Source organism: Leuciscus leuciscus (assembly GCF_965113295.1).
Source record: "Leuciscus leuciscus genome assembly, chromosome: 5".
NCBI lineage: Eukaryota > Metazoa > Chordata > Actinopteri > Cypriniformes > Leuciscidae > Leuciscus > Leuciscus leuciscus.
Window position 1 is genome coordinate 43748701 of NC_138729.1, and position 144179 is coordinate 43892879.

Here is a 144179-nt window from a genome sequence, read left to right on the forward strand (position 1 = left end):
CTAGATTTACGATGTTGATTGAACGGCTATAGTAGTGTGTAAAGCAAACAGCCGCTGTTTGTTCCCCACACAAACCTACATAGAAGTTTAGGTGACAGACTTCTCATTCAACTGTAGCTCACAGCTACACCTTTAATACACAATTCCTGTACCGTTACAGGATGCTTATACGGGGGACCACCTGTAGATCATACAAAATTTAGGCTATTCCAAATGTAGCCTACGTCTACATTTCAAATGATAAAAATCCTGAAACCATGTGATGAAACCTCCCAATCAACATATACAGATATATATCATGTTAATGGATGACTCTTTAACTTAATTCTAAAATCTTTACTAGAGATCCAATTATCAGAGTCACATGCAAAAGTATTTCCCCAAACATAGACTTCATGCAAATTTATGCTGTCCAAACTTTGCCACCACTCTCACTCTCAGGAAGGATTTTTTAGGACATGAAAGCCCCCCTCAGAAGTGTCTCCTTTGTTCAGCTGTTCCTTTGACGCTAGACCTACGTCTTCATTCAAGTAAATGTTTGCAAATGAGCCTGTTCCAAATACAGCTAATTTAACCATTAAAATGAACAGGCATTCATAACAAAGCTGAACGGGATCTTAATCACTTGATCTCGTTTCCTAATGAACTGAGGGGATTAAAAAAAGAGAGATTTTCTGATGCAATCACCATGTAATAGTTAAATTCAATGTTGTACTGTTCTTACAATAACAATAGTTTCAGAAGCATTGCAATTTGCATGAACACATGAATTTCATCAACTGAATTAGCTTTAAATGTCAACAAGCAAAATACAACAATTTGAGTTGAAAAAGGAACAATTAAGGGTGTGAGATTTTATAACTGGAAAGTTTCACATAAAAATCTAGTTCATTTTGCTGTGTTTTAAACCAAGAAGCAACTCAACATAATGCTTTTTTTTTTCTATAAAAATAATGAACATGGCTTTAGTCCTTTTAGACTTCATCACATTTTTTGTTGAATTTATTTGCAATTAGATCGAAATAATAAGGTCACATTCTGCAAATAAAAGTAAAAAATGTCAGGAGAGTGTTCACGTCTGAAGAAACTTTGTTAAAAAAAAAATCCACATGCAATTTAATGTCATTAGTATGAAAACTAAACGGCGTAAACATGAAACTTGCGTCAGCTATTTAAACCCAAGGAAATACTGACGTCCAAATACGTCAGTGGTCCAGGCAGCCAATCGCAGCGCACCACGACGGTAGAAAAAGAACGCGAGCGTTTCCATTTCTTCAATGTTAAGAGATCGAAGGGAGAAGTTAATACGGGAAATAAAGACGATTTTTTTTTGGGACATTTTCCCCCACCCATAAACAATACAGAAAGGGGTCTTTACACAGATCCTAATCCAGAAAAGCATACAACATGGTCGTAGTTACAGCAGGGACCGGAGGAGCCCACAAAGTCCTTCTGATATCGGGGAAACAGAGCCCTTCGACACAGGGCGGATACAGCCGTTCAATATCTGTCATGATACCGAGCCAAGCCTCTTCAGACTCCGACTCCACCATCTCTGGTGGACAACCACTGCGAAAAAGGCAGAGACTCACACATCTGAGTCCAGAGGAAAAACAACTTAGAAGGTGAGACGAGCTGGGATTTATTTTCATCTGCCTTTAATTTAGTTGGTTTGAAAGCGGGTTAACGTTAAACCTAAATAATTCAACAGAGTGCCCATATTTAGGTCCATGTACTTCATATATTGACGTTCTAATATGTAAACTTAATGAATGGCTAAAAATGGACCAATTTGACACGTCCATATGGAAGATTTTGAGTCCCAGCCAAGATTAGTGGGTTTTGCCGGTCAGTCCCTCCCCCTCTGAATCAATATATCCACATCTTGCCTGCGTGGCAGGAACATGACCGCGCATGCGCCATTTCCTCTACACTGTCTGACCTGCCAAAATGGGTTGCTCAATAAAAAGGAAATGTTTAGTTTTGTTATATATAAAGTAGTTATAGGATGTATAAATATAAATTGAATAAACAGAAGTGTATAATTCATTAAAAAAATGTCATGTCTCAGATAAATCTTATATTTATTGTTTAGCCAAAAATGTGTGTTAAACCGGTACAATTTTATTTTTAGGAAACTGAAGAACAGAGTTGCTGCACAGACAGCAAGAGACAGAAAAAAGGCCAAAATGGGGGAGTTGGAGCAGCAAGTTTTGGAGTTGGAGCTTGAGGTACTTTGGCTGACCCTTACCAGTTTTTGTAATTAAAAAAAAAAAAAAATTTTTTTATCTAATGTGCAAAGCAGATCTTTTTCTTTTTTTCTTTTGTTGCTCAGAATCAAGATTTAATTTTGTTTTCCACAGAATCAGAAACTCCATGTCGAGAACAGGCTGTTGCTAGAGAAGACGAGCGATCTGATCTGTGAGAATGAGGAGTTGAGACAGAGACTAGGGTTGGATACCTTGGAAGAAAAAGAGCAGGTAAAAAGACTGTTGATCAAACTGGGTTTGTCATTCTATTGGTAGTTGCTAAATGGGTGGTTAACAGAGCTGTAAAGCATTGTTTTTGTTTCCACTTCCCACTTACGCCTCTCATTCTCTTTTAGGTTCAGGTACTAGAGTCCGCAGTGAGCGATTTGGGTTTGGTGACCGGGTCTTCTGAGTCAGCAGCACTCAGGCTACGTGTGCCTCCGCAGCAGGTGCAGACCCAGCAGTCTCCAAATCTGAAGACTTCACCATGGATATTCTCAGCCCTGGCCCTGCAGACTCTGAGGTAAATATCATGCAGTTTTGGTTTACACTGCAAGCAAATCTCATTGGCCGTGACCATTTCTTCTCACTAATGACTCTTTACTGTACCGACAAAAGCTAACTTGGAATTTAAATGTCTCCTGCAGTCTGATCTCTTGCTTGGTATTCTGGACATCCTTGACCCAGAGCTCTTCCTCAAGACAGATCTCACAGAAGCACAGCAAGCCCAGCAGGAGCTTGAGCTGGTTGGGGGTGCAGGAGAGCAAATACCTGCCTCCCCACCTACGACTTTGGGGCCCGCACCAGTTAAGCTGGAAGCCCTTAATGAACTGATCCACTTCGACCACATCTACACCAAACCCGCTGAGGTGGTGAGCGAGGAGAGCATTTGCGAAGTCAAAAATGAGGATTCTGTTGTCTTCTCTGAGGTCGATGAAGAAATCGAGTGTGAAGTCCAAACGGTGTCTGTTAAAGACGAACCAGAGGAAGTGGTCATCCCTGAGACGGATCAGAATCCAGACGTGGTTGACGACTTCCTCTCCGACGCCTCTTCCTTCAGCGGCTACGAGAAGGCTTCGTGTCTGACGGATGCGTACAGTGACTCTGGATACGAGAGATCTCCCTCCCCTTTCAGCAACATTTCATCCCCTCTCTGCTCTGAGGGCTCTTGGGATGACATGTTTGCAACCGAACTCTTTCCCCAACTGATTAGTGTCTGAAAGTTGCATACAATATCCAATATCCAATACGCCTGCCTTTGCTCTTTTATTGTAAGTGATTGCCATGTGCTTCATAACAATAGTACGACAGTAGCTTATAACCCCTCTTGCAATTTAGACCAAAGGTATTGCTTTAAGGCTAATACGGCAGGTCTATTTGTGTGCAAGATTTGCCGCGACACTATGTACAGTTCAAACGCAACTCAGTATTTTTGTCGGGGAAGGGGATGGGTGCTAATCGTTTTAAAAAGTAGATCTATTTATTTGTGTATCTCTCTTTTCTAGAGTTCTGTAATGCAATCCATCTCAAATGCTTAATGTACAACTTATTTTTATTGTAAATGCTCTCCTCAATCATAATGCATTAAAAAAATCTGCATTGCATAACATGCTTGGTTGTCTGACTTTTGGAATTTGAACGTGCCAGAGCTCTTATCTACTTCCTGTTCCATTCATTTTTAGCTCCCTTTAAAGGGATAGTTCATCTGATATATTTTTTAATTCATGCCGTTCCAAACCTATTTTGTCTTCTGCAGAACACAGACGATATAAAAAATAAATAAATAAAATAGTTTCAGGTGTTAGTGTTCATTAAACGGGATCTTAAACTACACTGGATCTCACTGACTTTAAAGGGATAGTTCACCCAAACATCTAATTTGTCATTTACTCCCTTAAGTTGTTCCAAACTTGTATGAGTTCCATTCATCTGTCGGTATTCATCCTACTATGGAAGTCAATGGCTACCGTCAACTGCTTGATTAACAACATTCTCTAAAATATCTCCATTATTGTAATTTGTATTTTTAATTGCATCTTGTTTTTGTATCACAGAAAGTCATACAGGTTTGGAACAACATGAGGACAATGATGACTTCCGGTAATTCAATTTTTAGGTGAACTTTTCGTTTTTTTTTTTTTTAATTGCTTCACTAAGATTGTGGGGTGAATTATTTCTCTAACCAAGTGACAATCATCAAATTTAGTGGTAAATATTCTCTAAACTAGAAAATCACCATTAACTCTCTTTACCCTGAATGTATCCGTATGTACACGACGTAGAGTGCTTGTGCAAATGGTGAGTATTTTTGGTTCCAGTAGCATGTCAAGTTGCCCTTGGGACTTTGCCATCTGCTTTCTGTACTTTTCTAAAACAAGAGGTGATAAGATAGGCTTCAAATGTAAACGATTACACAACACCAATCATGTCAAAACTGCTTTTTAATCTGATTACTCAGAGGTATGTTAACGCTGGCAATAGAAGTTCCATTCTTTTTGCAAAAAGTTTTTACATATACCTGTTGAAATGTTACCTGAGTTTCTGTTTCAGTCAAAAGTGGGCCAACTGGGATGTAATGCAATGTATTGTGACTAAAGGGTGGTGTAGGATGGTTTACACCTTTTTATCCCCAGGCTAATTCAATAAGCTTGGTTTCTCAGAGTAGGGTGGGGAGGAGGACAGATCTCCAAAACCCCTTAGGAGCTTAAATTCCAGGTGACACCACACTTTTAAAGATATTGTAAGTTGACTCTTATGCTCACCAAGGCTGCATTCATTTGATTAAAATACATTAAAACAGTAATACTGTGAAATATTGTTGCAAGTTAAAACAACTTATTTTAATATATTTTGAAATGTCATTAGTTCCTGAGATGGCAAAGCTGAATTTTCAGCATCATTACTCCAGTCTTCAATGTCACATGATCCTTTAGAAAACAATTGAATAAGCTGATTTGGTTGTGAAGAAACATTTCTTATCAAAGCTGAAAACAGTTCTACTGCTGTTTAATTTTTTTTTTTTTTGGAAACCGTGATATATTTTTACAGGATTCCTTGATGACAGAAAAGGACATAAGAACAGCATTTATTTGAAATATTAATCTCTTGTAGAATTATAAATAACTTTAAAGTAACTTTTGATCAATTTAATACTGAATAAAAGTTTATTTTAATTTTTTTACTAAGCCCAAAGTGTTGAACGGTAGTGTACAATCAAAAAACTTTAACGCAGGTGTGTGATGGTGCTTTCAAACACAACATTTTCACCAAACATCTTTTTTGAAGAAGAAATCTTCCTTCATACACTTGCCGTATTTGTAATACCACATTGTGGTGCATCTCGTCTCATCCTGTAAGTCACATCGGGTGAAGTTGAGGTGAGAAAATTCATGTCGTTTGATATTGCAAAGTTACTTTCATGACAGCGTAGAAGAGCGGAAGGTGTGGATTGTGGGTTTTTTGTTTCATGTGAGCTAAAATAAATATCGTAGAAGCAAGATATACCACATGGATAGGCCTACATATGCTAACATTACTGACTATGGATTAACAAAATCTTTGGTCAGACGTGTAACATCATCGTTAATTCTCAAAATATACTTATAAGCCTATATACTAAAGCACAGGCTCAAATTAGAATGTAATTCAAGGTCTTAAAATGACACTATCATCACCTCGGGTGATTGAGATAAATCCTACAGTAACTCTCATCTTACAGCCACAGTTACAGAAGTTTTAAGAATGCCAGCAGCTGATGGGACACTGGGAAATACCCACAAATGCCCCACTAGTCTCAGTTTCAGGGACTATCCACATCTGACTTTAAACATAGAAAATGAAAACATAAAAATAACAAACTACCACATTAGATTTTTCAATATTATTTTTTGCTTGCTCATGAAAAGCCCTCCACCACAATGCTAGGGTGTTGAGAGTGGTTGACTGGGCATTCTGGGTGTTTTTTTAGCTCATATGCAGGGGGTTACGTACTGCAACAAGCTCCTCCTTCTATTGACAATTTTATTTACTGCCAGATGAAAATTGAAAGACTGACATCTTAGAAAAGTAATGTATCCAAAATTTACATATTGCCTGACGTCAATCCAAACGCAAATTTATGTCTTGGCACAGAAACATGCATCAAATCAGAAGGAGAAACCATGCTGGGATGTATTACGGATCAAAGTCAGCTGTGAAGAAGCATTTATGCTGAATATTTTTTCAGCTCAGAAAGGGATGAGAATAGACATGTGATGCAGAAGGTCAAACAGGGCAACAGCTTTCACAGAGATTAAGTTCTCAAGTCTTTGAAGAACATTCAGAGTTTGTGAGTGTTTTCATGCGAAAGAGTGTTTTCATCTCTTAAAGACACAATTGTATTTACCGAAACAACACACACCGAACTTCATAAAAGCATATAGATTGAATCAAAAGAATCAATCAGTGGCAGTACAAGTATTATCTTGATATCATGATACACTTTGTCTTTTACCAATATAATTAAGCTCATTTTCTTAATCCTTTGTGAATGGCAGAATAACCACCAAATCACATGACATATCAGTTCATGTAAAACGAAAAATGGAAGCAATACCGAGAGACTAACTGCCAGTCTTTCCTGTACAGGTGTGCTTGTTGCGCCTGGTTTCACGCTTACTCGATTTGTCACCAAGACCAGAAATACAAGCTTACAATGATCCAAAAAAACAAAACGTCCTTTGTATTGATTTTCCTTCTTGCATCACAAGGCATTCTGAATGCATAGTCTTTTTCTATGTGTAAATTCAATTATTTACACAAAATCTCCATTTATACAGGAGGCCTATGGCCGGTTTCACAGACTAAAATGCATGTTTGAGCTGTTTTAACTAAAAACAACTTGCACTGACATATTAAAATATGTCAGTGCCATTGTTTTGTCTCAAGTTTCAAACCAGTAATGTGTTTTTATAAGGGACATTTATAAAAGCTACTTAAGTGTCCTAATTGAACTAAGGCAAAAGCCTTGTGAAACCAGGCCCTAAAGAGTGTTAGCTTTATTGTGAAGTGTTTTCGTCAGGATAAACGTATTGTACATTTTTATTTTCATATTTTTCTCCACTTAAATACCTCTAGCTGTACTGGGAAAACTGCCCTTCTACTTTGTCCACAAGTGTCTGTTTCTTAAAACAGTCCTGGTGTAAAATTAGTATGTGTGTGTGTATAGTGTGGTGCTGATACATATATATGAGTAAGTGCGAGTTAAGGGGGGAGGGTGTCAACACCATCCACGTCTGCATGACCAACAAGATTACCAAAACAGGAACCATAACCGAGACAAGACAGCTTTGTATCTCTCTCCATTCATTGAAAACTACACTCATTTTTTTATATTTCTCAACTTGTGCTTTGTGTGTGCTCAGAAACAAAGACTGCAATAACCGTTAAAAGTGTCTGTTCAGACTGTCTTAGCAAAGTAATGCAACATTGGCATTATAAAACCCACAAGAAAACAAATAACAAACCTTTTCAGCTATTAGCTGGTTACTTGTTTAGGAGAAACTTTAAAAAAAAAACTCCAAAGCAACCTATGGTTTAGGCCCAAGGAATTACCTGGTAAATATCTGGTAAAAGCTAATCTTTAGCATTCCCATTCACCTCAATGGCAGTTTCTCAACTGGCACATGAAATTACCTCCAGAGTATGTGACCTAAATGCTGCCATCTTGAATTCAAGTGCAGTTAGTTTTGGAAATATTTTTGAGCCAACCTGAGCCATTTATATGTCATGTGACTGATCTTTCTACAGTATTTAGCACAGGGGTTCTAAACTCTGGCCCTCGAGGTCACTTTCCTACAGAGTTTAGCTCCAATCTTAATCAGACTCAACTGTTTATAACTTTCTAGAACATTCTGAAGACCTTGATTAGCTTGTCCAGGTGTGTTTGAAGGTTGTGGTTGTGCAAAACTTTGAAGGAAAGTGGACCTCAAGGGCCAGAGTTAAGAACTCCTGTTTTAGGGGCCGTTAACACGACACAATTATCCACTAAAACCTTTTTATTTCTTTTGGCTGTTTATTAACACAACAATGGCTTTTTGGGGGTCTGAAATGGGTTTCAAAGTGCTGTTATCGTCTCCATGATTTTTGAAAATGGTAACGTCATGCGCATGCGTATTATTATTATTATTTTTTTTACAAAATGACATCGCCAACTACTGGCCAGAATACAGCGTTTTTTGTCGTCGTCTTAGCAGATCCGAGTGAACGGGGATCGTTTTGACAACGTTGTCGTCTGTACGCGAAGAAAAATAAAGAAATAGTATATTGTTGTTTTCACACTCTCCTTGTCTATTTCACAATGTTAAGAGCACTGTAAAGTTAAAGGGGTGGTATAATGCCCCTTTCACAAGATTTAAAATAAGTCTTTGATGTCCCCAGAGTGTGTATGTGAAGTTTTAGCTCAAAATACCCCACAGATATTTTTATATAGCATGTTAAAATTGTCACTTTGAGGGTGAGCAAAAACGCACCGTTTTGTGTCTGTTCCTTTAAATGCAAATGAGCTGCTGCTCCCGGCACAGAGGGCGGAGCTTCAAGAGCTTGCACTCACACCGACATGCACTGAAAATTTCACAAACTTTTAGCCTTTTATGTTCAAACCGGATTCAGACAATGATGGAGAGACTCAAGAAGAAGTGACAACATGTAGAAGCAACAGGAATTCATGTAGCTTATGTGTAGTTATCTTCTAGTCATTGATTAGCATATTCTGTCTTGATAATCTATAAATCGTGTTCAGGGGGCGGGGTTTATGTAAATTCTAGGGTTGGTGATGTCACAAACCCGAAGGAATGTCGTGTAGTCCCTACCAGCCGTTTGTTGTAGTCCTTAAAAAACAATTTCTTTAAAAGCAAATATCTCCCTTTGCTTTGAACTTCGAGCGTTGTAACTTTGCAGATGTTGTTTATTCTCAAACAGCAACATTACACACTAACTAAAGTTAGAAAAGTGAAATCATAATCAACCACCCCTTTAAAGCCACTGGTAAAACATTATAATTGTTATATTTATAAGTATGTTATAATTATATATATTATATAATATAATTAATATAATATAATATTTCTGTACAAATGAATGTCTGCACATTTCCCTATGCCCTACTTGTTTGTTTGATAGTGTCACAATGGATTCCACAAATGCTGCTCCACAATCAACACAGAATAGTCTCTCAGGAGCAACCCAGGGCTGTATTCCACACTGCATGAGTGTCGATCTTGATCCCTGTTGGGATTGAACCGGTAACCTTTAGCTACTATAAGACCTTAACTATTATACCTTCCATGTCATGGTTGAGGCAGCATGCTGTCAGATAAAGGTAGAAAGACTGATTAAACCACATTCTGCTGTTGCCATGGTTTCATTTCCTGAACATGACAACTCGTATCATCAAATCACACATTTATGGCCGCACAACAATCAACCACTACGTCCCCTAATCCCTATGTACATGGGATTGCATCATGCTGAGACAACAATGGTAAGCTATGCAATTTTAATAATTGAGTTTCCATGATTTTGACCTTTGCTAATGTTATTAAACAGCTACAATGACTAATAAAGACAAGAATACATGTTCAAAAGCATTATTATATGAACACCATGTATAACCCTTCAGAGGAGGTCAAAGTTCATACACACACATGCTGTAGTAGTCACCAGGCAACACACACACACACACACACACACACGCACACACACGCGCACACACACACACACACACACACACACACACACACACACACACACACACACACACACACACACACACACACACACACACACACACACACACACACACACACACACACACACACACACACACACACACAAGGTACATTAAATTGGTAAAAAATTACAGTAAAGGTATCTATAATGTTACATGTACAAAATATTTCAAATAAATACCAATCTTTAGAACTTTCTATTTATCAAAGAATCCTGAAAAAAGTATCACGGTCTCCACAAAACTATTAAGCAGCACAACTGTTATCATTAATAATAAGAAGAAATATTACCTGAGCCCCAAATCAGCATATTAGAATGATTTTGAAGACTGTAACGGCTTCTAAAAAAAAGTAATTTATATTTAATAAAATTAAAACTTAATATTTGCATTTTATTTAAAGGAAAATATTTAATGCTACTGCTCACATTACATAAAGAAGACCTACAAATGGAAGGAAATTTAAAATGCATGAAAGCGGCTATAAAATATATTATTATTAAAATGATTTATTGATTATAGGATTGGTTTGAGCTGTTTTTTGTTGGCTATTGTCTTTGTCACCTACAGTATGTGACTGGACAAGACACTGAAATAAGATTTATCTTGCTATTGTTATCTTGCTAACATCTATATGTATTTTGATACCATACAATGCAGTTTGTAGTGAAAGTGAAACAAATAAAAGGCAAGGAACAACACTTGATCTAAATCAAATATTCAAAAGCTCTATAATCTTAATTCACATACAGAATTATAGGGCATAATCAGATGTTTATTCACCTTTTAAGAAGTAAGTCAAAGTTGCCTTGTTAGATTGCAGCACTAGAAAACTAAAGGAAGTAGGAAGAATTATTACACATTGTTCTTTTCCTGTAAAGATTAAAAACCAGGTTTTCTAGCTGGGGCAAGAATGAATGAACTTCCTTAAATCTGCCAGGAACACACAAACAGACTAACTTGTCAGTTTGAAATAAAGGTGTGCAGAAACCGAATGATCATCATTGACCCTCGCAAAACCACAAACATTCAGACTGAAACAAAACATGTCCTATTTTATGCTTTTACACAGAAAATGTTGGCTTCCTGTGCTCTTGACTTGACTACTCACTGCGGTTAGTGTGTGGTATTATTGTGCAGACTAGAACAACACAGTCACTGAACCCATGGAAATTATATCCTGCGTAGGATTGTTTGAGACAAAATGGACTTTGAAGTCATATTCTAGAAGCTGATGACCATAAAATGTGTTAATGTATGACTATATGCACAGTCACTTCAGGTTAAGCTAAGCAATTTCAATTCAATAGCCTTTTATTTCTTTAAAAGGTTGTATTTCAGTAGCAGGTTGTGAGGTCTGCCTTGAGGGTCACAGTGATCTCACTGATGTCACATTTACATCACCGCTGCGACACACGACACCATCAGAAAGGTCGAGACCATCAGATGTCACAACGATTTTTGCAGGAATGTCGCCTGACAGGCTTTTCCAATAACGTATCGGAATTCCTTAAATCTTTGTTTGGTTTTTAATCATTTAAAAAGTGGGTTCCTAAAATTGGCCACACTAAAAATGTGTCTTCTACGTTTTTGAAAAATGCTCATCAAGGCTGCATTTATTTAATCAAAAATACAGTAAAAACTGAAATATTGTGAAATATTATTCCATTTTTAAAACAACTGTTTTCTATTTGAAAATATTTGAAAATGTAATTTAGTCCTGAAAAATCACTCTAATATGCTGATTTGGTGCTCGAGAAACATTCTTGTTGTTAACAATGTTGAAAATAGTTGTTGCTTATTTGTGTGTGTGTGTGTGTGTGTGTGTGTGTGTGTGTGTGTGTGTGTGTGTGTGTGTGTGTGTGTGTGTTTAAACTGTGATACAGACATAGACAGTTTAAAAGAACAGCATTTATTGGAAGTAGAATTTATTTATAATTAGACCATATTTATTTTTAGATCAAGAATAAGAAATGAAATAGAATTACAAAGTTTAAAGTTCTTTGTGTCACATGACTGATGGTCAACTTTCCGTTCAGTGTACATTAGAGCTGCTTCTGGTAACTGAAGGGTAAATATTGAATTTTCATTTGAAAGAAATGAGACTGTGTTGAAGCGCAAGAACATGCCTCACTTCTCGGCACACACACACACAGACAAACAAACAAGGGAACGCATGTCTACATATACACAACCTTCTGTCTCCTCACACACACACACACACACACACACACACACACACACACACACACACACACACACACACACACACACACACACACACACACACACACACACACACACACACACACACACACACACACACACACACACACACACACACACACACACACACACACACACACACACAAATAGAAGTGCTTGGCAGAAGCATGTACTGTAACTAATGTGGCTAAATTGCCGCAATCCTTTTGAACATATAAAATATTGCAACAGCCAGTGTTTCTTTTGAACGGGAAAAGTATAATGCAATCCCCAGAAAGAGCTCTGAAAGAGGCGGAAGTGTGTCCCGGACACAGACGCTGAGGCATTCTAGAAATGTCTGAAAAACAGCACTTACCCATGGGCCTCCTGGCTGAACTTTGACCCCAGAGTTTCTCCCAAAACTCTGAAAAAATAGAACAGCTTATCATGGCGGATAAGAAATTCTGCTTTACACCTGAAATTCTGCTTATTTTAAAGGGCACACGCACAGGTCATGACATTTTATCAGAGACAGTTTATTTGACAAATTGTGTCTTTATGCCAGGAAGAATGAGACACGCATGCATGCACGCGCACGCACGCACACACACACACACACACCTATTTAAGTGAAAATGTATTACCCCATGAGACATAATCCAAATGTGCTTTGGAACAAACAGAAAAGGGATAGAACATGAAAACTGAGCACAAAGACACTGATAGAAATGAATAGAAAAAACTGGTGCAAAGTTCACAAAGCTTGTCAAGAACATGTCATATTTCACCACCCCCCAAAAAAAAAAAAAAAAAAAAATATATATATATTTTGTGTCATTAAGATTTGCATTGTGACATTTTTCCCTTGACAATTCAGTTTCAAATTCTTGTCACTGCAATGCTAAAAATCTCATAAAATATAAATTAAAGTTATTATTTAAGTCAATAAATATTCATACATCATGGCAGAATTTGTTGTATTATCTTTCGTATAATCTTGTCCATACAGTATGATAACTGCATTACAGTATTACAGTAATAAGAATCTACTTATTAAATTAAAACAATTTAATCATTTAAATGTATTAATTATTAATAAATGTATTTATTAAGAGCAAAATTCATTTAATTATATATGAATTATTTTATATATATATATATATATATCATTATATTAATAAATATATATAAATAAATATAATTTCATATAATTATTAATTATTTTTTAATTGATTATATATTAATTATATATCAATTCTTATATTTTATGTATATCTCACACACACACACACACGCATATATATATATATATATATATATATATATATATATATATATATATATATCTATATCAGGGATCACCTGATTGCAGGTTGTATGTAGTGCTCTTGGTGGTCTGTGATTGGCTGACTCTGTTGTGTAGCCATGAGTCGTACTCCGCTTTGGGCATCTTTACCACATTCTGCCTCACTATCTGGAAATAACAGGGAGAAAGAGATACATACAGGGAGAAAGATAAAAGAGTACTTCTCATAATTACCAGTCTCTAGCACCCTAACCTCCCAGTTCCTGACAATAGCTTATTACACACTGGATAATCTGTCATTATACGGCTCAAATGGCTGGTTGTTACCGGCGTCCTGTCTGGACTTGATCTGAGGTCAGCAACATTTTGGCAGTCACAATTAAAGGATAGGAATAGCTAGAGAAGCTGAGAAACCTGAAATCTAAAATTCAAAATGATTATGCACACATTAGATTAAAGGAAAATCAGCCAACTGTCCACAATGTTTTATTTCAACTTTATAAGAATGGGTAAATAAAGAAATAAAATGACAATTCTGTCACATTTATGTTGTTTTAAACCTGAACTAAAAAATAAAATAACAGCGACATGAAGGTGATTAAATATTGACAGGATTTTTGATGGAAGTATCTCTTTAATTTTGCAGAAAAACTTCAAGAAAATGGTCATAATAACCAGGTAAGTCGCTGCTATTGGTAGGGGGCCAAAATCACAGTGAAGCAGAAACTAAAAGAGGTTTGTGTGCTAAAGACGCTTAATATTTTTGAAGCAAGCTGGTGATAGGACCTCATAAAAAATGATTTGATGTATTTATCCTTGACAAGATAATTAGCACACAGATAAAAGGCCTAATGAAGTGCCATGCGGATCTGAAAGAAAGTCTTGCCGATGAAAATGCAGTTAATCTGTCAGAGTAAGAGACAACTGCACTGAAAGACTAGATAACTGCAGCTGACAGTTCATTAGCTCCTTCTACTCTTTATGTAATAAACTCAGTTTTTCATGTGTGGCAAGAATTTACGTATAGGAGCTTAAACTTATACCGGTCTAAGCTGATATATTAAGAACGATGACATTCAGTTAATAACGTAAAGCATTAATTAGATGTAAGACAATTAACTTTTGAACAGTATATCTGGTAATATACACCATCATTTAAAAGTTTGAGGTCGGAAGATTTTATAATGTTTTTGAAAGAATGCTCACCAAGGCTGCGTTCATTTAATCAACGATACAGTAAACAGTGCTATTGTTAAACATTATTACAGTTTTCGATTTTAAAGTGAAATGTATTTCTGTGCAGCCATTACTCCAGTCTTCAGTGTCACACGATCCTTCAGAAATCCTTCTAATACGCTGATTTCATCGATGTTTAAAACAGTTTTGCTGCTTAATATTTTTGTGGAAACATTCTTTTCCCAGGATTCTTTGGTGAAAAGTTGAGTTAAAAAGAACAGCATTAATTTGAAATAGAAATCTTTTGTTGTATTTTCTATGGCTTTTCTGTCACAAATGCTGAATAAAAGTATTAAGGTTATTAATAAAGATATTTTGTTATCTGATGTAGACATTCATACATTTATAAGTGTGTCTTAAGTGTGTAAATACTGTTTTGGCCCACTATAGAATGCAAACGACCCAGATATGTTGTAACCATTGTAATGACCGAATTGTTTCTCTAAAGTGAAAATTGAGTGACAGTAAAATGTAGCATAATCACACATAAAGTCAGCATGAAACAGATTGTTTGAAAGTTGTGATTAGTCTTTTCTTTCATATTGTGACGTATATCAAAAGGCAGGACTTGATTTTGTCCATTGGGAATTGATTGGATGGTTGTGTTTTGCTATTACTGTAGGCGCGTTTCCATTACAGATTTGCGCAAAACTTTTGTGCTTTTTTCTAAATGTCGACAAAAAACTATTGCGAAATGACGGCATTTCCATTAACTGATGTTATGCGACTAAAAGTTCATTTTTTCCTCTCGCAATAAGTCATTCCAAAAATCATGGTAATGGACGTTAGGTTTATGTATATCCCTGCCACTGCACTGGCCATTATTATTAATCAAAAGAGACGTAGGCGTGTTTTCCAAGCATTAATGGCAAGGAAAGACCCTTATACTTGAGAGTGGCACATACAGTATGAGGTGTTTCTGGCTGGTTCTCCCTCATATCTGCTTCGAAGTCTTGATTGTGGCATTTCTTTGAGGTTTAGAATCCAGTATTCCTGTAAGTCTTTTATGAGTTTAATAAAGAACTCTGTCTTGTATTGTGTCCAAACACACCGCGTCATCTACGTCAGGTGACCTGTAAATGCGCAAAAACTTTCCATTGCAGTTTTGCGAAATATCTATTTTTCCGAATTGCCTGAAAAACCACCTCATGCGAGTGAAAAAACTTTTTTGTGATAAATGGGAGTTTTTCCGAAATTCCATTGGCCGTATTTTCAATTCGCAATTTCAATTTGCGCAATTTAAAGGGTAATGGAAACGCGGCTTGTGATGTCATGTGAGTGACAGGTTGTCCCACTCTTATGGCAGTAAACACATCAGAGAAGAAAAGTCATTGCAAGAGGGAGGTAAAAATTATGTGCAAAAAAAAAATGATATATAATAAATAATGCAATATATATCTCCATAAAATTAAATAATTATACATTTTGATTTCATGGTGACTTTAAAAGTGCTCAGTAACTAAGTCAGCTGTCTTGTACCTCTACAGCCACACATAGATCCGGGCAGCAGAGCTCCCACAGCTGGAATGAGTTTAAGATCCTCAGGAAGTTGTGTGGGTGAAGTCTCAGCGTGTGGCTTTCTGTAAATCCACTCAGTTTCTCCAGTAAACGTGCCACCCTCCTGTCTGAGTATTTGATGGGGGCCAGATTACTGAGCAACGCTGAGAGCCTTCAGTAGAGACACACACACACACACACACACACACACACACACACACACACACACACACACACACACACACACACACACACACACACACACACACACACACGGACTGTTGGTGTAATGTTATTGTAAACAGCAATGTTGAATGCATACACACACTCTTGCACCTGCAAGCATCCTGTAGGGTCATTCACGTTAACATTGAGCACACGCACACACACACACACACACACACACACACACACACACACACACACACACACACACACACACACACACACACACACACACACACACACACACACACACACACACACACACCAGCACATTAAGTGGTTTTGCATCCGTGTTCTCTAAAGGATTGGCACTGATGCAGACCATTAAACATTCACTGAACACACTCGCACCACTGAGTGCTGTATGGATCCTCGGTGCTGTCTTCAGTCTTGTGCTCTTGGAGAGGCCACTGAGGTTATGGAGGTTACAGCAGAAGGGATTCGTCCACCGGACACCATATTACAAAGAGACCGGTATCTCTGGACCCCAAAATCCCATCTCTTACTAGAAAAGAGAAAAAGACTAAAGGAGAGATGTTTACATATATTATGTTGTTATAGTTGAGATAACAATTTTCCTTGTTTTGTTGTGGTTGGATATGCAGTCTTTGAGACTGATTAGTTTTCTTGCTCTTTAAAAACTTTCTGTACATTTTACAGACTACAGGCACATAGTACTAGGGGTTGGTTTTTATTAAAATCGTTAGTTAGAAATTAGAAACATTAGTTAACTACTTTAAACTAAGAATGAACAATACTTCTATAGCATTTATTCATCTTAGTTAATGTTAATTTCAATATTTACTAATACATTGTTAAAATCAAATGTATTTGTTAGTTAATGCACTGTGAACTAACATGAACAATCAATGAACAGCTGGATTTTTATAAACTAACATTAACAAAGATTAATGAATACTGTAACAAATGTATTGTAACAAATAGGCAAGCAGCTTGGTGAGAAGGCAACAACTGTTGGCGCAATTATTAGAAAATGGAAGAAGTTCAAGATGACGGTCAGTCTCCCTCGGTCTGGGGCACCAAGCAAGATCTCACCTCGTGGGGCATCAATGATCATGAGGAAGGTGAGGGATCAGCCCAGAACTACACGGCAGGACCTGGTCAATGACCTGAAGAGAGCTGGGACCACAGTCTCAAAGAAAACCATTAGTAACACACTACGCCGTCATGGATTAAAATCCTGCAGCGCACGCAAGGTCCCCCTGCTCAAGCCAGCGCATGTCCAGGCCCGTCTGAAGTTTGCCAATGACCATCTGGATGATCCAGAGGAGGAATGGGAGAAGGTCATGTGGTCTGATGAGACAAAAATAGAGCTTTTTGGTCTAAACTCCACTCGCAGTGTTTGGAGGAAGAAGAAGGATGAGTACAACCCCAAGAACACCATCCCAACCGTGAAGCATGGAGGTAGAAACATCATTCTTTGGGGATGCTTTTCTGCAAAGGGGACAGGATGACTGCACCATATTGAGGGGAGGATGGATGGGGCCATGTATCGCGAGATCTTGGCCAACAACCTCCTTCCCTCAGTAAGAGCATTGAAGATGGGTTGTGGCTGGGTCTTCCAGCATGACAACGACCCGAAACACACAGCCAGGGCAACTAAGGAGTGGCTCCGTAAGAAGCATCTCAAGGTCCTGGAGTGGCCTAGCCAGTCTCCAGATCTGAACACAATAGAAAATCTTTGGAGGGAGCTGAAAGTCCGTATTGCCCAGCGACAGCCTCGAAACCTGAAGGATCTGGAGAAGGTCTGTATGGAGGAGTGGACCAAAATTCCTGCTGCAGTGTGTGCAAACCTGGTCAAGAACTACAGGAAACGTATGATCTCTGTAATTACAAACAAAGGTTTCTGTACCAAATATTAAGTTCTGCTTTTCTAATGTATCAAATACTTATGTCATGCAATAAAATGCAAATTAATTACTTAAAAATCATACAATGTGATTTTCTGGATTTTTGTTTTAGATTCCGTCACTCACAGTTGAAGAGTACCTATGATAAAAATTATAGACTTCTACATGCTTTGTAAGTGGGAAAACCTGCAAAATCGGCAGTGTATCAAATACTTGTTCTCCCAACTGTATTAAGGTTTGATTCAGTGATGTGGAATAATCATTTTTACTTGACTTTATTTAGATGTTACCATTTTTCTGTCATTTTTTTAAACTTTAGTTTTTAGTTTGAAAACTATATAAAAGTGTGATATCCAGTTAAAGAAACAATCATAAAACAAAGATTGCACTTTCACCGGTGTGGTTCCCCATGAAAAAATAACTTACTTGGCACAGTGGTCCAGAGCATCAGATAAATTGAGTTTTAACTCTTCTGCTTTGTCCACAAAAGATGCCTTTATCCCATCCATCATGGCTTTCTTCTGGTGGATGAGTTGAGTAGTGGTAGAGCTTCGCCTCACAGGGGAACTAAAAAAACACAAGGTAGGAATAAAGAGAAATATAATAGTAATATCATTCTGTACACAACAAAGGTGCCTTTACATGGGCAGTACACATGTGAGGGATGTACAATGGTGCATCGGAGGGCAAGACAGCATGAGGATTGGACAATTACAGTAAATCTATGGAGCAGCTCCAGCTGGGACGACACCCTGTCTGCACACTTTTGCACAACACTTTAGACAGGAGATGAAGGAGGAAGACTCTTGCACACTCTTGTCTGTTATCTATAGCATATTAGTAGGTGGAGTGTATGAAAATAAAGGTCAATGCAAAAGGTCCACAGCTGTACTATGGCTTGATATGTGGATGAGTCACAGGGCAAGACCTTGTTTGGAACAAATGAACAACATTACAGAAAAAAAATACAAAGTTAATATGTAAGCTTTAAACACCAACAGATCTGCAGCTTTTATGATTACTGTGGGGTATTTATTTGTGACAAAATATAATCTGTTGTGTATTATAATGATTATGTGACACTGAAGTGGGTTAAAATGGCCTGATCATTTTTGGTAATTTCTTGTGTTGCCAACGGTCACAATATCATAATTCATAGCATAGGAGTTCTGGGAACAGCAAACAAACCTCATCACTCTCTGAGACTCTGTCTTCTCTCCATCTGTGTTTTGCTTGGCCTCAGGATGGACTTTGACTGCATTGTTGTTTCATAATGGAGACAATTGGTCACATGAAATCCCACAATAAACACATCACAGCAATCAGGGGTCATCACATTCTCACATGCCGATCAGATGATATGATAACCGACAAAATTACATCAGCCATTACATGCAACTACAGACGACTGCAATCAATTTATGTTACTATTAAATTACTATTACTATATGCTTATTAGCATGCATATTACTAGGAGGATATTGGTTGTTTATTAGTAATAATAAATCACATATTAATGTCTTATTCTGCATGACCATATTCTAAATCACTTATTCTAACCCACTACCTAAAGTTATCAACTACCTTACTGACTATTAATAAACAGTAATTAAGAGGCAAAAGTCAAAATAGTGAGAATTGGACCCTAATGTAAAGTGTCACCAAGTTAACATTTTATAAATTATATATATATATATATATTTAAAACAAATTACATGTGACTGGTGCCCCTTAATATATAATAATAGTTGAAGCGGAGGTGAGTTGGTTATCAGAATCACAGCTGGGTTTAAAAACACTTCACGATTCTTGAAGGAACTTCTGGAGATCTGAAACACACACATATAAACACGATTTACATTGTTTTTCAAAGAGGCAAAACAATATTCCAGTCATGACAATTGTTATGTACAAGTTCCATTGCCATATATATCCATATACACATTTCCTTTTTTAACTAGAAGGGGCATCGATGTGTAAATGATCCAAGCACGCCCTCTGCTGGACGATTAATATTTCACACACTAAAATTATGACCCGCCTCTATGTAAACAGAAGATGACAGCAGAAATTAACCTTCATTCAGTCTCTATATTCATTTAATAAGCATCCAAATAGATTTATCACCATGAAAATATAATCTCCCTCAAATACAACACTTCATTAACTTAGACAAAACATATAAATCTTGAGTAAAAATGAATTTTTTCATTACATAAAATAAACTAGGATGCTGTTGGAGACAGATGAAAAAAGACATAACTCTTGAATAAATTGGCTGGTTTCATGCCTCATAAATACAAACCATAAAGATGTCATTTTCAGTACTCAGGATTTATTATCTATTAATAATATATAGACTTATTAAATTGGGAGATTAATCATGTCTATATAAGCTTGCATAATAAATAATGACTGCTCACACTGATTCTTCCCATCACTGATTATTCTCAAATACATTCTCATGCAGCAGGTTTTATCCCAAAACCAATTAAACCGGTAACAATAAAACTTCAGTAAAGAGGGATATCTTCAGAGTCCAGCTCTTGGATTTCACTCTTAAATCGGTTTGGATTAGTCTCAGGCTCGATTAATTGGCACGGCCGAAAGAGGCTTTATTAGGCCTTTTGATTCCTTTTATAGGGAACGAAATAAACAGTAAAGACTGTGAGAAAACAAAGGCAGTTTCGCAGAGCTTAAGCTTTCATCGGGGCTCAGTACTTCTCTCTGATCTACTCTGTGGGGTCTACAGAGTCTTCAGGCAAAAATAGAGGACACCTATAGTGCGCATTCATCCCCTGTCGCACGGTGGGGCCCAAGCCGCCACGGGAGCAAAAACAGCATCTGGGGCATAGCAGACACAAGCATTTTACAACCCAGAGAAGGAGAGCACAGAGAGGAGAGAAATATTTGCACTCACAAAGAAGAATCACGGAAATGAAGCTATCATCCACACCAAAGAGCTTTCCTAAAAGTGCCCATGTCAAACCTAAAATCCAAATCTGATGGATTTTGTTTTGTCTTTCTTTGTCCTGTGAACCAAACAGCACAGCACTGAAGTGCATGGTGATGATGATGATGGCATGCACTGTTGCCATGACAATGTGCTACATGTGATTGTGTGAGCAAGACAAGTGACAGTTCGGTTGGCAGTGAGATGGAAAACAGATAACTCTCGTTTTGTGCTCCACCCATCAAGAACCAGACACCAGTGAAAGTCACTCAGGCTGTGAATCAATGAGTGTGTTTATCTGTATCAATTTCACAGCAGCTGTGTCGTGTTGTAAATTGCTTCAGAATAGTATCTCGATCTGTCCCTAGGTGTTTTGCACTAACAATGGCAGCCTATGGAGCAAGCTGAGGGTTAAACGCAAAAATGTGATAACTGTATTTTGGTTAAAGCACTTTTTAAAATTTAAAACGACTACTTTTGTTGTCTATTTGTCTAAATAATACTTTTGAGGTGGCACGACTTGTCTCTGGTTACACACTACCATTCAAAAGTTTAAAGGTCAGTAAGATTTCTTATTAACCCTTTATTTTACAGTGTCCTTGTTACATTACACGCAGTTACTGTAGTAATAACTATAAATTATGCATAATAACTTGCAACTAGCCCTAAACCAACCTATTCCCAACCCTAACCCTACAGTAAGTAAATGTAGTTAATTACTATTACTCAGTACTTAAATGTATAATTATACTGTAAAACGGACATGAATTTTTTGTTTAAAAAAAAAAAAATCTCATGAAAAATTTAAATAATTTCATATTTTAATAGAGCTTGTCAACTTGATCAAATCCTATCTTTCTTCCTGTTCTCAATCTGTCAGAACTGACAATCATAAATTAACTGTCATTAATAAAACTGACAATGAAAAAAAAAAAAGGATCTCACTGACCCTAAACCTTTGAACGTTAGACTCTATTGGTTCTATTGAAGATGGGTATTGTATAAATAGCTGAATCAGAATTTAAGGCCAAACTATTCATTTTATAAGATAAAGTCATTATAACTAGACTCCAGAAAAGTTTAATGTATTAAATGTTATGCTATGTAAATGTTATGGGCATACTTTCCAAAAAGTGTAATCAATTTACTTGTGATGCATGTCCACTTGATAGCTAGACTTCCATTATAGTTTTCTACAAACTCAAAATTGTCTGTGTCAGTCAACAGCATTTCATAGATTGTAAAAACATCCCAAATAGTCCTATAAAACAGACAAACTTTGACATCTTCTTGTATGCCTTAGCTGCTTAGAACATCATGGAACTGTGAAGAGCTCACGTAATCAGAAAGATTCATGCATGAAGGTTGACCATTGTGACCTACATTCTGATGATGAAGAATCAGAATCGGATTCTTGTACGCTCAGAGTCTCGATGCCCTTGGTGTAAACAGCCTCATCACAGATGTGCTCTGGAGCCGCTGTCAAAGACAACAAGCTACCCACTGATGACCACGGTGCTGAGGAGAAAAACACACTAAGAGTGGAGGTCTTCCAGGTCAGATGACTCCCTGAAGAAATATGTAATGGCCTGGATGTGAGATGCAGCGCCTTTTAGAAAGGGACGGAAGGAAAAAATGTATCTCATGAAAACATATCGAGTCGACATTTCAGACCAAAATCAAGAGAATTTTTTTCGTTAAGAAAGTTAAGTCATTTTCAGGATTCTGTAAAAAAAATTTAAAGGGTTAGTTTACCCTATAGTGAAAAATCTGTCATTTTGAAGCGTCAAAATGAAGCGCCACCCTCATGTCGTTCCAAACCCGTAAGACTTTCGTTCATCTTCAGAACACAAACGAAGATATTTTTAATGAAATCGGAGAGCTTTCTGTCCCACCGTTGACAGCTACGCAACTACCACTTTGACGCTTCAAAAAGTTCATAAAGAGATCGTAAAACGAGAAACAAAGAATTTAGCGGTTTAGTTCAAATTTTCGATCACTTAATCGAGAGGAGAACTGGCCCCCGACTGAGCCTGGGTTCTCCCATGGTTTTTTTTTCTCCATTAGGTCACTTGATGGAGTTTTTCGGTTCCTTGCCACTGTTGCCTTTGGCTTGCTCAGTTGGGGATATTTTGGGGATATTTAATTTAATTTTATCAATCAATAAATTCCTCTTGAAACAAACTTTGTTGTATTATTTTAATTTAATACTGTGAAGCTGCTTTGATACAATCTGTATTGTGAAAAGCGCTATACAAATAAACTTGACTTGACTTGACTTAATAGAATGAACAGATTGAATTTAAGCTTTTATTCACATATAAACATTGATCCGAGCATAACCTGCTTGACACGTGAGAAGAAACCTCTTGCGGAAGCTCAAACGTGCTGCGTAACACACAAGAATGCCTCAAGCACGCCAAGCACTTCAAGCATGTCAAGCAAACATGATTGGGCTTCTGTTTACCACAACTGTTGTATGAATGTTTCTATGTGAATAAAAGCCTAAATTCTAAAGTCTCTTCAGAACCTTTGGACTAAACCACTCAATTCATATGGATTAGTTTTACGATCTCTTTATGTGTCAAAAGTAGTTGCGTAGCTGTCAACGGAGTGTCAGAGAGCTCTCAGATTTCATCAGAAAGATCTTCATTTGTGTTTCAAAGATGAACGAAAGTATTACAGGGTTGGGACAACATGAGGATGAGTAATACTGACCGAATTTTCATTTTTGGGCGAACAAACCCTTTTTGCTCTACTGTAATGATAAAAGTAAAAGAAAAAAAAGAAATCCAAAAGAATGTATATATTTACAACATTAAAGGTGCATTGCGCAAGTCTCTGAGTTTTTGCCGAACTATGCCCCCTCTGGCAGCAAGCGAAACTGCAGCCAGAAGTGTGCACGCTCGCGGACAAAAGTTTTCTTTTTTTTATCTTACGTGGAGTTTGCGTTGGTGTTTGAAATGAACTACAAGCCGGTCTCTTAGAATCCATCTTCTACGGAGAATGGCGGCGAATACACAAACCTGCCAGACAGCCAGGTGAGCGTGCCGTGAACGCGCATGACGTCACGCCCAGTCTAAAATTCCGGCCCGAATCCCTCTTATTTATTTTACTTTACAGGATTATAGAGACAATCTCAGTGATCAGAGAAGGGCTCATTCAGCCCATCAGGCAATTGTTTAAGCATGTATGGGTTAGAAAACGGGTATTTTTAACATGAAAAAGTTGCTTAATGCACCTTTAAGACTATTAATATTTCTATGTGAAGTTGCTTTTAAACGTCTGTATTGTATAAAGTGCAATATGAATAAATGTGACTTGATAAAATGTAGAATCCTACTGTTTTAAATGTTTCAATACTATCTTTTTCCACGCACTATTTTGCATTATTATAGAGTGTATACCATGCAGCATGCTAGTATCCCATCACAAACACAACCAAAGTTTCTTGATCAATGGCCACAATGGCGATGGCTCATAGCTCACCACTTGATTACCAGCTCACATCTTCAGCCATTAAGCCACCCTAAATAATTGTTGCCTACAGTTTCTTTCTGCCGAGAGTGTAATTAGCCCTTTTCTTATTTACTGTGTCTTCCAGAAAGCAACTAATGTGACACACTTGTCTAAAACCCACTGGCGTGCTTGAGGAGAACACATCGCTTCATAGAGCTCCAGTGGAGCCAGAGGAACTCAACAATTCCAGCGAGAAAGAGCTATTTGGAAGAGAAAACCTTTGGCGGGGCGATAAACTGCTCCCACTTGGCTTCTATTGCCTTTTCCTTATTCAGCCTCTTTATCGTGGTTCTGCTCCTTCCAGGGTCCCTGAGAGATACGGAGAGAGAGAGAGAGAGAAGGACAGACAGAGACAGATAAAGAGACGCACAAAATTTCTTGACATATTAATTATTTGCGTGATCTCTTCATAATGTGCTCACCAAACCTGGAGTATTATCAGAATCATATGTCACCTTGAGAGGACGGAAAGAAATAGAAGGATGGAGCAAAACAAGTGCGCACATCTCAAGCTCCCTCTCCTCTCGGCCTGGGTTTTAACGGCGGCTGATAAAGTTTCATTATTTTTTGTAATATCTGCTCTCTGCCATGCTGTACCGTTTTCCCATAAAGCTTCACTTTATTGGAAATTGGATTCTGGGATGGTAGGAGCCCCTCCAGGCTCTTCTGGGAGACGCTTCTTACAATTTCTCTCCCTCTTTTTCCATTTGTCTTGGCCTCCCTCTCCTCATCCTTCACTACCAACCTGTAGCTCCAGGAGATGAGGGATTAAATTCTCTATCTCTCTTTTTCCTCCGTATCTCTCTCTTAAACACCACCTAAATTCGAGGGCTTCATCATTTCTCCATTAACTCTGATCCTTGTTGTTCCAGTTTGTTGTTGTTGTTCTTGTAAGCTCTCATTAGGTGTGATGGCTAGTATCTCTATTACTATTGATCAAAATTGAGCTTAGTGATTTAAACAAACCCCTAACCCTAAAAAGGCAGCTATATATTTTAATGTACACTACAGTTCAAAAGGTTGCGTCTGAAAGATTTTTATATTGGTCTCGTATGCTCACCAAAGCTGCATTTATTTGATCAAATATACAGTAATATTGTGGAATATTACACTTTTAAATAACTGTTTTCTATTTGAATATATTTTAAAATGTAATTTATTCCTGTGATTGTAAAGCAGAATTTTCAGCATCATCACTCCAGTCTTCAGCGTCACACGATCCTTCAAAAATCATTATAATATGCTGATTTACTGCTCGAGAAACATTTCTTATTATTATCAGTGTTGAAAATGGTTGTGTTGCTAAATATTTTTGTGGAAACTGATATCTTTTTTCAGGACAAAGTTAAAAATTTATTTGAAATAGATTTGTTTTGTAACATTTTAAATATTTTTTGCTGTTTTTTGATGAATTGAATGCATCCTTTAATAAATATTGATAAATAGTATTGCACGGATTGCAATCATCTGTTTCATCTTGGTGCAAAATTATGCTCTTAAATAGTCTTGTAGACTTTCGGGCTTGAAGCTTAATATTGCAGTGTACACGTGATAATTTTAGGCAAAAGATAAGTAAAGATAAATCTTTACTGTAACTTTTAATGCATCCTTGCGGAATAAAAGGATTTTTTTATATAAATATTTTGATCAATAGCGCATAAAACCACATATACAGACCCTTTCCAAAAAATTTGAATATCATGGAAAAGTTTATTTATTTCCATAATTCCATTCAAAATGTTAAACTTCCATAGATTATAGATTCAGGGCCCACAACTTAAACGATTTCAAGTATTTAGTTGTTTATTTGTACATAATTTGAGCTTCCAGCTCATAAAACCCACGAAAACAGGATTTAAAAAAATGTGAATATTACATGAAATCACACAGTAATTACACAGTAATACCATGGTCATTGAACCAGGGTTTGGTTCTTTTGGCAGTGTGGGCAGGTGCAAATCCTGCTGGAAAATGAAGGAAGCATGAAGTGCTCTGAAAATGTCCTGGTAGACGGCTGCGTTGACTCTGGATTTAATAAAGCACAGTGGACCAAAGTCCTCTTTTCTGATGAGAGCAAATTTTGCATCTCATTTGGAAACCAAGGTCCCAGAGTCTGGAGGAAGAATGGAGAAGCACACAATCCAATATGCTTGAAGTTCAGTGTGAAGTTTCCACAGTCTGTGTTGGTTTGGGGAGCCATGTCATCGGCTGGTGTTGGTCCACTGTGCTGTCCACTCAACGCAGCCGTCTACCAGGACATTTACAGAGCACTTCATGCTTCCTTCAGCAGACAAGCTTTATGGAGATGCTGATTTCATTTTCCAGCAGGATTTGCACCTGCCCACACTGCCATGTAATATTCAAATTTTTTGAAATCCTGTTTTCGTGGGTTTTATGAGCTGGAAGCCCAAATTATGTACAAATAAACAACTAAATACTTGAAATCGTTGAAGTTGTAGGCCCTGAATCTATAATCTATGGAAGTTTAACGTTTTGAATGGAATTCTGGAACTAAATAAACTTTTCCATGATATTCTATTTTTTTGGAAAGGGTCTGTATATAATGTAAGTCAAGTCAAGTCAAGTCAAGTTTATTTGTATAGCGCTTTTCACAATACAGATTGTATCAAAGCAGCTTCACAGTATTAAATTAAAATAATACAACAAAGTTTGTTTCAAGAGGAATTTATTGATTGATAAAATTAAATTAAATATCCCCAAAATATCCCCAACTGAGCAAGCCAAAGGCAACAGTGGCAAGGAACCGAAAAACTCCATCAAGTGACCTAATGGTGTCCTAAAACTCCATCAGGTGACCTAATGGAGAAAAAAAACCTTGGGAGAACCCAGGCTCAGTCGGGGGCCAGTTCTCATTGTTGTAAGTAACAATATTAAGTGTGATATAAGACAACAAAATTGGAATTGATAAATATTTAAGAGTCAGGTGGCCACAAAAACTATGAAGTGCCTATATGAATCCGAACCCTATTTCTAACATTCTTGCATCTTCAAATATCATTTAAAATATGAAGGTAAAAAAATGGTGTAAATCTAATTAGGTCAGGGATGGGCAACTATGGTCCTGCAGAGTTTAGCTCCAACCCTGATAAAAACTCACTTGCCTGCATCTTTCTAGTAATCCTGAGGACATTGATTAGCTTGTTCAGGTGTTCGATTAGGGTTGGAGCTAAACTCTGCAGGACAGTGGCCCTCCAGGACCCAAGTTGCCCATCGCTGAATTAGGTCATGACTTCAGGGGACACAGTCTGGTTGTCTGTATTAGTGTGGTTCAGTTCACACACACACGCACACACGCACACACGCACACACGCACGCACACACGCACACACACACACACACACACACACACACACACACACACACACACACACACACACACACACACACACACACACACACACACACACACACACACACACACACACACACACACACACAACAATATGTTATACACAGACCATCTGCCATTTTCCAGAATCAATGTCACTTTAAAAAAGACGCACATGTGATACATTTCTAAGCTATTAAACTCAATTTTATGCATGAACAGACAGTTTCACAATCACTACATGCACATGAAACCAATTAAACCCAACCAGCAAGCACTCTAGAAGAGGTTACACCTTCCTAAAATACAGAAAAAAAGGTCAGGCGCACAGTACTAATTTTCAGAACACTAAAGAGTGGAATTCTGCCTTTTCAAAATTGCACAACTATTTATGAAATCCCACCATCCAAACGTTTGGGGTCGGTAAGATTTTTTGGTAAAGCTTTTCAATAAGGTTCCATTTGTTAACATTAGTTAACTACATTAGTTAACATGAACTAACAATGAAAAACACTTCTAAAGCATTTATTAATGTTGATTTCAACATTAATGCATTATTAAAATCAAAAGTTGTATCTGTTAATATTATTTAATAGACCTAAACTAACATGAACTAACAGTGAATTGTTGTATTTTTTATTAATTAATGTTAACAAAGATTGATACATACAGTAACAAATGTATTGATCATAGTAAGTTATGAAATAGTCAGTGCATTAACTAATGTTAACTAATGGAGCCTCATTGTAAAGTGCTACCGATTATTTAAATATTTTTGAAAGAAAAAAAATATATATATTTTTTTCTTTTATGCAAACCAAGGCTGCATTTAATTGATAAGAATTTTTTAATTAAAATTTAAAATAACAGTGTTCTATTTTGATATTTTAAATGTAATGTATTCCTGTGATGCAAAGCTGAATTTTCAGCATCATTACTCCAGTCTTTAGAGTCACATGATCCTTCAGAAATCATTCTAATATGCTAATTTGGTGCTCAATAAACATTTCTCATTATGATAAATGTTTTAAACAGTCGTGCTCCATAAAATTTTTGTGGAAACTGATACTTTTTTTTTTTCAGGACAAAGTTAAAAAGAACAGCATTTATTTGAAATAGAAATCTTTTGTAACACTTTGCTGTCACGATCCATTTAATTCATCCTTTAATGATCAACAATAAATAATATTGGACGCATTGCAATGCATCTTCAAAACATCTGTTTCAACTTGGTGCACAAGTAGTTAAATTACGCTTTTACTGAGTTTTGTTGACTATTGGGCTTGAAGTTATATCACTTTATTAGTGTATGTTTTCTCACACACAACTGAAAAAATGACCGCTGACCAAAAACTGGAATGTCTATAATTTATATTGGGAATGCCTCGATACAAAAATCCTCACAAAAGGCCACGGGTGGCCTAGTATGAAATGCTCTAGGCTAGTAATTTTAAGATTGCCGGTTCAAACCTGGAACAGGCAGTTCAAGTACTAGAACACAGTTGTGCCCTTGAGCAAGACAGATAACTTTTGTTTCCAGTGGGGATGCCAATGTAGAAAGCATTCTGGAGGATACTAAGGATAAAAACATAGCTGTTAAATGACAAATCAACTAAATCAGTTTGCCTGAACAGAACAACTGCATCTGAATCCCCCAAAAATTCTTAAAAGTTAAAGTAGTCAGATTTTTTTTTTAATGGAAGAGTTTATTGACCCTTTAAACAAACCAAAAAAGTTTGCATGTGTTTTTGTTGAGTATCATATTTAATACATCCGGCTATTATGGCTCATGCAGTATGATAGGAGAATATGGAGCTCACACTCAAGGGAAAAAACGCCTCAATTTTATTCAGAGGCCAAAACTAATCAAGAATATGCAATTTTGTGCAGTTGTTGATATTTATATGGGCAAAAAGTAAGATGAAATTCTGATAGCTTGTAATGTAAGCAGACTACTTACATGCATACCAATATCAGGCGTCACACAATATCGCCCAATAATATGACTTACAAAGATGATATTTAATGGTTTTATCAAAGCTCTGTATTTAGTTTTTTTTGGAAGTGGCAAAACATGTAATACAATGCAGTACAATGATAATTGAGAGATGTACAAATAAACATTACTTAAAAGCCTGATGCATAATATTTGATGTTCACATTTTAACATGATTTTTTTTTTAAATGATATACGGATAAACAAGTTGTAATGCTTTGGTTGTGGTGGTAAGACAGCATTCAGCAGAGAGAGTGAGAATCCAAACGCAGTTTATTGACAAATATAATCCAAGGTCATAGTCCATACCAGGCAGAGGGTCAAGCACATGTAATCAGTCCGAACACAAATACAATCCACTGAGGCAGACGGGAACAAGAAATCCAAAACTCTGGAAAATATAAAGAACCCAGGAACTGCTCAAAATGCTGACAGAGAGTATGAACCAAAACAATCATACAAGACTTCATACTGAATGAAGGAAAAAGGCACTTAAATAGACAGGGTGATGATCAAATGAAAGAAGAAACAGCTGAAACGGATAAACTAATAACAGAGTCTATGGAAACGGTGAGGGACTAGGCTGGCATCAGTTGGCACATGTTGGCACCTGCAGCCGACAGATGTAACACAAGTAAACCTAATTTGCTTCAGTCCAGTAGGTGAATGTCTTGATAACTAACAAAATAACTGTAATATGGTCTCTTTGTTTGTCCCTGGATTTTGTTATGCTTCCTGTTCCATGTTCTGCCTGCCATCTTTATAGTCCTTTTGTAGTTTTTCATATTGTTTTCCCGTTGATTGTCTGCGTCTTGTTATCTCGTAATCTTGTATATACTTGTGTTGCTTTTTTTAACCTGCAGTTAGATCCTCTCCTCTGTCTGCCTTCTCTTGCTTCCGCTTATTACAATAAAAGTTATTCTTACATTTCCTATATAAAAATCTGTAGATTTCACAGCAAAAAGATTCATATGGACCACAACATTTTTTTAGAATGATATTAAAAGGCCTTTCTTTAGAGTCCTGAAATCTCATGTTTTCAAACTGACAAAAATAAGAAATGTTTCTTGAGCACCACATCAACATATCAGAATGATTTCCTTTCAGAAACAGAATTTCTTTGTCCCAGAACACAAACTCTATTATTTTTTCTCACTCACCTGCATCCCAACAGGAAGTAACAGGTTCAAATCTTCCAGAACGTTCCAGAGTCAGTGCCTCCAGTAGCCAATTCAACAGCACAACTGACGATACACACACTCGCTAGGAAAAAAAGCTTTTTTTTTAAATAATATATATCCTGGAAATCATATTTAGAAAGTTAAAAATAAAAATAAAAACACCCCCAGTATGCAAATGAAATGATCCTGCAGGGCACAACATGTAACCTTGTGTCAGCAGCTTTAAAATCCTGTATAATTGCTTAGTTTACAAGTTGATGTACAACATAAGACCTAAAACATGCTATTCCACAGAGAGCCTTTCTGACAGCTTTGTTTTCATATTTTTTTAAAAACACATAATCAATACAGAATCAAAAGCTTTGTATATCTTGAAAGCCCTCTTGACAGAAAAACAGCAGCAGACTGAGGCTGTCTAGCAAATCTTTCATCCAGCAATAAAGAAATCTATCTATCTATCTGTCTGTCTCTGTGTTATATGTGAGTCGGTTGCTTTTGTGAGGACTCCTTTATGGTATCGACAGAGTTTTTGATGAGAAACATTTCTTTTACTTTTTGTATCTGTGCGAACACACCTATAGACACTATGGTGGCACTGTCTGTGGAAACTGTGAGAAACAAATCCAATGTTAATTGATTCGGTGTTCAATCTACTGTTGAACGAAAAAATAAAATACTATAAAATAAGAAACAGAGTAAGAAAGAGAGAGAGAGAGAGAGAGAGAGAGAGAGATAGAGAGAGAGAGTTACACTGACTGTGCTTTGGCTCATTTGTTACAAGCTAACATTTCAAGGCCGTCTCCATGTGTAAATTAATTCCTCTCACTTTTTGTTCAACATGAAGTAGAGGCATCGCTTTGCTCTCTGCTTTCTGTTGAAACTTCAAGGTTAAGATGTTTAATCAGGCCTCTGATGAATGACATCCACCTACTCACTGTTAGCAGACAACAAGCTTCTTGACATCACACAACCTGTACGGGTTAGTTAGCCACAATGTGACACGTGGGTTAAATATCCGGCTTAAAAGACACAAAGGTGATGAAACAGGATTTCTATATCTGCCATATTCAAGCATGACCAGGCACTTAATAATAAGATCTTCATTCAAAAGTCCCAAAAACAATCATTTTTATAGCTGTTACATAATACAACCACATTGGGTCTATACTTTCAAAATAAACTTGAGAAATACGTCCATATGGTGTATCATTGCTGTAGCATCACTGTTTCCGTCCAGCAGATATGGACAAGAAGTGTGTGCGTGATGTACAGGGCCCCCCAAAAAATTATCTGGACACTTTTAGATACATTAAAGATGATATCAGTGTCAAACTTGATAACAAAGTATAAAATCAAAAGGCATGTCCACGCAAAGCACCTGCTTGGTAAATCATGCAGTGCGTATGAATGATATGAACAGCCTTCAGATCCAGTAGCGTAAACCTCTTACAGGCCGCTTGAGGTAACGACAGTATAACCACCATGTCCCCATCAAAAGCAAAAATGTTTTTCAAGTGCAGGCAGAAAATGCAAATAGCTTATCAAAGAAGTAATGATGCATCGAAGATGTACTTTGATTCCAGCATGACATTATATTCCATCAAGAGACAGTGTAAATGAGCCATGTTTATTTTTTCTTTTCATTTTGTTGCATTAGATCCTTCTAGTCAGAGGGAAATCGCTCTATCCTGCTGGGTGACACTTATGGTTGAATGAATTTTGTTTTTCTGGAAGCCGAGACCCTCGCGGTGAAAACCCTTTCAAATTTCTGTGGCTCATTCCAGCAGAGAAAGGCATTATATTCCTGTTTTCCTTCTAGTTTAATTCATTTATATGTTTGTGTGAACAAAATTTTAATGTCAGGGAGTTTATCTGACGTGATGTGTTAGTATTCCAATCATATGCGTGGAAATGTGACACTACGAAGTTATCAGGAATGCTTTAATCACATGTAGCCAGATTGTTGAATTATGGCATAAAGTCATACTCAAGCAGCTTATTCTGAACAGGAAGAGACCACCTGACTGGCATGACAAGTGACTAATCACAGTTTGTTTTTGCCATTTAGAGAAAAGGTTATCTTAAATAATTATATATATATTAGGGATGCACCGAATCCAGATTTTTGAGGTTCGGCCGAATACCGAATCCACTGTTTAAGATTCGGCCGAATCCGAAACCGAATACCGAATCCTACTCGCATCCTTACTGCTTAGGGTCCTTGCCACCACGAGACAAATCGGCATTGCAAATTGAACATAAAGCTCGACTTCAATCGCCTTCTTTTGGTTGAAAGTACTGCCAAACAAAACTTTTTTTGCTTACGAGTTCCATTTTCAGATTCTTACAGCCTATTACATTCGAACGGTCCTATGTAAACACCTTCACGTAATCAACGGCCGTGTGACGTCGACCAGCGTAGTGCAAGTCTAGGGTTCGGTTTCGGTGGAAAATAAATCTAAGGTTCGGCCGAAACCGAACCCCGTCAAAAAGCCCAGGATTCGGCCGAATCCGAATCCGAATCCTGGATTCGGTGCATCCCTAATATATATATAAAAATGCTAAATCAAAATATGAATTTCTGTCAACTTTTGAAGAAGAAAGCCCCCCAGCAGAACAGAGAGTATAAGAAAGGGGTGCCGAGTGTTTTTACCCTGGTAGTAGTTCAGATCAATGATCTGTAGACGGGTAAACGGACGAGCATCCCGCATTTTCCTCCGGTTGGATTTCCATTCTGAAGAGGATGTTGCCGCAACATCACACCACCTGACAAAACAGCCGTGTTTGGGTTAGCAGGTGTGGAGAGGAAAAATGACAGATGTACTAAAGTGCAATTGCATCCCAGCTAACCGAAACATTCTCCGAACTTTGGATAACATTCTGGAATGGTTATCTCAAAGTTATGAACAAACATTCTACCAGTATGGTTAACAGAACGTGCGTAAACTGGTATTTAATAATGTTAAAAAAAAACTAAAAAACATTTATATATCATTAATGGGAAAAGGTTTTAGTTGGACGTTCATCTAATGTTCTTTTAAATGTTATATTTGTTCATTTTAAATGTTATATTTGTTCATTTTAAATGTTCTCTGAACATTCTGAAACGTTCCCATAATGTTTGAAAAATGATTAAATGGAACTTCCCTTAACGTTCGCAAAACCACAAAAAACATTTATTTTATTTTATATATAGCCTATTTAAAAAAATATATATATTCTAAACATTCAGAGGAACATTACAACAAAAAAAAACTTTTTACAACTTTTTAAAAGTTTTGGGGACATTGTATTATTTTTGTTAGCTGGGATGCTATCATGCTTAAAAACCATACAACTTCATCTGACATCTACAGCATACAGCTGTGGGTTAAGAATTAGGCTGAGTTCATGTAAATTAAATTAGAAATTCAAGTCAATGGCAAAATGTTACACTCCTTTTATTATTTGTTGCAACAAAAAGATAACAATATCAGAAATCAAAAGTCAATGATTTTATCCCCAAAACAAATCCACTTTCCTGTAGGCCCAATTTTATTGAATTCACCCTGCATATAATTATTACACTTGCAAAAACAAATCTAGATAATAAGAATATCTCTGTTCTAATCATCTCACATCTATGCACCTCTCAGAATCACTGTCCTCATCTGAATGGAAGAGATCGGGAGGTCGTAGTTCAGTGCGTTTCAACTCCTCCTTCCTCTGTCGCTCTCTCCGCTGCTCCTCCTTCAGGAGGAGGTGAAAGTATCCCCAACCCTGCTTCACTGCACGAATGTGCTGACTGTAGAGACAGTTTATTTTTTTATACATATTTGGAATGCAACAAATGAGAGCATCTGATTGGTTGAGACCACTAGTAACACGGTAAATATCACTGAATATGTTTAAAATATTCATTTCTGACATGAAACTCTAGATGATACAGAATGATGGATAATTAACTACACGGCACAAGCTGATTGGTTCCTGTTGCATCTGCAGCCAATGAGTTAGCCAACATAGTTGGTCAGTGTTTTGCTGTAACATTTTCAAAGTTCCTCTGAAACCCTTCACCTTCCCCAGCTCCACCCGTTTAGATCTGCTATGGGTAATTTCATATATGCTATTTGTGCAGGAGCATGTCTTACTTGCTCACAGCAGAGTGTCTGTCTATGTAATGAAAGTAAGCAAATCTCTGTACTTGCTCTGCAGCAGCATCACTGACATAGCAGATCTATTCTACCAAGACCAAATACATTGTCATATCTAGCATGCTAAACTCTTCTGAGAGTTTTTATGATAGAAATTTATTTTAATAATAATTCTGAATAAGTTTTAAATATATTGTGAGGCTTATTTAATATCCTGTATGAAAAAACAAATCACAAATGAGATCTCTTTAATGCCTCGTTCTCTAGATAATAATGTGATTAACTGGAGAGCAAATGGACACTTTGCTTAAGTCTTTTGACTGTCAGATATTTCTTCTAAAAAAAGAACCTAGTAATGTCATCTTTCCTCAAAATCTCAACAGTGTGCTCAGACATTGTAATCGAAAGTCAGATTTTAAAAATGAACTTCCAAATGTAACGTTTTCACATACATTTTTTCATTTCTTACTGTATGTCAATAATTTTCTCATTTGTTTTTTTATTTGTTATTCTCCAAAAGAATTCCAGGAGAAACATTTGAAACAAAGCTAAAAATTAAAAGCATAACTGAGAACTCCTGAGTGTCATAAAATATTATCTAGCAGATATATAGAGTGCTGCAAGGATGGCTTATTTTTGTAGGCCAAATACCCAGAAATAGTTTTTAGCACTTACAGTTCCATAGTCCAAAAGTCAATGGGTTTTTTGACTGAGTTTTTGCATTAATTTGTGCAGATTATCCTGATGAATATCCCCATAAACTTTTGTTGGACACAGAGTTTATTTTCTACAATAATCCAAAAGCCCCCCAATCAATCAATCAATCAATCAATCAATCAATCAATCAATCAATCAATCAATCCATCCATCCATCCATCCATCCATCCATACATCCATCCATCCATCCATCCATACATCCATCCATACATCCATACATCCATACATACATACATCCATACATCCATAAATATTTATATATATTTATATATTTATATATATAAATATTTTTGGGGGGTTGAGGAAACCAGGGTGATGCTAACTTCTGGTTTGGCCTACAAAAAATACTGCATTTTTTTGCAGATCTCTATTAACAATGAGAACTTTTACAATAAGAATTAGTACATCAGCTACATATCATCAAGGCCAAAAGTAAAAATAACTAAAGCAATATTGAACAAAACCCCTTGATATACACAACAGCGGTGACCTCATCCACTTGAGACTGTTTCACTGAATCCGGCCCCAATAATTGCTTTTTTCCTTTAAAAAATGCCAGTCTTCATGAGAATGAGTATGAATATTTCAACACGCTCGGCTACGGTCGTGTCTGCCATAAATGTCAACCATTTTGTGACGCACAGAAAAAGGAAGAGAGGAAGAGAGTGAGAGAGACACACACAGCTCTCTTGCCTGTGGTGAGACTGTGTTAAATTTCCCCACAAACAAAATGCCATTGGTGATGTCTGCCAGGTTTGAAACCATAGCCGCAGGGCAAGACGCATAAGATGCTGAGAGTGGGGTGGAGACGAAGAACGGATAATAATAGGTTTTGCTGCAAGAACACACAGTTTAGCACTGAAATTACTGGTTACATACGAATTTAAAATTAATCACAGATGTGCTGGTGTTGTCAGATAAATGAACTCAAACATTATACTAAAATGCAAGTAATGGCATTATGACTTCAGAATTTCATTATCAATAGACTTTTTTGTTCTTTTGTGCAGGTGTTCTTTTTCTGCTTAAAGGAACACTCCACCGTTTTTTGAAATAGGGCTTATTCACTTTCTTTCCTACATTTAGATAGGTGGGCAAATGCATTTTTGTCTCAGTGCATGCATTGTTTTAGTTTGACAGGGTCGGCGCTAGCTTAGCTTAGCACAATGAATGGAATCCTTTGTTGCCAGCTAGCATGTCCTGTGTAAAAGTGATATAAAAAAAATTAAAAACCCACCTAATTACTTCTTGTGGCCTGCGTATTCCCAACAAGTACAAATAGTGATGCAGATTAACACTAGGCGATTTCCTAGGCAGATATTGACTTATATATTAAGGACTATATTAGGGGGAAGCACAGGCGAAGCACTGCTACTTGGGCGTGATATCTCTGCGCCCAAGTAGCAGTGCTTCACCTGTGCTTCCCCCTAATATAGTCCCAAGTCAATATCTGCATAGGAAATCGTCTAGTGTTAATCTGCATCGCTATTTGTACTTGTTGTGAATATGCAGGCCACAAGAAGTAATTAGGTGGGTTTTTTAATTTTTTTATATCACTTTTACTCAGGACATGCTAGCTGGCAACAAAGGATTCCATTCATTATGCTAAGCTAAGCTAGCGCCGACCCTGTCAAACTAAAACAATGCATGCACTGAGACAAAAATGCATTTGCCCACCTATCTAAATGTAGGAAAGAAGGTGAATAAGCCCTGTTTCAAAAAACGGTGGAGTGTTCCTTTAAGTTTGATTCAGTTTGATTAACTGATCACTGTATATTAGGATTTCTGTATAAGCTATTGAACATTTCCACCATTATTGCCTATATAAAAAATTTAATATATTGTTCTTTGAATACACATAAACGCCTAGTGTGGCATGTTTTCACAATGGCTCAGTGTTGCCAAGTCTGCGGTTTTCCCACAGAATTGGGCTACTTTTACACTGTTTCCCCCCTGCAACCCATGCAATGGCTTTCTATAATAACAGTCTTAAAGTCCACATGAAATTTTGAACGTTTGTTGGCTTTTAGTATGGCCAAAACAATAACAAAATTCGCACTTAGAAGATTTCTGTCCAATCAAATGCTCTCTAGAATCTGAAGCATCCCGCCCCTTACGCTATAAATAGACGCTGAAGCTGCGGCTGCAATCGGTCACTTGTTCACACAATTACTATTTTCTAAATGGTGAATGACGCATAGTGCACTATATAGGGGATAGGGAACAATTTAGACAGTTTAAATATGTTTTTCATTGAGACGAATAAAATGTCACGCGAACCAACGCACACAGTTTGCTCCGGTCTAGAGACACAATAGTACAGAGCGGATCAACAAAACGTATCGGATCCATTTAAATTCTACACAGAATGCTATATTTTAAAGCGATAAGGAGGAGATTAGAAGGAGAAATAGTAAGACAAACGCTGCATTATAAACAGCACTGACGATTAGAAGAGATAACACCGGTGTCATGCACCAACATAAATTACTCACTTTTCAAACTTTATATCTTTTGCTTTAGTAATAATTTCATATTAAATCTAAACGGGGAATCTATAAGACTGTGGCTGTCAAATGAAGGTTTGCCGATCTCAACGGCTCTGGCCGAGCTGTGATGTACGGACAAACCAAAATATATTCAGACAAAATATTATTATTTTTATTTGATTTTTTAGTGGGTGCAGGACACCATAGCTCATTTATGTAAGTTAGGATAGCAAGGTGTCTGAATACATTTTGGTTTGACTGTAGATGAAATGCTATTGGCTATTTGAAAAGGGGAGGAGCAGTTCGATATGTCCGCCCTGTCTTCCTGTGTCAGTGGAAATTACGCCAACATTGAATAATGCTGCGCATTTCAAGGCACTTCAGAGCCTTTAATTACTATTATTATGTAAGAAATGCTGTATTTATGCTATTTCGGGATTTGTAAAGTCATTAAACAGATCTAAAAAGGCATAATCATATTTTATGAAAACATACATATTTATTATATACAGTAAGCAATCAAGTGTTTTGGCAGTGCTTAACTAGAGCATCTGTGAATGCTGCTTTTTAGAGCTAAACTGCACTAGCATATTGATGCAGACATAAACAATAATTAGTGCACAGTAGGAATCCTAACCTTGTGCGGCATAAATGTTTTCGAAGAACCGTGTCCTCTCTTTTCCGTAACCAAGGATACTTTGGTACCAATTTATTAGGGGGGGGAAAACAATGAGATTGTTTATAAATTGTTAAATTGTTTATAGATATATAAACAGGTCTCAACATAGGGATTGTTCTGTCATTTGTTTTTTAGACTAGCCAACATTATCACTGGTCTACCACAAAATAAAGTTGGGGTCTGTAAGATTTTTTTTTTTTTTATGTTTTTTTGAAACAATCCTCTCATGCTCAAAAAGGGTGTGATTATTTAATAAAATATTACAGTAAAACAGTAATGATGTGAAAAATTATTCCACTTTAAAATAACTGTTTTCTATTTTAATATATTTAAAATGCAATTTATTCCTGTGATGTCAAAACTGAATTTTCAGTAGCCATTACTCCAGTCTTCAGTGTCACATGATCCTTCACAAATCATTCTGATAAGCTGATTTTCTTCCCTGGTAATGAATTTATTAAAAGTAAATGCTTTCATCACAATTACAGAGTGTGTTCTCTATTGATTTTATAACATATTCAGCTATAGACACACAAATACACTAATGAAAATACATATTTATCATAAAGTTCTTCAGTGCTAAGTTTTGTAACATTTTAAACTTTATTCCCCTACTTTCAATGGTTTTACTTAAATGAAAGGTTCGAAGTTTTAGAATGAAAGATCAAAAGGATAAACAATGCAAATTCATTTTCACAGCCAATAATTCTGACCACGACTATATATACTGTTCAATATATAATAATATTAAATATTAAATATATATATAATGTTTAATGCAAACCCATAATCATTGTAAGATGTACTGACGCAGCCAAAACTGTCTTTGGCCATCCTTGTTGTTTAGCCCTTATAAGATTCAAATATTTAAGCAGCAGCTCATGAATGCAAAATAGGCAAGCAACCCTAAAATGAGGGCAAGTGCTCTAATATGACCCCTTGAAGTGAATGTAATTGACTGGATGGGCACAATTCTCAGATTGTGACATTCCACATCGAACTTGCACCTATATTCGCACAGCAAATCAGCTGATTTTAATTAACACGTTTGTTTGCACCTATGCTGTGTGCCGTCTCATATTTTTCACTCAGCTGCAGAAAGAGGACAGTGTGTGCAGATATAATCATTGGGTATGTGTGAGAGTATTGCTGATAAAGCCTCACACCTCGTTTTCCTGTGAAGAATGTGGAGGGGTTTCGTGAACGAGATTGTCATCAGCTTCAGAGATCTCCTCCTTTGGTGCTTAGTAGAAAAACACAAGTCATTTCAGGATTTCACAGCCAGCACAGCTGCATAGGAATGAGAATTAAAAGACAGCCCACAAAATCCTAAGATGTGACATTACGACACAAGAAAGTTAATTACAGGCAAAGTGCTTGAAGTTTTTCCTCACTTAGTAATAATGAAGTTCTAAGACAATTATCTCAGGCTTTGTCAGAGATATACGGTTTGCTCATGACACATGCAGTGGGGCTATTGTGCAATTTTCCAATCATAAAAAAAATCAGAATTTTAGTATTCTAGAAATATTTTTTTCTTTATTTATGTCAATGTTTTATTGTAAAAAAAAAAATTTAAAAAAAAAAAAATTATTATACACACACATTCCTATTAACTTCCAGTTTATTAAATATTTTAAAAACGTTTTCTCTTGGTTTTCTCTTACATATGAAGATTAAGGGAACATTCCATGTTATATTTTTGCAAACATTATGGGAGTGTTAATTTTTGAATGTTCTCTGAAGTAGTAGCATTTAAAACCCGTTAAATGAACATCTAAATGTTAAATGTCGCCTCTGGCTTGCTTAGTTGGGGACACTTAATATTAAGCAATATTATTGATTTGACTGCACTGACACTCTTGGATGAGAACTCAACTTAGCTGGATGATGAAATGACTGTTTTCTGCAGACCTGCTTTATAGCTCAATTGAACTTTACACAGTTTTTGAACTGATTTCAACTGAATAATGTCTACTACTGTCTTTTCAGAGCTTCTTTACAGCAGAGTTGAATACTGTTTGCATCATTGAATCGTTATTTTTCTGTTTATCACAGTTTATCGCTTTGAAACAATCTGTATTGTATAAAGCGCTATATAAATAAAGGTGACATAACATCTTACAAAACGTTTTTGTGCTAACATGTTGAGAGAAAAGACCATATCACTTTGAATGAACGATTAATGTTACAGGGAGAATGTTTGTTCATAATTTTGAGAGAACCTAGACAGAATGTTAGCCGAATTCCCTATTAGCTGGGTTTAAATCCTATATTTTGACTGTTGTCTCAGAATTTTGGACCCCAGAGAATACTGTGCCATGGTGCTCCCCTTCTCAGTCTCTTTTACCCTATCAAATGCTATCTATATTATCTCTTAATTCTGGAATAGAGGTAGAAAAGGAGACAGAGGTCTCTGCTCCGGCCGCTCCCTCACTCATGTCCTCCATGCCCTTGTCCACATCCTCCCTCTCCCCTGCTGATAGATGATCTCATTTGCAGTAAATCTGCTTGTGTCTGAGCCAGACATGCCAGAGAGCTCTGCCTCCACTGACCGCACACTGCTCTACCCCTACTGGGCCTAAAGCCACAACATATGAGCCGCATTTAAACACAGTTTAAAGAACCGTTAACTTAAAGAGCAAATCGACTTCACATTGACCATGCTTGGTTACTAAAAACAACACAATATGTTCAATAGGACCATAATCAAGGATGGATTATGTTGACACAATTAATGCCATATAGAATACATTGGATGTTTAATCTACAGCTTTGATGAGCTGGATTTTAAACAAATGAGACTCTTTATGAAGTTGAAGTCCAGCAACAAATAATTTGCCTGTCCACCCTGAAAGCCAGAGGGCTGCACAATCATAACTAATCAGAAAATAGGCCTATTTAATGTTTAATATACAACAAAGGTGGGTCGCAGGTTTTATGGACCTAACCACTTGAGAGACCTCTCGAGCTGTCTTAACTTCTGAAAGAGACGACGGATCAAGGACGGATTATGGACCACGACAATAGGACCAGGGCTCCAGCTGAGACACTATTGCAGCTCTCTCTCTCTCTCTCTATATATATATTATTATTTTTTGTTATTATTATTATTATTCTTTTTTTTTTTTTTTTAGAAAGTATTACATACAAGGTCATGTTTCTCTATTGTTGATCATTTTGGTTCAGTTTATTATTACAATTATTTTGTACGATTTTGAACGATTCATTGATCAAATAAACGTTGGCTCTACAGTGCGACTATTTCAGTCGCATTTGCATGTGACTGATTATAAAATATTTGGACGTGCCACAAGTGACCCGATCGAAGCTCATGAATAGTTCAATCAGAATAAAAACTACAACTCCAAAGATGCATCTACACTGCGCAATGGTTAAGTTTAGCATTGCTTGCCTTTAGTCATCAGAGGAGTTTAGAAAAAGTTGTGTGTGACAGACACTTCAGAGACATTATGTTTTGTGTGAATTTATGTTTACAAGGTGACAGGTTAAGATGAGTTGCTGTTGTCTCTCTGCAGTCTGTGAAATAAAATTTGATCATCAGACCCACTTGAGGTCTTGTTTTTTACATTTATAACATATGATAAAGTTATGCAATATCACATAAGCAATAGAGCTGTTGTTTCCCCAAATATCAGCACGATTCCAAATTTGATATTGATTTTATACAATAGTTTAATACACAAGAAGTTAATATAAGTGATTTACATTTTAGACAGAATATTGTTTTTTTTGCTCTATTTCGCCTAAGTATTTACACAGCTGAAATTAATCGAGTGAGACAATGATTCAATGACCCAAGACTACATCTGAAATCACATACTTCTCTACTATATAGTATGTTAAAAACAGAATGTGACAAAAAAGTATGTCCGAATTCACAGTATTCATAAAAGAGTAAACAAAAAGTACCTGGATGACCAACTTCTTCTGGCGAGATTCTGAATTGTGCATACAATGGACACGGGAGAGGATTTGTGAATGGAAGTGAAGCAACGTAACTGACACTGGTAGGACACGTGATAATGAAAACATGGCGGATGTAGTACGTCCGGATTACATTCATTCTATGTAGAACATATAGATTTTTTGTGGCCGTGAAGAATTATTTATTCAAAATAAGTACCCATTCAAGAGAGTATGTGATTTCGGACGCAGCCAGTCACTTGTTTCGCTACTGAATGAATCAGCCATTTTTGAAAACATCAATTGACTCAATTACTCAATTACAAAGATAGTGCTGCCACCTACTGGTGGTTTTAGTTTCACATTTAAACATCATTTCGATTTTTATTAATCATTTCATATTTCTATATTTAAAAAATCATGCCACTTAAGAGCTGCATTAAACAGTTTGTGTAAATATACCTAAATGTCACTTCAGATGAAGCTTCTGTGCCACCTATACACTGCAGATGGATTTAGTTGATACTGATTTCATGTTTTGACTCAGCTTTATAAATTAGTATAATTTGTAAATAGTTTTTGTTGTATTATCTGTATTTAGTGTATCAGTTAAATGCTGTTACAATCATTTAGATCCTTATTGTTTTATGCCACATAAACAACATTTATAAAGACACTGTTTCCTTAGCTTCTTTTTCAAAAGGGTAGCCTTACTGGCATTGAATTACTTTTAATTATGATTAGCTTGTACACTGCCAAACTATAGTTTGAAACCAGGTTAGGAGGAATACTTCAACTTTATGCTTTAAAAAAACAACAGCATCTTATAATACTCCCCCTAGAACACATCAAAATACTCCGCAAGCAAATAAAAACGTGCATATGTTCGCTTCATTGCTTTTAAAAAATGAGCACACAGGTGGCAAATAAAAGCACACCACAGGAGCACAAAGGACATTTGTTTAGTCTATCCTTGGAGAAGCCTCACGCTACTCTGTTTCATCGCAAAAGGAATGCGTACAACTACCGATTACGCAACTAGAATGTTAAACAGACCATCTGGAAGAATGGTTTAAGAGCACTGCTGGAGTTGTTTAAAAACGCATCGTGCAAATATCACGACAGCAGCAGCACTACTTATAATCGGATAACAGCATTCCTTGCTTTACTGTTGCCATGTTATCTAATAACAATTCACATCACTGAATACATGAGAACACTCAAAAGGAACCTGCCTGTACATGCTTAAACACATAATGATAATAAATGCAAAGCTCACAGCTCTGGCACTCATTCGACATTGTACATTCCCATGATGCATTAGGCTCTCTGCAGATCAGCGCGTTTTACTTTACTATTTAAGGCATGTAGTTATAGGACTCTGGCCCACTTCACAGGAGTAATTGTGTTTCAAACGACAGGCTCTGTGTCTCATTCATTACATCTGCGTCTATTATGTAAAGCCACTGGGAGAAACACAGAGCCGTGCTGAACTCCTCAGCAAGACTAAAGAGCATCCTTCACTCTTTATAGCCACGAGACTCTACAGTCGGTCTCAACGCAAGAGAAGGGAAGTGGGAAAGGGTGATGCCCTTATCACAGGTGATGCTGTCAGTGTCATTAATTTGCTCTGTTTCCATGTCCATTAAGAGTAATTGGAGTACTTTAGGCCGAGGATCAAGACAGATGTGTATGCTCCTATGGAGCTTGGACAGTGTGCCATGGGAGAAAAAGTCCACACTAATCACATCAGAGTTTATAAGAAAGGTAGTAAATATTTTATTTTATTTTTAAAGCTGAAACTAAAAAAAAAAACTAAAAAACTATTGAACTGATTAAACAAAAAGTAGCTTAAGTTCCATCATGACAACTCTTGGAGTGTTTGCCATGGTAATGAATATTACAATGTTAATATGATTTGCCTTGGCAGAATAGATCTACACTGCTGCTGCTGCAAGTACGGGACTTGCTACTGCCAATACAAACATGCTGTTGTGAGCAAGTAAGACATGGTGCTGCTGTACATTAAAGGGATAGTTCACTTTGAAATTAATTTTTGGTATGTTTTAGCTTACCTCAAGGGCATCCAAGATGTAGGTGTCTTTTTTTCCACAGTAGTTTCAATTTTGATATTTTTAGGTCAAACCGTTCGTGTCTGTCAGTCATATAATGCAGGTCTATGGTCATTATCTCAAAACACAAGCACAGAGTCCAAATTAAAACAATTCCCCGTCGTCCAAATTAAACAATTCCCCATCATAAGTACACATTGATGGCCTAAGACACGAAACGAGCGGTTTGTGTGAGAAAACGAACAGTATTTATGTCGTTTTTAACGCTTATACACAGCCATGTCCGAGTGATCTGATCTGACGTGTGCGCAGACTGGTGCATAGATATATACACACTAGACGTCGCCTTGTCTTCGGCAGTTCATTGGAACGAATGTCTTTAAGGCGACATCTAGTGTATATATCTATGCACCAGTCTGCGTACACGTCAGATCAGATCACTTCGACATGGCTGCGTATAAGTGGTAAAAACTATATTTACTGTTCGTTTTCTCACACAAACCGCTCGTTTCGTGTCTTAGGCCATCAATATGTACTTACGATGGGGAATTGTTTAATTTGGACGACGGGGAATTGTTTTAATTTGGACTCTGTGCTTGTGTTTTGAGATAATGACCATAGACCTGCACTATATGACTGACAGACAAGAACGGTTTGACCTAAAAATATAAAAATTGAAACTACTGCGGAAAAAAAGACACCTACATCTTGGATGCCCTTGAGGTAAGCTAAAACATACCAAAAATGTATTTCAAAGTGAACTATCCCTTTAATTACCCATAGTAGATCTATACAGGTGGAGCTGGGAAGGTGGAGGGCTTCTAAATGTGTGCTGCAACTGCTTCAGAAAATGCTGACCAATGCTCAGAAAAAAAGTGCCGGTTTTTTAAAGCTGCAGTCTGCAGTTTTTCCTCTTTGTCGCCATCTCTGTTCGAAATCTGCAATTGCAGTTATTCGCAGAATTATCAACTTTACGTGGGTTGTGCCTCGGCATGGCACAGCGCGGATGAATCCAATGTTTTGAGGAGAATGTGGCTGTCAGTCGCCGCGCCGGTGTGGATACTGTCATTCGCAATCACAGGTTCTACTTTTTGGAAGTATGACCAACATAAGAATTTTCACCGGAAAATGTCGTCTGAACAAGTAAGTAACATCCACTTTTGTTCTGACCAACTAATGGGAAAAAAGCATTGCAGTAAATCGCGCCGATTAAATCTAACGATCGCTCATCATATCACGTCAAACCGTGCAAATTATACTTTGTTCTCAAATTGTTAATGTTAACAACATCTGCATTGCGTGACTACATTTAAAGGGATAGTTCACCCAAAAATGAAAATTCTATCATCATTTACTCACCCTCAAGTTGTTTCAAACCTGTATGAATTTCTTTTTTCTGCTGAACACAAAAGAAGATATTTTGAAAAATGTCTGTACCAAACAGTTGATGGACCCCAATGACTTCCATAGTAGGAAAAAAAAATACTATGGAAGTCAATGGGGTCCATCAACTGTTTGGTTACAGACATTTTTCAAAATATCTTCTTTTGTGTTCAGCAGAAAAAAGAAATTCATACAGGTTTGAAACAATTTGAGGGTGAGTAAATGATGACAGAATTTTCATTTTTGGGTGAACTATCCCTTTAATGCCCTTCCGATATTTATCCTTGGTTTCGGCCGGTTGAGGTCTCTTTTTTTCTCCTAAGTCTTTCGCGCTTTACAGCGGGTGAATCTCCTGGTGATTGTCGTTTGAACCTTTCTGGATCCGCCATCGAATTGATAAGTTTAATTATATCAAGTGCTGTGAGAAAAGGCTATAAATCTCCACCTCCAACATCCTCACACGCAATATAGCCTACTAGCTGAGACACCTTCTTTATGTGTACAGATGTGACGTAATGATGCAAAGATATGCTCGAATTTCCCACGGAAATCCACCAGTACCACTGGAATTAAAAACATTATTACAAGCTTACCATTTTGAATCGTGCTAAAGCAAGCAGATAGTGTTGAACACTGGCTGGTTATGTACTTGCTCAAATTTATTTTGGATAATTTTTACCCAAAAAAGCTACAGACTGTAGCTTTAACCTGCAAAAAACAAACAAAACAAAAAACTGCATGCATTTTGCGTAAGAACATTGTTTTGGTTGTGATTCAGCTCTGCATGACTGTGCGGATGTATGCTGCCAATTAAACAACATTCACTAACTACTAGGTGGCTTAATAATCAGTTAAGACCTCAAGCTGTCACGCTATGTGTAGGACAAAGCTCATGGAGACGAGGAATACGTAGAAATAATATTCAATAACCAAACTCTCAGGGGAAACATCAAACGCTCACACTTACAATGACAGATAAAGACTGAAGGAGAACACAAGGTATAAATAAACAGGGACTAACAAGATAACTAATGAGGTGATTGACAATGCACAGGTGATACACATGACTAATTAGAACCATAGATATCATATAATAAAGGCAATCATGGAACACACAGGACTGAACCAAAAACCCAATGAAGGGGGGAAACACAGATCATACATGTAAGTTGTAACACAAGCTAAGCTAATAGCTCAAGATGTAACAGTAGCTGCCTACCCATTAATAGACATGGTACTTCCTTGAAAATAAATTCCAGCACAACAACCATAATTAAATGACTTTTCAAAATAGATACTTTACAGCGAACTGTTACACAGCTAGGCTGCATATTGCAATTTATCTGTGCAATAAAATACATTACTCGAGATTTAGCGTGCAGCATGTCAACCTTTACAGATACAACGAGACACTCGAGTGACATATGTGCGCAATTTCCCGCGAAAACCATCCCGTCAGGTCTAAAATATACTTATTATAATAGGCTTCCCATAGTGAATCGGGGTAAGACAAAATCACGTTTTGGAAGAAGGATTGATAAAGTATTGACTTATTTAAATGTTTTTAATTTTTAATAAATTTTTTTTTTTTTTTTAAGTTATTTGTGTGCCTTTAACTTTTTAACATTCCACAGACTTATTAGCAGTGTTGTGCCTGAACGCGTTCATTGAACGATAGTTCATGAACTCGTTCATATTTTGGGCGAACGTGAACTGAACGTAGGCTACTCTATTACTGCCTGATGAACGTTACTGTGAACTCGTTCATTCTGGTGTCTGTGAACGGCACGCTCTCTCAGTTTAACTTCGTTCAAAAGGTGCAAGATTTCTATAGAAATGTATTTGTCCCGTTCGGAACCTCCGTTGTCCCGATTATTAGCCTATTGACGCTGATCTATGACTGAATCTGATACAACAGCAACACGGCACTTGATCACGACACCAGTCATCATCCAATCACAGTCCACACTCACGCGCATCAGACCATACGAATAACAAACTCTAAATTGAGAATTAATTATTATTTTGAGACAAATCATTGTTTGATTTGCGCACAGAATCCTCCGCTGTCTGGTCGCTTCGATCCGGACTCGCGCTAACGGCAAATCCCTTTCACTGTCCGACTGGGTTTGGATTTCGGCAAATCAGTTTTAACGAATTCAAACAACGTGATTATTGTGAGTCCAACATACATCCAGCCACGCAAGAAAGCATGAAATCGTCCTGAGGGAATAATATACTGATGTGATTTGCTGCCCAAGAAACATTTCTGATTATTAGGCTATTAATGTAAAAAAAAAAAAAATATCAGGATTCTTTGATGAATAAAAGGTTCAAAGTAAATTTATCCAAAATAAAAAAAACGTAACATTATAAATGTACTTGCTGAATAAAAGTAGGCTATTCATTTCTTTAATTTCTTTAAAAGTAGTGTATAATTACAAAAGCTTTCTATTTCAGATAAATGCTATTATTTTGAACTATGGTTTGTGTGTAAAATAATAGCTTGCAGCAACATATGGAAAAAAAGAACTGAACTAGTTCATTTTTTGGAACTGTGAACTTTAGTTCAAAATTTTGAAGTTTGAACTATGAACTGAACTAGTTCATTTTAAAATTTGTGAACTAAACTTTGAACTAGTTCATGTAGAAAGTGAACTTTCCCAACACTGCTTATTAGCCTATGCTTGTGATGTCTTACATAAACCGTGCTGGTGCTACCTTCTCTTCTTGTCCCAGATAATTCATGATGAGTTTCTTTGGTTTCAGGTGAAGTGACTCCAACACATCCTCAGCACAGCTCCCTCTGACTGTACTGTAGACTCTACGGGTCAGTGGTTCCTGTCTGCGATGAAATCTCTCCCAAAACATCTCACATTTAAACAGTTTGTCAACCACACATGGTCCAGAATCTAAAGAGACATCGCTCTGAACTGCCATTTTCACTGTTTTTGTTTGAAAGAAGATGATTCGTCAGTCCATCAAAAATAATAATGAATTATATAAAATGAATATTTATATAGCAATGATGCATTAAATTGATCAAAAGTGACAGGAAAGACATTTACGATTTTACAATCGTTTTCTATTTCAAATAAATGCTGTCCTTTTAAACTTTCTATTCATCAAAGAATCCTGAAAAAATATATATGTATTTCCACACAAATATTACTTTAATATATATAAAAAATGATTACTTGTTTTCCATATTGATAATAATAAGAAATGTTTTTGATCAAATTAATGCAGCCTTAGAAAAACATCTTACCAACCCCAAACTTTTGAACAGTAGTTTAGATATATTTATATTTATATATATATATATATAAAAGAAACAGCAGTCTTCAACATAAAGTCTTGCAGTGCGACAGCATGCAGGCTAATGTTGTCCGTTTGGTCTCCAGTGGTAACAAGACAATTTAAAAAACCAGTCTGAACCTGTCAGGGCCACTGTATTTGAAGCCATGCTGGATTATAAGCGTAGCTGTGTATTACAGATATTGCTCAGGCCATACTGTTTTGGTTTAAAATAACAAACATTCTATTATATCCCTCTGATGGTCCTCGGTCATTTCTGACCGAATAATTTTCTGTTTTGAATTTCTAAAAATCACAGCTTCATCGGAAGGTTATGATACTTGGTGACTTTTCTGGGATTAGGTATGTGAATACAAAAAAAAATTTAGGTCATGATCCGAGCATGCTAAGTGGTCGTAAAAAAAAAAGTCACACTCGTGGTCTTCGGTCAAAAATGACCGACCCATAGGAAATGAATGGGAAATTTACAAAAACACAAAAATTCTCTGAATTTTTGTCTGTACAATCTACAAATCGGACACGATTCTAAAAAAAAGTACACCGTAGTAAAGGGGTGACACTCTACAACATCAAGAGTGCAAAAAATTCACACCCACCCACACACACACACATACAAACACACGTTTATACACATACACACCAATAAATTCAGATGACAAAAATCTGTTTTGAATTTTTAAAAATCACAGCTTCATCAGAATGTTACGAAACTTGGTGACTTTTCTGGCATTAGGTATGTGAACACACAAAAAAATTGAGTTGGGAAATTGACAAAAACACAAAAATTCTCTACAAATCAGCCACGATGCAGAAAAAAAGTGCTCAGCTATGAAGGGGTGAAGCTCTAAAACATCAAGAGTGAAAAACATAACATAATTAATAATTATAATTAATATATGTATATATAATTAATATAATAATTATTAAAATTATTAAAATAATAATTAATAAAATGTTATAAACCTTGGCAAAAAGTATTATTTGAGAATTTCTAAAAAAATACATTCAATCCACATCTTAAAAGTAAGTAATTTGGTCCAAAAACAACTAGAATTCACAAACATCTCCATTTAGAGCTATACAGGCATCTAGTGGTAAACCCATGCAATAACATGTTTTATTTAATTTTATGTTTAATAAATTGATTAATTTTTTTTTTTTTTTTTTTTTTTTCTGAAAGCCTAGTCTCTATTTTACCCGAAAATACTGCATAGAATTTTTTTTTTTTTAATACAAAAAAAATAAAAATAATCATTATTTCCAATGGCAAAAAATGGACTATAAATATTGCATAAATATTAATAAGTTCAATCAAATTGTCTCAAAATTCTAAATTAAAAAGAATAAATATTATAGAACAAAAATAAATTGCATTGGTTTTTACTGGGATGGAGGAAGTTTCATTTTTAGGTGTCCGGTCATTTATGACCGGGAAGGCCCCCACTGTGACTGCTAAAGGAAGACCATCAGAGGGATATATATTTTTAAATTATAGTGCACACCAGGGACAGACTCCAATATTCAGAATATTAAATAGAACCTGAACAAAACTATAAAGTGTTGAGCAAATGTAATTGTGCAGTCAGCAGAACACCTCTACAGTCGGCACTGAGATTAATAAGGGTGAGTTGGCTGCACTGGGCCCATTAAAGCAAGGTCCCCTGTGCACTCGTTCATTCTGAATCCAGGAAATAAAGTTAACAAGCACTTAGACACCTTCACAACCTCTATATAGACACCTCAACACTTTAATAGTTTCTACAACACTATTAACAATCAGTTCAATAAAATCTCTTTGCCTGTCAGAGGACTTGGAACTGTTAGTTCTCATCAAACAGCTATTTGTTGCTTCCCCTTTAGATCTATAAATATCCTTAATTAGCATCTCCCATAGAGCCCTTCCACCCCTCCGGTAGCAGATTGAACTACCTAGCCATCACTTCATCCCTACATTCTCTTCTGGTAGCATCATGGTTACTGCTTAGTAAGTGCTAAAAACTTGCAAGGACGCTATATAAACAGCGTCTGCAATGTCCACTGGCCACATTTGTCTTTGCTTTCAATCTCTACAGCATCTCTTTTTGTGTAGTTAGTGCGTCTTTAATCGTACTGTGGCTGGACCTTCCAAAAAAAAATCCTTCTTCCTTAGAATTTTCAATTTTGTCACTATGGCGGATGCTATCAAGTCACCATCCATGCCTCAATATTGTAATGAGGTACCTTGGAATCCCCTGAGCTACAGATGGCCCAGTGTAATCTTTAACCAACATTACGGCTTGCCTCCGTTATTGGACTCCCGAGACCTCAGCTGGATCGAAGGCATCTTCAGGAGGCTGGGGACGTCGTCTTGGCCCGGGTACTTGCGCACACCCGTGTTCGCTCCCTTTACTCAGGCCTCAGGACAGCACATCTCTAAACTGCACAGGGAGATGAGTGGAGGGGTGTCGGAAGTGGTTGGTGAGATGAGCAAGTGGAAAATTAGCTTGGATGTCAATCACTTCGCTCCCTCTGAGGTTACGGTCAAAATAAAGGACGGATTTTTGGAAATTACAGGTATGGGTGAAAAAGTGTACTATTCAATATATGATATATGTATGATATATTGAATATTGATTAGTATATATGATATATTGAATATATATATATATATATATATATATATATATATATATATATATATATATATATATATATATATATATGTATATATGAATAGTATATGTTTATTTATTTAAATTTCACCTTTCCAACAGAATTCAGTGTCAGACACATTTTACATTTAATTAGTCTACAAAACAGAATAAGCCTGGAGATATTTTACATTTGATCATTTATGAATATTTTCTGAATATATTTTTTAAAATATATTTTTAGATTTAATATGATATACAAAATATATTATGAGCTATATATGAGCTAATCAATCTCAATAATTTTGTTTTAATATATTTGATCCAAAGGAAAGCATGAAGAAAGACAAGATGAGCACGGCTTTATTGCTAGATATTTTGCAAGAAAATACAAGTAAGTGTTAACATGCACACTACACTATATCTGAACCACTGTTCAAAAATTTTTTTTTAATCTGTCTTCTGCTCACCAAGGCTGCATTTATTTGATTAAATATACAGTAAAAACAGTAATATTGTGAAATATTATTACATTTCAAAATACCTGTTTTCTATTTTAATATACTTTTAAGCGTGTTTTATTCATGTGATGCAAAGATGAATTTTCAGCATCATTACTCCAGTCTTCAGTGTCACATGATCCTTCAGAAATCATTCTAATATGCTGATTTCTGCTCAGACATTTCTTATTATTATCAATGCTGAAAACAGTTGTGCTGCTTAATATTTTTGACGACCGTGATACATTTATTTTCTGGATTCTTTGATGAATAAAAAGTTTAAAAAGAACAACATTTATTTGAATTATTTATAACATTTTAAAATGTATTTACTGTCACCAATTTAATGTGAATTAATTGCTGAATAAAAGTATAAATTTATTTAAAAACAAAACATTAACTCAATGTCTATTTTATTCTGTTTTAGCATATAATATTTCACTGGGCAATTGTGTCAAATTGTCACAAAGCTGTCAAAGCAAATTTATAGATTTTTTTTCTCACCACTGCCTAAGACTTCCAGGTGGGGTTGATGCTGAAAATCTCCAGTCGTTTCTGTCCGCCGATGGGATCCTTACAGTGGAAGCACCATTACCCAGCATTCCCATCCATGCTGATGTCATTATCCCTATCCAGGTATTGATTGGTTCTGACAGCCGTTTAATCTTTAATAATGCAGTCCGAACTTATTCACTAACTGAAGCTCAAAATTAGGCTCTCTGGGTGGCATGCATTGCACTTGTTTATAAGTTATTAAATGTGTCACCCTTATATTTAAGTGGTGCTTTCTGTCATTCATAGTGAAGTGGCACAATAATTGTCACTATTGAAAACTTTTCTTGGTAAATCCAAGGTTGAACTCTAGCCATTCATTCTCCAGTACTTAATTGGTCTTGTATAATAAGTAGACATCGCAGGTAGAGTAACTATCTCTCAGGTGCTGTATTTTAGCCAGTCTAATGTTAAAAAGCTGACAGCTATTTGCATTTGCTGGGAAAAGTAGGGAAAAAATGGCATCTCAAAACGTATTTTTCAGTTGTTTTGTTGTATTATATTATTGCAGAGAATGTGGTCATCATGCTTTAAAAATTGCAGATATTGTTTACCCATTGCATGTCTTATTCAACTTACGCCAATTTGCAGCCGTGCCGTCATAACAGGCTGCAAAACAAAAAATATTTTTTACATTACTGCAAAAAAGATTTCAGAAATAATTAGAGGTATACGATTCTACAATGCCCCATAAACATCAAATGCCAAAGTCGAAGTCAGTTTATAAATTAATCACGCTGCACTTCCAATTACCAGGCTCATAATTGTTCTAATAACCAACAAAGAGATTAAATGCAAGCTCTTATTTTCCCGCAGGGGACATATTGGCCTTTCTTCACTACCCAGAAAATTAATAATTTTTGTGTACAGTGAACCTGGCACTTTAGGGTCTTGATTTGGCATTTAAGCACTTGACTTAATTTGAAAACTGTTTCACGTTTGCCACAGGTTGAGATGGAGGCACAAACCGTGGGAGGAAAACAACAAGAGCCTCAAGACGCCATTGAAGCCGAGGCTAAACCGGAATCATTTGAGGGAGAAACTCCCGAACCCTCTGTCTCAACTGAGCATCCTGAGGGCGAACTAGACCAGCAGACTGTATCTGATGTAGATCCATCAAGAGAACCACAACCCCAGTCCATCACAGAAGCTGCACCAGGTGCCTTTGAGTCTGGAAGAGAGCAGGTTGGAGAACCCAGCGATGGCATAGAGAAGGACAAAGAAGGTGCTATTCAAGAGGCGGTTGAGGGCATCGAGCGAGACACGGAGGAACTCCATGAGTCTGCAGACAAGCCTCAGGCTCCAGAGACTCCAGACACCATCACCTCCGAGCAAGGAGAGCAGGCAGAGGTCACGCAGCCTCTGGAACTGCAGGGTGAAGAAGGATATTCAGACCCTGCTGTGACAGAAGATGAGCAACCAACCTTTGGGCAAGCCCAGGAGGTGTTCAACCCCCAGCTGGAGCTCCAAAAGAAAATGGATGTAGAGAAAATTTAGGCTACAGAAAAACAACATCCCCAGCTCTTTCCTTAAGCTACGTCTACATTAATCCAGATACATTTGAAAATGGCATTTTCTTTGTCCATACTACTGTTTTCAAGCGTTTTCCCAAAGTTTATTGTCCACATTGAACCATCAGAAATGCTAAAATGATCTTACTGCGCATGCATAATACATAAAAAGCTTACTGAGATGATACCAGACATAAAGTTCTCAGGCTATTCTGGAGCGATAATTGTATTAACAAAATATTTCACCACTTACTGGCGCATCAAAGTCGCACTCGATAGCCATTACATGCTCTAAAACACGATTGCTCTCGTGTTTTGCCGCAGGACAGCAAGTACATTTTCTGTCATCTTTCCAGGAATGTAATATGAAGATTGTACAAAGTCACATTGTTCTTAAGCAACACTGTGAAAGTGAATACAGTTCCACATAGCAGGCACATACCGGTATAAACATAGATATATACACTGCCATGCCAAGTCTCTGTTTGGATTGAAATAGGCAAATGCTTAAGAGTCTATGATTGGATGATTATTGCAGTCATTATTATGTTAATAGCATGTTATATGTTCGGCAACTGTTCCCTAATTGATGGAGTGTGTAGCTTTTCATTTTTTAAACAACCATGTAGGAAGACGCATCATGGCCATTTTCCAGGATGACAATGTCAAGATTCATCAGGCTCAGATTGTGAAACAGTGGTTGGGAGTGGTTGAAGAATCAGTTGCACACATGAATTGGCACCTCTAAGTCCAGACCTGAAATTCATTGAAAGTCTTTGGGATGTGCTGGAGGAGACTTTACAGAGCGCTGGACTCTTGTATTGTCAATACAAGATCTTGACCAAAAAATGATGCACCTCTTGATAATTTTTTGGTCAAGGTCTTCTATTGACAATACATTTGCTTATTTAAATCCAATTTTATTTTATTTTTTTGTCGGGCAGTGTATATTGGTACAACATGTGTCACATGACTTAACATGCTTTGTCATTTTCGAATACCTCTGGTGTTTTCAAATGTATCACTTTGGGAGAGCGTCTTCAATAAGCTTTGTTTTCGTAAGACACACTGTCTCAGTGTAAGCGGAAGGCCAAAGAAAAAAATTTGTTTTCAAATGTATCTGGATGAATGTAGATATAGCCTTAGCCTCTTAATTCCCATAGATGTTTTTGAGTTTACTGTAACATGCATCCTCTTAGCACTAATAAAGACCTGAGCACGATTGTGTGAAGCTTCTTGTTGTGCTTTACAATAACGAGAATGATTAATCAGGGAAAGCTGAGAAATGTTCAAACTTAGGTGACAGATGGAAATCTGTCACATTGGCACCTAGTTGACTTTCTGTTGTGCTTGCAGAGAATTTTACATGAATCATTTATGCAGTGAATATGGTTGCACATTACATCCCTTGAGTTTTAGTAAATATCGTATAATTCTCATCTAACTCGGGTGGTTAAGAAGCCAGCTCCTCTTGAGCACGGGAATATTCATGATTCATTAACCTCAAACTCTGAAAATTAGACAACGAGAGAGCTCGGATCAATTTAAAGAGAAAAATCCAATGGGCAACACATCAGTTAATCAGCAGTGGAGGACCGTTTTCTTCAATATTTTCTCTCCACATCCTCGTGGAGGAGATTGAAAGTGAGCCAAAGCGTTCGGAATAATCTCCACACTAATCTGTCACCCAATTACCACAACCGTGCAGAGACAACTCCCATGGAGTCATTCCCATAAGCACACAGCCAATCTGCCATCCGAACACCCAGATGTGATCGAGGACAGAGGATTGTGAGACAGAGACAACCGAAGGAGAGAATGATGCTTGATTTATTACTCGAAAACATCCGAAGGTTATACAAGTGGGATAAGCAAACAGGTGTAAAGCTGATAAATAATATCAATTCTATCTGTAATGCAGCCCAATTATTAACTTGATTGAGATTTGCAGAGAGGAGTAATAAAAGGCTTGCTTTCGTAAAATCATTTATTATAAAAATGCATAGCATACATACATCCCTACACAAAAAGAAAAAAGAACACCCACAAATAAGAAAGAAAGACACAATAAACAGCACTTGAGAAAAAGCTCAAGCATTCAGGCCCAGTTCCCAGAGAAGACCTTCATATAAATAGTCCAATGTGACAAAAATTCAGATTATTCAAACAGGGCCTTCATTCAAACTCAGGGACAAAACAGGATTAGGTTTAAATGAGGGACAGAAAGTCCATAACATATTTTAAAAACATTCAATTTCAACATCAAAGCTTGATTTCACATCCAATGTGTCTGAATGGAATTTATAACTCAACTCAAGCACACATCGCATTCTCAGTGTCATCTTACTCGATGAGATCGGCATGGCGGAGCAACAGTTTAAAGAGAATCGTAACTCACCAAGCAAATTAGATAAAAGGATAGGTCAAATGAAAATTAAGAGATTATTTACTCACCCTCATGTCATTTCAAACCTGTATGACTTTCTACTGGAGAACACAAAAGAAGATATTTTAAAGAATGCTCTGAAGAACTGTTTTTTTTTTATTTTTTTTATATACAATAAAACAGCATTGGATCATATTGAAACTACTATTTGTATAAATTTTTTTCTTCAAATATCTTCTTTTGTTTTCCACAGAATAAAGGTTTGGGACAACATGTAGGAGAATAAGAGATGATTTTTGGGTGAAAAATCCATTTAATTGTTGACATCTGAAGGGAACTCTATCGCCCCCTTTAGGACTGAGAGGAATGCAGGTTAAGTATATACAATGAGACGTGCCATTAAAATGTTGACCATGCATTCGCATCTACGTACATTTTTCCATGCCTATTTCCAGCCGTACAGAAATTGGGCCTGGTCTCATCCCATTTCGCACCTTTTCCTTCTCACTTGACCGGTAGCTCTATCACATTTGTTTATCTTCATTGATATAGTAACTGAAAGCTTCTGGTATTTGATCCAACCATGTACTATATAGAGTAACATTTAATTTATAAACTATTCACTAGCAGATTAATGACTTTTGATTTAAGTAATTTTTTGAAACTAATGAATCTAGATTTTAACACTGGCTTGGAACAAATACCATAGGCATGCGAACACCAGTTCACTCTCTGACATCAAAGACTGGAGCTGAAGCCATGCTGGGTTCCTGCGGTCTGGCCTCAGGTTCTTCCATTGGTTCTGCGGGCATTTCGTTGCTGTAGAGGTAGTATGGAGGGGTCTGTCGGGCTTCAATGATGAGAACACCTTCCGGAGACAGAGAGGCGAACACAGTGACTGGGTCCACATCAGATGGGATTCTGTGAAAGAAGAGAGAGTTCAGAACGATGTCCATTTTCCACCAAATAAAGGTTCTAAAAAAAATTGTCCACATAGAATATCTGGATCCCCAAAAAATCTTTCAGTGAACCATTTTTTCTTGTGTGATGAACATTTTAATAACCTAAAGAACCATTGTTTCTGCTAAATAACCTTTTGTGCAATGGAAAAATTCCATGAATGTTTAAGTTTCTTTCTGGAACCATAGATGCCAATAAAGAGCCCTTATTTTTCTTGGTGTACCCCTCGACACACAAAAGCAGCTTTTGAAAAAATGTTTTATTAGATTAGCCATTTTTAAAGGGAAAGTTCAACCAAAAATGAAAATTATCCCATGATTTCCTCACCCTCAAGCCATCCTAGGTGTATATGACTATCATCTTTCAGACGAACACAATCGGAGTTATATTAAAAATATCATTGCTCTTCTGAGCTTTATGATGGTAGTGAATGGCGGTCCTGATTTTGAAAAAGCCCAAAAAAGTGAATCCATCCATCCATCATAAAAGTAATCCATACAAAGGCCTTTTGAAGCAAAGCGATGGGTTTTTGTAAGAAAAATAAACATATTTAAAGCTTTAAAAACTAAAATAACTAGCTTCCGGCAGACGGCCAACGCAAGTCGACTTACATGTACGCCAAAGAGTGAGCCCTGACGTGATGTAGGAGTATTGTAAGCTTTGACGCATCTCGCAGTTCAAACAAATAGGACTTGGCAACAAACTCAAACTCCATTTCTCTTATATCGAAATCCTCCGACATTTCTCTTTATAAATTGTCGTTTTAGACTTGTAATTCATGACCGGTGTTTTGCTTTGCTCTTTCCTCTGCGCTTCCGCATTCGTCAAAACGCCATGCGTCAGGTCAGGGGTTAATCTCTCGCCGTAAACTGATGCGTGCGGCTGTCTGCCGGTCGGAACTTTTCTTACTTTACTTTCTTATTTTTCTATTTTCACTTCAGAAGGCCTTAAGTAACCCCCCTGAGCCATGTGGAGAGCTTTTATGATGGATGGATGGACTTTTTTGGGCTTCAAAATCTCGCCCCCCATTCACTGCCATTATAAAGCTTGAAGAGCCAGAACATTTTTTAATATAACTCTGATTGTATTTGTCTGAAAGAAGAAAGTCATAGCCTAAACACCTAGGATGGCTTGAGGGTGAGTAAATCATGGGGTGATTTTCATTTTTGGGTGAACTATCCCTTTAAATGTGGTTGTACATTGATACATATTAGATATAATGCACACCATATTTTGCAACTTAAAAAGTGCTTTTTGATTGTACCTTGCAGCTGCACTGAAACAAAGCTTGAAACCAAATGTTACAATAAGAACTTGACAACGGTCAGTTTAATATTAACATCTACATGCACACAGAATTGTCTGAACATTACCCAGATTAACTGAGGTCTAACTCAAGTCTTTAGGTTAATATTAACCGAGAATGGGAATCATCATGGAAATTGCAGACACTATGCCCTATACTCCGTATATTCTCATTATGGTTTAATTTTCAACAAACTTCATTTTCTCTGTGGCAGCTTGTGGCTAGAAGATAATTCTCAATGCATTTTGTGGTTTTCATTTTAATGTTCTGCCTGCCATCACTTGCAATGAGAGAGAGAGAGAGAGAGAGAGAGAGAGAGAGAGAGAGAGAGAGAGAGAGAGAGAGAGAGAGAGAGAGAGAGAGAGAGAGAGAGAGAGAGAGAGAGAGAGAGAGAGAGAGAGAGGAGCCCTGCTCCAGGTGCTGGCTCAGAAATAGAATCTGTTCCCAATTATTACAAATCGCCTCCTGATGCAAAGTTTATCACCAGAAATTTCTATCTACAGACTAGTCTAATCATCCAGCAGGCAGACTGACTGCAGCTGTTCTAATGAGAGGAGTTCTCACTGTCTGTTTGAATGTGATGCCTTTAAGGCTGGATTAACATAAATTCATATCTGCTCTACAGAGAAAGGGTGGAACTTGTTTTAAACATGAATGGATGGTGATATCATGCAAAGCTACATCCTGCTGGTCTTCTACGACAACAGTCTTAAGGGTGGGGGAACTTTTAGGGCTGCTTTAGAGATTCGAGAGACGAATGCTGTGTTTGGATAATGCTAGATAAAATAATTGTGCTTAACAATTTAAATGAATTCTCACAATCAACAATATTGTAACCTGTAGTTCTATGTATGTTTAGCTTCATTGTGTTTTTATTCTGTTCCCTGCTCTGCTTTGTCTGAGTTCTGTTCCCTGGTTAGTTTTCTTGGTTATTCATTAGCTCTAACCTGTTCTGTTTTACCTTGTCTGTGTATTTAAGCCCTTCATTTCTTAATTTTAAATGTAATTACATTTTTAATGTAAGGAAGTACAATTTAAACAAAATTCTTCATTTACCTAATACACTACTGTTCAAAAGTTAAGGGTCAGCAATACTTTTTTTTTTATTCTTATGCTCACCAAGGCTGAATTTATATGTAAAAATAGTATTATTGTGAAATATTATTACAATTGTAAATAACGGTTTTCTATTTTAATATATTTAGAATGTATTTATTCCTCTGATGTCATCATTACTCCAGTCTTCAGTGCCAAATTCGTTCTGAAATCATTCTAATATTTGGTGCTCAGTGAAAATGTCTAGATATTATCAATACTGAAAACACTTGCGTTGTTAAATATTTTTGTGGAAACTGTGATACATATTTTCTCAGGTTACTTTGATAAATAGAAAGTTCAAAAGAACAGCATGCATTTTAAATAGAAATCTTTTGTAATGTAATAAATGTCTTAATACATTTAATAGATTTAATACATCCTTGCTGAATAAAAGTATTAATTTCTTTCAAAAAAATTTAAACAAATCTTACTGAACCCAAACCCTATCTGGAAATGCTTCCTCCACAAGGAGTTTGGCTAGAAGAACAACGTAATGTTATTGACACCTATGATACTTTAAAATGCTACCTAGTTAGCTCACTAAGGTTTTCTGGACTGTTTTATTTTTATGAATGTTGAGAAAGAGTGTGAGAGAACACAACAGAGAGAGATAAAGAGAGAGAGAGAGAGAGAGAGAGAGTGTCCCTGAGCTTTGTCAGTCATCATGGCCAAATAAGGCTGGAAGGTTTCACACTTGTTGCCAAGCATCTGCTGAGTTTATATAAACCTTAGCATGTAGCCGACTGCAGAAGCCTGACACTATTCAATTAGCACAGCAATGTTATAGCCGTCCTGCGCTGTGACTCAGACATCACAGCTCTGCTACTGAGGAGCAAATGGCAGAGATTGAGATTTCATTCAATAGCTGAAAGCTATTAATAAAAAAGCTCAATGTAATTTATGCGTGGCCTGTTTCTTCTATAAGTGTGTGTTCTTAGCTTAGTTTAGCAGAATGCTAATGTTCAACTGTTGGAATTTCACACAACCAACATGGCCAGTCAACATCAAATTAGCTAAGCAGTTTACATTGGATGTAGAAGAAAGACTTAGAGGACTGAGAGGAAGCTTTCATTATTAATCATACCTATCGTTCAAAAGTTTAGGGTCGGTAAGATTTCTTAATATTTTTGAAAGGAGCCTCTTATGCGCAAAGCTGCATTTATTCGATCAAAAATACAGTAAAAACAAAAAGAAAATAACTACAGTAAAAAAATGCAGTAATATTGTGAATATTATCATTTAAAATAAACAATGTTTAATGTAATTTAATCCTGTGATGGCAAAGCTGATTTTTCAGCATCTATTACTCTTCAGTGTCACACGATCCTTCAGAAATCATTATATGCTGATATGGTGCTTAAGAAACATTTCTTATTATTATCATAGCTTGATATTTATGTGGAAACTGTGATTCAAGGTTTTATTTTAATTAATCTTTTCTAATATTATAAAAGTCTTTACTGTTTTTTGTGTTACATTTTTTCCCTTGCTGAATAAAAGTTCTTTCTTGGATTTTACTGACCCCAAACATTTGAACAATAGTGTAAAAAGTGCTGGATTTGTTCAATAATTAAACTCTCTTTCTTTCTTAGTCTATTTCTGTGTGTCTCCGTCAGAGAAACAGCATGTTGACAGGAAAAAAAATCAAATCACTATGTATCTTAATTACTGCAGACATCGGAGCCACGTGATATGTTGTCTATTTTATCTCTATAACTTTGATTCTTTTCCTCTGCCTCTACCATCCAATTTGACTCTCTGAAGAGCAAGAAGAAAGCAGAGAGGTTGGGGCGGGTGGAGGAGTAGGAATGCTTTGTGTTGCTTTAATAACTCAGAGTGACATTCCTCATTCTAGAAGGTTCCAAATCAGAAGCCCCCGGAAACTTTTGATACAATCATCATACTTACTGAATTTTCTTTGTGAAGTTTTTGGTAACAATTCCGCCCTCGTCTTGCTTTTCCTCGTGTTTCCCTGGTGAAAAGACAAAGGCAGTTGTTAACGCAGAGATCGATTCGACCGTACAACACTTGGGAATAAGAACTTATTTCGAAAAAGATGTTGCTTTAAACACAACATCAACAGGTTTCTTCAAGTGAATCCCTGCACTGGTCGCTCACAGAAGAGCAACCTTTGCCACACTGACATAAAATTAGACCCGAACAGGTTTATTAGTATCAGATTTTCTAGCCATGGCATATAAGGTTTTTTCTTCTTTATTTCACATTTTACAGACATTGCAAAGGCAACACTATATATGGTTTTGTAGTATTTTAAACCAAGAAAGCCTGTTTAAAAGCCTCTTGGCCTCATTCTCTGCAGCTGTTGGTCACTAAATGCCAGTCATGCCATATTGTGTCTCGGCGCGGCCTACATATCTCCAATAACCGGCTCTTTAGTAAACACATTTGATTGATCAATATGCTCATAGCACTTTCAACATTTCTAATCAACAACTCAACCATTTAAAATATACTGGGACGCAAGAACATTTTGAGAGCAAAATCTATCCACATATATAGACATTTACCCACTGACATACTGTGCAATGGCCTTTCCCTATTTAACAAAGACATTCAAACTGGATTTACTTCAGGGCAACGTTGAACTTAAATGTTTTGCTGAAACTGGTCATCAGAATCTGAGTTCAGTGAAAAGGCCTTTAGTAAAACAGTGCGTAGGGTGGTTCACTTTGATATCTCTGTGTGACACTTTTAGAATGAGGTTATGTGAAGTTAAGTCTCGCTGTCCCCACCCTCCTCCCACTGTGACTGAGTGACCCAGCTGGAATACCAGCACAGTGTTTATATTAATCCCTGCACACCAGGCCTTTGCTCTCTCCTGAACTCTGAACTTCTGTCCTGCCATCACAGTCAACAAAATGTATTTCTGGAGCAGGCAGCAACTGGCCTTCGACTTTTCCGCATTATAGATACACAATTTCAGTTTTTACAAAAGAACTTTAGTGATTAAAGAGAAAAGTATGGGACTAATTCAATGTGTTTAATGTAAGTGGTCATCAAGGGATCTCAGCAGGTGGCTAATTACAAGTGATTAGCTGATAATGTGCAAGTCACACTCAAACCAAAGGCCTTCCATTCTCAAACTGCAGCGGAGAAACAGCAGCAGAGATTTATGGAACATGGGGTCCAAAAGGCCATATTTAAATTAGGATATTAAAGCAATTACAATGGGACATAAAACATTCTAAAAATTCAAGTCAATTTTGAGAAATAAACAAATTCATATTAAATAATCTGTGTGCTAGGCCTATATGAAATATCAAAATACATAAATACAAATACATACTTGGCAGAAATATTTGTTATTTATTATTTTGTAAGAAAGGGCCTTATTAATGAAGCAATAATGACAACAACAAAAAAGCTACCAAAAAATGGCTAGGTAATACGTTAAAAAAAAGTTCCATGTGTTTCACAGTAATTGAAATGAATATGACGAACTGCTTAATGCTCCTCTATTTAGGATAAAAGCGTCTGGTAAATGCACAAATGTAAATTATATTCCATTCAACGTTATTCCATGATTCATTATTATAGGCTAAAGGTAACTTTTGTCATTTTTTCTCTCAATTGTTCTCATAATAACTCATCCTTCTAATTCTAAATGATTAGAAGTGTTTTCTCACCTGACACCTCTATAAAACCGTCTTTAGTTTTGACATTAAGCTCCTCAGGTTTGAAGCTGTGCACGTTCACGCACACTTTCCACGGCTCGTCTGGGTTGGTCGGGGGCGCGCTGGATCGGCGAGGGCTCTCGCTGTACATGGAGCTGAAGCCCTGCGGCGAGCCCATGCTCGTCCGCGGGAAGCCCGTGCGCAACGAGCCCGACCACGGCGCGTCGAGGCGGGCGCTCAGCCGAGGTCTCGCCCAGCCGGGCCATTCCATCGATAACTCGTCGGGAAAGGGTGACAGTCCAAAGTCATCTTCCATAAAGCGAGATGCGAGTGACTGTTCCCGGAACGGATCCCGTGGAATCCTCTGTCGGTTGCCCATAGTGTAGTAATCCCCTTCTGCCATTGTGAAACTTGGAAAAAGTGAGTTTAGACAACTTTTCCTGTTCAGAACGTCGCGTTGCTCTCAGATTTCCGAGTAGGATAAATTATTAAAAAGAGTGCAAAACAATTATTTTTTTTCGCAACAAAAGCGCAAAAACTCTCCAGGCGCGTGATTACGCACCTAAGTTTAAGCCTACCACTGTACTCATGTATGAGTTCTAGAAGTTTACTGACGATGTAAGTGCTCTTTCACCGGTTTATATGTGATTTGCCGGTCTATAAAGTCCAGAAAGTGCTCGGTAGCACACGACAGCTGACTGAAGACCCTCCCTATCCAAGTTTAGACCCCGGGCTGTGACTGGCTCCACCGGACAGCGACTGGTTCAATCTCACCCACCCCCAGATGACTCATTCACTTCATAATAGAACACTACTCACTCCTCAAGGCCGGAGAGGAGTCACACACTCATAAGAACAACACTAATAACGTTCTAAACACGAAATGTGACGAAATACAACATAGGCATGCGGTAGGCCTATCTCCTTTCCTTCTTCAAACGAGTCCTCCTTGCATACGTCATGTAGGGGAAAGTAGGCTACGTAAGATGAGCGAGAAAAACCATGCACGCAGTTATATTTTAGGATGTCTTATATCAGTTGAAATGTTTTAGCCATGCCTTAGGCCTACTTAAAATGTATTTAATTGTATTATAAGAAACAAAATATCAACATTTATTTGACTTTTCAGACAGATTTTCTTTTAGCAAGTATAAATTATTATATAGAATATAATAAGTACATAATTCTAGATATTTTTAAATATAAAAGTTTTGAAAGTTTTTTAAATTTTACTGTATAATGTCGATCTATGGTTTCCATTGAAATAGGGCCATATGTCATGTAAAAGTGGTCCATGTTAAAAAAAAAAACTTTCACTTTCATGCACTTTCATTATGTGCTCTTCTCAGTCACAAAAAGATAAAATAAGGGGCACTTCCTGTTTATTTTGGTCAAATAAAAATCAAGCACACCTCTCTATGTGGCTTAGCTTACCCTCTGACTTGTAACACGTAGAGTCCAAAGAGGAAGATGAGGAGATGATGAAAGTACAAATAAGGTAATACTTTAATCAAAATTAACAAAAGCAAATATCCATAAAGCAACATAACAGTGAGCACTAAAACTCAGTCAACAATAGACAACTGAACAAAAGGATCGGAAGGGTATAAATACACACATGATAATGCTCCGAATGCAAACAGGTGAACTAATTACTGAATAACCATGGATACTAATGATGGTGGGAAACAAAGGACAAAGAAAACAGGATGTGAACAAAAAGTCTTTGAAAATAAAACCAAACACAATGAAAGTGTGAGAGAACACCCAGTAAAGGTTCGACCAAGCGATTGGGGGCCGGGGGTTCTGGAGGAGGACGCAGAGCTGGTGAAGGGCTGGAAATCGGCAGGAGTGCAGACGAGAGGAACTAGGGAGGAGTGGATGGTGGCGGAATCCAGGGAGGAGTCAATGGCGGTGACAGCCCACGGCGGAGTTGATGGAGCCTTGGCAGAGTAGACCAGAGTAGACCAGGGTGTAGATGGAGAGCTGAAGTGGGTGAACGACTCTGATGACTTAGGAGACCATGGCGAAGCCACTGCAACGAGCGATGGAGGTGGAGCCAAGGAGCCAGAGGACTGCGCTGATGACATGCAGACTGAGGAAAGAGGAGGAGCATGCGGGAAGGAGGAGCCCAGTGAAGCCGTAGGGGTGGAGGGACTAAGCATAGCTGACGACACAGAAGTCCGTGGCGACTGACCAGGGTGGAGCCAGTGGGACGAGGGAACCTAGAGGAGGCAGAAGGATGATGGTTCTGGGTGAAGCTGAGGGAGGGAGGAGCCAAGGCGGAGCTGGTGAGTGAATAGCAGGTGGAGTGATCAGGTGGAGTGAATAGCTCAGGCAAGCTGAAGGCAGAGCTATGGGAACCTCTTGCCTAGACTGTGCTTGCAACCGGAGGACCCGAGGTAGATCCACACTTGAGTGGGGTATTAGGAGATGTCAGGGCTGAATTTCTGGATTGTGAAGTGGTGGTGGGAGAGGGAGGCTGAGCGGGTGCTCTGCAGGTAACATTAATTCAGAATTGGGCAGAAACAACAATGACGAATACACAGAGGACTCTGAACTAGGCAAGATCATTGATGACAAAGACACAGGAAATTCTGAGCTGGGTGGGATCAGCAGCAACGGGAGATAAAAGGAGACTTCCTCTGCTAAACTTCCCAAATAACTACACTCCACATAGTCCAACTTCAGCTTACCCCCCACGCTGGGATGGTGGGCGGGGTCCTTCTCAATACCTTCATACTCCACCAGGCATTCCACAGCGATACACAGTGGTGCCGGCTCACACACCTGGTCAGACTCTTTCTAGGGCTCAGGCTCCAGGGCGATTGTTGGCACTGTCCTTTTTTCAGGTTCTGGCTCTCTCATCGTGGCAGGCTTGAGCTCTGTCTGTGGTGGGCTCTGGCTGAATGTCCGTGTGAGTGGGTGATGGCTGGCTGGGCTCTGGTATTGGTGATGTGATGATGGATGTTGGGTGGGGCTGGACGGTCGCGCTGTTTCCTCTTCAGCGTTTCTCAACTCAAAGAACCATCCGTCCACTCAGAGAGCAAAGTTGATGTACTTTGCTAGACTCCAACAGCAATCCCCACTGGGCATGAGGAAGCTCATACGAAAAACCTTGCATGAGTGTGAGGTCATAGCACATCACCTGGTGGCAGATGTCAGTGAACTCCTCCACACAATCCTCTAAACATCGGCCACCTTGGAAAATAAAAAGAACTCCTCCACGTAGTCCCGGCCAGTTTCACAGTGCCACATTGATGGCAGCAATTTTCATCTTTCTTCTAATTTTTGGGTCTGGTGTCCTTTAACGCGTAGCGTCCAAAGAGGAAGATGAGGAGACGATGAACGTACAAATATTTAAATCAAAATAAACAAAAGCAGATATCCAGGCATGATAAAGCAACGTAACAGTGAGCACTAAAACTCAATAAACACCAGAAAACTGAACAAAAGGAACTGAAGGGTATAAATACACACGATAATGATCTGAATGCAAACAGGTGAACTAATTAATGAATAACCATGGAAACTAATGATGGCGGGAAACTAAGGGCAAAGGAAACAGTCCTTGTCCTTGAAAATGAAAACCAAACACCAGGGCTGAATCCGAAATCGCCCCCTAAACCCTTAATCACTATTCCCTACGTAGTACGTTACCACTAATACAGTTCACTTAAAGGAGTGAATTGAAACGAGTGAGGGAATTCAGATAACCGTTGAGCGTACATCGGCTGTACACTCGTTAATGTGGGATAGAACGAGTGCACTTGATAACGGCCACTATGGTTTCGGACACCACAACAATCGACTGTCCCTTCAAATAAAATGCCCTATTTGAGGGTATAGGCGGCAATTTCGGATTCAGCCAATGGAAGTGTGACAAGACCCATCTTACCCCACCCTCCATTTTTTTACTATGCAAATCACGAACGCAAGGATATAATTTTAATGTGAATAAACAGAGTGCAGTTTTAAAGAAACAAAATATTGGGTGCATTAATTAGATGAATAATTTATTTAGAACTCTTTGAATATCATTACAGATTCAGACCACAGAGAACTAGCCATTAATTTGAAGAGCAAGGGAGACATTGATACTCTTGTGCACATAGACAGCATTGTATATACATAGTAGAATAGGGTAATATGAGGAATGTCCTTAGCTTAATCTTCAAGCCTGATGCCCTGCACTGAGGTTTTTTACTTTGCGCTAAAACCAATACACACTTGCTATATATCTTTACCGCACATTTTGTGCAAAAATAATTATTGGTATTACAGGATGTTGCAAGTGTTTTGCAGTTACAGAAGCCAATGGCAACCTCCATAGCATGTTTGGACTTAGATTCTGTAAAAAAATGGTTTAATTCATGGCAACATTTCAGCTTTTTTTCTTTTTTTTTTGAAAGAATGCAAATAATGTAAATTAGAAATCCAGCCGTGTAAACAGTCAGTACCACTACTCCATCTCAATAAATAAAGCCCATGCCTAATATTGCCGCACTAAACGTTTGCATATTTACACAACAGATTTACATAATCATTTACTAAACTCATTTACGGTTTGAGACGAGAGAACAAGATGAATTCAACAAGATAAAACATTTGATACACTTCAAGTTTTTTCCCCTTCATCTACAACAAATTTTCTGTACAAGTGTCAGAATTCACAACAGTCAGACAGCTAATAATGTACAGTGCATAGAGATCACCATGCCTTCGTTTAACAAGCACTCCAATAGACTTTATGACACAGAAACAAAGAAACTGCCATTATCTGTTGTGATGAAGGTGATGATTTTTATACGCTGTTTCATCAAGCTGTATCACACAACAAATATATATCTTTGATCCTTTCAAAAAATCCTTGATCTAGCCACTCTGATGGATTTCTTATAACAGCCGTCTTCATTTCTCCCAGTCTGTAATAGTTTCTCTGTTGTTGCACTGATGTGCAACCAATAAATATGCTTTATAAAACATTTGTATTCATAAATATCATCATCATTTACAGTATGTAAAGTTTGTGATTTAATTAATGCAGGACTGAATGTTTAAACTGTGGGATTTTGTGGAAAACGAATAGAAAATATCAATCAGTCAATAATGGATGATATACTGTAAACAAAAAAAGTTTTCTATATGAATATCAAAGGTTTTATATTATAAATAATTCAAGTGATCAGAGTAATAAATATTTATACCGCACTATTTGCATACCTAACAGAAATAAATAACAGATACAAATAGAAATGACTAGGCATTAAAATAATAAATAATTACAAATATTATACAACTTAATACGACTTATGTTAAAAATTACATAATAATTATAATAATAATATGTATGCCAGTGCTTTAATTTTAGAGTCAGTAGAGCAGAAAATGTTTTACCTTTGTTTGTTCACTCAGAAGTAGCCTTGAATTTGATGGATAAAAAAAATCTTCATTCTGTCTCTTGAGGTCTGCTAGATTAATGTGTATTTTAACACATTTTTGAACACAGTATGGACAGCTGGACCCTGCAAAAGGGTTCCTACCAGTGGAGCACATCCGCTGCATTTTGATTGTCCACCATCATCATCATCATCTCCATCACAGCCAATGACATTTGAATTGTTTTCCAGTTCAACAGAAGATAAATAAAGCTGGCATTTGGGCTGATGGGGTGTGTGTTTGCCGGTGGGGCTAATTCGGATGGCACATTTTTCAAAGTGAAGGTGTGTGCAACATAGAAGCGGCTGCTCTCAGTAAAAGCTGTTATGGAAGCAATAAATCTTTCTCCTCAAGCGCTTTTGACATCTATAAAAAAAGAAAACACTACAAAAATACAATAGATTTAAACATCGGCTTTTACAGTCAAGGCTATGAGCGTCTTGTGAGTGACCCTGCACATGAAGACACTTCCTTTTATCTACTACGGCTGTTTTTAATAAATGAACAACAATATCCTCACACCTATGAGCAAACCCAGGTATAGCAGAAACTCACACATTGCAGTGCACATAGTGAAACCTCCATTCAGGTCCTTCCTACAACAGCAGGTTTTGTGAGCAGGCTTTTTCTTTTCCTTTGAGCGGGATGGATGAAAGCACACAGTTTAGTACACAACAATATGGAAAGCTTCAGTCTTATCTGACACTGAACAGATGATCCTGTCACTGCCTGGTCTTCCACATCCAAGCACAGCATGTTCTCAGTGCAGCTCCATTTCATTTCCAGTTACAATAAGATGCGGTCCTGGGCTCATGCTGTAGCTCAGCATTCCTGCATCTGGTTCATCCGTAAATTAGCGGCGGGCTCTGCTGTAGCTCACAATTGAGTCATAGCTTCTGCTCCGACTGCGTCTGCTATATACAGAGTTCCACGATGAGCTGCGACTGTAGCTCCTGTATGAAGAAGAAGTGTGACTGCGACTGCGACTACGTGAACGACTGCGTCCGAGAGAAAACAGGCGCCAGGACAGGAGGCTGGAGGATCTGCTGCTGACAGAGGGGCTGGGACGATGGTAAGGGATGGGCCTCTTTCTGGCACTGTGCAGGACAGGAAGGCATGCAGAAAGAGAATACAAAGAAAGTCTTAGTAATAACTTAATACATTTTACATTAAAAAAAAAATCCTAAAAGGATAAGTTAGGGGTCTTTTTTGTCTAACAATCTCTCAAGGAAATCTCTTATGCTCACCATGTCTGCATTTATTTACCGTAAAAACGGTAACATTGTGACATATTATTACAATTTAAAATAAGTGTCTTCTATTTTAATATATTTTAAAATGTAATTTATTCCTGTGATGGCAAAGCTGAGTTTTCAGCATCATTACTCCAGTCTTCAGCATCCTTCAGAAATCATTCAGATATGCTGATTTGCTGCTCAAGAAACATTTTTTTATTATTATCAATGTTGAAAACAGTTGTGCTGCTTAATATTTTTGTGGAAACTGTCATTTTCTTCAGGATTTTTTGATGAAATAAAATTTCAAAGGAACAACATTATTTAAAGTAGAAATGTTTTATAACATTATAAATGTATTTACTATTCTCCTAAACAGCCATCAACATTAATTTGAAAACTGTATGTCTATTTTTATTTCTCCTGAGGATGCCAGCAGAAAGCTCTGCATTTTTACACAGAATTGGAATGCCTGACATTCCCACGACTTGCTTGTTAATGTGTTAAATATTTTTTGCTAATTTGATAATGCCTTCAGCTACCAATTAGAGTGTGCTCTCAGCGCAGCTTTAATTCATTCTGCAGATTTCTAGAGATTTCTTCCTAGAATCAGTGCAGAAAGCTGTGGGAAAAGTATATAGACTCTGTCTGGGTTAACTGATCTCCAAAGTAGGATCAGCAGAGTTGTTTCTGTTTGTGATTCATACAGTTTGTATTGTAACACTAGTATTTCTCTAAGAACAAACCTTGTAATTCTACGGGCTTCCAGGTGGCTGGGGGAATCTCTTCTTCTCTTTCTCATAGGGGAACAAGGTCTTCTCCTGCTGTGCTTTCTACTCTTGCAGGAACTGCAGTCTCTTTTCCGCTCTCTAAACCTTTTCATCCACACATAAAAGAGATGCGAGCATGTATGTGTTCAAAAACAGATTTCAGCAATGCCCCAGTCATTATCAAACAATTATATTAGATAAAATTACACATCTCCTTTCAGCTAAAAATCACCTGTCTGGTGTGCACCGTGAGTAATTGAGACTGCGGCAGCTGCTCGCACTAGACACACTGTCTCTCCGTGAATCCAGCGAATAACTGGACGAACGGGAATATGATCTGTAAGTGAGCCGGGGGAAATTATATCGTCAGATACAAACATACGAGTTTATGACTAAATCGAAAGTTTAAAATAAGAGTTCCTATAATTAATAGCCGCTGTGTGACCCACCTCCTCCCTGAGGACAGGGATCGGCTTCTGGAATAGCGCCCTGAGTATCTGCTTTGGGATGACATGCTTCTGCTGCGGGACCTCGTTCGTTCCTGATATCTATCATAAGATGGACTCCGATTTCTATCGGTGACGAGACCCAGAGGCTGTGTCTTCTCCATATCAGCGTACCTGCCTGTTTCTTCACTGCAATTACAAGAGGGAAATTATTTTAGGCCTTTACTTTATTACTTCACAATGTAAGTGACAGGATATCTGGATATTTGCAGAGAGAGAGAGTCTTATTATAGGGGATTATTATAGTTAACTAGACATTAAAACACAAAACTAATGGGGGGAAAAAACAACAACAAAATTACTTTAAGTAAAATTAAAATAGATCAAATCTAATTCAAACTATTAATAAAATCTATAATAGTATCTCAATGATGCCTTAATAGCACTGCTCTATATAACTGTTGTTTTGGTCACTCATCAGTGATCATATGTTAAAAGTGAAATGGAAGCCGAACCTACGCTGACAATTCTTTCACTGGAAAGATACATGGTTTAATGGCATGTTAGTTATACATTTGATGTACACCATCAAAATACAATTTAGACATATTTAAAGTTAATGTAAAATGCATTCAAAACAGCCTTACCCTTTAAACTTGTTGAAGACAGAGCTGTGTAGGGTATTTTCTCTTAGTACTGGTTTACCCAGAGAGTCATAGCTGGTTAGTGAGTTGCCTGAATCCGAGGCATTGTCCCCATCGGCTAGTCTAAGCTTCTCAGGACATGTTAAATCCTGACAAGAGAACTTTCCATTTCTGGTCACTTTTGACCTTGTGATGCCAGTTTTACTTGACAGTGGAGAGGACGTGTCATTTCCCGAATCGTAATCTGCCTGACCTTTGCCCTTATTGGATATTGAGTCCTGGACGATCATCATTTTGTTTAAACCCTCAACCCCATGACGTGATGGTAAGACCTGCAAGCAGACAAAGCAAAGTTGTTGTTTTTCTAAAGAAAAATAAGGCCGTATCAATCTGCTACCTGCATGATGCAGTCTGAGTACTCTTTAAAAGGCACATATGTCCCTACAGAGCACAGAGAGGAAATGAATCAAGATTTTTTGGGACAGAAACTAAAAGATTAAAATCCGCCATGCAAATCTGTCACATGCGAGAAGTTTGAAAAGAAAGGAGAAGAACAAAGCAAGTACTCTTACAAAAGAAACTAATGAATAAGAGACTGAAGAGAGAAAATAAACAATGAACCAATGCTAATGAAAAAGGCAAATTAAAGAAAACATCCAGATCAAAAAAGAGAGAAAAGAACCTACATGAATAAACTTCCAGCTACTTTTAAGTCAGAAGAAAGAGAGAGTAAAAGGAAACAGAAAATCCCCAATTTTGAAAGTTGCTTTCCTTAAAAGAACATTAAACAGACATCACAGAATGGGCTTAAGTAATATATATATCTATATATAATCATATGAAAAGGGTTGCAGACAAAAGAAATATCTCCATCACTCTAAATATTTAAAATCCTTGAGAAAAACAAAAAGAACATGTTTCTGCTTTAGTCCCCTGTCGGAAGAGATTTTACAGTCCACCAGCGGCCTACAGTAAGTCCCTAAATCTGCGGATAGCATCGACTTACCAATCAAGACTTCCTCCTTAAGTAGGTAAGGTGTAAGAAAAAGGGAAGAGCGGGTGACATAAGTGCATCATTAGAGTGGTAAAGTGCAAGAAAAAGACAATAACCCTCTCTTCTTTAAATCCAACTCCAATCTGCCACACACCGGCATGAGCCTTTTTCTTTACCTTTGTTGTTCACCTGTAGGTTTGAAATTAGATCTCATTTTCTATTGTGGGACTGATGGAGTAAATTTAAGTAGACTCTACATCCTTAATATAATCTGTATCCTTTATAGAAAATGGAAAGAAGCTGCTTAGTTTCAATAAGATTCTACTTTGCTACAATGGCACAAAAAAGTAATCAAACTGGTTTATGGTGGAATGTGCAAAAATCTGGTATAGCCCAGAGGTTATTTGTAATGATCTAGCTGTGAAGTATGAGACTGGAACAATTATGTGCAGGTTTATGTATTTTATTTTGCAGGGTATCAGCTTTTTGCAAGCTTAAGTATATGAAGCAAACTGCACCAGTGTAAAAGCTTGCTTTGCTTATACAGCTAACCAACCAGGGATCCACGGCAGGGCCAACGGAGCATTAAAATTTACCTCCAAAAAATATATTTTCTTGAAAAGGGAGACTTTCGTACAAAGATGTTTATAGCAACGTCTACAGTTTAGGAACAAAATAACAACAACAAAAATCAGTGGAAGGAATATTTTCTTCACACTATGGACAATCTTTAAACATGATGGTGCGAGACAAAAATATTAGCAATGATTAAAGTTAAGAAAATGTCATTCATGTTACTTTAATGATTTTGTGATTCATCTGCCACGCGGGCATTATTTTTCTCTGTAGTATTCAAACTGTCTTCAAAGGCTTAAAAGCTATGTTGCAAGAGTTTCTTTAAAAAACTTTCAGAAACTAATTGTTAGAAAATCCACAGTGCAGTATATAGGATTATGTAAATGATTAACTTTATTAAAATATTCGTTTTTATGCCGTTATACAGACTAGGCATTCTCTGGTTCCCCAGGACCATGTTCTTTAGTGATGGTGAACGTTTTTATTTATTGAATGATGTTTGATATTTCTGGTTGGAGTGGATGCATTTAGAGTGTGGCAGTAGGTTGCGTGTCACTTTAAACAAGTGTAATAATTACTGAGAGTGGAAAACACTTGAAAACCACTCTCATTAAAAAGTTAATTCACTTAAGTTTAAATTATGCGTCAAGCACGTGTGCAATATGCAAATCACATGTTGGTTAAAAATTCGAACCACAAAAATAACCTCACTCGAAGGCATTGCTACAATGATTATTGTTCCTATTAAAAACGAAATGGCAATGCAATATTAGCCAATTTACAAAACAAAAAGGACTATAGAAAAACTTTTAAAAATGCTATGCCTTTATGCTTAACTATGGCTAGTTTCAATCCAAATCCTATCCAAAAGCAATCAAACAGTCACATAAATAACGATAAAGATTTCTCCATGGGGGAAAAGATTTGCACTAGCTGGCTTTCAAATGCATTAGTTAAACAGATAAAACAACATAGCTTTTGGTCTTGATATCCGTTAAGCAAAAAGAAATCAATGGTTTCACAAGAGCCTTACAGAGCAAGAGTTTGGCACTGTAAGCGCATCAGGTAGCCATCAGAAACACTTACGGTGCTTTCAGAAAAGTGGCAGCAGCACTTAGAGGAGATTTTATTGGTCAGCTTGATTGCCGACCTGCACGCATCGCCTCCATGGACACCTGATGAATGGCCACCATCTTGGAAACCAGATTTTTCACAATCTTCATATCTAAATACACAAAGCACATAAAAACGTTGTTAAAGGCCCCTTCACCTCAAGGAGAAATTTAAATATTTATATTCACATTAAATATACAAAGTACTGTAAGTTGAACCATTTTAGCTTATCAAAGTGCTCACAGCACCTTTACAACAGTAGCAATAAAATCATAATGTCGGACATCAAAAGAATAATAGTCATTCTTCAGTTTTTCCTTTCTACAGCATTTAGGCAGTGAGGTGGAAAAATGAGTCCTCCACAGGTTAACATATGGGAATGTCACTGTCACTGGGAGAAGCATCCATTAAAGTGGCAAAAGTGTAAAAATACAGTATGGAAGCACTTTGTCTAAAGAATCCATTTAAATAAAAAAAATAAAAAACATTTGTCTCTGTCGATATTATATTTCTGCTGAAATAGCAGTGGCAGAGAGATCCAGCTAATGTCCATTTACTTGAACAATTGGCAACAAGAAGATTTCTATTTCATTGTTTTAGACGATCGTCTAGTTCCTCTATCTTTATAGGCTTAAGGTGGAATAAAATGGTTTCCCATGAAAGGACATGTCAATTATACCAGCTCAGGACATAGATTATATGTAATGGGTCTTTGGAAAGTGAATGAGGATTGGGAACTGACGGCCATTGTTCCTGTTGTGTGGCGTGAGTGGGTTCTCTGTGCCTTTTCAGCTCCTGAAACCATGTAAAGCTTCACTGTGCTCGCCTTCTATAATGATTTCGTCCTTTGAATATCCCTAAGAAATTCCAAATAATGGAGAGATCAGCTAGGGATTTAAAACCAATCATCTCCAGCTTAAGATTATTTCAATTTGAAACCGAAGCTTGGTCTTCTCCGGTCTCAAAAAAGCCAGAAATTCTGCGATGAATGAATGAGAGGCTTTTTTTTGAATGACGGACTGATGAAGTAATCAGAGTGGTGACACCTGGGAGAGCATTTGAGGCCAATTTATAGCATGAAAAACTCTTTGTCTGTGATTACTCTGATGTGTTGGTCTAATTCAAAATGTATTTTTAAAATATGCCTTTGACCCAGTACAAAATGGTCTTATTTTACATCTCATAAACTACACTAATTTGCCTAATAAGGAATCATGTACTCCAACGTCCTAGCATTTTTCATAATATCTGTACATGGGCGATCAGCAGGATTGACTTTTATACGCTTTAAAGGCAATCTCCACTGACACCTACTATCAAAGAAAACAGATTTAAGCCTGAAACTTAATTTCATCACTATTCCCTACAGTGCTCCATCTCTACAGTACCTCAACCCCATCACCCCACAACCCACTCCAAGGAGGCGCAACTGTTCACGGGGGCGAGATCTCAAATTTCATTCCCTTTCCCGATTCCATTGATCTACGTGCCAAATGTTGGACATAAGCTGCGAGAGCCAGATAAAAGCGTTTCCTCAGTGTCACCTCTACCTTTATCAGTCATCGCCACAGTGGCACTGGATGTTGACTGATAAGATAAAAAAACCTGACTGGTCAGCATGAATCCATGAATATCTCTGACCCCCAACATTCACCCAAATATGCCAAAACTTTATTTTGTGGAATTTTTAAAACATTCTGAATAAGAACTATCTAATCCATACAAATGTGGGACTTCATTAATTCTTTAATGTTGAACATTTAGACTTATTTTTCAACTTATGATTCTATTCAAGACTATTCTAACTGAATTTGTGGTCACTTTATAATACTGTTCCGTCATTAATGAATAACTACACAGGAACAAATGAGTAATGCAATATTGACATTAGTAACTGCTAACTAACAAGAACCTCTGATTAACAATTTAGTAAGTGATAACGCTCAGTTGATTGTGGTGGTTCATTATTAGCTAATCAATAATAAAAAAAAAATCATACCTCCCAGAGGACTACTAAAAACTACTATATACAGGTTCATAATTACTGAGAGTAATGCACAATGTATATGTATAATTATGTACAAACTAAAGATCATGGTAACCTACTAGTAATGACTCAAGTATTATCAAATCCTTCAGAAGTAATTATTCATTATTTGGTGAAAGCATGAAAACTCTCTAGTAATGACTGAAGTCACTGTAAGCTTTTGAGGTTTTGGATAGGAATAACTCAAGTGATATATATCATTCTAAAAGAATTACCGGGAATTTGGATCAGTATTCTAAAGTGAGGATCATTTGTTCCTGTGTAGTTATTCATTAATGACAGAACAGTATTCTAAAGTGTTACCAAAATTATTATTTATTTATTTTTTAGATCATTAGATGTGATGTTATAATGCCACTGAAAGACTGGACAGCAAGTTTACATTTAAATTGGCCTTCTCCCAATTATTCAGTTGGAAGGTCACACATATACCTGTTTTCCATGCAGGAGGAACTCCTAATTTCAGCTTTCCGGCGCCGGTGTCTGCGATGAGAGTGGCTCCTTGACCTGAAAGGTAACCAATAGAGACATACATCCAACAAAACAATTATCTCACCTGTATTTATGCTATTTTGTGTTGGTACAACAACATCAAGATTTTAATTTGCATTACTCTCCCATTACACCTCTTTTTTTAATTTATCTTATAATTGCAGTGATAGAGAAAGAAAGAGAAAGCAAAGCAGTAAGCAAAAGATTAATTACGATGCCATGAGACAATAAAATACATGACATATCACCCCAGCAAGAGTCAGAGCTCTGTCTCTGAAGTGTTATAATTTAATGTGGCACATGTAAAACAGTGTTAATTGAGTCTGAAATGGAGACAGTTGAGTGCAGATTCACATGAGTTTGCTGAGTGAATTCAATTAAAGTTCCAAATTGAATTTAGCTGCCCAACAAACCATGTTTAATGGGTTGAAATTAATATATTTTAAGCAGGTAGTTTAAAACCTTTTATAGCTAGTACATTACATTACATTTATGTATTGTTTTTGAATATGTTTTTTATATAGCCTATACGTATTACAGTAGTGACAATACTGATTTTATATTTTGAGGACACTGTTATGTGCTATCCTCCTGGGACATCTTCTTAATGCATTAAAGACAACTTGAATAAGCAATCACAAAAAAAAAAAAACATTAAATGAGAGAAACATTAACATAAATTTTTCCTGTCCTGTGAAAAGCAAAATTGTTTCAGGGGTAGATATTTCGATGATTAAATGAAACATAACATTTAAAATTTTAATGCTATTTCACAATATTACTATTTTTACAGTATTTTTGATAAAAATACAGTCTTGGTGAGCATAAAAGACTTCTTTCAAAAACATTTTAAAAAATGTACCAACCCAAAACTTTTTAAGGTAAGTGCACACAATTATGCACAAAAGACCAGTAACATAATGAAAAAGTAAAACTTTATATTCAAAAACTATTTTTGTTTTTAACAAAATTATCGACCCATAATCTTGGGTCATGAAGCAAAACCACTAAGGAACCATTGATTTAACCCACTCACAAAACCTGAAGGTTTTGAGGATCAGAAGCCCAGCGAGGCACTTCTTCCCTGGCTGTGTGTGTAGCAGGCTAGTGGCGTGAAATCGGTTCATGTTTCTGTCTCTCTGGCTGCTCGCTTGCTTCAGTGAGGAGCTGCTCTCAGACTGCACCAGCTCTCCTTCAGTTTGAGAGAGCACACGACAAAAGCAGCCAATAACAGCACTCTCTGAGAGGAGCTGAGGTGCACTACAGAGCGGCTGTCAATACACTGTAATCTAATCTAGAAAATATGACTCTTGTGCATGAAGGGTCATGCAGGTGCTTTATAGTGTAGAATACGTTAAGCCTTTGACACTAAAGGATAAACCACAGAGGGAACTTGAAAATAACTCAATAAACTGTCAGTTCTTGAATACTTTCAACTGAAGTGTAAGCTGGTGGGTTTTTAAATAATAAAGGCACATGAAATCACCAACCTCTTTTTATGTTTTTTCTCCTCCTTTCTTTTACGTCTGGGACTCGATCGACTGTAAAAATAGCAGAAAAATGATTGATTGGGTTTAAATTAAAAGGTCCCATAGGAGAGAAAATTCACACGTGAAATGTCCTTGCTGTTTCTGCCAGACAACAATGTGATTAAACGGAGAGCAAATGGAGGTACAATAATTGTACCTTTTTTCCTCTCCTAAGGAATTTTAGGAGAAACATCTGAGACAAAGTGGATACTTAAACGATTTATAACTGAGCTCTCCATTCAATCTCCTGGTCTATAAGAGAGGAACCTCTGAGCAATAAAATCGTCTTCTGGGAGCCATAAACTACATAAAGGCACTTAACAATAATAAACAGGTATTATGTGTACTGTGTAAAAAAGCACTGTGCCCTTTAATGCAAAATATTAAATAAATAAATGTACCTGTGCCTTCCCTTCCTTGAGGCAGACCTAGAGGCAGAGAGGAGATGACTTTAAAAGCAGTCGTGACAAAACAACCACACCACATCAGAAAAGCGTATACTCAAAGCAAACCTCTAAACATGACCTGATGTGAAAATCAATCACTACCTATGTCGCTTCCTTTTCTTTGAGCTCTTCTTTTTCTTCTTCCTCACAGGTGATGGACTGCAGGAGGGAGATCTGGGAGATCAAATAAAGCCATATGTAGTTAAAACACGTACAACATTTTGTTTTAAAGGAATATTTCTCCATTTACGAAAATCCTGGAATGTGTTCAAAAGACTTTCAAATGCTTTCAAATAATTTAGAATACGATGCACAAGAAATCTGGATACGTTTTTTTATTATTATTATTCCATCTGTGCTCCATATTCATTTGAATTATTTTAGTTGAAGTCCTTTTATGCCTCTTCCTATTTGTAAAGTTATTAAAACCCTTATCTTAGATTATTTTTTATTCAGCAAAGGCACATTGAATTGATCAGAAGTGACAGTAAATACATTATTATGTCGTTGGCATTATTACAGAAGATTTTCATTTCAAATAAATGCAGTTCTTTTGAACTTTCTATTCATCAAAGAATCCTAAAAAAAAAACATGCATTACAGTTTTCACAAAAATATTAAGCAGCACAAATGTTTTCAACATTGATAATAATAATTAGTGTTTCTTGAGCACCAAATCAGCTTATTAGAATAATTTCTGAAGGACCATGTGACACTGAAGTAATAATGCTGAAAATTCAGATTTTTTTTTCTTCAGCTTCAAAGGAATAAATAACATTTGAAAACATATTGAAATAGAAAGCAGTTATTTTAAATTGTGATAATATTTCTTAATATTAATGTTTAATATATTTAAACATTAATACACTCTATTTTTGATCAAATACAGTAAATGCAGCCTTGGTGAAAAAAGTCTGACCCCAAGCTTTTTAGAAAAATAAGTAAATGATAAGGACTGTAGATATATGTTTTGAAGATAGAAAAAACTTTTAAATGGAATGGAATTTATTGAGTGTATTTCCTAATTAACAGGCACAGAAAACGCAAATGGCAAGAAAACAGAACATCTAAAATAAAATAAAATAAAAAATGCATTTCCTTTAAGCTTAACAAGCTTAGAACATTTCTTCTGTTGAATGGCTCTTCTTTACGACACTAACACACTATTGTTCTTTAAGCCTACTTGTGAAAGTTAAACGCTGTTGTTGGATATTGAGCAGACACCATTAAATGCAGCATGAAATCTTTCTCTGTCTTTTCCAGTGCTGTAGACTGGTCAGAAGAGAAGGTAATTATCACATGTGACCATTTGTTTTGTGGGCTGACCTGTGTCTCCTCCTCTTCCTCTGTGACTTCTTCTTCTTTTTTTTCGTTTTAGGCACTGGCCGAGGAGAAAGTTCGCCATCAAGAGACACACTGGAAAAGCAAAGTAAAGAGAGAACATAAAGGTTTTTCATTTTAAAAGTCAGTTCAGAAACGAAATCTCTGGCTAGTGGAGCTAAAAGGTTGATGCTCTATATCATGTTAAAAAATAATGTACCACCTACATTTAATCCTACCCTAAACCTTACCAACAGTGTTAACAAGAGCAAGTGTGAGTTAACACATTTGCTGAGGCGACCATGCCATTTTAGCTTGCTTCTACAAGTCTCTCAGGTATTTTATCATGACTCTTGCTTCACAGGACTCGTAAACGAGTGCTCTGCATCATAAGAGCAATTCTATACCAGCTGAGTGACCGAGCAAGTTTAATACATCAGAAAAGCTATACAAATCTAAAAAGCTATATAAATCATGAACTATGATAAAAGTGTTTTGAGGTCAACATAGCATTGTGAAAGGAATTGTGTGGAAATAAGTCTTTATTGCTTGATAATCTGCCCCTGTAATCATAATTTGTGTGAAAAGGAATAAAAGTTGTTGGTGTTTTCTGCCACTAGTATTAATTTCAGCTCGAAACTTGGAGTTTTACAAAAATGTGAGTAGAGGCTAGTTTTTTTCCAGTGAGCTTACTGTAGGTTGGCAATGTGTAACCCAAAACATCTCATCTCAAGAAGAACAGAAAAGGCACAGGGGAAAAAAAGAGGTTAAAGAGGAAGGATATAAGAGACAGCAATAAGGAGAGAGAGGGAAAGCAGCATGCTCGGACAGATAGATGACAGGCAGCTTTTAAAATCAATTTACTTTTAGTGGCAACACTTCTGCAACAACAAAGCAGAAGATCAGAGAGAATGGATGGCGTGTCCTGACTGAGTGGGACATGTGTGCCGTTTTAAAAGCACTGCAGTGTCACCTCAGAAGCGTCTTTTAAAGGCAATAACATTGAGGGGAGTGCAAGGAAGGATTTTAAGCTTAACAGAGAGATATCACAGTGTATCCACTACTGAGAGTCTTCCTCAGGCAATTCAAATGCAATCATCAACAGGGAGACTATACACAGACAACAGACATTTATATCACACATTTTCAATGTGTTTACTAAAGCACAGGGCACAGCTGTTATAATTGTGATTATAGCAATGACACACCACTCTCATTCCATCAAGACAACAGAAAGGGTCCAATCAAAAGTGGGCGTGAAGCGTTTTACCCTAATCACTAATATTCTTGATTCAACCAGAAGGGAAGAGGCGAGCTGATCGAGTTAAGACATTTTCCGGGCTAATTGCAAAGGTTACATTTCTGACCCCCTGAACGTAGAGGATTTATCAAATATAAAGACTGAAAAGCTTGAATGAGCAAACACTATTCCCCTGTGCCTATCTTATTTAGCCACATAAAGTAATGTCCTTCCATCACTTTTAATCCTTTGAACCCCCCAAAAAATCCATTAGATGCTTCAAACTCCCCAATCTGTTCCATTCAGACACTGATAAGGCTCATGTAATGGAACAGCTGACCTCTATAATATTTTCAAAGGCAGATTTTCTGATACTCACCCTATTTATATCAAAGAGACTAATTTTAGCTTGCTATATTAAGCTTAAAGTGCTCTGTGACCGAAGGAGCTTGCCTCACAAGAACTAGCACAATGGAGGTAGGAGGGATAAAACACTGAAAATGTAGATGTTCTTGCCTTCATAAAGATATGTGTACAGTAAATAGCACTTCATAATTTACACATACACATCACAGACTGTCATAATGACATGCATCTGACAGACAGCAATACAAATATGAAGCGTGGGAGAAGGTATACAGAATATTCGTGACAAATACACATGACTGGTGCAGGTTAAAGGCACGATGGCAGCGGCAATGAGATTTGCTTCTTGCGGCACATCGCTACAGCAGGATAATAATATTTCATAGACACAGGGGAGTGCTGTCCGTGACAGTCGATGAATTACAGACTGTTGTAGCTTTGGCTTTGCCCAGCCAGTCAGTGATTCAATATGAGCACTGAGAGGAAGCCATTTAGATGGATCAAAACAGACGGTGAGCCAGGCAGGCCGTGCAGATGTGCTCGCGGGGGAGAAGGCCGCTTACTCCATCTCTGAGGGTGGAAAAGGCTGTTTGGCCTGATATAGTAATGCAGTTCATCCAGCCATTGCTGCATTAGCAAGTCTGAAACGCATTAGAAGCTGATTAGCAGAAAAGCAAGTGCCATTTCTGCTTAATTAAGAACCTTTGTCTCACATTACACACTCGGCACAAAGGCAAACACACACAGACACTACAATAGTCCAAGATTTTTACAGTTAATCTTGGTCCTGCCTTTTTTGGTAGAGTAAATGAGATTTGGTTGGAGCAGTTTTAAACAAAATACAGTGAAGCAATAATGATAAGCAATCACAAGCAATGACCAGTTACAATTAGGGCTGTCAAACCATTTATATTTGATTGTAATAATTTTTCTGTCCTTTTTTTAATCTAAAAAATGTGTAATATACCAAATATGTGAATATCAATATAAATGGATTTTATATTGCACAGTGTTACTTTAGTAGGCCTATACCATTAAGATACTATTATAGTTTTTTTTTTCATTTAAGTAAATTAAGTTTTAGTAATTTTTAAAATAAGTTTAAAATAAGTTTTAGTAATTTTGTTGTGTTGTTTGTCATTTTTATTTATTTTTTAAATATATATATAGTTCTAATAATTTTTTATTTCAGTTTTAGTTATTTTAGTAGGCCTACATCAAGTTAAACTAAGGGTTTTGTTTTCAAAGTGTCAGCACATAACGGCACTTGCATCTATCTGCCACATGTACTTCAAATGTTCTCTAAAGAATGTAAAAGCTGTGAATTTAACACGGGAATCCAGCAGAAACAAGATGTACATTCTCTCTGCTCGCAGTTCGTCAGTCACGCTTGACAGGAAAGTGAGTGAGAACACACACAAACACAGTTTTATCAAATCATAGGCCATCAATAGCGGTTCACTTCCGCGATTTAGTCAATTGCGTTCATATCAGCGAAACGTACTAGAGTTCACATGAACTGTACCCCAGACCAACCGTTTTATGCAGACACGGGTATGGTTTGCGGGTGCGCACCCAAGTTCGGAAAACAGTGTTCACAATCACATCATCCAAATGAACCGAACTCTGACGTCAATTTAATCTGTGTGAACCAAAAGTGCTAGTGAGAAAGCACCCTAAATGAAAATGAGAAATGTTACTTTGGCAACTAGCTGAAGTTTAAGATTGTTATATTTTATTTTATTTCAGTTAACGTTTATTTTATTTTAAGTAACAAAAATGTTTTTTGGTTTTTAGTTTACTACAATAACCCTGGTGGATTATGAAAAAAAAAATTCACTGCCGACCTACATTTCTGGTCTATGCATTAGCCTTTCGATGAATAAAGGTGCTTCACTATTGTGTGATACACACTTCTTGAGCTTTGGTGATAATAAAATTTCACAATACAAAGAAGACTTATAAGCTTTGATAAGTGTCCGAATTGAGTTTGATTTGAATAAAGATTTGATAAACTATCCTTAGAAAAATTTACTGAGAAAAATGCTCCTTTAAGGACTCCTGTCAGCTTACTGTTCAGCTCCGATCAATCCCAAATATGCGTGTTGCAATATTGACAACAGCTGTGATACTTTAAAAAAAAAAAGAAGAAATATTGATATTGTGTAAATAATACACATATGATAATGTCAAAATATTCCAGTGCCAGTGACACTTCAACATTGCAAGTGGTGGTATTGCACAAAATCATGTCAGAGGAGATGACAGATGAAAGTAAGACACTCTATCTACACCTGAAGTAAGTGTGACTCATTGGTGAAAAAAAAAGAGAAAACATTAAATAAAGTTAAGCATGAATTTGATATTAACATTACTTTTCCCAACATTTTTATAAATATTGTTATATTATCGTTATTGTGCATTATCGTTATCTTTTGTTCATGACATTTGTGTATCGAAAATCTGATATCATGACAGCCCTAGTTCCAATCAGCTCTGAAATCAAGCTCTTAATAGAAGCAATACTGAACTCTTGAGGAAACACATTCTGATCCATCGACCAATTTCACGTGTCAGATGTGCCCAGTTATTCCTTTTATTTAGCTTGTGGGTTTTCTCTCCAGCTTTTAAAATCTTTCTGTCAGTTTCAGTTGACCTTGAAGGCGCACAGGTAACGAACATACCCCTAATGGCCACCATCACTTCAGCTGTCAGAAGAGGGTCGTCTTGTGAGTTAGACTGAGCACTGACACACTCAGGAGAATAGACAAGGTTAGAGAGTTAAAAGGCTGTCAGCATTTATAACTGACATTTCACTGAGAGCTTCAGCACTGTTTACATGGCCAGCACTGTACCTTTTAGCTCTGGGGAAAAAAAATTCAACATATTTCCCAAAATTAAAATTGAGAGGCTTAAGCTTGTTACAAAAGTTATAAAAAGAAAATGGTGCAAGCAAAAGATCCCACATAAGGCTTTTGACTACTAACACACTCCAAAGGATGTCAAACTTACAGAGTAAAAGAACTGTCAAGACTAATAAAAAAACTTTAAATAGAAGTTTCCCAAAAGGACAGAAGCCCTCTATTTAAATGTCACATTATTGAGACTGAAATTGACACTATACAATAAGACTATTCACATTTGAGATGTTTCTTTTATTTGAATTAAGACAGCATGTCGAAAATAACTGTCTATGTACATGATTTAGGATTCTTCAGTTGTACAGATGAAGGAAAGCTTTTTGTGGATTTTGGTGGTTTAGCTTGATCTGACTTAAACATTATTTGATTTTGAATTGCTTAGCTGCAGTTGTGTGCTTGATTATAAAATCTCATCTGAAAAAATGCATTTGCATCTGCTGTTTTCTGGCAGAGAACTGAGCATGAACTCAACTAGAGATTAGCATGTTTAAGATAACACTTGATCTGCCGTCCTTCCTGTTTTACATAATGATGCACTGCTTTTGGCCTGTGTTATCGTACGCACTTTGAAGGTATCAGTGGAATTATGCCGTTGAGAATCCAATGCTGAATCAATTCCTTTCATCAGGTGGAGTTTGAATTGTTGTGGATGGGAAGTAAGAGGATCCCATAAAAGGCACCCATGTGAAAAATTCCAGCAACACCTGAATGTTTACACTGTGGCAAGGAGATAAGAGTGTTTGTGCCTGCCATGCTTTAAAGTTTGGGGTTTCTAATTCATTCTTACAGAGTGAGGAAGAAGCTTAGAAGTGGATTCAGTGCTTCATATTTACATGTGTTTGATCTTCTTTGGGGTCAAAATAAAATTCACATTTGAATAGCTTTATAGGTTCTATGGTTAAATTGTACAACGTTTTCAACAGCACATGCTGTTTTCAACCACTTCAAAGTTGGTTTGAATCAGCTATTTTACTTTCAGAGAGTATACAAATAGTTTATTTTCTAGCACATACACACTGAAGTGTTTGCTCCTAAGCATTGAAATGTCTTTGATGGAAGATGTGTGTATAAGGAACAGCTTTAGAAGATACAGACCTGCGAGCTCGGCGGTGGCTGTGGCGTTTACGTCCTCTGCGTTTTGTGTGTCCATTTTTCTCATGTTTTTTTGTGACCGTGTCTTTCGTTTTCACTTTCTCCTCTTCATCTTTGGGCGCAAGGCTAACTGCTGTCTCCAATCTGGAAGAACAGAAAATCAAAAACTCTTTAGCTTCAAATATTTCACAGTCAACAGGTTGTTAAATCTGAATTAAAATCAAGACAATAACATAATCTTTTTTTTGTTACCCAATGGTTAAGATTGGTCAGTTATGTAATGATCTTAAATATAAGATCTCAATAACGAAACTAAAATATTTTTTTCTGAAGGCATAAAAATGCCCATCATTTCGTTTTTCAGCTTGTAGGGGCACTCATGTTTAAAGAGCGGGACTGGATTTGGTTCTCTGCTGAGAAACATTGAGCATTTTCATGTTTCTCCTCTAGACCTTCATAAATGCAGAGGTCATCTGCTCAGCATTCAAATGAGGTGTCAACAGAGAAGCCTTTATTTACACGCCTCAGTTGAACTGACATTTCTGAAATTATTTGTGCGTATCCCAAGGTTGTAAGGAACATGGTTTGGAAACTCAAAACTGTGTGCTCGTCTTTCTGTCAGTGGAGAAGAGCAATTGAGTTTTATATGTATTCTTCATGATCTGATATTTAAACTGGAGAAAACTAAAAACTGTACAACTATATTTTTCATGTTGTTTGATAATTCACTGATTGCTAATTTAATAATTGGTTGACATGAAAATTGAGCAATTTGGTTTGGGTTAGCTATACAACATATTGCTTACAATAAAGTTAAAGTTACAAATAAAGTTTTTAATGTTGTCTTTGTAATGTCTATGTGGTGTTTTTAATATGCTTTAAGACAAACCATGTGCAAATTCATAAGTCAACACCATTGCTGAGTATTTTCTCCTTAAAACTGCAGTGAAGAAAAGACAGTCTCAAAAACACCATTTGAAATTGCCTGTGTTTCTGACGTCACAAAGTACATGGTAGCCAATCCCGTTAAGTCTATCAGTAACTTTAGTCTTAGCAGTTTTCATTTTTCTAACACTAAAACTGCCGCTTAATGCTCTTTACTCTATTCACAATCAAAATGTGTCTGATTGAAATTGCACTTGAGCAGAGAGAGACCCAGGTGATTCAGCAAAGACCGTGACATGACACTTGAGCCATTCTTTTCTCGTCATTGCCCTATTCCTTACAAACAGTTTGAAAATAAATGCATAAATAAAACTGATTGCAAGAGCTGGGTAAGTAGGCCTGACTTGATATCCATGGCATAATTACAGATCCACCTCTGGAGTGTGAGAGTGTATGTTGGGTGCATATGTCTGCGTGCGGCCCCGTACATGTGTACATGAATTTGTGTCTGTGTGTCTGATTGTAATGAGAAGTTAATCAGTCTTGCAGATTAAATGCTGATTGCCTCTCTCTCTCAGCAGCAGGAGGAGGCCTGCCCTCTGCCACCTCTGGATAAGAGAGGGCAAAGCACAATCACATTATTAATGTCAACCTTCCGGCACCGCAGCCCTACACAGCCCTCCAATGAGCCAGTACGTGATTGGAAAATACACCGCCCTGCTGGGTATAATCAGGAAAGGATTAAAGATGGTGAAACAGTGAAAACATGTTGGTGTGAGGGCAGTTGAATGACCCAAACATTAAAGATGTTCATGAATCTGAGTGTGATCACATGTGGAGAAGAAAGGGTCTGTGATTTTGAATGAATAAAAATTGACTTTAGATATTATTGGTTGATATAAATGTTGTTCCAAGAACAACGGTATTGATGATCCAGTAACATGTCATCTTGGTGATGAAATCACAATAAGTGTGGTTGAAGGGTCAGAACAATGGACTAAACACAGTTCTGTCAGAACCTATATCATCAAAGGTTCTGTTCTGGGCAAGAACTCCATAAGAGCAGGGAGTGCAGCGATAACCCTATAAGAGTAAACAGAACAGAAAAGAACCAACATAAATGTATTACAGATATTTGTAATGTTCTTTATGACAATAATTTAATGTAACAACAAATCATGATAAATTACTGATTCGAAGAGGAATATCAGAAGGCCAAGTCCTGAGCAACACAATAAAACTGCTTAAAATACTGAATGGACCTTAATATGGATGCTGTGATACGCATAGTATTCCAATAGGCAGACGTGGATCGGCTGAAAGTCAGCTGATGCGAGCTTAAATGACGTGACCTGCTAGAACTAACACTACACTTGATTTCTGTCAGGACCACTATAGTCAAAGATGACTGACAATAGCATACAGTTTGGATTGGCGGTATGGTTCTGTTCTGGGCAATAACTCCCTGCCCCTCCAAGCAGCCTAGCATGGATAAGAGCAGGGAGCACAGCGATAACCTCCCAAAACAAAACTATATGCCGACATCCCCCAACCACAAACTAAAAGCAAAAAATCGGAGTGCCAAGATTTCCCCGACCCCACCCGCCCAAATACCCAGATATTGATGCAATTCATGCCCTGATACTGGAAAAAGACAGACAACAATAGGATATTTTGGAAAGAAGCAGCATGTCCTTCTGAAATAGCAGTGACTGGGGGCAGCATGCCTCTTACAGGAGAAGAACAGCAGCGAAGGGGTGCTCTTCTGTTACAAGCAGCGGAGAAGAGCAGCATGCCCCTTTAAATGCAGTTACCCGAATGAGCATGTTGCCAATAATAACAAGAAAAGCGTTTCAGCCGATTGAACATGTTGAATCAGCATCAGAGCCGTTGGTGAGAGATGATCACAGAGCTCTGAATGAGCAAGAAAACAACGAAGTCAAGAGGGCACACACAGAAGGGTTCTTCTTCTACTTCTGAGCATTCCAATGCACTATTTCCATAAATTTCATGCTGTCTGGAAATGAGGAAAGTGAAGATTAAGTGATCAACATCAATCAAGCACTGCTTGCTTTTGGTTTGTAAATCCGCGGTACAACCGTACAAGTTCTAGTTACTTTTGAGTGACAAATACAGACTAATATCAACTGCTGGTGTGGACAGTTTCTCTCATTCATGTGTTGAATGTGCATGCTTATTGGCTGTAGTCTTGCGCTGTGTTCATGTGTCTTGACCCAGACCCAGGCAACGAAAAGTGACAATACGTTTGCTTGTTGCCACTAGTTCTTGATCTTGGCTTAGTGTGTCTGAGCTGTTAAGTCCACAAACATGTTACCAATAACCATCAGAAAAGGTAGGCAACAGGCATATTGCTGATTACCTAAAAAAAAACTTGAGGTCAACATAAAATCCTATTTGACCCTGTTTGATGTCAGCACAAATTGCTAGTCTTGTAGTAAACCTTTCATCCGTACAAGTTGTCTTTTAATAATCTTACTCAAAATGTGAAGATTGCTTACATTCTGGTATGGCGTTCCTTCTCTGATGCGACAGTTGCCTACTTGGTCAAAAACATCCTTAACTACTCCCCTGCAACAGACAGGTTGTTGAGAGATAAAAATGAGAAATTGAGATTTCCTAATATCCTCTTCATTTGGAAATACGTCACAAAACTGAAATAAGGTCTGCGACAAGTTCTGGTTCACAGAGACTTAAGTATCAAACATGTCGCCAATAACAACTGGATGGCTTAATTTCTCATTATGAAACGAACGTACGACAGAAAACTGGGTGATGGCTACGATCAAATCTCACGTCAGGTCTCAGCTCGTGTACACAAGATTTTGAGTTAGAGTGAACTTGTGTGCAGTCAATCTGCACGTGTCAATGTCAGGTGGAGAATGCTAATGAGAGCATTTTGTTAATTTAGATTATTTTCCAGTTCTAGTAAGCTGATGCGAGCTTGACTGACTTGACCTGCCAGAACTAACACTCAGCTTGATTTCTGTTCTGGTAAGCTATAGCTCCAAAGAAATAAAAGTTTATAATTCACATAAAGTTATTTTTGAAGCACCTGTGGCCAGATTCTATGTGGAACATAGTTCTAAAAATTTCTATAAATAATAAATTCTAAGAAGTTTGTAAGAATCTTCCTAGGTGCAATTATTGAGAAACCTTAAGAAAAAAAAAGAAGAAGATAGGAACATTCTTAGTAAATGTATGGGAATACATAATATTCTTAAGAATGTTTTGAGTATACAGACCCTGGTGACCAAAGAGAATAAACCTGCTGGGATACAGCAACCACCTCAAGCTCAGTAGGCAGATATTATTGCTTAAATAACAGCCTTCCGCTGTAATAGAAGCTTTTCTTTTGATTTTCCATGGACTTCTTTAAAGCCAGACTCTTTCTTACTGGCCATGAGCTAGAGAAACCTGCTTATGAAAGCTTTAAATGAAATTGATTTCCCCATCACTGAATGACTTTTCTCTGATCGGCTTCAGAATTTATAGAAAGAACTTCTCAACAGGGAGTCAGATTTATGGAGTGCTCAAATACACCACACACACACACACACACACACACACACACACACACACACACGCACACATGCTTGCATCGGTTTGGGCTTGCTAACTTTCAAAGCTGTCTTGAGTACTTGTAATCCATTACTCTGGAAAGTACAGATCATATGAAGAGTCTAAATGGAACTATTCAGAATTCACAGCAGGAAAAAGCTTTCTAGCTAATAATAAGCTGCAGAACATTTACTGTAGAACTGTTAGACACTTAAGCCTTTCTGTTTGTTAGCAGTTATGGAATGGAGACTTTTATGGATTAGATTTATTAAAAAATAACAAATTCTGTGATGGGTTTATGACAATTCACAAAACACAAGAGAGAAAGAGAGCGTTAGTTCTAAACTAACTTTAGGAGCTTGATTATGGACTTGCTTTTGACAGCAAGCAAAATCTGTTTACCGCTTTCAAGGATAGATGGGCATGATTTATAAAAACTTATATAAACACTGCCTTTACTGATTCATATTTGGTTCATATTTAGTTTTAGCAATTTTTATTTTTATAACACTACAACTGCAGATAAACCAAATGCTAAGGAATTTGGGCTTTGTTCATATGCTATTGGCAATATTAAAAGTGATATCCTATACCTTAGAAATCACCACTAATAAATAATTTTGATGATTAAAAAGGCTTATAACAACCACAATCATGGCTCTACAAAAAAAAGTTGTTCATATAAATAAATTAGTCAGGCACAAGAATATAATAACTGGCAATCTGAGACTTTAAAGTGTTGAAAATGTAGGGCCTTGTCCTGTCCGTGGTGTGTTGTTTGTGCTGTGATGTGGGGTCTCTGTGGCAGTCTAATGGCAGCTCTCCAGGTCGTGTTGATGTGTTTCTGTTGTTGAGAATGAGTCATGGCTCCCAGCACAGGTCTCCTCACAGCCACTGTCATGTGACACTGATACTGGCGTGATGGGATCGAAAGGCAGGGAAAGCAATGGAAGACTGAGAAGGGAGCGTGATCCAGAAAGAAAAGGCAGATGGCTTAGGATGCACACAAACACACAGACTAAGGTGGGTGGGATAAATGTCACATCTCCACAAAGACGGCAGAGAATACAGAGGTCTGTTTTAGAAGTTTGAAGCCATGAACACACACAGGTGCCCAAATACACACATGGGCCCTATTGCCATCAGGTATAATGATGCAATTTTTGTGATCCGCACTAAATACAGGTGGAAACAGGGTCTAAAACATTTTGTGATCAGATCGCTGAAACCGCATTCAGAGGTAAATGCATGTGACCACATAAAATTTCTAAAGTACTCACCGCCAACTGAGACATAGTCTCGCATAGCCAAACCTTCAGACTGACGACAGAAGGACTGGACTCTATCGCAGCTTTTCTTGGCCAAGGGGCACCCAAGAGGATGTTTGACTGACATATAACGCAACCAATCACAGTTTGTTTTGTTCTGCGTCATGTTTAGGGTCGTGACAATATAATGTCGATGTCCCTACAATAACAGACCGGTGTGCATCTAATAAATTATTCATTCAAGAACGTTGTGCAAGTTTACTGCAACAATGGAGCCGCGAACTTCACATACTTTTGAAAATCCAGCGTTTAGCCTAGTTGATCCTGGTAAGCGCTTGTTGTCACAGCTGTAAACACAACAGCTTTCTTCTTCCACGAGGGGTTTTGGCATCACGGCATTTGTTTCCAGGCGGACCGATAAAGAACGCGACACACACGTCTCCCGGACATCCTGTAGAATTCAACCAATCAGATTACGACTTCGAAACTCCTGAAGTGTTTCATATGCCATATGCATCAGACGTTCAGCCAACGGTCCGTGGGCGTGACGTCTGAGACTAACTGGGACATGATGTGAGAAAGCGCACCAAAACAAGCAATCTTAATGCCAGGTGGAAAAATATTCTTCTTTTGTAATTTCAAGTTAAGTTTCAATTAAGGAGGATACTAATCAATGCCTCAATCATCCCTAAAAGACTTAAAAAAGACTGCTACATTTACAATAGCTACATTTACATGCACCTAAATAATCTGTTTACAATCGAATTGATGGCTCAGTCAGACTCAAAGACCTTCATGTAAGCACCTAAATCCAAATGAAATTTCAATCAGATTGAAAGGGGTGTTATAGACCTTAAATAATCTGATCAGTGGGAAGTAAATTACGCAAATAAACGCTTGAATCTGACCATTTTCTCAAAAATACCTTACATACATGCGCAGTGACAATATATGTGAAAATACGTTTTACGTCTTATGAACATGCATATGTTTATTTACCTTCCACAAACTGGTCAGCTATATATATATCCTCTATATATTTCAGTTTTCTTTTTACGTATGTCACCAAGATTTAAACAGCAATTACGCTGGTGGTAGCTCTGATTGCATTACCATGGCGGCTTTCTCTGGTCCTAATCATGGCAGCTGGGCACTGCATGCGCTGCCGTTTTGTTTGGAATACATGCAATGCACATCAGACTGCAACATTAAGGCCACATGTTTTAAATAAACAGAAGTTTCAAAATCTGAAATCGGATTAATTTGTGCAGGTAAACATACCTTTTTCAAGATTAAACCTAATTGACTTTGCTCAGATATTTTACAAAATATATCTTTAGTGTTCCACAGAAGAGAGAAAGTAATACAGGTATGGAATAACATCTAGGGTGACATAATTTTCAGTTTCGGTGCTCTATCCCTTCAATATGCAAAGACTTCAAAGAAGCCCTTTGTTGGGAAATTTCCTGAAAATCATAAACACTATGGCACTATCATTTCTTCTTTAGTTTAGTTTGATTGGCCCAATAAAGCAACCAATAGCTTGAGTTTGAGGCGGGATCTGTGAGTCCGCCCAATTGGTTTTTTTTTTATTCCGTTGGGTGACATTATTGGGACAGAAATGACACACTTCTGATTGAATTACCACTCAAAGAAGTATGCTACTGTATGTATCTCCAATTAGAATGTTTATGCAATTTAGAAAAGGATCATGAGATGACAGCAAAACAGAGAAATATGAACACATTTTACTAAACAGACTTAACCTGTCATCCTAAATTGCCTGGATGCACACACATACATTTGCAGTGCAGGAGTTTATGTAACTGTGAATAAGTGTAATTCAAATTACCAGTTGAGTTCTGAAAACGAACTGCTTATTGTTTCACTCTCCATTATATTGCTCTTAAAGACACTCACAATCTGTTCTGATTCATCGGGGAAGAAGTGTTATTTGAGAATGCTGCTAGTTACCATAGCAGCCAGATATGAACAAGTAAGAGATGTTTCATGCAAGCTAACTTATGACCCATAATTATATGCTTTAACACTCAGACTAATTAGTGCTGTTAACACTCAACAAGAAGACCTGTCACAGAATAGATGAGAAATGTAGAACAAATTCTACACATTAATACAGCTGGATGTTTATTTTTTGCTGGATATTCTTTTATCTTTGTGTTTCCCTCTTGTAGAAATGATCCAAAAAGAGGGGGGAAAACACTGGAACATCAGTGCTATGTTTGAACTATTGTACCTACAAAAAGCCTTACTGACTACTCCCTAGACTCTTGGTCTGCAAGAGGACAACAGACATAAAACGAGACACCATCCTCCCACTGCGGGCACATCTGATATACGAGTCTCCTGTCCATCCTGTAGTTCACTGAGGCTATCCAGTGCTATTAGGCCTGTCATATCCACAGCCAAACAACTGATAATCGCTATCATGAAAGAGGAGGGCGGCAGATCATTTTGAGAGAGAGACATGATTGAGCATGTTAATTAAGGGTGGATACCGATTAACTTATTCCAGAGCTCCGTCTATCAAAATGAAAAGTGATTATACTGTTTGTCTAACATTCAGGGTAAAAGACAACCTCTTTTTATTGTGATATTGATACTAATGATGGGTATGCTTAGGCCAGACATGGCAATTAAACCATGTTTAGGCAAGTGAACAAGCCGTTATGAATCAAGACTTGATATTTATCATTTAAAGCTTTTCCAAAAATAAGAAGATCTTCTGAATTAAATGTAATCTGATTAATGACCAGAAAGCAAAGAACATTTTATATTACATTTTTGTATAGTACATTTTTGTGATGTGCTCCAGTAATCTAAAGCTCGTAAACTTGCTGCATCACACTGCTACCAGGTCAAGAACAATGCAATTGGATAATCAACACACACACACACACACACACACACACACACACACACACACACACATACGCACACTTGCCTAATAGCAGGGGATGTGCATAACAACCCTATGGGAACTCTACACGAGGAGCTGAGCTCATGTCTCCTAATGGAAGCAGTTTATAGGATCTGCATCACTCCTAGATCCACTTATCAGAATAGGCAATATCAAACTAAAACAAATCAGATTAGCTGTAAGTGTGAACAAACACTAAAGGTTAAACATGTAGCAATGTATACCAAAAGCATTGTAAGCACTATTGAAATGTGCACTTTGACCCAAATAATTTTAGTATATTCATGCCTTCGGCTGTTGATGCAGGCCAACCAACACATCCAAAAATGGAATCCACTGTCAGATGCAATTACACATGAATGTGTATGAACATATCACTTGCCATCATATCACTACAAATTCAAGTTCTGCATAAAAGTTCTGTATTTTCTGTAATTCCTTTGCCAGGCCTTGATTTCTACTCCGTGTAAATTTGAGCTGTTGCTTCTTATTTGATAAAATGGGAAGACAATAACACCAGCTTAAATTTCTGCAACATGAGGCCTGCTGCCTCCACTGAGAAAATAACCTGCGTGGCATCATGGGAGAAAGAAAATCACAGCACCAGACCTCATTATCTGCCACAGACAATGTCCTTGCTAAATCCCAAACGAGCAAGGGAAGGTAATTGATTTGTAGAGACACTTTCAGAGAGAGGGGGAACAGGAAAGCAAGTTAGGCAGTTGGGCGGGTAGTCGTTGAGAAAAAAATCTACAAACAGAATTGGCTGCCCTATTTCCAACTCTGCATGACGGCTTCGCTTGAGCGATGCAAGTGGACATGAAGGATTTAAGAACAATCAGACTGATTTAGCAGCTTATTCCAGGCCTCCCATCTCTCTCACGTTTGTTTTGCTCAGCGGGAGGTACGCAAGAACGACATAACAACAGAAAGTTACATACTCGCTATGCATGTGATTCTTTTACATCTCACTGAATTTCTTTCTTCAATCTGAGTGAATTTTTACACAGTTTCTGTGGAACAGATGCAGAGTTATAGACAGGTATGATGATGAACAGACGGATAGACAGATGGAATGATAAACAGGAATCATTTCAGAATAATTTTCTTGTTTATATAATAAACAACAGGAAAATGTCCAACCTTCTATACAAAAGATGGTCAGCACATATAGCGGGGAAAGTCATTCTGAAGACAAGTGGAGTTAGTTTATTCAATTATTGCTACCTGATGATAAAATGGAGCAGCATAATGGTTTGATTAATTTCCTTATCACACCAGGCACAAAGAGTAATTATGGCCCGGTCCACTACTCTACGAGCCACCAATCAATCAATTTAAGCACTCTTCACTCCCTACCGTCCCCTCTGCTCAAACAAAACAAATTACCCCTCTTTTTCTCTCTCTCGGTCGCACATTCACGCTCTGGAAAACTTTTGCCCCAGGCTGTGGAAATAATGCCAGGCAAACTCCAGATGTTCACACACACACACGCACATTGACTCAAGCCAAAGTCTCTGTACAACAGCCTAACAATAATTCTGTGGAGATGCATTGTGAGAAAAAGGGCACTGTTCACAATGAGCAATCAACAGCTTGTCACTCCAACTTCACCCAGTGCAATGGTGGGTGAAACATGTTGAAGCATATGTTAATGACTCAACGGGTGCTTTCAGAGCCTTCTCAGTTTCTCACATTTTCTCTTGCCTGATTGGACTCATGTATCTGTATATATCCTTAACTGAGACTTATCTGAGGTCATGATCAGAGGCGAAATGAGTTCTGATTTACATATTCATCTTCTCCACCATGCAATTAGTTTTAAAATGCTGCCCTTAAGTCATGTCAGAATCATATTTATGAGATGAGTGTAGTCACGGTTCTACAATAATTACCATTAGGATTTTATTTGAGCCCTGATGAGTTGTCAATTAAAGAATCATGACAAAAAACGTAGTTGTATTCATCATATTAAGTTGTATTTATGAATGTTGACTATAATTTAGTTTGTATAGAACTAAGGACAAACTACATTTTCCATAATTCTCTTTTGTAGCACAAGAATGATCAAATAAATAGATAAAGCATCAGTTACAGTTACACATCTAGCATACATCCTTTGCTCTTCATCTTGTTGCAGTAAAGCAAAAAAAAAAAAAAAAAGCTTATGGTGTTTGTTATAAAATTAAAAAGAAATATGAGATTGTCTAACATTTTACTGAGACCAAAATCACTTCAATCACTCCCAGAAGGCAGCATTAGCAGAACTCTCATCAACATTAACTGGATCCAGGTTCTCTCTCTCTCTCTCGCTCCCTCTCCATGTTAAACACAACTCTATTTTAGAGGCTCAGTAATGCCTCAGGAGCTTTGGGAATGTGTGGAGTCTGCTGGGAGAGTTTCTGTTTGTCTCTAACCAACCTCTCTATCTCATCCTGGCAGATGAGAAGGCACACACTTGATATCTCCATTGAACACTAATAGAAAATATTACAACATTCCGAGAATAGAAATATGGTATAAAGAAAAGACAAGAGAGATCAAAACTTTACAAAGTCATATTTAAAGTTAAAGTGTTTAAGTGTTTATAACAGCCATTTAGCACAGCAGTGATACATATATTATGATATGACATAATGATATCATGATATTTTTAACCCTCAGATTGTGTTAAAAACCCTATAACACTTCCAGTTCCAAGGTCAGAAATGACCGGCCTACAAAAATCACTTGTTATGCTATATTATCACCCAATATTGGATTCAATCTTTCTGTCAACTTGTTCTCTTTCAATTAGGACTGGTTTTATATTTCTATTTGCATCTGATTAATCGTAGGCCTCATTTATCTGAGAGTAGGCATCTCATTTATTGAGTAAAAAAATCATTATTTATGAATAATTTTGGAAATATTAAATAAAATATGAAAAAAATATGCACTGTTGATCACACTAGTTTACTTTAATGTTTCACAAGGAAGTTTGTTTTGTACAAAATGGCACAAAGTTATAGTTGTGGTGTTCCCTCATATTTTGAGATTTTTTACTCAAAATATTAGATGCCTACTCTCAGATAAATGTGGCCTACGATTAATCAGATGGAAATAGAAATATAAAACCAGTCCTAATTGAAAGAGAACAAGTTGACAGAAAGATTGAATCCAATATTGGGTGATAATATAGTATAATGAGTGATTTATAAAATCCCCCCTAAAAAAGTATGAAAATTGTCAAAAAACATTTGAGAAGTAGTAATACCCTTTGTGAACAAAGTTACTAAGTTTCAGTCCAATGCGATAACATTAACTAGTATTTTCGGGAAAAATACTTCTGAAAAAAAAAGATGACCCGAACACAACAGGGTTTGATGAAAGGTCTGAGGATGGTTGTATAAATGAGTACCTTATTCTCTGGACACCTTTGACTCTCCTCTATATCGCCTCTTCAAATGTTTTACAGCCCTTTGAACACAGACCTCAAATAATCTCCGCCCCATTTCCCCATTCTCACTGACACTCTTCAAATTCCATTACCTTAACAGCCACCCATGCATTACAAGCAAATTTATTTCATTTCATTAACCTGTTTCAAAAAGCTGCTGCTCTATCATGACTGCTGGGAGATATAAAGGGAAGAATGCAGTGTAGGACAAAGTGTTAATCTCCAGGATGAAAATAAAGATGCTAATCAAAAGGTACTTTTTCCTTATTGCCTTAAGCAAAGCAATATGTTCTAGGTTTGTTTTGAAATATTATTGCCAGTATGGCTAAAAGTGAATCTCACGAAACCTGTTACACATATACCTGTACACATATATATCAACCCATTCTCACTCCCAAAGCATTAAAAACTGAAAAATGGCATCTTATATTGAAGCATCAATGTAAGATGCTAAAGGTACCACATGAGACACACAAGACTCAGTGACATTTCACAATCGAAGCTGACGTAACGCTTATGCAGGCCGCAACTTTTGAATGTGTTTGTAAATAGTGAGTGTAAATAATGTCAAATTATACCCCGATATATAATCTAATGACGATAAAATACCCACACCCTTCGTGTCTGTGTATTGACGGCATAGGTTTCCTTCTGAAAGCATTTGGTTTCTTAGTCTTAATAGTGACGTTGAAGGCACTTGACCATGCTTCAGTTTTGGACACCTTGGGGGTGAGAATGGATTGTGTATACAGATATATATTATAAGTAGCCCACCTATCTACTGTAAATTTAATATATGATTTAAAAAAAAAATATATATATATATATATATATAATAACAACAATAGTTATTATTATTATTATTATTATTATTATTATTATTATTATTATTATTATTTTAACCATAAAGAAATCTAGCAGTGCTGTAGTGCACTCACCGAGAGAACTGTAATGCCTCTCTTAAGGTCATAATTAACAATGCTAATCTCACTCTCATCAAGAACAGATATGTTTTCGTTTGTTAACAACCAAAGAATGCGCATTAGATCACAATGACTCACAAAGCCCATCAGCTAGTCTGTAAATTACTCTGTAAAATCAAATTAAAGAAAATTAGACATTCTTTGTTGCGCAATGATAGAGACGAAATGTTCCTTATTTAGATTTTCGTGATAAGCCCAATCTCCATGACACTTCCTGTCTGCCTCCTGGGGAGAGAAAATATGTCTCTCACAACACAGCTAATAGACAAAGAGAATAAGGGCTCCAATCAGTGGGCACACTAGCTAATTACAGTGAAAGGGATGCGTGGAGGACGAAAGAACAAGAGTCAGCTGGGGTTGCTGATTGGCGTGTGGCATTTCAGAGGGAGAAACGGATCCACCATTAACACATCAGGCATGGTTCACCGCAGCAGATTTAGCTTCTTACCACAGAGAAACTCCATTGAGCGCCAGGCTTATGGGCCAGTTGCCACTCAGAAGCAGCAGGCCGGGAATTTGACTGAAAAGATGAGAGGGCTGGTCCAAACCCATGGGCTCTATTTTATACACAAAAGAAGACAGATGGCTCGACTTGAGATGTGAAACTTCTGATTTGTAGTTCTTTTGATTTGGGAAGCTTTTTTCCATGTTAAGGAGAAGGACAGGAACTTAGCAGGAAGTCTGTACGAAGGAGGCCAATTAATTTCAAGCGTGCTGATTCTAGATGGCTGAGAAGATGAGCAAAAAACTAAATACAACTCTCAAGTTAATTGCTTTTCAACCAAGACTGTTACACTGTACAAAGTCAAACATGGTTCTTCTTTTTCATGTACTAGTAAAGTTTTAATTAAAGTTCATGGTGTTCAAACGCCACAAAACTGGATGATCAAATACTAATACAGTTTAATAGTGCATATTGCATCACGTCAATGATAAAATCCTATTGATTTTTTTATGTGGGAAAGTTTTAACGAGGACAAAAAGTAAGTGCACCTTTAAAGTAAGACAAATATTAAATGAAAGTTTAAAAAAATACCACTGAAAGAAGAGTGCAAATTAAAGTGAGTTAGTTAATGTAGCTGAGGTGAACAAGGAGGCACACAGAGAAAGTAATTCAGTCTGTGCTGTCTGATAGGGCTGTCAAATGTAAATAGAGCTTATTATCTTTAAATTCCACATGGCTAAAAACAGAATCACTAGCAATGGACCCTGCAAGCTCCCTCCTTATGTGGCACTGGCAGAATTTTCAGACACACATCACGAATTTAGAAAATGAGTATTGAAAAAGAGAATTTATGGATTGTCATTATTCAAAGGGGCCATTTAAAAAGGTGGTTCAGTTGCAAAAGGTTTTAAAACCCTCTAGAATTATCTCAACAAAAGATAGCCTACATTTAATGCTTGCATTGCCTTTGGAAGAACTACTCTGCTAATGCCAGTGGTGTGCCAATATAGTGATTGTATAAAAAAAAAAAAAACCCTCAACTGAATCCTATCCCATCCAGGGATATGGGGGGAGTACTCTGGGTTCGGTCAAAATTCAGAGTTCAGAGCCATCGGACATCACGCCAAATTTGCATATTTGGCCTAAGTGTGAACTCATGAAAATCTATAAGTATGCAAAGTGGCTGTGCGGCATCATCTCATAGACAGAGGAAGGATGACTGTAACAACGATGAGGCGAACAGCTAACGTACTGTGCAGTGGAGCAGGACTAAGCAGCTTCACACTGAGACTCAAAATGGAAACCACAAATCATTGATTATTTCAGTCCTGACTGAGTCCCACTCTCTGAGGAGAATGTCATTTGTGGAGGATAGAGCCTGGGTCGTTAAACTAAACCCCACCAGAGCATCCCTAATTGCTATCAACAATTCACCATTTGTGAGTGGGGGGTTCATTTTGTTATAGCCCTGGGAGTACAGTTGCAGAAATAAACATAGAACAAACACTACAGCAACCATATTGTTTATGTAAGTCTCATTTTGATTAAGTTATTAAATTAGAGCATGAATAATTAAGAGAAAACAGACGGATGTGTCCATTTTGAGGTGTAGTAACTGATTTTTTATGATTTCCGAGTCCATCCATCAAAGCAACAGGTGTGTGTGAGATATTTACATAAAATGATTCAAATGTATGCTAAATCTCAAGAGAAAAGGTATTGCTACTATGTTCAATCAAGTCCTCAAGTCTCCAGGATTTATATTTGCATCCCACTATTCTTTAGTTTCAGTGACGTGAGATTTATGACCATCAGTGGTAATGGCTGTGAATAAGGATCAAATCCAATGATCAACATCTGTCTTTTACTGCTGATGGTCATACATATTACAGATTAGAAGAAATTACTGAAACAGATGAATATCCTCCTAAAAGTTATTTACTGATCGGCATGGTAATTTGTAGCTTTAAATGCATCAATCTCTCCCTGAAAGCAAACAAAGACAAACATTCTTTTCTTCCCACTGGCAAGTCGTCCGCATGCGACAGAGACTCAAGAGGTACTGTGGCCCCGACGAGAGCCAGATACGGTAATTAACGTGATGAGAAGCTGAGAGGAGGAAGCAACACTGTGTCATTCCTCAACTCAAGATTCACCCGACTCCACAACCCCCTCCTCTCTGCTGGCCTTTGCTATGCAAAACAGCTCACTGAATAATTCACAAAGCTCACTTTTTTTTATGAGCAACCAACACACTTCACACAGCACTCTTTACGCAATAATGAAACTGAATAAAATCTTTCTTTTTTTTTCCTGAAAGACCGAATTTCTGTGGCAAATTTACAGTTCCTCATAAGAGCAAGGGCAGATGAAACATATTTTACTTCCATTGCCTTTGGAGGAATTTCATCTATACGACCAGGATTGAACAGTATATCAGCACTCTTTGTTAATATTCTATGAAATATAGGCACCCTACAGTGTTTTTACTGTTTAATGAATGCATAGTATTCTCATTACTGAATACCTTGGAGGAATGCAGTATCATGTATAAATGTCTCTCAAACTTTGGTTCACGACATTTTCTATATACAGCTTATTTTTTATTGATAGCTGCACGCTCCACAAATGAAAACGCCACCTAAAGAAGAAAACAAAGAAGTTTAGCCACTGTTTTACTGAAAGCTGTTCTTACACGTACAGCAGGTACATTCCATTCCAGCACAAAGAGGAGGCGTGTTCCGGCGCAAACGTTCCTTCATGCTATTTTGCAGGTTTAGAAAACAATTGCGCCACTAACCAGGAAAAAATAGTTTAAAGTCAGTGGCGCGTTGCGCATGTTATTCATATGCTATTTTAAGGGGGCATGCTTGGCCATAATCAATGTAGCGTGTGCACAACGCGCACTTTGATTCTCTCATCTACACAGAAGCAGCAGTTTTCATTTTTGCAAATCATACATTATTACGATATATATATATATAGATAGATAGATAGATAGACAGACAATTTATTATAAAAGCATACATCTAGCTTACACATTTACCCAAATTATCATACGCCTGTTTAACCGAAGTTAATTTGGGTGGGTTTCTCCATCCCCAATGTCCCTGACGAGAACGTCGGTCTCCTCGGCTGTGAACCGCTCCTGGCGCGCGCCTGGCAAATCCGCCATTATAATAGGAATCCGCTTTAGAACAAGCGCGCCTGCTCTTAAAGGGAATGTGAGATGTCGCTCTGATTGGTTTATTTCACGTTACGCCCAAACCACACCTATGAATAATGAAGCTACTTCAGACCAACCCCTTTTAGATTTGCGCCGGGCGCAAGAGGCATTTATCCCGCCGGGAAAATAGCAACAGCGCCCAAGACCCGCCCACAAAGTTACTTGCGCTTTGCGCTTGACACTTGCGTTTCAGATCGTTAAAATAGGGCCCCAAGTGTCCACACGTGTTTTTACATTGTACTTATATTTAAAAAAAATACCTGCAAATAATTACATCTATTATTACACTTTTGATCCTTAAACATACACATATCACCAAACCTGTCCTTAACCTTATACCCACATCCCACCTCAATAGCAGCACAAGTTTTTGCAATACAATGTGAACACAATACGTACATTGTACTTATTTTTTTATGTAAGTGCATAGTAGTTAAGGACACCTAATATAAAGTGTGACCAAAAAATCCTACAGCCTAATCTATTGTATGTCTAACGGAACCACCTCCAAACAAACACACTTGTGACCCTGGACCACAAAACCAGTCTTATGGGTAATTTTTTTTAATTGAGATTTATACATCATCTGAAAGCTGAATACATAATCTTTCCATTGATCTATGGTTTGTTAGGATAGGACAATATTTGGCCGAGATACAACTATTCGAAAATCTGGAATCTGAGGGTGCAGAAAAATCGAAATATTGAGAAAATCGCCTTTAAAGTTGTCCATTTCTATTGGCGATAGTGCTGCATCCATTCACAAAAATAAATGTCTTATATATTTAAGGTGGGAAATTTACAAAATATCTTCATGGAACATGATCTTTACTTAATATCCTAATGAATTTTGGCATAAAAGAAAAATCAATAATTTTGACCCATACAATGTTTTGTTGGCTATTGCCACAAATACACCCGTGCAACATAAGACTGGTTTTGTGATCCAGGGTCACACTTATGTTCATTCCATGGACCTGCTCATTAATTCGATGCACATAGTATCTGCTATATCCTCCCCACCTGTGCTCTGTTACATAGGCAGATGGACAGAGGGCCCCTCTCTGAGTAGGACTCATCTGTCTACTTTGTGAGTTACAGTACCCTTCTCTGCTCTGCCAGAGACTGAAACCAACCGGGCAAACACTGCAAGAGGTGCTATTTTGGAGTTGGATGCTACTGACAGTGGCCCGTGTAATGGCTGCCTGCTGACACCGTTCCGCTTGAAAGGATGGGAGGCTGCTGGGACATGCACAGATCCGTATACATGGAGACAGACCACCAAGCCAAGTCCTTTGGTCTTTTATCTGTTGTTTTCAATTTGTAATTATTGATTTTATTGTAATTGAATACAAATGTTCTGTTTGGGAAATCATATGAAATCACTTCTAAAACTTTGACAAGGAAATAAAAAGGAGAAAATCATTCACTTGGTGGGAACTGACCCCTATAAGCGTTCTTAATCAGTGAGTCCTCATTAAAGACACTGTGAACTCCCTCCTAACAAGCCGGTGTAGGAAAACCATTATGTGGATGCCCAATAAAAATGCTGTCATCATTTCCACTAACCTTCTATATTATTTAGTACCTCATCACAAAGAGGCTATTTCCATTTTATGCGAGGGAGGTCCATTCAGTTCGCTGAGTCTCCACAAGAGTACTCTCTTTCAAGGGCAAGTGGATTATTCTGTTGTCCATAATGTGCATATGAAGTGCCCTCAAGGACCTACAATTTACAAAACACATTGACATTTTGTATGTTTGATGACTCATATCCTCAACAAAAAAAAGTTATTTATAATATGCTATACAGAAAACACTTCACAAACTGTACCTACATAAGTCACCTTGTAAGATTTAAAAAGTTGAAATGAGATCAGAATATTTCTAAATTGAGTATTTCATTATGTGCCAAAGTCAAACAAGGACTCACTAATAATGTGTTTTGGAAATGTTTTTATTTTATTCCAGCATTCAAGAATAATACTGTTGATCTACTCATGTCTAATTGATTCATTTTGTTGGTGTTATTATCCGGTTTTTAAAACTCTGGTGAGGCAATCAAATGAAGTGAATATCATAAACTTGCATGAGCTTAATTAAGCTCTGTCCATTCAATTTGCAGGCAGCTCAAGGAAATGACCAAATATTGCAACACATGCTTCTCTATGCTTTAATTACATTAAGTGGAAGCTAATGAGAAAAATGAGGGCATTAATATTAGGATTTAATAGCAAATTCTAAGAAGCTAATGAGTAATTGCTTAAATTAGCATATTTTACGTAATTTTTTGAGCAAGTGTAGGCATTTTAAACAAGGTATTTAAATCCTTATGGCTACATTTATTTGATAATAAATAGCAGCAGAATTCATTATCAGGACAAAAGCGAATGTCACTATCACGTAGGAAAAACAATTACAGTTACACTCTTGACAAACTGCATTCTGTATGTTTGATTTCCTGTCCAGAAAATCATAACAAACCACAAACGATGAAAGGGAGCAACTTTTTAAAGTGAAAAAAGATTTTTGGTCTCAAAAGAATACACTCGACGCCAAGTTTGTAACATTACTTTGTCCTGTTCTTGACAGCTACTTTATACTAAGTCATTCAGAGGCATCAGTCAACTTTGTGCCGTCCTTCTCCCACTCGTGTCAGCTCTTATATCTTTTCTCTTATGACCCTGATACTTTAAAGTAAAAAGGGAGAGAGGATAAAAGAATAATGACTATGATTAGTCATACAATTTCCCTACAGGTTTTGAGACAAAGGGAAAATTTGATATCAAAGCAAAATAACTTTTAGCATATTGTGGATCAAGAGAAAATGTCTCATAAGAATGCATTTATAGCTAATGTAGAGGACACTAATGTTTTTCCCATATTACTTTGTAAACTACGATCAGAAACTCATCCAGAAAAGCACAAAAAAGAGAGAAATCTGATTCACTCCGAAAGTCGCATTATAAAAGGGACGGGAACATCCCTACGTCTTGATCAAAGACTCAGTCATTGGTCCTGTGTAATAAGCTTGATTCACTGTAGTGTTAGCGCTTCCTTTCCAAAATCTTAGCTGGAGAATAAGAGCGAAACAAGGTGTTTTTCTCAGTTCTACAAAGCCTTTTTATTTAAAACTAGAAATAATTACTTAATTGCTCACCTATCTGCCTTTCATGTTCTGCATATGAATAGAGAAGAAATTGAAATATATATGTGAAAATATTACTATCTGAACACGGTTCAGTAGTATGTTTGAAGTTAGCCTCTGAAATACTTTCTTCAAAGCATGTGAAGATACAATCTTTTATTAGCTTAATCTTCACTTGGGAAGAATTCAAATGTTGAATTTCTTTACATCATTTCGCTCTGGTTTGGAAGTGCACAGAGAGGTTAGGAGAGAGTGGTTAATGAGTAAGAGTAGAACACTTTAAAAAAATCCTCGCTGTAGGAGAAAATATCTCTAATGCACTTCACAATGCGCTACAGCATCCAGAGAAAGACAGCAAACCTGTCAGCTTTGGTTTTTGTAATAACTGCTCAGCTGAATCTCTCGGCTACTGAAATGTCAGTGGCGATATTGCTCAGTTTAAGAAACCCATCGCAATTTAGCACCTCCCAGACTGCGTCCTCTTTGCGGCTGCCTGGCATGTTACAACTCTTTTGGGCTCAGATGGTCGGTGTCTCATGCAAGTTCTTCCCTTTAAAACATATAAATGATCCTTTAGCTATCATTCACTGATGAATGACTATGATAGAATGTCCTAAATTACTGTGAACCTCCCATGCAATATGCAGTAATACTGAGTACAGAGAGCCATCTTAAAAACATCATTATAATTATGCCCCATTAAACTTTACTGTTCTGCCTCGACAAAAACATACACAGTAAAAAGAAGAGCCAAAACCAATAAAGCTTTAAAGAACATATGGAAGCCAATAGAATATTCAGACTCGTATTCGTCTACTTTCTTAAAGGGTATCCTGAATGCTGAATAAATCATTCCATGTCTTACTATCAGAGTACTCCTAACAGTTGAAGCCTGAACATCTGCTCAGCCAGAGGGTGAAGGAAATGTCAACTTAAGGAACACTTGTCCTTGACTCCAAGATTGATCCCTAAATTGAGAGGTGGGAGAGTTCCATTCGCTCTTTATTGCTGTCACTGCCTTGCCATTGTGCAGTGACATCGCCACAGAAACAATCCCAGCCCAAATGAAGCATCAGTTATGCAAATGGAAGCAATTTTGTGTGAGTGGCAGATCGTCTTCCTGAAATGAGGATGGGCAAGGGATGGAAATGAAAAATGAAGGGGAGGCAAAGAAGAGGAGAGCCAGTCAAGCTTGAAATGATTTAATTTAAGTGATGAAGGTTTGACTTTGATAAGTTTGCCTTTTAATAATGGCTTTTGATCCCTCCAGGGGTCCAGTGGTGAGGAAAATAGCACTACAGCATGTGAGTTTCAGGAGACGACAAGCTGATAGACAGTAACCTCTGCAATACGTGAGACACAGCTTGTAGTAGATGTGCCTGCCTACTCATCTCATGTTCTGTTTGACACAACCTGCTTGATTGATTGTCCAATGATTGCATGTATTGAGCAAGTGATGTTCAGCCTCACTAGTGCAGCACCATGAGTAAATAAGGTACGAACAAATCAGAGGAGGCATGTAAGTTGGACATATGGCATATTAATTAGCTGGGGAATTATATAAAATAGATTTAGCCTTAATACCACTTCATGACCTTCAGAAACATCAACAAAAACTGCTATGTGCCAAGCAAATTTCTTTCTTTTTTTCTTGTGATCAGAGATGCTCAATAAATAGGTGATCACATCTTTGTATGGAAATGTTTTTTTTTATTATCAGCTCTGGATTGATTAGTCAGATATTACTAGCAGATAATATAAAGGCTTTCATTGCCAGGTGCTACTTCAAATAGTATACATCACTCCACAGCAAATCAAATTTGAAGACTAGAATGGTTGTATAAAATGTTTTGATACCAGATTCACTTCATTAAATATAAAATTGCATTTTTGCAATGAATGCAAAGTTTGGCTTTATGCTAAAAAAATGACAGTTTGGCTGGAAAAATAATCAGCTTACTGCTGCCTAAACATTGAGCATGCATTGCCAGTGGAAAAACAGGTTATGTCCTAGCCTAAACATTCACATTGACAAGATGCTTAAAAACATTCATTTGCCTGCTCTATCTTCCCTGCGATATTTCCTAACAGCCTTATATATTTGATTGTACATTATGATAGTAAAAGGAAATATGACTTGCTCATTTAGATACGCATTTCTGTGAATTCCGAGTGTGCACAATATATATTGCATGAAAAGTAATAAAATAACAGCAAATTTTACCTCTCAGAAGTTCACCCAGCAAACAAGTCCACACATTGTAAACGCTATGGCTAACTATAAACCGTACAGGAGGACAATCTATGATATTGTCATGTATAGTTAGGGATAGAAATGAAATTTCTGAAATTTGCTGAAACAGAGCTCCTGTTAAAACTTTATTCAGTTTAAATGTATATTATTGGTTTTAGTCAGTCAGTTATCAAGCCATGGCAAAAGTGCATAAGTGGATTTATACTCATTATATATAAGTGTTAATATTTAATGGAATCAGTATTACTTCTCTAAATGTATGCAGACCTGTTCCAGCACTTTATGGATTATTCATCCTGGTAATATTACTCCAATATAACCCCAGGTTGTGCCTCGTTCTCATTTTCCTTAATCTCACCAGCTTTTCAGTGATTCATTCACGGAAAAAAAAAAAGTGGCTTGTGGACTTCACGAGAGAAGGGCAAGATGAGGGTGAAGCATTCATAGCATAACTGATGTAATTTAATGTAGGGATCGCTAGAACTAAAATATAATCAAATCTGTTTACTAGAGGAAGTGCACTATTTTGGTATTGATTCAACGTTATGCATCACAGTCTTGACAAAGCCCAGAAAGATATCATAAATTCCTAAAGTGGATGGTAGCACATACTCTTGCAAAAATCTTTATGTGCACACACAGTTGATACTTTTACATGAATGGTGTTAAATGCATTATATACTGATGATTCAGACTTCATTTGGATTTTCTCAGCACAACTGTCAAAGACAGAAAAGAAATATTCTTAAAGGTCCCATGACATGCTACTTTTTGTAGGCTTTAATATAGTCCTTAGTGGTCCTTAGTACTGTATCTAAAATCTCTTTCCAAAAATTCAGCCTCGGTGCAGAATTATAGCCACTACAAGCCAGTCCCAGAATGAGCTTCCTTCAGACGGGCCGTTTCGGTGTCTGTAGCTTTAAATACTAATGAGGAGGAGAAAGGCGGCGCAAGGTGGAGGGTGGGTGTGGCCTTGACCATCTTGCGCAACGGTACTATGCATGTTTGTTTATGTTGGATATATTGCAATGGCACGAAGACACGCAGTCGTTCAAGCATTTCAGTTTGACCCAGAACCTGATCCAGATGGAGAAGCAACGGATGAAGAAGTTGCAACTCAGCGGCTCCAGCAGGACGTTTCCGAATGGTTAGTTTAAAATATTATGTCTGGATACGGTACTTTATTCGGATGGTTTACAGTTATCATCATGTAGCTAACGCTAACCTACTGTTGCCTTTTCATGAGAGATCTGTAACGTCTGTAATTTATCTTATTACAATTACATCAAGCTCTGCGATCTTGAAATGCGGATATCGCGCGCGCCATATAACCAACAGGAAAACGGTTATCCAAATAACAAAGAAATGTACAACACTCGCGTTACAGTATGTGTAACTTGATGCTGTCTACCTTTACATTAGCGCAAGTAACTGCATAGCTGCATAGCTAATGTGACAGCCACATTCTACGTGTAAGAAGCTAGGTAACCATAAACAGTAAAGCAACACACTTATATATCATTTGTTGACTTACTTGTCCGACGTTCTGCAAGACCAGCTCTGTATTGACCATTCGATGTTCATTTGTACATCCAATTATTGAGCAATTATTATGCTTCGCTCGCTCAAAAGCCATGATATCTCTCGTGGACAAACTAAAATTGCACGCGCGCGCGTGTTCCTACTTCCTAGCTCATTTTCTCATGGGCGGGCAAAGCAGAGAAAGGGGAGGTAACATTTCTCCTTATGACGTCATAAGGAGGAGATTCAAGATCAACCCGGTTGAGCTTCCATTTTCTCAAAGGCAGAGAAAAATAGCAAAAGCTCGATTTACACCGATTAAAATTTTTTGAAACTTGGGGACCATATACAGGCTAGGGGAACTCATATTAATGTTAAAAAACCTCAGAAAGTGTAAATTTCATGTCATGGGACCTTTAAAGCCTTATCACTCTCACATCAGATAACTACTTCATATGACAAGTTGCCAACTTAAGTGCCCCATATCAAGACCTTATACTGCATTTCAACATCTCCCTGGTGTTTCACAGCTGTGCCTTTCATCTGCTGCTGACTGAATGTTGGACTCACTTACAGCTAAATAAAAATGTCTCTCTCTTATACCTCTTAGATGCTGTGCTGGAATGTAGCAGTGGCTACATTTAAAAGAAATTATAGCTGAACCCTGGAGGCCTGGCAACCATATCAGCATTTCTACAGCTCTGCAGCTGTCTCTGAGCCAGAGCTCAGCTCCAGGGGTTACAGTCCCTTCAGAGACTCCACCCACCCACCCAGAGAGACAGAGAAACAGCAAGAGAGAGTGCCAGAGACTCAAATGCTCTTCTAAAAAACAAAATAAGCATAGAAATGAGATTCTTTGAAATTTAACAACTCTATTTGCGACCACCGCTTCAGCTGATTTAAATCAACTGAATTAGAACTAAGCAGAACTGAGAGTTCTGACTGGCTTCTACATTAGGCCCTGACACGAACAACCTTTGAACAATGTCGTATCCTTCTGCTTTCAGAGCAAAATCAAAAGAAAGACTGGGTGTACTGGACCGCACTGATGAAGATCAACAAAGTCATTGTCTTTCTGTTAATTGTATCACCTCAGCTGTAGCCTGGGTTTGGGGCGACTACTTAATTAGGAACAAAAAATAATGGATTGAACCAAGCTACGCTACTTTACAATTGATGTGTACATAAAAACACAGTTTTTCTATAAGTTGAACTTGCAGTGCAATTGCAGTAAATTCAATATAATTTTGGAATGCTTTTTTCTTTATAATTGCTATGAAGCTGCACAAGCTGATTGGGTTACGATAATGAACTAAAGGGTTACCTCAGTCTTAATTTAATTTAATTTTACCCAGTCTAATCAATACCAGAGGAACGATCAATCTTTGAAACATGCAACTCAATAAACTCAATTCCTTCTCAAAGCAAGCATGTCCAAACCTTTTGTCTTCAATGAAAATAAAAAACTTCCCAGAAGACTGTTGTAAAAAAAAAAATGAAAAAAAAAAAAATGAAAATTAGCTTGAATGATAGCAGGTTGATTTGAAAAGCAATTTGAGGTTTAAAGATGACACGCTTGTTTTCATATATTTTCTGGAAAATAAGTCCCACCAGGTCAAAACTGAATTGCTGAGAAGACATAGATAAGTCGCATCGTTGTATAAGTTACATTTGACTGTTTATGAAATGTAATTTATACATTTCATTCTTACATTCAGAAATAATAGTAAAATAGCACTCTAAATAAAATTCAACATTTTATTTAAACACTTTAATAATACGTATACCCCCCCACCCCCCAACAAATTACTTTAAATGTAACATTATTCAGAACAGAATAAAAAAACCTAAGTGTAAAACAAACGTAAATTATAAACAACAATGATTATAAACACCAAGCATTAACAAATTTATTTAAAGCAAAACTAAAACTACCGGTGTATGGGAAATGTGATTTACAAATAAACTTGGGCTCACACACCTCTCTTATTCGGCACGAATACAAATGTGTGTGCTTTTAATTGCATTATATAAGTCGTAGCATGTTTGAAATGATAAAAAAACGCAAAATATATTACAGACAATACAAAATAAAGTATAGTATAGCTATTTCTCTTCTTTTGCATTTGGGTGCAGTTCCATTCCCAGGTTACCCTAATCTCTTTATTCTTCTCCTCGTTAAACTAGCATCTGCTAGGGTAAAGGGTTCTCCCCCTTACCCTTTCTCCCATGGGCCATCTGCTTCCTAACCCACACAAACACACTTACACTCAGTCCAACTAAAACCCTCTGCATTTTTAATGAGGTTTGCCACTGAGAAGAACAGCTTGTGGGGCTGCAGTGGCCGGGGGCAGGACCCTCTGGCTGCACAAGAGTGAACTCCTCTCTCTAGCCTTGCCAGAAAACACTAGGTCTACAGAGGAGGATCAGCAACACCCTTTGTAATTGCCCTGCACTGTGGGCCTCTTTAAAGCTCAGTGACACCACGAAAAAAGAGGCGGAATAAGAAAACGAAATATGGTCAATTAAGTAGGGGGGGGGGGGGGGGGGGGGGGGTGTATGTGTAAGTGTAGTGTATGCATAGGTGACCAGCATTTTTCAGCTGACATAACCAATAATGATGTTTCTCCAGTCATGCAGCTGATACTACAAGCTAATGGGCCTTATGCTCTGTGATTTATTACTGCAAATCGAAATACATTTTATTTCTCAGGCATTTTAACATCTTAAAACGTCTGTGTGTCTTGACAGCTCAGTGCCTGGGGTAAACACTATGAAGACGAACCTGAATGCTGAATTTGCAGATGGCACTGGTTAAATCAGCGACATTGGTTTGGTTGTAAATGTTGCTGTCATTACCAGCCTTGTACACATCAACATCAACGTCAGGTGCGCCCTGAAGGGTGAGTAGCTTTATGAATATGTAAATATTCACGGTGAGATAAACAGATAGAGAAGAAGAGACTAATAATGAGATAGAGAGAGGAGAGGCTAGTGAAAGCAAAATTAACAATGAAAATTCTAATAACACTTTACAATAAGGTCTCATTTGTTAGCATTAGTTAATGTATTAACTAACATGAACTAACGAAGACCAATACATGTCTTACAACATTTGTTCATCTTTGTTAATGTTATTAATAAAAATACAGCTGTTCATTGTTAGTTCACAGTGCATTATTTAATGTTAGCAAATGCAACTTTTGATTTTAATAATGTATTAGTAAATGTTGAAATTAACATAAACTAAGATTAATAAATGCTATAAAAGTGTAGATCATTGTTAACTCATGTTAACTTAAACTAATTTGAACTAATAAAACCTTATTATAAAATGTTACCAAAATTCTTAATCTTAGCATTCTCTCTTTATCAAACTAATATTCTCACATTTCTGGGAGTTCAAAATCTTCTGACTAATTATTATTAATTTATTTTTACTTTTGCATACAGTTTGAAACTGAATTTTGACAGCAACGTCTTAGTCATAGTCTTTTGACAAAAATGGCATTTAGTTTTAGTCATATTTTAGTCATCTGAATTGTTTTAGTTGTAGTCTACTTTTAGTCGACTAAATATCATAAGATTTTAGTCGACTACAATCTAAAATTTCCAAACTCATTAGATAACCTTCTGATGGAGAAAACATATTAACCTGTTAATATGAATGATATTAAGGTTTGAACATGAAATACAGACACAGATTTAACTGCTGTGATGTATAACATGTCTTTATTTATCTTAAAATATAATAAAAACACTTGGTCTTGAAACAAAAACATGGTCTATTTTCAATTCATGATATATTCTTGAAGCCTGAGACACTCCAAGTCTTCCTAAAAGAACTAGCGGCGACGAAAGCCGACGGTGTTGTAACCTCGGGTCGGCTGGGTCTGGACCAAAAAGCTGTGCTTGAACACACAGCACAGACTACAGCCGACTGCATGTGCGTTCTGCGTCTGCGTGTAAGGGATTAACTGGCTATATCAGCAGGTATCAATATATTTGTCATTTAAAAGGAGAAACCAAAACAATATACGAAACGGCCGACCGCCGGCTTGGTGTGTCCCGGCCTTTATAACAACTTGCATACAACATTGTTAATTCTTTCAAGCAGACATTTATTTGTATAAATTAAATGCAGATTAATCCTTATTAAAGCTATTAACGTTATTCAGTCATTTTCTCTTTTCCTTGTGTTGTTTAATAAACACTAATGACAGACAGCAGCAGGTTTAATAGACTGCTGTCACTTTAAGGCCGAATGCACGGATCCAATACACAGTAAGTATATGCCAAATGTCCCTCCCTAACATATGTATTGTTTTCATTAGTGGAGGAAAATGCCAAAAGATTTCCGTCATAGTTTCTGTCATTCAAAACTGGTTTTTGATGTAGTCATTGCCTCTTTTTCATCTGTGAAAAAATGTCATTGATGAAAATTATAATGAAATTAACACTGGTTTGAAAAGAGGATTGAAGAGATTGTTAAACCAAAACTGAATAGACTAGACCTCTTTAACTTTCGTTAAATTATCACAAAAAAGTCTTGTCACAAGACATTTTTCTAAATATATGTTGTGTTCCCCAAAAGAAAGAAAGTCATACAGGTTTGAAACAACATGAGGGTTAGTAAATGATGACAGAATTTTCATTTTTGGGTGAACTTTAAACATGTTTTGTCAGGTAACCTAAGAAATTCTCGTATTGTTATACAAGTCAATAAAAATATGTAATTAATGCTGAATACATTGATGGTACAACCAAAGTCTATTTCGGTTTCAGGTCCAGTCCATAAAGATTCTTAAAGTAACAATGCCACATTTTCCATTTTTTATAGAATACAGACAGCCGGAAATCAGTAGGTTTGTGTCTGAATATTTTGACTATTGATCGACCAGTAATGTGCTAAGACTCCAATCAAATCTTTGTCCTATGAATATAAAGCTCATGTGAGTAGCAAAATCGTGATACGCCACTTTTTAATACACACTTTCATCAGGTGCCTTGATAAGGAAAAAGTGGGACAAAGCACTGTGAAACCCCAGGTTCCTGAGATGGGAGACTGCAAGATGGGTAACACAGTACATGGAATGATACATGCACATATAGGGAACAAGAGTGATTCATAAATCAGTTACGCACTCCTTACCGGCGTAATGAGCAAGGAGTCTTCATCCTGATTAACAGGAAAGGATGAAAAGGGAAGCAAACTCCTGGTTTCTTTATTGCTTTTTTCCTTTTCTCTCTTTTCGACATGCTGCCATGCCTCCTAATTCATGGGTGAAGGAGAAGGCGCTGAGATCATCTTCATGCCCTAACCTAAGGGCATGATGAAGGGCTCTACTCTGACTTGATTCATTAGGACTCTGTGTAGCCTCTCGCTCTGCTGTGCACTTATGTGTGCACAAGTGAAACTGACTGGCCTCCAGTGAAGGACAGTCAATGATGAATGGAGAGCATAGGCAGAATTCACGCTCACTGTTTGTTTGACATGAAAATGGGACAAAAAGGCAAAAGTTGCATGAACACAAGGGAGGGAAACCAAACGAGAGGAGACTTTACCGAGATCCCAATCCAAAACAGATTGCAAGACAATAAAACAAATACAGAGACAAATGTCAGGAACAAACTGCAACCAAATTTTCACTAATCTGAGAAATGAATATTGTGTCTAGAAGGCATAAATCAGTAGAATCATTAGAATGGCCTTGGGGCTGGTCTGTAACAAAGTGATTGCTAAACATTATTTTAATTCTCAAGATTCTTGAGAATTAAAATAATGTCTAGTCAAGCTAAAGACTGAGAAAGGACACAGGACGCCTCAGGCTAAACAACTCACTTTGTCACGGCTCTTCGTGCGGTGATGCTGGCGATGATGATGCTCTCGGGTCTCGGCATTGCCACGGCTTCGAACGTGCCCTTCCAGAACTTCTCAAAAAGCTGCTTCTCTCCCAGAAGTACACCGGTCATGGCGTCTCGATGTTCTGGGGGTGAATACCGAGAAGAACTGGGTCGGTTTTGTACAGCAGTTTCAATGAATCCTCACACGGACGGTTTGGTAACTGTGTGTAGGCGGCTGCACGAGGGAGCTGTCCAAGTTCTGAAACCAACGGATTGTTTGAGGAAATGCAGCTTCTTTTCTTAATGTTTCAGTTTTTTTCTTACGTGTTAAACGTTTTAACTTCTTTTGAGAGTCCGATTTTACGTTTCCCCCGTCAGTTCCATGACGACGTTACGACGACCGTTTCAGCGGGCAGCTTCTATTTATTGGCTCGGCGTCCCCTCTCGTGCTTCATTCCTCTCAGCGCTCGCGCTTCCCGCCTTCAAATCAATTTGAGAGTCTGAGCTCGCGAACTAAATCCTTTTCTGCGCTATTACTAATATCCATTAAACTCCTGGCAGTTAGAAATAAAAGTCCAGTACCAGCGTATCTGTGTGTACGCTGTGTGTGTGTGTGTGTGTGTGGAGGGAAGAGTTGTGACAGTCTCAGCTGATGGTGGCTCGTGCGCGCCGCGATGTGAAGAACTCATTTGATGGTGGCTGGTTTTTGTTGCGCGCACCTTGTGACGTTAAAGAAGAGGAGACTGGGGGGCTTTAGGTCACGGGGAGCGTGACCATCCCTCCCCGCTTGTTCTCTTTCTCTCTCGCGTTCTCTGACTTGAACAAAAGACTGTGCCTGTTGCCTTAATCAGCATAACAAAAGAGGCAGGGGTCGGCGCAGAGGCAGCAGACGGAGCATGTGTCAGGCTCAATACTTACGAGGCAAAGCATTTCCCCCTCATCAGCCCTCAGGGGCCTCACAGAAACCATCCCCCTCCCTCTCACAGCAACCACCTGTCACTGAAACCCCACCTGCACTTGCAGACTGCACAGGTGATAGTAGTACAAACAAAAGAACAACCCTCCTCAAAAAGTGCCTTTGTATTTATATGTACACTCCTCATATGCAGGTCATTCTTTCAATTTGAAAGACACTGTGAGTCAAAAGTTTGGAGTCTGGACACACCAATTTATTCTATAATTGCTATTGTCAAGTCATCAAAGCTAACAAGCATAAAAGTTGGAATTATGTATATTGACAAAATATAAAAATATACATATCTTACATTTTAGCCTATTAAAATAATCTAAGCTTAAGCACTTACCTCAAAGGTTTTTAAGATCATGAGATTCAAAAACAAAATGAAAATATGAGTAGCGCTTTATTATATCCTAACAAAACCATAACTTAACTCTTTTTTGTATCCTATAGGGGAATACAGACTTACTATATTGTAAAGCAACTACTTAAAGGGGTGGTTGATTATGATTTCCCTTTTCTAACTTTAGTTAGTGTGTAATGTTGCTGTTTGAGCATAAACAACATCTGCAAAGTTACAATGCTCAAAGTTCAAAGCAAAGGGAGATATTTGCTTTTAAAGATATCGTTTTTTTAAGGAAATGGCTGGTAGGGACTACACAACAGTCCTCCGGGTTAGTGACATCACCCACCCTAGAATTTACATAAACCCATAAAACATAAAAGTATATGCTAATCAATGACTAGAAGATAACTACACATAAGCTGCATAAATTCATCAGCTAACCATTCAGAAATGTCCTGTTGCTTCTACATGTTGTCACTTCTTCTTGAGTCTCTCCATCATTGTCTGAATCCGGTTTGAACATAAAAGGCTAAAAGTTTTTGAAATTTTCAGTGCATGTCTGTGTGAGGTAAAATTACACAAGCTGTTGAAGCTCCGCCCTCTGTGCCGGGAGCAGCAGCTCATTTGCATTTAAAGTGACAGACACAAAACGGTGCGTTTTTGCTCACCCTCAAAAAGTGACAATTTTAACATGCTATATAAAAATATCTGAGGGGTATTTTGAGCTAAAACTTCACATACACACTCTGGGGACATCAAAGACTTATTTTACATCTTGTGAAAAGGGCATTATACCACCCCTTTAACTACTCAAATTATATAAAACTCTGGCTTAAACTCAGAATCCTTATCCAAAAGTAACATGGCAGCATGCTGTGAGAAGACTTGTGGTATGTGATGAAATCTTGTTATTAAAATAGGAGGTACAAACAGTAGAATTAGTATTCAAAGCATGAAATTAAACCAAATGGGAGTAAAAATGACAAATTGCATGAAAACTTGCTTTATATTTTTGAATATACTGTAAATTCATATTTTAATTTATCTGTTGAGCATTTATCTACTATACATCTGCATATGTATATTTTACAGGCCTATTTACTGTATACTCTTTAATGACTTAATGATAGCTATTATAAAATGTTACAAAAATGAAATCATGAGAAACAGAGTGTCCAAACTTCTGACATGTAGCCACATTACTGTTCAAGGTTCCTGTCAAATAATTACTCAAAACCACAATGAAAGAATTTGTAACACTATGATATTCTTCATTAATAACAGAACCACCATAAATAGTTAACCTTGTTTTAAGTCACTTTTATTTCTTTGGTCAAATGTATTTTTGAAAAGAGATTAAGTGATTTGGGATAAAACTCTGACAATCTTTACCCTTAATTAACATTAAAGAAGGTAAATGATGAAATCTTGTTATTTTCATGGGATAAAAACATGAAATTGAGTCCAAATGGGTTTCAGTGCAAAAACCATGAAACCTTGATTTATATTTTTGCATGCTGTAAATTCATAATTTAATTTAAATGTTAAGCATTTATCTGTACATCTGGATGTATATTTTATACTTACCCTCATTAATAACGTAATGATAGCTATCATAAAGTGTGAAGTATCAGTAAAATTAAGTTCACACATTTGACAAATTTATCAAAGTGTGATAATGAGTGACATGAATTAAGGGGCGTAGCAGAATGAAAAAGAAATATGACTGAGTATGATGAAAGGAATACGATGACATTCAAATATTTGCCACAGTAAAGCATCTGAGCACTCATGAAGACACAGGCTGATATCCTAACTGCCATTCATTAGTTCTGCTTATTTTAACTGCTAACATGAAACTCCATGTGCCTCGCCACCATCCACTTGATTATAAAAGAGAATCAGATTGCTGTGATGTGAATGAGGATTAAGCTTGGCACGCTTCAGTTGAACCAAATTCAAAGATTAGTTCATCTCAACAACCCACATGTTGTGTTTATTCTGCTTTTTTTAACAAGCCTATGAGCAGATATCAAACTTGCCATTCGGAATGTATCGTTTTTTTCCCTATTTATCCAATTACAGTTGTTTTTAAGTTCTTATTCGCTTATTTCTGCATAAAATGTTAGAGAGAGGACGCTCTCTGCATTTCAAAAATAGAAAAAGTGCAATCAAGGTCCATTGTGAGTCGTCATAAAAAAATGCTGTTTGTTTTTTCATAAAATTACTTGACATCTCATCATATTTTCCTTTTTCATATTAAGAGGCATGGAGTTTTGGCTGTCAAAGCATCTCTATTTCTTCCCTGCTATCATGTCCATTACAAGAGAAGCCTGGCTCTATTCCTGTCAGCACATGAAACGGAATTGTGGGTAACAGCTCAATCCCGTCAGCTTTTGTTTAATTCCAGTAGTCAACATGTCAAGAGATGGGACACTCCATACACAGTATAAGGAGGGGGTGGGGGAGGTGGGGGGGGGGGGGGGGGGGGGGTACATAAATCACTGACAGAAACAAACTAGCATGAAACATCATTCTGGATACAAACTGCCAGGACAAGATGTTGATTCATATTTAATTTCCTTTGAGTGCATTCCTGCATGACATATCCAAATGTAAATTCATTTTGATAACTTCATTCCGATTACTGAGAGAATGGACTGTCATCTCTAGGGGGGAAATAATTATTTTGTTACTCATTACTAATTGCATGTTGTAAATCTATTTGAAATTCAAATGAAGCCATCATTAATTCGATTTTTGAATAATGGAAACTTGAAAATTTTGGTTTAGGACAAAAAGAAAATATAATCTCTCACTAATTCTTGCCTTCACACACACTGTCACATTCCAATATGTAAATGAAAATACTAAAAACATAGCATAAGTTTAATGTAAATCAGATTTGATGGTGATAATTACATACATGATTAAATCATAGTGGCCAAAAATACCATAACCAGCTGCAGTGTCCTTAGCATGTTCTTCAATTACACATGTCACAGTGATTCCCATTCACACACACATTCGTATCTCCAGCTTGATTTATATAAGGGCAAATCATCTGGAATCAGCAGCCCTTATCTACTGTCTACCAGTGATCTCTATCATAGTGAACAAATTAAATTGTAGCTAAAGGCAATCAGTTAATGAACCAGTCTTGAAGCTCATTCTGTGTATTTGTGCGAGTGAATGTCACTGGATGACTTTGCATTGAACTGATGACTTTTGCATTGATTACTTTCCATTATTCTGGAAATATACACAATGAGCTCCATAAACCTGAGGTCTTTTTTTGCTGGAAATAAATAGAATTTTATAGGATTTTAAAATATTAAAATCAAATACATTTTATTATGTAAAATTAATATTTCAAAATGAACATATTTGAACATATTTCATATTCTGAAATAAATACTTTCTTGGTCACTAGTCAAGCATTTGTGACATTGACATTGCTTTCACTGAAGCACAAGATTCAGAACATTCTCATATCATGCTGATAACGTAGATCAGCTGTTTACATCAGCGTGAGTTAATGCTTTCATTAAAGCAAAAGGAAGGCTAAGGAAATGATACACCACTGTTCAAAAGTTTGGGGTTGGTATGGGTTTCTAAAATGTTTTTTGAAAGAAGTCTCTTGTGTTCAACAAGGCTGCATTTATTTGATAAAAAATAAAGTAAAACCAATAATACTGGAGATTTTTTTTTTTTTTCTGCTGTCTATTTTACTGGATTTGATTTTAAAATCGAATTTAATTTAATTTAATCTAATTTGTAGTTTCAGTGTCATGTGATCCTTCAGACATCATTCTAATATGGAGGTTTGGTGAACATTTCTTGTTGAAATCTCTTTTAATCAATTTAATGCATCTTTGTTTAATAAAAGTATTAAAAAATCATACCTTAAAAAAAAAAAACCTTTAAACAGTAGTGCGTAAATGCTATAAAAATAGTTTAAATTCAGCTTTGCACTAGATTGCTATGTTAATATTTTCACTAAATGCTCCTACTGTATATTCACTAGTGGTCTGTCAGTCAGACTTTTTAACCGCACAATATACATTATGCATTATATATACCCATCTATTTACATGTGATGATTACAATTGCTTTCAGGCAAATTCAATGCTCAGTACAACAGTATAAGTGCTCCTTTAATTTTTCATTTGAACACTCTGGTGTTGTTCTGATGCTGTTACTTCTTTGGCCTTGTGTAAATGCTTGTTGCAGCAGTTCTTTTACCCATTTGACCAGTTTCAGAGGGTCACATTTCTCTCACTATGCGCAAAGCCAGCATTATAGCGCAAAAATTGTTATTAAATCATAAGTGGAGGCACTGATGCAAAACTTGCCCAATACATTTCAGCACAAGCAGGCAATGTCAGCTTCTGGCCATATCTGCAGACATAGGTTTTGTCATTAGAAAAAGGGTGTTTTTGCATTTATCCAGTTACAAACAGTTGGTATTTATGTAGCCTATGTCTGTAAAAAAGTAAAAGATTCAATTAGCTAAGTGCTGAATGTGATGTTAGATAGTAGTGTTCCTAATGGATTGTGCGGTATATTGCGGATGATAACTACAGTTCTGGGGAGGCAAAAAAAATAAGATCTGATAAGGATCATTAAGTTTTGTTGAGAAATCTAAATGTCAGTCATTTTTTGTTGATGATCAAGACATGTCTTTCCACTCAGGCTGTGGCTGATTCCAGCATATCACAAACTAGCATTTAATGAACCCTACAGTTCAGAGCTAGAGATGTTTTCAAAGGTTAACTTCAAGTTAAATAATGCTCTACAGATTTCACTTTGCATTTTAATATCAGCTGATTCATTTTAAGTTGCCACATTACATTATTCGCCCTTTAACAGATGCATTCGTATTCAAAGCATCTTACACTATAGGGAAAAACATGGAGTTTAAGTGCCTCGTTCAAGGGCGCAATGGTGTTAGCGCATGGATGACGCCATCTGGGACCTGAAATTACAACCTTTAGCTTAGCAGTCAAGATCTTCAACCACTCAGCTGCTCTATATTTTATGTCATGAGTGCAACAAAACCTGTCACAGTGCTGGTTATTTTCTTTAAAATGTAACTAGACTGCCAACATTCCTTAGTAGGCTATTGTTGACGTCCTGTATAGCTGTATACATTTTAAGAGGTTTTTGTTGACTAGTTGAAGTAGTTCCACTATCATTAACTCTCTGCAATGGCATCTCTCTGCAAGAGAGCAGTCATACAGGGCAAGGGTACAAGGGACACATCCATCCTCTCACATTAACTCACTGCCATTCTTCTCTCACTTCAGGCTAGAAAGAGGAGACCTTTCGAAACAGAGCTGCTGACATAGCCTAAGACCGGGGCATAATGTTGATCAATAATGATAGTCGCCATTCCTAGTTAGGTTAATAGAAGCAGTAAATGGTTACTAAAGAGACAGCCTCTCCTACATGACAGGGTTAGGGTGCTATTTTAAGACTGTTGTTCTGTCTCTTAGTCACTCCCTTGTCGACAAGAGCGCTTAAAGTCATCATTGTGTGACATTGTTTATGTACTGTATTATTCTGGTTTGTTTCTTCCAGTAAATTAGGCTGAATTAAGCAAAATTCTGTTACTGAACACTGTTGCTTCCATCTGTTTATTTATTCATTAACTAGTCTGCTGTTTGTTGGACGGTGTGACACCTCTTTCCGTCACTGTTTTCTCTATCTATTCTGCAAGCTGCATTTATGTATTATGCATCACAGAATTACTGCAGTGACTAAGCTGTTTTGCGCAGTTGCTTCAAGTGACAGAAAAACATAAAACTATCATACTGCTGCAAGAAATTAAGACAATTCATATTTTTATGTGGTCCTCACAAAGAGGACAAATGCATTTATATAAAACTCAATATACAGATGAACAGAGGACATGTTCTACGGCAACAGATCAACAACAGGTTGTTATGAATTACAGCCTTTACCAGACAACAATTTATTATTACAACCATTATACAAGTATTTTCAAGTTTGATCACTATCATTTGCATATTGCCTTCTATTTTTTTCAATGAATACTCCCCCGAAATAATAAAATACTACCCGCTAAAATAGGACATTATTATTACAGCAATTCTTCCTGCATAGCTGCTTTGAAATGATGCACATTATGAAAAATACAACTAAATTACTTGACCTGACATCCAAACAATGGAGAAGTGCTTGTTTGTGCAGTAGTTACAGTATATATATCTTGGCACAAACAATATCTATTAAAGAGGCCATAATATGCCCTTTTAAAAAGTCTTGACTTTGTTTTTGGGGTCTATTCAAATAGGTTTTTATGCTTGAATGTTCAAAAAAACATAATTTTTTCACATATTTTACATCATTGCTGCGCCTCTCTTCCTAGTCTGTCAGAAACTTTCCGTTTAGTTCCCGTCTCTGTGAAGCCCCTCCTTCTGAAAAGCACAATGTGCTCCGATTGGTCAGCTGGACCACAGTGCTGTGATTAACCCCTTTGAGGGTGTTTCGAAAATCTCACGACCCTTACCATAACCACGAGTTTCAACACACTACTAACGCAACACAACCAGGCCTTTACCCTTGACCTCGTTGACTAGAGAATTATTAAAATAAGGAATATTTTTATAAACTTTAATAAACTTTTTCCATGCTCAAACGTATGTATGTAAAAATGTAAAAAAAAAAAGAAATATATTTCTGAGAAAAATAGATACTGATAAACATTAATTCTGTCCAGGCCACTGTTTGGTTATGTTTACACAACAGCAGTTTAGAGCACTAAATGCGGTAATAATCATAAGAAGTCTGGTTATCAAAAAAAGAGACAATTGCATTCTATAGGCCAATTCACACTGCACTGAAAGATGCCAACAGACACTTCGTCCGGTTTTGTCGGACCAGTCTGTTTACCCCTGTTGGAGTCTGTCGGAGCTTGTTTTCGCCAAATGAACATGCTGAATCGGTGTTTGTCGGTTTTGGAATTAGTCTAAAGAGTGACGCTCTATGTCGCCGTTGGTCTGCGTCTGTCGGTGCAGTGTGAATCGGCCTATACATTGAAAGAATAAATCATAAACCGAGTCATAATTGAATTCTAAAAGTCAGTTTGGTTGATATGTGCTATGTGAACAGAACCACAATGGACATAAATGCAACAATGCAACATAAGTGCAGGTTATACTGTTGCTGTCAATCACTAATGTTAGGCCTGACAGCCTCTCTCAGCTACAAGAAAAAGCAGAAAATAGGGCTATTGTGCAGCCTTAAAGCGAGCTAAAAATGTTTGGGCATAGGTAGGAACACACAAAAATTGTTTTGTGAACAATGAAAGCAACGGAAAATGTCAAGCAGTCAAGTCCCTAAAATACAAAAATACAAAGTCTTACATAAAAAACGATATTGTTACAATATTTACAGCCATTACTCAATAGCGAGAAAACTGAAATGTCATTGGTTACCTGTCGAGGTCAAGTTTTGTCTGGTTAGCATGGTCCCCTAAACCCCTGCTGGCAGATTTTTGCAACTACACCATTTGGCTTCAAAATGATTGTTCCAAAAAAAAAAAAAAAAAATATATATATATATATATATATATATATTTAGCAATAATTACTCATATTAGTGAATATTTTACCAGCGCACAATATCTTAGAGGACTTTTAAAAGCGTCAGTGCCATTTACATAGCTAGTGAAGGGTTTAGGACTGTTCATGTTTTTGTGGCATCATCATCATCATACAATCAGCTTAGTCATGACAATTTTCCTGCCTCTGTTAGAACAGAGAGATTAGTCACATGGCATTTACAGAGGAGGAGAAGTTCTGAGTTTAGTTTATTAGTGTTGTTATTGTTAACTGAAACTAAAAATTGAGTAGGCTACTTAAAGTAAAGCTGGTATTACAAATAAATATGAGATATAAAAATAAATGTATTAGAACTTACCTTAAAAAAGAGAGAGAAAAAGAATTTTGAACTTTGATTAGAATATCTCTGACACAGAAGGAGCAACTCGCACAGACACTCTCTGTCCACGTTAAATGAGGATTCCAATTAACAGTGGAACAAAAATCACAGACACACACACAGACTCTCAAAAATCACTGGTCTGTTGAAAGTTGCTTCAGAACTGGTGTTAATAAGTGAGAAAAATCAATACTGTACCTAATACTGAAATGAAGTATATGGCCTCACACTGGTCTCACCAAACTTTTAACACTCATACAGAAAGACACACAAAAACATGCACACAAATATGATTGTGGGCACAACAAAATAACACAACATAATTTCAATGAATCATGTAAAAAGATAATAAAAAATGTAATTTCTCATGTTCTGACCCTTTCAAATGGATCAGTCTATTTTCATAGTGTTCCAGACTCTTAAATGCTTTAAGACATTGAAACAGAAGTGCAAGGGTTGGCTGAACTAATAGCTGAAATATATTTTTTTCCCGTCACGATTCAAAGTTTATATCTCACAATTCTGGGAAGAAAAAGCGGATTTTTTCCCCTGATTTTTTTCTCAAAATTGTGAAATAAACTCGCAAATGTGAGGTATAAAGTCTGAACTGGGAGATAAAAAAGTCAGAATTGTGAAATAAAAATGTGTTAAAATGTCTGTGATTATGACTATGGGCCGTCTGCCCCTCCATCCAACAGTGTATCCAAAAGGCTTTGTCTGAAATAATGCTGTTCGGACAGCAGCAAAGAATGTAAGTTATTTTTAACTGTATTGTGACATGGGAAAAAATGGACAAATATTACAGAACCTCTTTTGGTTCAAGGTACCGTTTGGAAATGTGTGTTCTTACAGTACAACACTGGAAGAAATTGTTATTGTACATTTTTGTGAAAGTTTTTTTGTTGCTGTTGAAAGAAATGAATGCTTTATTCAGCACGAATGCACAAAATTAATCAAAAGGGGCAGCAAAGACTTTTAAATAGTTTAAAAAAAAATCTATTTAAAATACATGCTGTTTATTTGAATTTTTTTTTTTAAATGTTAAGAAAATAAGAAATGTTTCTTGAGCATCCAATCAGCATATTATAATTATTTCTGAAGGATCATGTGACACTGAAAAAAATTCAGCTTTGCCATCACAGGAAAAAAAATATATTTTACAATATTTTACAATAGAAAACATTGTAATAATCTTTCACTATTACTGTTCCTAACTGTATTTTTGATCAAATAAATGCAGACTTCTTTTAAAATACATAGAAGACATAAAACAAAAGAATTTTGAAAGGTAGCACATGCTTTCACTGACAAGAGCAGACAGCTTGTTGGGGGTCAAGGTTTGACTGGTTTGCAGGTCTGATAGATATCTAAAAAAAAAAAAAAAAGAAAAAAAAAAATCTGGCTTTCTCACTTGAAGGCCATTCAAAAACATAAGTGTTTTGATGGAATACAATTTTCTGAAAGGACAAAGCAAAATATTTGGAGCACTGCACTTTACAACGATACCAAACTTGTGCTGAGAAGAAGCGCCAGTCGAGAAGCGAGCAGAACATTTTTAATGGACAAAGGAAAGGTAGGCTACTGCTCTCAGAAAACGCACAAATAAAGATACTTTTAGATGTTTAATCACTATTTGGAGCATTGGGACCGCTAGACGAGGGCTTAATCAACAAATGTTTGTGAAAACCTCAAAATCGACCAACATTTACCTTTTTTACGAAATTAGCCTGTGCGCATGTCGACTCATTTTGCCAGCACAGGTCACATAGCCTATATTCTCTGGCTTTGTAGACATTATTGTCTGACTCCGGTTCGAACTAAACACCGCTACTGAGAGTTTCTGACATATTCAGTGCGTCCTGACACCGGAGCATGAGCTTTTGAAGCTCCGCCCTCTTCTTGAAAGGGGGACGAGAGCACCAGCTCATTTGCATTTAAAGGGACACACACAAAAAAACGGTGCGTTTTTGCTCACCCCCCAAAAAGCGTCCATTTTAACATGCTATAAAAAATGTGGGGTATTTTGAGCTAAAACTTCACATACATACTCTGGGGACTTCAGAGACTTATTAGACTTAGGTCCCCTTTAATTTCATATTTTGAGACACAAACCCCACCGCCGTGACTCATTGGTATAGTATGTACTAAATGGACACTCGTTCTGTTCACACACACCATTACTTCCATTTTATCTTTTCTGGTAAGACTGTAGAGTATTCTAGTAGTGCAATGCAGAGTATTTCTCATCTTTTAGTAACAGTGTTTTGGCCTCAGTGATACCTGCCACTGCCACATCAGAGCATCATTCCACATCAGATTGTAGAGCATTTCATTTATTCTTTATTGCATTTTTTCAGTTTCACAACTGAAGGCATTTCTAACTTTTTCATTGCAGTAGTTTTCTGCAGACAGCTTTCTTAGCATACATTTACCGTTCACAACGCTGTCATGATTTTTTATCCTCTGAACATGTCAAAAGGGAAGCAGTTTTTATCTCATAGTGAAAGCCGTATGAACAAATCCTTACATCAAATGGAAGGTTTCATCTGTGGTTGAGCAGATTGGACTCAGCAGTCTCTTTTGACACAAGATGTGTGTCCAAGTTCTTAAGTATTATGATGTCATAATGCGGTTGCTATGCGATTAATGACATAGCGACTGCATGAATTATGATTCCATCATGCTGTTCATCTAAATTGCCTCTTGAATACTGAGAGTTAGCTGACAGTTAATTACTGACTGGATGGATGGACAGAAAAATAAAATAAATAAAATTAAATAAATAAAATATCAAGCCTGCTCTAGTTCAGCAAGAATATTACTAAAAGCATTACAACATGACATTTCTCTCTCCTGTTCAACAAAACCCTTTACAAACAAACTGCAAAAACTCCCCAGCCTGCTGTTAGACGGTAGCTGTAGATTCACACACCAACTTCATTGAATTAAAGCGTAATTGAATTCAAGGTCTGGGACAGGAGACTTGTTATTTTTACATTTACAAAGGCAATTCGATTTTGACAGAGTCTTGGGCTGCTATACATTAAAGTGAATAGCGATCAAATAGAGGAGATGTGTCTTTCTCAGGTAAGTGACCATCCTTGCCCAATTAAAGCAGAAGATCTGACACGGGCTCCTAGGGTGCAAGCACAGTTCACTCAATAAATATTGACCGTTATGTTCCGAGTCTCTCTCTCATTTCTACCTAGTCCAACTTTCTCTTCCTTTCACCCTTTTCCAATCAGTCTTACAGCTACTTCAGTGACAAGTACACAACTTTGGCCATCTCCAGGGGATAAACCTCACCCCACTTGTGCTTGTTACACAAAGTAAAATGCATTTCTGTTTGTCTTGGAGAAAACGTGACTCAAAGCAACAGAAATAAAGTGAGCAATCTCTTTTTTTTCATAGTGCCAATTTTGTCCTATTGAAAAGCAAACTGAAACAGAGAAATCCTTGTGTTTTCTATCCCTCTCCTCGTTATTTCAAAGAGAGACGGAAATTACTTTTTATTTTCCTTCAATAAAAACAGCAAGACAAAAGCACAATCTTAAATCAGACTAAAGGAGCAAGACAAAAGTCATTGTTTTCCATCTAAACAGGATACAGATTAAAAAGCAACTTAAAGGGTTTCACCCAAAAATGAAAATTCTGTCATCATTTACTCACCTCTCCCTCATTATTTACTTTCGTCTTAATAATTTCTGTCCCTCCATTGACTGCTAAGCAAGTACACTTTAACACTTCATAAAGAGATCATAAAACTAATCCATATGACTTGAGACCAAATTTTCTGAAGAGACACAATCACTTTATACGCTGAACAGATTGAATTTAGGCTTTTATTCACTTATAAACATTCAGCAACGCACACATCAGATGTGGTCAATGGAAGCTCAAGCATGTTCGCTTGATGTGTGAGAACCAATGGTTCAAGGTTCATTCTTGTGTGTTACGCAGCAGGTTTGAGCTTTTCACAAGAGGTTTTGCGCGTCAAGCAGGTTTAGTTGAGCTCTCCACTGTTTATATGTGAATAAAAGCCTAAATCCCATCTGTGCATCATATAAAGTGACAGTGTCTCATCAGAAAATTTTGACTAAACCGCTCAATTCATACGGATTAGTTTTACGGTTCATAAGGATTTTTTTTTCTCTTTATGAACTTCTTTTAAGCATCTTTGTCACTGGAGGGACAGAATTGCTCAGATTTAATAAAAAAATATCTTAATTTGTGTTCCGAATGTGAACAAAAGTCTTACGGGTTTGAAACGACAGTTTGATTAAGTAACAGTTGACCCAAAAATTGTACATTTCTTAAAGGTCCCATGACATATATTATTTTATTATTTTAGAATGTTTCCTGGGGTGCCCTTATAATGTTAGTATGTTTTTAAGATAATTTAAAAAAATTATTTAGAAATAAAAGGCATTTTTCCTAGCCTGATTTTAGCCTCTGATTTGAACACTCTGTTTGAAGGGCGTGTCTGCTGTGAGACTTCAGTGTAAACGCCCACTGCTGTGATTGGCTGCTGTGAGACTTCAGTGTAAACGCCAACTGCTGTGATTGGCTGACATGCTTGCATATGAAATAGCTAGCATTACATGTGGAACTCTCTCGAATACTTTTACTATTACAGCTATTATACGTTTTTACTATTACAGCTATTATACGTTTTTACTATTACAGCTATCGAGATTAACGAATCGTGAGAAGTTTTTTAAGTATTTAGATCTATTCCCATCACATAAAAGGTTGCAGTGATGAGCATTGAGCAGACGACAGCCTGTTGATCGCGTGAATGAAGATCTTATCATTGCAACGCAGTTTCTGCACTGTCACTCATGATTTCACCAATGCAAACATGAGGTAAGTACAGTAAGAGCTTTGTTGTGCAGCGTAACAGCGTCATTGATTTCATATCGAGTTTTGGCAAGTGTCCAGATAAACTCGCGCGGAGTGATTGACAGCTTGGGCGATTGGAAAGGGATTGTTCTTTGATCGCTTTCTGTATATATTTAATCACAGTTTAAATAAGATTATTTTCATCCTACAAAGAGAAATGATGTGAAGTTGATCGTTTAGTCACTGGCTTGTTTTACTGATGCATAAACAGTATTGAACGATTTTGAGAGAAAGATTATCTGTCTGAACTTGAACAATTACACATCAGAAATTCATATAACCCACTGGTTCTTCAAATGAATACACTATCTCGGTGCACTATGCAAATTCTTATTCTAGCCCTCCATCTCCCCAGCACCACCTGCCTAGATTTGCTACGAGGGGGGTCTACCTCTATAGCAGCAGCAGTAACAGCATGTTTAAATTCATTTTATGTTCTGAGAATTTAGCAGAAGCAAGTCATGATATAAAATACAGCAGCAGCAACCATAGCTCCAGCAGCAGGATAGCAGATCTAGTCCACCAAGACCAAACCTATGTACATTCAATATACATTAATACAATGTTTTAGAAAATATCCCGAAAATGATCATGACTGAAGAGTAGTTTATCCGTCATATACACGCCAGGTAACTTTGTATGAGGAACAAAATGTAAGCAATTATTCACTGATAATCTTCCCTCCAGCAAGCTGTTAACTTGAGAAATGTGGCATGTGGATTAAGTCAGTGAGTTGACCTTGAGAACTGAATCAGTGAACAAATCATTCTTTTGAGCTGGTTCTTTTGGATTAACCATTCACAAATCTCCATCATGTATCATCATCAGTTTAATTCACTGACTTAATGATCCAGTCACAAAGGTTCTCGAATTAATACCAGTCATTGTTTGTAAAGCAACATATGGTAAATAGTGAATTTTCATTTTTAGGTGAACTATCCATTTAATTAACCTGTCGCATAACAGATTGCAAGATAAGTGAAAAGGTCCTTGTATAAACTGGAGTAAGTGCAAAAACACACATCCACTAGGCATTTGCTTTTATTATTAATCATGCAATAAAACCATTCGCCCTTCAAAGCAGAAATAAATAAGCAGTAAGCATGTGCAAAGACCTGTGGAAAACAAATTACTACCTAAATTCATGGTGCTGGAACATCACAGCAAAGGGCACCACGCTTATCTGTGCAATGTGCATCTTAATTAGCAGTTCTGTTATTGTGAGCATCTTTGCACAGTGGAAACTGATTAGGTCCTATATGAAGCAAAATATTATTGGCGGTATCTGTACAGCAACTTCATTTATTTTATTTACATATTACATTTATTTTAAAATTATAGGTGTGGTATTAAACCAGTGTGTTCCATCCAAATATATGCTTTTTCATTGCACATTCTTAACACGATTATGCTTAAGCCGACAATGCATGCAGTCATTTCAATGCGTTAACCTGTTTTCCTTTATCGGAGTAAGGTCATAAACAGCTTAAGCATTAACCGATTGACTTTTGTCCCTACCCTGGTTTCGTTCGGCATGCAAACACAATTATTTTAATTAGGGCTGTCAAATCGATAAATTACGATTAATCACATCTAATGTGCTGAATAAAATATTTTACATAAAAGATGTTTACATATGTGACCCTGGACCACAAAACCAGTCATAAGTCGCACGGGTATATTTGTGGCAATAGCTAATTGTATGGGTCAAAATTGTATGGGTCAAAATTGTATGGGTCAAAATTATTGATTTTTCTTTCATTTCAAAAATCATTAGGATATTAAGTAAAGATCATGTTCCATGAAGATATTTAGTAAATTTCATACCGTAAATATATATTGAAAATTTTTTTGATTGTATCTCGGTCAAAATATTGTCCTATCCTAACAAATCCATCCATCTTATTTAATCAGCTTTCAGATGATATATAAATCTCAATTTAAAAAAATGTACCCTTATGATTGGTTTTGTAGTACAGGGTCACATATAGTCCACAATGTTTAAAACTTTTTGGAACTTACTTTTTGAAACACACATATATTATATAAACACAAATTGTAATGTTAGACGCAGTTAATCACAATTAATCATTTTGAGAGCACTAATTTTAATGTTCCTTGAGGTTCACTTATGTTAATAAAGTTTTTTTTGTGTGTGTGTGTGTGTGTGTGTGTGTGTGTGTGTGTGTGTGTGTGTGTGTGTGTGTGTGTGTGTGTGTGTGTGTGTGTAAAAACATTTATATTCAATCTTTATTCTGACCCTCTGTCTGAAATGAGCAGGTTAGGGTTAGGCTTTAAGACTTGTCAGTAAATGAAACCTCTTTTATATCAAAAAGATAAAGGCAAATGATTTCTCATGTCACGACCCCTGGAAGCAGAAGTGGTACAGTGAAAATACTCCTAATTTAACATCTAATTTCACATAACAAATGGAATATTCAGAGTCAGATAGACGAATGATTAGGTTTTGATGTCAATACTGGGGAATAAACTGATTTTTTAATGAAGTCTTTTGGGTTAATGGGTTAATTCAATTTGTTGGAGTTATCAGTATATCAGTGTGTATGTGAACAATGAACACGCTCAAAAGAGACATCAGCAATGTTATTCTAGATCTCATAAAATATTAGAAGTCTATGAAAAATGCTTTATCTTTACAGACAGTCCCTATAATTTGATTTACAGGATGATGTATGATGAATGACATCTTATAGTTTCCAGAAGGAATAAGACCACAACAGACTCCTCTTTTCTCCAGAGGTCATTTTGGACAAGGACACCAACAACAGAGCTGGCAAAGATAAAAATCAATCAATACTGCAGTATGAAATTATATTCCTCTCCCAGTATAATCCTCGAGGAAACAACAACTCAACCAGGACTGCCATTAGATGATAAAATGCAGCATTCTGTCAATTAATATTAACCTAAAATCTCAGTGTGGCTTTACTTTCAGGGTTTAGGTAGATAATTGTGTGTGAATGATGTGACAAAATTTTAAATTAATAAAATTGTCACATAATTCTTATACTGTATATGAGATCGTATGGTCTCATAGAATAATTAAATATCTTCACATTAATGTAAATTAATGTAATATATTAAAATTTAAAATAAGTAGCAGTACAAATGTAAGCTTGTGATTCTGAAATTCAGTTCACATGCTCAGTGACAAATTTGCTTATATTTGATAGTATTTTTCCATCATATTATAAATACATAATTAAGATTTTGAATAAATTATTGAATGTATTTAAATACTTTTTTTCCATAAAGGTTGTTTATTGGCATTGATGGTTTCATGAAGAATCCACAGAACCATTTATTGTGGAAAAGTTTTTTTTTATATATTTTACACACTAAGAAAAAATGATTCTTTTATCACTGAAAGGTTCTTTGAGGAACCAAAAGTTGTTCTTCTATGGCATTGCTGCAAAAAAACGCCTTTTGGAAACCTATTATTTTTGCCTAAAGAAAATCAAAGGATGTACATGAAGAACCTGAAAGAAACTATTCAATAGTTCACCTTTATGACTGAAAGGAAAAGCAAGTCATCAAACACTGCATAAACACACCAGCACCCTTCCTCCGCAATGTTTTCCTTAATACGCAAAGCCACTTTTGTATCAGCGTGGCATGAACAAACAAAGCGATTTATTTTCCTCCACTATCATATTTCCTCTCAAGCAGACAGCAGTGCTCAGTCTTCTTAATGGTTTTGGTATTTGAGTTTATCTGGCTCTGTTCTGGAGTTATGGCAGAAATGTGTTTCTGGCCTGCTGATTCATATAGATCATGATTGTTGCAGTCATAACATCAGAGGCCAAAGCGCCGCCTTTCGATTCCATCGGTTGGTCACGCTTTATAACCCCCGATTGCTCCGTAGCGATCAAATGAATCTGTGTGCACTGAGAACTGTTGCAGGAAACAATGAATCCACTTTACAGCAAACGCTGGTGATGATGTGTTGATGGGAAATCTGTGAGAAATTGCTTACTGAGTGGTTGCTTTGGAAAGTATGAAATACAACCGTACATCCCCACAAATTCCCCTCTATTTGTGCATGTTTCCTGTTGCTTGTCCTTAAGCAAGTCATAGTGATTCAATAACTTGAGGAGGGTGTTTCACTCTATCTGTATTTTAGCTGTGGATATTTAAAATGAATAAAAAACCTTCCCTGGACTGTTCTGAAGAACTCCATTTCTCACTTCAAATTCAGAACGATAATTAATCAAAAAACTGAATTCATAGTCAAACCTTAATGGCTAATTTCCACAAAATTTGTCCATCAAAAATATATTTTAAGGAGAAACAGTTACCTTTAGAATAGTAAAGACCTTTAGAGATCATAGCTAAAATTATAGTATTTAATCATATTAAATATTCAAGAATTAAATATTAAATTAAATGCACACACTATAGTATAAATGCATTATATTTCTACTTAATCTGTTTATTGATGTCGTCATTATTTAATATAATAATATAGTAAATATTTATATAATAAATCTGTCAAAAAAGTAAAAGCTTTTGAAAAGATTTTTTTGAAAAATCTTTAGATGCCACTTTCTCAAAAACAAGTTTTTATGGCAGTTACCATTTATATGATAACATCTTCACAACAATTTGGATAATAATAATAAAATTTATTATGATAATTTTTTTTTTTTTTTTTTTGTGCACAAAATTGATCACATAAAAATCTAAATGGGTTTCAGAGTCGAAACAACTCATGAGCAGGTCGCATCTATCAAACGAGACTGGCAGAAAATCAAACATTTAGAAGAACAATGACCAAGGCACGAGGCTGTCGGGGAAAATGGGCAGGGTGTGAAAACGAAAGACGAATTCAGCTCTCCACTTGATCGCATTTTAGCAAAACCCCCTCACTCTCCGCCATAGGTGTTGCATGTAACCTTCAGTCTGTTGGGACAGAGCTGCTTTGTGCTAAAGTTCCTGCAGCGTTTCTCTCTGATGCTCATGTTTTTTTGTTTTTTTTATCTGTCTCAGACATATGTCCCTCGTCACTCTGTGTTCTTATCAGTCTTCTCTCAGAGTGAAGCCTTGACCACCCCGAGGGAGGAGATGATCTTTCCACCAAATTCACTCTCTCCTCTATAGGACCTTGTGATCCGGAGAGCTGTCACTCATCTTAACCCAGGTGACCCTTGAAGGGAAGAGGTTGGGATGCTATGGATTATGGTGCGTGTGTGTGTGTGTGTGTGTGTGTGTGTGTGTGTGTGTGTGTGTGTGTGTGTGTGTGTGTGTGTGTGTGTGTGTGTGTGTGTGTGTGTGTGTGTGTGTGTGTGTGTGTTTGTTTTTGTGGTTTACGAGGACTTTTGACCTGAATACGCACCAGCACTATGGGGACATTTGGGTTTATGAGGACAGAGGCCATGTCCTCATAAATCCGACAGCGTAGATGTCATTTACTACGTTCCAGAAGCTCCCTCTCAAAGTTTGGCGCCATGTCCTTACATACCACAAAACCCTGAAATTTTACCATACACAGTGTATCCCTGATTTCGAGAGTGCGCCCCTGTAGCCAGGTCCTGGTATTACACCCGCGTCATCAAAAATTTGCATCTTTTACACAAGTGTATTCTTTGGGGCCTGTGATTGGTCAGATCGGTACCGGTAGGCGGGAAATCGCGAAAACAAGATGGCGCCAGTGGGCGGAGCTTCAATCAGCTTTAGTGATTGGTCAGATCGGTACCGGTAGGCGGGAGATCGCGAAAACAAGATGGCGCCAGTGGGCGGAGCTTCAATCAGCTTTAAAATGTGTAGCAACTTAATGCAAAATACTAATTATTTAAGTATTTTTGCCTGTAATTTATTAATTTTGCATTAAATATATGATAAATAAATAAATAAAATCCCGTTTATATTATGATAAGTACAACGTAATCAGAGGTGTAGTCATTCGTCGTCACGTCATTTCCTGTTTGGACTGGACAAACTCTGCACCTGAGAAGACATCTGTGGACCTGATGAAGGCAACTGTTATCCAAAAGGTAAGTTATAACGTTGTTTAATTGCTTCTCTAATAGCATGTGGGTCCGGTTGGCTTGTTTGTGCATGTTCTGTATGCTCTTCGCTGCTCGTTTTACAGTTAGAAAGCAGCTAGCGCGTGATGCTAACGGTGCTAGCGGACCTATAGTGATTCTGTTTACAGACTGACATGAGGGAATCAGCGATGCTTGTCATTTTAAACTCGTTTTCGATTGCACTATATTTGTAACTGCTACCTTTTCTGATCTCATAAAATAGTCTAGCCATCATAATAACGCGTTGTCATGACTACAGTATGTGAAGGGGAGGCTATTTCACCCAGTACAGTATCCTGATATGCTACTGTTAATATTACTACAGTTATGCTTGCTTTAAACACATTAAGACACAAATATGTGCTCATATTACTCCTGACTATAATAAAATATACTCTGAATATTATTAGAACTGTCAGTCTGATTCAGTCTTATTAATACTGTCACTATTATTGCCTATAATGTATCAATTGTGAATGAAATCTATGAATGAATAGTTATTATCAATTAACATATTCCTTAAATATCATATAATAATAAAGTATTAAAATAACTTGAATGCTGTTTACCATAATTGATCAATTTATTTAAAACAAGCTTTTTGAATAATATGTCAAATGAAATGCAATGGTCGTGATTAATGAGAGTCTTTTTCTATGCGCGCAGACACATGGGATGATGGCTGAAGTGAGTCAGTGAAGGAGAAGATCAAGATCTGGAAGAGGACATGCCGTTTACAGACAAAGATGAGCTCCAGGGCAGATTCAGCAATCATTATAAAGGTGAGTTCAGGGTTTCCATGCTTAAGCAGTGCCATGCGACCAGTGTTCCTCAGAAACAGATTATTTGCCACAGTTATCAGTCCCTGAATTATGATTGTGTGTGTAAGAAGTGAGTCACGATCACTTACTGTACATCTAGCACAGGCGCAATGTCTCGTATCACTCTCATACATACACACACTTGAACTCAGTGCCGTCCAAATGTATCTAGTTACCAGTGTCCCAGTAAAACTAGTGTCCTCATAGACCAGTATTCTGTTAAACTTACACAACACACTCAGTCAAAGTCAAACATCAGGATCATGTTCTTATGATGTCCTCATAAATCTAGTGTCCTCATAGACCAGTATTCTGTTAAACTTACACAACACACTGAGATTCTTCAGTCAAAGTCAAACATCAGGATCATGTTCTTATGATGTCCTCATAAATCTAGTGTCCTCATAGACCAGGATTCTGTTAAACTTACACAACACACTGAGATTCTTCAGTCAAGTCAAACATCAGGAACATGCTCTTATGATGTCCTCATAAAACGGTGTCCTCATAAAACTGGTGTAAAGCTACACACAACCTGACACACTGGAATGAAAACACATGTAATGTGATGCATAAAAGCCGTGAACATTACCTTGTGGTAGCATTTAAATATTGATTTGAAAACTTTAACTATTTTGAAGTCTTGTATATTATCTCAAATCAGTATTTCATGTGCAAATATTTATTGATAGGTAGCTGTGTATCAGGACCCTTATTATCCTGTCAGTTTATTTTGTATTAATTACTGACTGACTGTACATTATCCTTTATATATTCCATTTATAATGCTTTTTTTAAACTCTTAGGTGAAGTGTTTCTGTATGTAACGCTTAATTTCATATTCTCAGATGAGCCATAAGAGCCAGTGGTCATCAGGCAGTGATTGTGCTGCTCTTACTGTGGGACTAGACAAAGTAAGTGAGAGTTGTGCTGGAAGAGAACGAGCAAACGAAGCAGAGACATCTGTGAGATCTAGTGTTCACATATTTACACCACTGTTTCATGTCTAATGTTATGTTTTGTAGACTCTCAGTGAGGTTGAACCCTCCACTCTCGAAATGAAGAGTCCGTCCCCGTCCCAGTCAGAAGTCAGAGATGTACAGAAGGTATTGTTTTTTTGGAAATCAAATTAGGGATACAGCGATATGAACATTTGGGCCGATAACTGATCATTCTTTATATTCGAAAGCCGATATCTGATATATTAGCCGATGAATCTAAATCCAAAATTTGATATACTTTGAAAGCCTGATTACAAAAACGAAACGCACATCATTTAAAGCCAATGTCCCAAACACTTCAACATAAATCAAACATATACAGTACAGTGGCCTAATGTAAGATTCCTTAACTTTTAAAATGAATTTTACATTCATATTTCCAACTTTCTTTATAAAAAAATGGCAATACTTTATAAAAAGGTTTCATCTTGTTAGTATTAGTTAACATGAACTAACAATGAATGAACAATACTTCTACAGGATTTACTTAATGTTTATCTTACTTAACGTTAATCTCAACATTTTCCAAGACATTTTAGGATCCAGTGTTGTATCTGTTAATTTAATACACTGTGAACGAACATGAATTCGCATATTTTATTAACTCACATTAACAAAAGTTTTTCAATATGAAAAGCAATTTCACTAAATGAATTGAATAGCTCTATTTGGAAATAATTAATCATTCTAGAATGATTGGTGTGATTTTGTAGGGGTTTGCATCTGCATAGAAAATAATAAATTGCAAGCAGAGATAAAAAAAATTAACAAAGATGTGAAATAAACAATGCCTCATATATTCCAGGTAAGTCTAACAGCATTTAGGTACAGAACTTGAGGAATCAACTGTAAAATAACACGGCAGAGTCTTTATATAGCCTGACTTCACAGAGGCCTATACTGCAATGTCACTACCACAGATGGGTATGAATGATAAAGCAATACATTGTGCAGCCCTACAAGTTAATGTTCATGGCTTTAATGCATCACATTACATGCATGTTCATTACAGTGTGTCAAGTGTGTGTGTGTGTCTTACACCTGTTTTATGAGGACACCGTTTTATGAGGACATCATAAGAGCATGTTCCTGATGTTTAACTTGACAGGAGAATCTCAGTGTGTTGTGTAAGTTTGACAGAATCCTGGTCTATGAGGACACTAGTTTTACCGGGACACACATATGGAATATTAGGATCGATACTGATAACCCATAATTCACAGCTCATTGTGGCTAATACCAATAGCGAAAACTATTTGTGCTTGTCAGATTAAATATAATCATTGAAGTTGGTAAAAAATAGCAACCTCTGTTTGGCTGTCAATAAGTGATACTAAAATTAGTATTTATTTGTCTTTTTTATATATTTTTACAACTTTTTTTTTTCAGATGATAACTCTGAAGAATCAGATGAAACCTGAACAAGATACAGCAACTCTAAAGGTATCCAATAAGTTAATGTAATAACTCTGTTTCCTCAGAAACAGATTATTTGCCACAGTTATCAGTCCCTGAATTATGATTGTGTGTGTAAGAAGTGAGTCACGATCACTTACTGTACATCTAGCACAGGCGCAATGTCTCGTATCACTCTCATACATACACACACTTGAACTCAGTGCCGTCCAAATGTATCTAGTTACCAGTGTCCCAGTAAAACTAGTGTCCTCATAGACCAGTATTCTGTTAAACTTACACAACACACTGAGATTCTTCAGTCAAGTCAAACATCAGGAACATGCTCTTATGATGTCCTCATAAATCTAGTGTCCTCATAGACCAGGATTCTGTTAAACTTACACAACACACTCAGTCAAAGTCAAACATCAGGATCATGTTCTTATGATGTCCTCATAAATCTAGTGTCCTCATAGACCAGGATTCTGTTAAACTTACACAACACACTGAGATTCTTCAGTCAAGTCAAACATCAGGAACATGCTCTTATGATGTCCTCATAAAACGGTGTCCTCATAAAACTGGTGTAAAGCTACACACAACCTGACACACTGGAATGAAAACACATGTCATGTGATGCATAAAAGCCGTGAACATTACCTTGTGGTAGCATTTAAATATTGAAATATTGATTTGAAAACTTTAACTATTTTGTAATCTTGTATATTATCTCAAATCAGTATTTCATGTGCAAATATTTATTGATAGGTAGCTGTGTATCAGGACCCTTATTATCCTGTCAGTTTATTTTGTATTAATTACTGACTGACTGTACATTATCCTTTATATATTCCATTTATAATGCTTTTTTTAAACTCTTAGGTGAAGTGTTTCTGTATGTAACGCTTAATTTCATATTCTCAGATGAGCCATAAGAGCCAGTGGTCATCAGGCAGTGATTGTGCTGCTCTTACTGTGGGACTAGACAAGGTAAGTGAGAGTTGTGCTGGAAGAGAACGAGCAAACGAAGCAGAGACATCTGTGAGATCTAGTGTTCACATATTTACACCACTGTTTCATGTCTAATGTTATGTTTTGTAGACTCTCAGTGAGGTTGAACCCTCCACTCTCGAAATGAAGAGTCCGTCCCCGTCCCAGTCAGAAGTCAGAGATGTACAGAAGGTATTGTTTTTTTGGAAATCAAATTAGGGATACAGCGATATGAACATTTGGGCCGATAACTGATCATTCTTTATATTCGAAAGCCGATATCTGATATATTAGCCGATGAATCTAAATCCAAAATTTGATATACTTTGAAAGCCTGATTACAAAAACGAAACGCACATCATTTAAAGCCAATGTCCCAAACACTTCAACATAAATCAAACATATACAGTACAGTGGCCTAATGTAAGATTCCTTAACTTTTAAAATGAATTTTACATTCATATTTCCAACTTTCTTTATAAAAAGGTTTCATCTTGTTAGTATTAGTTAACATGAACTAACAATGAATGAACAATACTTCTACAGGATTTACTTAATGTTTATCTTACTTAACGTTAATCTTAACATTTTCCAAGACATTTTAGGATCAGTGTTGTATCTGTTAATTTAATACACTGTGAACGAACATGAATTCGCATATTTTATTAACTCACATTAACAAAAGTTTTTCAATATGAAAAGCAATTTCACTAAATGAATTGAATAGCTCTATTTGGAAATAATTAATCATTCTAGAATGATTGGTGTGATTTTGTAGGGGTTTGCATCTGCATAGAAAATAATAAATTGCAAGCAGAGATAAAAAAAATTAACAAAGATGTGAAATAAACAATGCCTCATATATTCCAGGTAAGTCTAACAGCATTTAGGTACAGAACTTGAGGAATCAACTGTAAAATAACACGGCAGAGTCTTTATATAGCCTGACTTCACAGAGGCCTATACTGCAATGTCACTACCACAGATGGGTATGAATGATAAAGCAATACATTGTGCAGCCCTACAAGTTAATGTTCATGGCTTTAATGCATCACATTACATGCATGTTCATTACAGTGTGTCAAGTGTGTGTGTGTCTTACACCTGTTTTATGAGGACACCGTTTTATGAGGACATCATAAGAGCAATGTCCTGATGTTTAACTTGACAGGAGAATCTCAGTGTGTTGTGTAAGTTTGACAGAATCCTGGTCTATGAGGACACTAGTTTTACCGGGACACACATATGGAATATTAGGATCGATACTGATAACCCATAATTCACAGCTCATTGTGGCTAATACCAATAGCGAAAACTATTTGTGCTTGTCAGATTAAATATAATCATTGAAGTTGGTAAAAAATAGCAACCTCTGTTTGGCTGTCAATAAGTGATACTAAAATTAGTATTTATTTGTCTTTTTTATATATTTTTACAACTTTTTTTTTTCAGATGATAACTCTGAAGAATCAGATGAAACCTGAACAAGATACAGCAACTCTAAAGGTATCCAATAAGTTAATGTAATAACTCTGTTTCCTCAGAAACAGATTATTTGCCACAGTTATCAGTCCCTGAATTATGATTGTGTGTGTAAGAAGTGAGTCACGATCACTTACTGTACATCTAGCACAGGCGCAATGTCTCGTATCACTCTCATACATACACACACTTGAACTCAGTGCCGTCCAAATGTATCTAGTTACCAGTGTCCCAGTAAAACTAGTGTCCTCATAGACCAGGATTCTGTTAAACTTACACAACACACTGAGATTCTTCAGTCAAAGTCAAACATCAGGAACATGCTCTTATGATGTCCTCATAAATCTAGTGTCCTCATAGACCAGGATTCTGTTAAACTTACACAACACACTGAGATTCTTCAGTCAAGTCAAACATCAGGAACATGCTCTTATGATGTCCTCATAAATCTAGTGTCCTCATAGACCAGGATTCTGTTAAACTTACACAACACACTGAGATTCTTCAGTCAAGTCAAACATCAGGATCATGTTCTTATGATGTCCTCATAAATCTAGTGTCCTCATAGACCAGGATTCTGTTAAACTTACACAACACACTCAGTCAAAGTCAAACATCAGGATCATGTTCTTATGATGTCCTCATAAATCTAGTGTCCTCATAGACCAGTATTCTGTTAAACTTACACAACACACTGAGATTCTTCAGTCAAAGTCAAACATCAGGAACATGCTCTTATGATGTCCTCATAAATCTAGTGTCCTCATAGACCAGGATTCTGTTAAACTTACACAACACACTGAGATTCTTCAGTCAAGTCAAACATCAGGAACATGCTCTTATGATGTCCTCATAAAACGGTGTCCTCATAAAACTGGTGTAAAGCTACACACAACCTGACACACTGGAATGAAAACACATGTCATGTGATGCATAAAAGCCGTGAACATTACCTTGTGGTAGCATTTAAATATTGAAATATTGATTTGAAAACTTTAACTATTTTGTAATCTTGTATATTATCTCAAATCAGTATTTCATGTGCAAATATTTATTGATAGGTAGCTGTGTATCAGGACCCTTATTATCCTGTCAGTTTATTTTTTATTAATTACTGACTGACTGTACATTATCCTTTATATATTCCATTTATAATGCTTTTTTTAAACTCTTAGGTGAAGTGTTTCTGTATGTAACGCTTAATTTCATATTCTCAGATGAGCCATAAGAGCCAGTGGTCATCAGGCAGTGATTGTGCTGCTCTTACTGTGGGACTAGACAAGGTAAGTGAGAGTTGTGCTGGAAGAGAACGAGCAAACGAAGCAGAGACATCTGTGAGATCTAGTGTTCACATATTTACACCACTGTTTCATGTCTAATGTTATGTTTTGTAGACTCTCAGTGAGGTTGAACCC

At 36.9% G+C, this 144179-nt stretch overlaps 5 protein-coding genes, 1 long non-coding RNA gene and 1 pseudogene across 9 annotated transcripts in view; 3 read left to right on the forward strand and 4 right to left on the reverse strand.

The window, feature by feature from the left end:
• Positions 1-1259: 1259 nt before the first annotated feature.
• On the forward strand, positions 1260-3856 carry xbp1 (X-box binding protein 1). Its single transcript, XM_082169506.1, has 5 exons — positions 1260-1625; positions 2135-2231; positions 2364-2480; positions 2606-2772; positions 2887-3856. The coding sequence occupies exons 1-5, from the start codon at positions 1408-1410 to the stop codon at positions 3467-3469; spliced, it is 1182 nt and encodes a 393-aa protein (XP_082025632.1). The 5' UTR covers positions 1260-1407; the 3' UTR covers positions 3470-3856.
• Positions 3857-13570: 9714 nt separating this feature from the next.
• Positions 13571-32205, reverse strand: LOC309498663 (annotated as a pseudogene). The gene is made up of 6 exons: positions 32179-32205; positions 31332-31415; positions 22691-22825; positions 20159-20183; positions 16241-16430; positions 13571-13693 (listed from the first exon to the last, which is right to left on the reverse strand). The product of its transcript is annotated as an uncharacterized misc_RNA (transcript).
• Positions 32206-33903: 1698 nt separating this feature from the next.
• Positions 33904-39548, reverse strand: LOC309499265. Its single transcript, XR_014206186.1, has 3 exons — positions 39329-39548; positions 34981-35136; positions 33904-34118 (listed from the first exon to the last, which is right to left on the reverse strand). It is a non-coding gene; the product is annotated as an uncharacterized lncRNA (long non-coding RNA).
• Positions 39549-51550: 12002 nt separating this feature from the next.
• On the forward strand, positions 51551-53454 carry LOC309499868 (heat shock protein beta-1). The gene is made up of 2 exons (XM_082171347.1): positions 51551-52623; positions 53031-53454. The coding sequence occupies exons 1-2, from the start codon at positions 52239-52241 to the stop codon at positions 53096-53098; spliced, it is 453 nt and encodes a 150-aa protein (XP_082027473.1). The 5' UTR covers positions 51551-52238; the 3' UTR covers positions 53099-53454.
• A 3782-nt stretch (positions 53455-57236) lies between these two features.
• On the reverse strand, positions 57237-65516 carry hspb8 (heat shock protein b8). The gene is made up of 3 exons (XM_082170389.1): positions 64661-65516; positions 62922-62985; positions 57237-58570 (listed from the first exon to the last, which is right to left on the reverse strand). Exons 1-3 carry the CDS (start codon positions 65049-65051, stop codon positions 58375-58377), a joined length of 651 nt encoding a protein of 216 aa, XP_082026515.1. The 5' UTR covers positions 65052-65516; the 3' UTR covers positions 57237-58374.
• Positions 65517-65903: 387 nt separating this feature from the next.
• srrm4 (serine/arginine repetitive matrix 4) lies at positions 65904-117714 on the reverse strand. Its single transcript, XM_082170321.1, has 13 exons — positions 116850-117714; positions 87322-87462; positions 81706-81795; positions 80482-80553; positions 80335-80361; positions 79895-79945; positions 78345-78419; positions 75839-75977; positions 73186-73514; positions 72542-72727; positions 72325-72429; positions 72069-72197; positions 65904-71184 (listed from the first exon to the last, which is right to left on the reverse strand). Exons 1-13 carry the CDS (start codon positions 116978-116980, stop codon positions 70941-70943), a joined length of 1719 nt encoding a protein of 572 aa, XP_082026447.1. The 5' UTR covers positions 116981-117714; the 3' UTR covers positions 65904-70940.
• Positions 117715-136232: 18518 nt separating this feature from the next.
• The window catches only part of LOC309498969 (uncharacterized protein), a 15631-nt gene continuing 7684 nt past the window's right edge, over positions 136233-144179 (forward strand). The window contains exons 1-9 of one of the 3 annotated variants that reach the window (XR_014206085.1): positions 136233-137039; positions 137739-137854; positions 138742-138807; positions 138919-138999; positions 140284-140337; positions 141217-141282; positions 141394-141474; positions 142735-142788; positions 143982-144179. The exon at positions 143982-144179 is cut by the window's right edge and continues 60 nt beyond it. Coding sequence is in view for 1 of the 3 variants with exons in the window: in XM_082169967.1 (XP_082026093.1) it covers positions 137819-137854; positions 138742-138807; positions 138919-138999; positions 140284-140337; positions 141217-141282; positions 141394-141474; positions 142735-142788; positions 143982-144143 (600 nt within the window). In the remaining 2 variants the exon portion in view is untranslated. The other 2 variants (XM_082169967.1, XR_014206086.1) reach the window with 2 other exon arrangements.

Coding starts and splice junctions, on each gene's coding strand:
- hspb8 (XM_082170389.1), bottom strand. CDS start 65,051: ATGGCAGAAGGGGATTACTACACTATGGGCAACCGACAGAGGATTCCA. Junction 62,986..64,660: donor CGGTTTTATAGAGGTGTCAG/GTGAGAAAACAC, acceptor TCTTTTCACCAG/GGAAACACGAGGAAAAGCAA. Junction 58,571..62,921: donor AACTTCACAAAGAAAATTCA/GTAAGTATGATG, acceptor CTTCTTTCACAG/AATCCCATCTGATGTGGACC.
- srrm4 (XM_082170321.1), bottom strand. CDS start 116,980: ATGACCGGTGTACTTCTGGGAGAGAAGCAGCTTTTTGAGAAGTTCTGG. Junction 79,946..80,334: donor TCAAGGAAGGGAAGGCACAG/GTACATTTATTT, acceptor CTATTTTTACAG/TCGATCGAGTCCCAGACGTA. Junction 78,420..79,894: donor GAGAAAAAACATAAAAAGAG/GTTGGTGATTTC, acceptor GTTACCTTTCAG/GTCAAGGAGCCACTCTCATC.
- LOC309499868 (XM_082171347.1), top strand. CDS start 52,239: ATGGCGGATGCTATCAAGTCACCATCCATGCCTCAATATTGTAATGAG. Junction 52,624..53,030: donor CGGATTTTTGGAAATTACAG/GTATGGGTGAAA, acceptor TTTGATCCAAAG/GAAAGCATGAAGAAAGACAA.
- xbp1 (XM_082169506.1), top strand. CDS start 1,408: ATGGTCGTAGTTACAGCAGGGACCGGAGGAGCCCACAAAGTCCTTCTG. Junction 2,481..2,605: donor CCTTGGAAGAAAAAGAGCAG/GTAAAAAGACTG, acceptor ATTCTCTTTTAG/GTTCAGGTACTAGAGTCCGC. Junction 2,773..2,886: donor CTGGCCCTGCAGACTCTGAG/GTAAATATCATG, acceptor GGAATTTAAATG/TCTCCTGCAGTCTGATCTCT.